Source organism: Plectropomus leopardus, chromosome 4, assembly GCF_008729295.1.
Source record: "Plectropomus leopardus isolate mb chromosome 4, YSFRI_Pleo_2.0, whole genome shotgun sequence".
In the NCBI taxonomy this organism is placed as follows: Eukaryota; Metazoa; Chordata; class Actinopteri; order Perciformes; family Serranidae; genus Plectropomus; species Plectropomus leopardus.
Genome location: NC_056466.1, coordinates 22,369,302 through 22,513,480, shown reverse-complemented (window position 1 = coordinate 22,513,480; position 144,179 = coordinate 22,369,302). Strand labels below are relative to the sequence as shown.

General features: G+C 40.5%; 2 protein-coding genes across 2 annotated transcripts; one reads left to right on the top strand and one right to left on the bottom strand.

Annotated features, from left to right (window-relative positions):
* Positions 1–8,350: 8,350 nt before the first annotated feature.
* LOC121941662 (somatostatin-like receptor F_48D10.1) lies at positions 8,351–15,191 on the bottom strand. Its single transcript, XM_042484489.1, has 5 exons — positions 14,377–15,191; positions 12,019–12,159; positions 11,564–11,836; positions 9,896–10,042; positions 8,351–8,590 (listed from the first exon to the last, which is right to left on the bottom strand). The coding sequence occupies exons 1-5, from the start codon at positions 14,953–14,955 to the stop codon at positions 8,351–8,353; spliced, it is 1,380 nt and encodes a 459-aa protein (XP_042340423.1). The 5' UTR covers positions 14,956–15,191.
* Positions 15,192–36,071: 20,880 nt separating this feature from the next.
* pkd1a (polycystic kidney disease 1a) lies at positions 36,072–130,934 on the top strand. The gene is made up of 56 exons (XM_042484667.1): positions 36,072–36,561; positions 56,055–56,126; positions 56,230–56,298; positions 58,219–58,290; positions 60,555–60,718; positions 61,183–61,433; positions 62,853–63,113; positions 63,210–63,378; positions 66,746–66,923; positions 70,328–70,542; positions 74,696–74,817; positions 74,925–75,075; positions 76,762–77,024; positions 77,487–77,867; positions 78,920–79,402; positions 79,536–79,667; positions 80,975–81,150; positions 81,865–81,995; positions 82,709–85,332; positions 87,157–87,354; positions 87,451–87,750; positions 87,877–88,313; positions 89,488–89,638; positions 92,905–93,057; positions 95,438–95,578; positions 96,495–96,816; positions 97,215–97,431; positions 98,949–99,108; positions 99,203–99,355; positions 99,482–99,626; positions 100,740–101,075; positions 101,212–101,300; positions 101,471–101,786; positions 102,338–102,512; positions 102,651–102,915; positions 102,993–103,188; positions 103,824–103,994; positions 104,081–104,224; positions 104,813–105,023; positions 105,108–105,234; positions 105,332–105,442; positions 105,743–105,792; positions 106,746–106,960; positions 107,105–107,183; positions 107,321–107,436; positions 109,279–109,481; positions 115,541–115,735; positions 115,865–116,004; positions 117,660–117,790; positions 118,112–118,220; positions 118,350–118,475; positions 119,848–120,019; positions 120,140–120,430; positions 122,200–122,334; positions 124,470–124,796; positions 126,601–130,934. The coding sequence occupies exons 1-56, from the start codon at positions 36,284–36,286 to the stop codon at positions 127,654–127,656; spliced, it is 14,055 nt and encodes a 4,684-aa protein (XP_042340601.1). The 5' UTR covers positions 36,072–36,283; the 3' UTR covers positions 127,657–130,934.
* The last annotated feature ends 13,245 nt before the right edge of the window (positions 130,935–144,179 follow it).

Below are 144,179 nucleotides of genomic sequence, written 5' to 3'. Positions count from 1 at the left end.
AACAGCTCATTCTGAGGTAACGAAATCAGGATTCTTATTGTCAGGTGATTATAAACTAAAGAAAACATACTAATTATATTTTGTTCCATTTCTGCCAATATATACCCTTATATCTTCCACACCAGACCTTTAATGTTTATCAGTGGCAGTGGTTAGTGGTACGTCATTATGGGAATACATTTCTTACATCTTTTCTTGCTGAGTTATTATGAGACATTGGCAACCACATTACAGAGAGGACTAGGTGGATCCTCTGTTACATAAATATTGTTCTTTGTCTAATGCCATGTGCTCACACTGTGTGTTGAAATAGTCTCTGTGGGCTTCATTGTTATTGCTCTTTTCTCTGATTAAATACTGCAAAGCACTTGGTTTTGCAGTAACTACATATTCAATATATCAATAATTGTTGCATTTTGAAAGATAATTTAGCTATTCATGTGGAATTGGCAACATAATCCCACCAGGAGGTCCAATTTCTAGCTGTTCTGGGGTTTTTATACTATCACATAATGCTCATGAGCAGATGGAGTTCACTTAGAATTGTAGATGTCCAAATTTCCATTTTTCCTAGAGTTTAAGGACTTAAGTCCACATTGACTTCAGATTTAAGATTGAAGTCTTAACCTTGAAAACAACAACAAACAGACTCAGCATAATGTCCATTTAGTAGGCATTCTTGAGTTTTTTTCCCTTGACCACTTTGTAGACTTTTTTAGCAATTTACTTGTTAGTTCTTGAGGGCAACTCCATCTCCTGACAGAGCTCATGTTATATGGCCGAAAGCTCTGGATTAGCTACAAATTGAACATTGTAGTCAGTGGCACCCCCTGAACCTTTTAAGGGGATGTTCAGATTGGGCCACTGAAAATCATGGGGTGGCACACCAAAACCAAAAACCATGAATGAGCTTCAAGAATTCTGTTGTGCTGTTGAAGTATAAAGGCTGGTTGTCAATGTGCGAGTTAAGAAATCACATACTGATATAATTTGGTTTAACCCTCTAACCCTATTCTAATTTGTTATATATCTATACATATGCAGATGATTTCTTGTTCTTCAAACTGGCATATTTTGATTGTAGGGATCGAACCATTTATTGGGAACAAGGCTTCTTAAGTTTTAAAAAAACGTCACACAAAGATACCAGCAGTTTTAACAGCGTGGCAATAGCCCCCTCTGATCACCTTAATGGGGTGCCACTGATAGTAGTGACATTATTCTTTGTTTACAACGTTTTCCGGTAGGCCAACCTGGAAGTTGACCCTGGTTCCTTCGTTAAAAAGTCTATGGTATTTTTTTCATTGGAATCTGGATTATTGCATAAAATAAACTCCTCTCTCAAGCATTTATGATAATTACATGTTCTGTTCAGCAAGATAATCTTCACAAAATATTTTCAGGATTTTTTAAGCCTAAATGTAATTGCCAGAAGTAAAAGGTATTGCTAGACTAAATCGAACTACACTGCAGTCGCTTCAAAACCGCTATGAAACTGTAAAGGTGTGTTCGGCGCGGCGTGATAATGCTCTGTAGTCTCATTTAGCCACGTGTTAGAAACCATCTTTTTTAGGAAACATAAAAGCTTCAAAATTCACATTGGGTTATTTACTGACATATTTTATGTCGTAGCACAAAACGTGAAAGTCTGTTATGCTTGTGTTAACCACAGACCTTATTTAAGGCTTCTAACATTGTGCTCAAGGTTGCACGATGTACTGTATAAAGTTCAAAAACCCGATGACTTTGAGACGAGGAAACCAGAAGTACTGAAATATTATCGAATGATGTTAATTATTAATGATATTAAATATTATCAAATAAAGTATTGTATATCACCTATATAACTGATATAACTCTTACTTACTTTGCAGAGTGTGTAAAATGATATTATCACTCAAAGTGCTTTTAGTATGAAATGTTGATTGTAGCCTTTGAAGCCCCACAGAAGCTGTCTATCCATCAATTTTCACTAACCACTTATGCTATGGTTGCATCGGGGGCTGGAGTCAATCCCTAGCTAGCATTGGGCAAGAGAGGGCTCCAAGTGCTAGTGTCAGACACTAATGCTATCCCGATCCTATGCACAGGGGCTTTAGGCTTAAAAGTAAAGTATGTAGTGCATATACACATGTCCTGCTTTCTACATATTCTTATTCTTCCTGTCAGTGAAGGGGACAACCAGTCAGCCTCTGAGTCTGTATAGACAGTGACAGTAAAAACCCTGGTGAATTATTTCAAGAAAGCATTCTGCGGGGAAACATTTAACTAGCTTTAATGGCCACTTGACTGGCAGGTCTTTTATGTTTATCATAATCTTTGGAAAAATCCAAAGCATTGAACTTAAAGCCATGTGCCAAAATTGGAATAGTACGTTAGATTGACTTTCAGTAATTAACCCATAATTTATTTTATGCAGAAAATAAAAAAACGGTTTATGTCACTAGTAGGATTCATTAGTCAGTTCTTGAGTGATTTAGATGTCAATGTATGAAAATGCAATTAAAATTGATTTTCTCTGGGGTTGTGTAAGTGGGGATTTAGCATCTAATTGATGTGGGTAACACGATAGCCTGAAATAATAACAACAATAGCTTTGACCCAGGAGTACTCTTCTCAAGTGTTAATTGTGTTCACAATTAATTGCTGGGGGTTATAATTAGATATGTTTTTCATTGTATTTCAGCTGGGAATGAACACGAAAGCTCCACCTCCAGCATGGATCAATGTTTAAACTTGCTTTTGCTCCCAAAGACATAATTTCTTTATTTTCTTTTGTTTGACTGAAAGATTTTGTTTATACCACAAATCACTTGACAATTTAGAAGCCTGTTTGACATTATATTTCCTTAAATATTTTAATTTTACGAGCCAATGCATAGAATTTTACAGTGAGCCAGGGTCACACATCCAAAACTTGATGACTTAAGATTACTTAACAAAAGAAAAGAAGGCTTGCAACTCGATTTGGAGCAATGATCCTAGACTTCGCAAGATTTAAGACTTTTGACGTGAAAATATTTGACAAATGGGCTTCATTTATATAACTCTCTTCTTATCATTGCAACTGTGCAAAACACCTTACAACAGAAGCAACAATTACCCATTCACACACACATTTTTACACTTCTGGATGAGGCTAACATTACAAAGTGCCATCATTAATTTCACTCCACAACATTAATGCTGTTCTGTTCCAGCAATTCCTCAGATGATCCACTTTGTTCGAACCAAACCCACAACATCCAGTGAAGCTGCAGGAGAAACCATAAAGAGCTAACATTACGCTTAGACTAAAATAATGGCCATAGTTGCCATTACATCACCCACTGGTTTGCGGACTCCCATTTTAAGGTCTCGACATAGGCATATCGGATTTAGACATCTCTGTTTTTTGAGCCAAAAAATGACCATATGTGGACGAGAGGGTGGATCTGTGGAGTAGTGAGGGGTGGATCTGACGAACAGACTGTAGGGACACTTTGAAAACAGCCTGTCAGTGAAAGTGGCCCTCCCCTTACATATTCAGAACTTTGAGTCTTAATAAAAATTAAATGGCTGAGTTATATAAAAAATGAACCAGCTGCAGTGTCATGATTGTTGAAGATAGCTGTAATAGCTGTATTTTGCTGTAAATTTGGGCATTTTAACATGGGGGTATAGGGATTGACTTACTCTTTGAGCCAAACCTCAAGTGGCCATTCAAGTAACACCCCAGAGAGAATCAATTTTAATTACATTTTCATACTTTTACAAATAAGACTAAAGTTATTTTTTTCCAAGTCCAAAAACTATGTGGTGGTCAACAAAAACAAATTGCAGTATGCAAATTTGTGGGACGAAAATTAAAGGCAGAGATGCAGCAACGTCCAGCACACTTATTTTAACAAATAACTACAAATTTGTAACGAATTTGTGATTTTTAAAAATGTAATATGTTATTACTTTGTTGTTAAATGATATTATATTTGATAAAGAGGGCTTTTTGACTTGTTTAGCACTCAAAACTCAAAGTTTAGGACCTGGATTTTGACTGACTTTGGGCATGAGTGCAAAGATTTGAGACTTTCTTGTGAACTGCAAAACAATTAATTGGTCCCACCTCTGCAGTAATGATTACTTGTATCTCTTACTACATGTCCTCTTCCACCTGTCCCAGCTCCACCACCAAAACCTGATCTAATTATTCCTTGACCTGAGGCAAATCTATCCATCAAATTCCCTGTTAAATTATTGCTATATTAAGTTAGAAATCCTGTTGGCAAACTGTTAAACCAAGACGGAAACAATCCTCTTAGCAGTACTTATTATGCTGAATGACACACGTCCCATGTCTGCTCAAGGTTGCACGATGCACTGTATATGTCTATGAATAAAGAATGTTGCCTGCTGCTTGCCTTCCCTTGATCTCTTTCATCTTAAAGTTCATAAAAGCTGTGTATTATAGATAGCTAAAAGAAATAGATGTTCTGCTCTGATAATGCACACGCACGCACACGCACACACACGCACGCACGCACACACACACACACACACACACAAATGTCTGTGATGCCAGCGGACTGAGTCATATGATTCATTTCATGCAATAATGCATCATTTATTTCATAATGTTTTTAAGAGTGTGTGCATTTGCCTGTGTTTCTGTGTGCAGAGAATGCATAAGTAGTCAAGGAGAATCAACCTGACATCCATTCTGTGGCATTAACAAGGATGGACTGTCTCCAAAGACCTTTGTAGGAAAGAAAAAAAACACATGCACACTCACAGTATAGGGATATCATTTCTGCCATTTCCCTGCTTCTCTAAGGTAAATTATTAATTCATAAAGTCAAGATGATGATGCCACAAGAACCAATCAACACAGCACTTCAACTTGAGCATGGAGATTCTCTCTTTAACGTGGGAATAGAGAAATGTGATCAAATATTCTGCACTCGTAGTTCATTTACTGTCCTGGAGCTTTTGCATTAAATATAAATGATCTCCTCGATTTTGTCTTTGTCCACAGACTGCTGGTCGATGACCAATTAGTTCCTTACCAGTCAAAGTTGTGACTGACTAAGTTCTTTCAAATGATGACACCTAAACCCGAAAGCTACGTAAAAACAAACTGAAGCTTGACTTTATAACTTAATATTTTATCATAGGGCTGATACTGTTTGGTCATGGAAGGAATAACCCAAGAAAATGTTCTAATATTTTGAAATCCTTTAACGCCCTTAAAGACTTGGTTTCAAATCTTATAACCTTGAATGTTCATACGCAACAATCAATTTAAAAGTTAAGAAGAAAATATCCATAGCTTTTATTAATGTTAACAAAAATTCTGTGAATCAGCTTCATCGGGACACCCTAAATGGATGGGTCTCAAAAATCCAGACTTTTCCCTTGGAGATGCGTATACAGAATTGTGTTAAATTTGAGTAATTTTAAGGTACGTCCTCACCATGTTTCTTTTCCTAAACCTAACCACAGTGACTTTACTTGACTTAACCTCAAGACACCCAACTGTGTTTCTTGTCCTTAACCCAACCAGAATATTTTAACACCTGTAACTGTACGTTAATTACATAACTGCACATGGACATAACTTCAATTGTGGGGCGTTAATTTGTTTAACTGTTGTGCATGCAGTTTTGTAGGATATACAGCCTTCTATGAGATTACATTGTGTGGTTATATGTTCTGCAGTTGTGAGGGTGAGTGGATGTACGGGCAGATTAATGTAAACATCATTGGAGACGGCCTAAGGTAGTAAATATTCAGTTCACGGGCACCAACTCATACATGATAATAATTTGCCTTGTAACACCTGTGCGAAGGTACAGGCATACCAGATACAGAAGTTTTTTAATGTCTTGTTTAGTTTCACACAATTTTATTCCAAAGAAAGACAACAAACACATACAGCACTGAAGAATCTGAACATTAGCTATATATAATCTGGTCAAATGTACAATATATTCTCTGTGTTTACATGTGAAAACTTTCATTATGAGCAGCCTTGATTGCTTTCTTCTTCCAGGGACAGCTTCAATTAGTTTCTCTGTCATCGCCTCTTGTCATTATATTGACCTATTCAGCTTCTTTTCAGTGTGTGCCATAAACTCATTTTTTTCTCTCTACATGGAGGGAATGTGGCTGAAAAAGCATGAACATCATGAACATCCATTACTTAAACCGTCGAAACTCATTCTCACTTCTGTATGTCCTAGAACAATTAACTCATTTCATATATATGTTATTAATTATCTTTCATCAAATAACACAAAGGCTTCTTTTATCAAGGGATAAAATGTGTGGTAAAAGGATACAAAGACCAGAAAATCGAACCAGTTTACATAAGCGCCGATAAATCAATACATTAGGTGTCCTAAAATACAATAATGATAGCTGACATTGTTTTTGTGCTCGTACAATGGCCACTTGACAACTGGCAACAGAGAAGCTGTGTTTAGATTGTAAGCTTTTTGTTAAAGTTTTAGTATGGTCTGATATTTTGCTCTATATCATCAGTCAGCGCTGAACAGGGGCGTGACACAAAGCAGAAATATTGTTGCTATAGTTACTGCAATGTCCTTTTGTATGATTTTAAAGAACTCCTACCAGCCACCAGAAACTAGTAATTTCTGTGGTAATAGTATATAATCCTCTCTCATCTGTCCCAAAGACAAAACAGGACCTTTCATAATAAAAGCTTAGGGGTGGACACGTTTGCAATATAAGTATCTCAATGGCAAATGGAAGCTGTGCCAGCTGAGTCACTGTGCTTCTGGTCTGATCTGAAAAAGACAGTGTGTGTGTGTGTGTGTGTGTGTGTGTGTGTGTGTGTATGAATATATATTGTATTGTCCATTAAACAATGTGCTGAACAAAGCATTAGCACACAGTAACACTTGCAATATATGCTGCCATAAACCCTGGATTTATCAACACCACATTTTTCATAAAGAAAACATGACTACACATGCAAAGCAGTCAAAAATTCTAATACACATACATGACACGCAAATGCACAGAGACACAAATGAAAGGAGAAGAGTGTGAGATTTAGGGGGATTTAGTGGCATCTAGCAGTGAGAGTTGCAGATTGCAGCCAGATGAAATTTCTCCCTGTTAGAATTACTTAAGTGTTCATTGTTGAGGAGACTTTTAGCTGCATTCTCCAAAACAAATGGTCCAGGTGATTTTTTTTTTTTATGAGAAAAAAATGAATAAAAAAGTGCCTATGTGTGCCTTAATTAGCTGCTATCTAGAGCTGAAGTTTGTTTTTTTCCATTCTGGACTACTATAGAAACATGACAGTGCAATGAGGCTCATTCTAAGATAAAGAAAACACAATGGTTTTTATTTTCTAGTGATTCTACACTAAAGAAAACATAGTTATCATATAATACTGCAAGCCTATATATAGGCCTTAGGCCAATATATCCCCCTAAATCCTGCACACTGGACCTTTAAGAGGCATATTATGTACAAAGAGGTCAGAGGTTTTGTGGTCAATGCTGGCTACGTGTTTGCAGAAAAAACACTGTGCAGGGAAAGATTCACATTTTCTGTGACTGAGAAGCTGATGAAAAGCAAGCCTTTTTTCTGAAAATACAAACAGCATACAAAAAGGTTCTCAGCAGAGTTTTTTCCACAAAGCTGCTCATTCATCATAATAATCTATTTAAAGTATGTGAAGAGAACAGAAGTGAGCGGGAGCTTTCTTTCCCATACAGAAAAGAAAGTTGACATTGAAATAGTGCATTGTGCTGTTTGGTGGTTTAATTAAAGCTGTGGTAGCCAAGATTTTTTTCATCAGAAAATAACTAATCTTTTCACACTTAATCACAACATGTGTTTGCAAAAGAAAGAGAACTCTGTAATGCCCAGTTTACCCAAAGAAACTTATGACATACCTGCAGGAAATCTCTCCACTGGCTTTAAATATGCCCTTAAAGGCATTTTTGGTTCTGAAATGTAAATACAGTCTTACATTACATCTTGTGTAACAGATGAACAGAAAGTGAAAAAAGGAAGGTGTGAGTGTTCCTGTTTCTTTTAAGGAGTTGGGATGATTGCTGAGTGGCTGAAAGGCACTTATGTCTGGTGGCTGCATGGAAAGAAAAATGGGCTTTTTGAACAGCTGAAGGATTCACAGAGGTACAGGTACACAATGAGATACAAAAAATATTCATGACGTTGTTTTACCAGAACTGATCATATTTGGCAATGTATTTAGAATGAGTATGTGTCAGAAAATTGTTCCTGAAATGGATTTATACATTACAACTTTGAAAAAGCATCAGCCAATGCAAACAATGTGCCACTTTTGTAGGCTCATTCCATGTTTTTCATGGCTTTATGGTGCTTGTTCCTGCGGTACTATAGATGCAGGGGAGGAGGGCGTAGTCAGGGCAGTGACGGTTGAAAGTTCAGCTGGGGTTATTGCGGAGGTAACCATGGAGGCTGCTGTGGCAGTTACCGCGGTAGTGGTGAGTTTGATTCCTGGACAAGTGGAGGGAAGTTGACATTTAGGGGTGGAGCGGTGGAGGTCTGCTGCTGTGTGGGAGGTGGGTGAGCCTGAAACATTAGGAGAGATCTTCAGAGAGAGGAAGAGGGGGGCCAGAGTCATGGAAGAAGAAGGCAGTAAAGAGGATAGAACAAATGATGGGTGGCATGAGAGAGGGGAAGGTGGAAAGAGAAAGAGACATTACAAAATGCCCTTGTGTATTTAAAACCCAGTGTTTCTTACATTCAGATTGTCTTTGTCGCTTGACTGTGTTCATGCGCTAAGCCTTTTCCTAATGTTTGCTTACCTGTTTAAATGACTCTGCTTGAAGATTTGGATTTGATAAACTGTTCTTGGTGTTTGGTGCTTTTCTCTGCATCTGAATCTTAGTTTTGTACTAATCGTTACTATCGTTAAATATTGTAATGTAACATATGAGACTAAAAGTCCACAGAGAAAAGCAGTCAGGCGAGAACGGAAACAAGTGAGCATCACAAATGTCTCATAGTGCCCCTTGGATACATAGTACCCCCCAGTGCCCTCTGGGTGATGCAGTCTATTTAGGCTTATACAGTACATTGCCCAAAGAAGTTGACATGAAGAGGGCAGAAAAGAGAACTGGCAGCTTTGAGAAGTGCTAGTGCATTTATTAAAGTCATGTTAAACATAGAGAAGCAGGTAGAATTGTTGACTGGATACCATTAAGTTGCAACCCACTTTAGCACTCAAATAAATTAGATGAAGGAGCTTTGAGACAGTCTCATCAGAGCTACACTGTTAGCCAAATGCACCTCATTGCTCTTGTTCAAGCCAGTTAATTGGGTACGATGAAGCCCCACACTCCAGAGACTGAGTCAGAGCTTTTTGGACTCTTCATGAGTACAGCTGCCAAATCTGATGCGTCAGACTAATTGGTGATGCAGAGCTGTAATGTGTGGTGTGGTGTGTTTGTTGTGTGTTATTGAAGGATGTGGTCTTAGCCAAGCGTCTATACTGTCCTGAAAAAGGTCAGAATAGAGTCAATGTTGCACTGTCCTTGGGGTCATTCTTACCCCAAATGAAATCTTTTGCCATCAAAAGATGTTTTTTATGCTTATGTAAACAAGGTCTATGGGCCGGAAGGAAGGGAAAAACCTGTGGTAATGGGTTGGACTGAAGTAAAAGTGTAACACAGAATTGATGGAAAATGTATACAATATGCTTTAAATAACAGTCAAACCAGGCGGGGTCAGAATGTCCCCAGAGGACCAAAGGTGAATGGCAATCAGGAGGACATTACAAGTTAATCACTACATCTCTATGTCAATTTTTTCCTTGTCAATTTAATTTCCTTTTTTTTTGGCCCCGGAACCTAGTGCCTACACACACAGAAACACACACAGACATAGACAGTACCTGGCTGCTCTGGGGATCATGGTAGACCTGGTTACGAGGGGAGAGAAGGATGCAGTCTTGTGCTGTGGTTTTCTCAGTGCGTGGAGCACTGGGGTCGCCATCATCCACACCATTGGCCTTGCACCTCACACTGGTCACACACAGAACCTGCAGGGCCACAACAATTATCTGTGAAAACTGCGTCAGAGATCTCTAGAAACAACAGCAATCATGTTGAAGCTCCATTGACAGTTCGCACATTATCAAATAAGGCAACAGGGCAAGAAAGTAGATCAGGTCAGAACTGATATGCAGGCATTTTGGACACCCTGTTACACTGTGAAGTGTTCTGACTTTACTTGTAGTCCTTAGTCTAAGCCACTTATTGCATCTTTCATATTGTTGCAGTGAAATAAGTTTTGTTTTTGTAGAAAATTAGTTAATTCTGGTAAAAACTGTAGCAGTGTTTGTTTTACTTTTGGCCCACTCATTGCATTGTCCCTGGGTCAGATCTGTGGGGGTAAATCCCTGTGCATTGCTGTCATGCTTTGTACTACCACTGGAGAGCACCAAAGTGAAGATTTCATAAAATTCTTCAGATATGTGTGATACTGTGAGGTAACGTAAAATAACACATAATACACAAAGAACTTGTCACCTATTTCATCTGTTTAACTTGGTCATTACCCTATGAAATTGCTGCTCACTGGGTAAAAACTGTAAGAATTAAAAGTTCATGGCTGTCCACACCAAAAAAACCTATGATAGTATCTATAAATATACTGTTTCAAAAGTCATTTTAACTGAACAGATGGCAGAGTCTACACTGCAGTTTTACCGACAATGACAGTAGCAAACATCAATCATCGGTATAACTTGCAGAGCAATTCAATGAACAATAAAAAACTGACAGTAAAATTAACTTTATCTGAATTTACAGAGCATCACCGCTTGATTGCACAGGGTGTGCTTGGTGGATTGTCTTGACGTTTACATTATATCATCACTCAGTTGTGTGGATGCTCACATCGTCATTGTCATAGTTATCATTCCTGGCTTGAACAGCCCTTAAAGGTCCAGTGTGTTCAAATAACTATAAGAATGTTTTCATTACATGGTAATTCCATGAAACTAAGAATCATGTTTTCTTTTCCTTTGGATGAGCCATTTATATCTAAATACGTAGCGGCTCCTCTTCTACAGAGTCTTCCATGTTGTGTCTACAGTAGCCCAGAACAGACAAATCTTACACTGACTCTAGATTTGGCCATTTTGCATTGGCCACTGTAGTTCTTGTACACGCTTGGCACATGGGAGAAGTTTCATTTGGTTGCAATGATGCAATCTCACCACTAGATGCCACTGTATCCCACACAATAGCCCTTTAAAATGAGTAAAGTACCCCACTTCCGAACCTCCTTTTAACTTTAATATGTTTAGTATGTGTTTTTGGACTGAACTAGGCTAGTAGTTTCCCCGTACCTCCAGTCTTTATGCTAAGCTACCCAAAATGGCTGCTGGCTGTCGCTTCATATTAAACAGAGACATAAAAGTGGTACTGATCTGTTTATCTTACTCAGCAAGAAAGCAAAGAAGCTTATAACCCAAGAAGCTGAAGAACTTCTCTAATACAGCTGAATGTTCTCTAACATGTTCACAGTTTTTATACCCAGACAATATCCAACCTACTTTTCTGAAGCTCTGTCTGAAGTTGTCCGACAAAAAGCCGTAGAGCACCGGGTTAGCGCAGGAGTTGGCGTAGGACAAGATGACAGCAAAGAAGTAAATGCCAGCAGTGACGCTGGACTCTGGGATGATGACAACCAGATTGACCATGTTGATGATGAAGAACGGCAACCAGCAGAGCACAAACACCACCACGATCACCACCACCATACGCGTCACCTTGCGCTCCGAACGCCGTCGCTTGGTGAAGCCTGCCCGCGCCCCTGATGACTTCATCTGCATCATTATGATAATGGTGAAGAGGATGAATGTAAGAGTGACAATGATGAAAATGAGGGGGGAGGATGTAGAGGATGACAGAAATTATTATTAGGTTAATGCAGATTACAGTATGAATTTATACATGAGCTTTTCCAATCAGCCTTATACACAAAATATACATATATATACATACACACCTTGACAACGATAAGAAGGTAGCAGAGGCAAATGATGAGCAGCGGTCCAAAGAAGCCGACTGTGGCAGTATAGAGAATGAAGGCTGTTGACCACACGTTCTTTGGCTCAGGCCAGTTCATGTTGCAGGAATTAAATGTGTCCTAAGGAGGAATTAAGTCACCTCAGTAAAAAAGAATATTCAAGAAATAAACCACAGCAAATTAAAAAATCAGTCATAATTGGCTCAGTCAGACAGTGAATAAAGATAAAGAGGCAAACATTAGAGATAGGCGCACAGGATAAGTGTTAAACTACAAAGCTCCTAAAATATGCAGGAAGGGATGTTCGGAGGAATGCAAATTACATTTTCTGCTTCTGCGGGGCTTAAAGACTCTGATTCTGCATTGTGGAATACATTTCTAGACATTAAGCCATTGAGTACAACACTTGTCCTTGTTGAATCAGACCAATGGCCTTCAGCAGGGCAGCACAACATGTATCATAATCCTTTTGTAAGAAGTAGCATTCTTTGCCTACCTTTCTTCTAAAAGCTTTTGTGTTGCAGAACTTGCTGCAACGCTTTTCTTTCTTTGCACATACACATAAAAGTTTCTGCTCAAATTCTCCACAAAAGACATGTGAGTTTTAGTTCAGTGTGCATGTTCAGCAATTCAATAACTTGCATAATCTCTTCATCACAGCCCTACATGTCCAGCTATGAATACCAATAGGTACAAGATGACAAAGGCATTTTTGTCCTGGAGTTGAATACATCTGGAGTTTTGTTTGCAAATTCACACATCCAGTAGTTAGAGAATTACATTTATTTAGAGTCATGTTTTTGGCCACATGCTGGCAAATAAAAGCTTAATACACACTCTCCTTTTAGCTCAGTTTTTGGTCTCCACTAACTCCTGAGGGAAATATGTACCTCTTTCACGGGTAAATGCTCCACAGGACACAAAACTGGCACCGAAGGTTACTGTTAGCTGCTAACTGTCGTTTGGTGCTGGACAAGTGCGTACAGTGGGTTTTTAGTGCCAAGTCAACAATGGCATTTGGGGCACATGCGTGTAGTAAATGGGCTTAAAAATGGGCCCTATATATGATTGTTCACTGGTTTCATAAAAGCCTCATGCCAATTGCCCACATGGGTAAGTTTACTCAAGTGGCCCCAGACTGGTTCTGCTAGGGTTAACAGGGTAACAAGTGGGTATTGGCTTATGTGGGCCCACACGGGTAAACCCACCCATGTGGGCAATTGACATGGGACCATTATGGAACTCTTGGACATTCCCATAGAGGGCCCATTCAGCCCATTTACAACACACATGGGCCCCACAAATGTTGTCCGTGTGCTTTTTCACTTTCAACAGGTTTGAGAGAGCAGCAAAAGTAAACCATAAACATTGAAATACTGAGCCGTAAAACCACAACAGTGAGCTGAAAGACACTGATATGCTGTACTATATGACTGAGGAGAACTACAGAGATGGGTGATTATCACCGTCAATATTGTTTAAAGCAGCTTAAAATTGGTGTTAAAATCTGTTCTACCTTTATTATTGGTTTGTTGTTTTTTTGCAGGTTACTCTATTAAATCTATTCAAGTTATTATAACAAATGTCAGTTTCTCTGAATGCACTTACTTTTTATCTTGCAAATGTCTCAGTCAGCCTCAGTTGATTTATTTACCACATTAAGGAAACCATTTCTGTTTTGTTTTTTTAAGGAAAACTAAGCTAACTGTCTGCTGGCTCTAGCTTCATTTGTACTGTAAAAATATCTAAGCGATATCCAAGGATGGGTTAGGGGTCCTCCGTCTGTGTTTAACTATCAAACACTTATATTCTGCATTCTGGTGAATTTTTGTGCACCAATTTGTGTGTTTTCTTCAGACATGTATGATTGAAATGTCAATAATTTTGTCATCTGCACCTAGGATTGAGTATTTTGGTGGCATGGCAAACAGGTGAATGACTATTCCTTTAATTCTTATTTTGTGACATAGGCTATATCTGATGTTATCTTTTTTGTTGTTAGTTTTTATCTTTAAAAAAGGACTTTTCAACTTAGTACAGTCTGGCAAAGTAGAAAGAAAGATTAAAAAACAAATCATTTTCTTGGGAAGTGATATATTTGGACTGAAATATTCTATAGAACTACAACGCTATTGTTATTTGCAGTAAAGAATTGCTTTATCAGTCACAATTTAGGAACTACATGAACTCAAGTGTGTTTTGTCCTTTTTGTCCTACATGAGCGTTTGACATGACTAAGAAGAGAGTGACTAAAGTTTTATTGAGAGGGCAGCTTTAATTGAATTTAATTTAAAAAAATAGAGGGGGTTGCGATCAGGTCTGCAGTTTGTAGTTTACCTGAACATCAGAGAAGATGACCACAGGCAGGACCACCACAAAGGACACGGCCCACACGGCTGCGCTCACCACCTTGGCCACGCGGGGGTGTCTCCACTTGGTGCTGCGGATTGGGTGAACCACAGCCAGGAAACGGTCGATGGACATGACTGTGAGGCAGAAAATAGATGTGAACTGGTTCATAGAGTCTGCTGTCATGACCACGCGGCACAGGAAGGAGCCAAACGGCCAATAGGAGAGCACGTTCTGTGTGGTGAGGAAGGGGAGCCCGATGATGTAGAGCTCATCAGCCACAGCCAGGTTCAGGATGTAAATGTTGGTGACTGTCTTCATTTTGGCATATCGAAGCACCACATAGATGGCCAGAGTGTTGCCAGTCAGACCCACCAAGAAAACTGTGAGGGAGATGACTGCTGTCATCAGAGTGCTGCTGCCCTGGAAGGGGACACTTTGAGTAGACAGGTTGGAGGACATGTTGAAGAGGCGGGGGTAGGAAAAGAGGAAGGGTGGGGGGGTGGCTGTTGAGGAGTTGAGGTCTGATGCAAGGGGAGACCAGTAGGTCTGGTCCAGGGGCTCCATTTTGGGTTTCAGAGAGAAAGATTGTGCCAGTTGTAGATTTTTGTCCTGTTTTCACTGAATTAGAAGAAAGCTACTCCTCCCATGTTGGTCTCTTACTTTGGAACAGAAACGGAAAAATAATCAGCAGCCACCATACTTCATGAAAGCAAAGAAATAATGTCTAGTTTGTCAGGTCTGTGTTTGTGCGCCCAGGAGAGAGAGGGGGTGACTCATAGCATGTGTGCGCCCTGACCACAGCTGAGAGCCGGTGCTCTGTTAATGGAAATACCTGTCCTCTTCTTGCGCACGGTGCGCCACGAGCCAACTCCAAAGAGCAAGATTTGTTGCCATATTATGTTACATTCTGACAAGTTTTTAAAAAGAAGACATCGTAACTATTCACCGGAAGCCGCTGCTGTTAATGAACCACCAACTGTGTATAAGTGTAGTCACCTCTCGGGTGGGTTTGCGTTTTTAATGCCACTGCAAACACTAAAGTCAACCGCTTTGTCGCGCGTCAAGCGGGAGTATCGCTTGGAACAGTATCACGGCTTTTACGCACGGCTGATCTGCATGACTACAAGCTCTAAAATAATGCCTCCGTTATTATTATAGGTAATTCTGTTGGTTATGCCTGCACTGATGGTATCTGAACTCTCTCCTCAAGGACCTGTACTCCTAAGACAAAGCTACATTTTCAAAATCACGCATACCATACATTAACGGTTTACATAGAGATCAGTACAAGAACATGCTTACTTTGGCAAGCGGCAATAAAAGTACTTGCGTGTTCAAATTAAAATTAGTAGATCCGGCCAAATCGAGATCCTCGTTTTTAGTTCAGTCTTCCGATTTTCAAATAATTGTCCAATATCGATGGATAGTTTGTGTCCGAGCTCCCAGTCGTTCGCTGTCCGTGGTGCTGAGCAGAATGTGTCGCCAGAAACTCCTGTCTTCTTCTCCCCCCTTCAACTTTCTTCCCACACAGCTCGGCTGTTTCTTCGATGCAATTTGTTAAGAGAGAGAGAGAGAGAGAGAGAGAGAAAGACTTACTGCGCTTCAGAAAACGCAAATGGCGCAAAGAACTGGGGCTCTTCAGTCTAATCATAAGGAAGAAGTGTTACACTCGGAGCTGTCACACGTCATAATGTTATTATGGCACAAAGAGGAGCAGCAGAAGTGCATTTTTGCAGCTACTGTACATACACTTTTATACCATTTTAGATACTTGTACTCAGGGGCGTTTCTAGGATTTGAGGACATTGGGGGCTTAGCCTTAGCCTTCTGTGGGGATCTTCCCCTGGGACATTTTTTAAAGTGAATAATATCTATTTTGATTAAATTGCAATGTTAAAAATATTAGAAGCTGTCGGTACTTTGTATTGAAACAGAATATTTTATATCCGCTGACATGAAAAATTAATTGACTTGTTCAAGTACAAGTATGAACGGACTGACAGATTATTAAATCTTTTTTGTCATAATTAGGCCTATATAAATAGATTTGAGGCTATTTGTGAAATATTTGGGGCTGAAGTCTTGGACACCTAAGCCTAACGCCATCACTGCTTGTACTTAACTCTTGTACTTGTACTTAGCTGAGCCAAAGGTGAGTTTAAGGTGCCCTTTAATTGGGGTTTTCTTGTAAACAAAAAAGCTATGTTCACATCCTGCGGACAGACTGTATATAAAGATGGACAATGTGTCTTCACATCCTTCCCCTGTACCAGAAAGAAGCCAAAATATCCAGTATACTGCTGCTGCCATCTTGCACTGATGACATGATGTAAAGCATATGTAGTGGTCAGAAATGTGATGGCACACATAGCCTTCAGTCGTGATGTCACATCACCTTTTCATAGCATCAAATGTTGAATTACGACCAAACTTATAAGAACAAATTCTTAAACACACGTCAATGTGATAACAACTACCTAAAATGACAGAAACCATCTTGAGGAAGAATGTATTTGACGTTTTTAGTTTGGTCCATGTCCCATCCGCTGATATGGAGGGAGGTTTACGACCTATACTGCAGCCAGCCACCGGGGGGCGATCAAGATGTTTTTGCTTCACTTTTGTGGAGTTGTCATGTTGTCCATCTTTATATGCAACCTATGGATTGCACACACGCAACAACACTATAATCAAAACAGAGACCCCCATTATAAAGACATGCTCCATACTAGTCCTCTCAAACTCCATAATTAATGTGTGGCAGACTTGTGGCCTGTGCATCTTGCTGGAGACACCCCCGCTCACTGGACACTGCCCAGCATGTCTGTGAGTAAAAGGTGAGTGCCCTTCAGACGATACATCATCAGAGTTAAACGAAAACTGATCCAGCACAATCACACACACAGTCAAACTCAATATAACTGGATCTGCCCCTCTGACTGCCCCTTAATCCAGGACAGAAATAGCTGCTTCTGTGCAGCATTGTTCAAGTCAGGCATTTCTGTGATTGTTTAGGGTATTTGCTAAAGCAAGATGTGTGCCTGCAGTCTGTATTTGAGTGAATGCAGTCGTATACGCTACAAACGGAAATCGAATTTAACAACGGATATATCGTAGGGTATAAAGTAGTAATTTCTGAAATTATGTTCAGTTCAAGGATTTTAACTGTTGTTTTACTAAAAGCAGTCATCAGTAGTAAAACTTTGTGTCAGTGTGTTTTTACATTTAAGAAAGTTTTGGCATTTTGCCTTTATGAGACAGCACAATAGAGAGATGCAGGAATTGAAATGCAACAAATGTCGTTGGATGGAGTCAAACTGGTGTCATTTGACTGGTATGTGTTTCATGTGTTAATCATACAGCACCTGTACCTGAGACAGGTTAGGGTGTAGTGTCCTCTGTGTGTTCCTATAGTAACTGTCCAGGCGTCTGGTAATGTGTAAATTATCAGCAGGGCTTGCAAACAAGGCGATGCTGGCACCTCTCAGGGTCGATGTAAATTATAAAATGAAACAAAAATGTCAAGGTTTGGATCTGGATCTATCACTTAGTTGTCCTTTGACATGACATTGTGACGGTTTTCCACTTCATGTGAGAGCAAAAGCCATCTAGTGGTAAATGCATGAAACTTACTGAAAGCATTAGTCTATCTCATCCTTGACAAAGCTAATACGGTGCTTTGAAACCAAGGTCAAGTGGAAATCTGTTCTGCCTGCAACTTCATAACAACGGCAAGGCTCCAAGAAGTCACCTTTGCCCGGCCAAGACATAACCAGCTATGTTACCCAGTAGTGTAGTTTATGTGATGTGCAGTTATACAGTGTATACTAAAAAGGATTTCCAATCAGAGATCTGGGCCCTGATCCAAGTTAATTTGACCACAACGTTAAGTTCATTTTATTAGTATGGGCACAATGTACCATACTTTTGCACAGCTCCTCAATCAGTCCCTCAGTCCAATTGTCAGCCATCAGCATACATCTGCGCCCATGAACAGCCAGTGACCACCTTAAGAGGAGGTGATAATTACTATGGATACGTGCATCCTGTTGACCTGCAAACAGAAAAAGAGGGGTGAAAGAGAAGGAAAGTGACAGAGGCATGTAAAGAACTGGGAGAGAGAGAGCGTATGTAAGAGAGGGACAGAAAAGAGGCGACTTGGTTGGCAGTGTTTGCCTCTGCCTCCTCAGCAATGGGAGAGATGTAGTAGTGTAGTAGACGCAATGAAGAGCGCAGCCCGATCTGCCGAACTTGTCACTATATGCACTATATGACAGACTAACAGAAGGAATAGAAAAACAGGTAGTGCAAGGAAACACGCCAGTCCTTAGCTTATAATAAATGTGTTAATATTAAAAAATATTTATTTAATGATATATAAATGTGATATAATGTGGGCCTATTTTTACTGTATAAGTACCAAAAATGCTGTAGTGGGTTGGGCTCAGGTTGGGCTAGGACAGAAACTGTGCAGGTCCATGTGGGGTTGGGCATGATTTTTTGCGCCCGATCAGAGCTCTACCTCCACTGGAGTAGTCAACCTCAAACTCAGAAACACATGTATTGAGTCAGTTTAAGTGAACTATTCACATTTTAAAGAAATCTAATCTGAAAATTGTCATTTCTAAAAATGACAAGCAATATTTATGTCCACCCTTATTTATACAAGCACTGCAAGCCATCAGAAGCAGGTGTAGATTTTGTTAGCAGGCTACCTACAGAAAGATCAGAGATACTTATATTGATGAATGGCGAAATAGATTTGAATTTTCTTCTGCAAAGAGTTTAAAAACTTTTTTTTTCTGCTCACATTTCGACATTTCGTAAAGGAGACCATTTGGCTCTTAAGTTTCAACAATAGTTGGCAGAATATGAAGATCAGCTCCTTGGGCTTGGAATCTTGCAGCTGTCATTTTTTTCTTCAGTGTAGCAACAACAGATAACAAATGTTGTATATTTTGGTATAGAAAAACATTACTAATGTGAAGCTAAACGGCTGTGGTGTGTGTGGGGTGGGGTATTATGAATGGATGGTAAATGCAGCTGCTTAGTCTTTCAGCCTCTCAAAGCACTTTAACAGTACATGTCACATTCACCCACTAGTGGCCAAGGCTACCATGCAAGGTTTCACCAGCTACTTAGCTTAAAAGCATCAACACACCGATTCACACACCAGTTGAACAGCCATTGAGAGCAACTTGGGGTTCAGTATCTTGCCAAAGAATACTGGTACTGCTGGAGGAGCCAGAGATCTTTCTATTAGTGGTCGACCCTCTCTACCTCTTGAGCCACATCAATCGTATCAAATATGATATGAAAACGTCCTTCAAAAGCTCTAAGGTTACCTTGTACCTGCTTAAAAATGTGCAAGGATACATAACAACATTGTTTTTTTAAACTTTCATTTCAAGCAGTTTCACCTCATAAAACCACAACTGCCTAAAATTACTGCTATTCAGATGAATAGCTCATAAAATTGTTTCAGAGAAGCCACTGTGACACATATTTAAAAATCCTTTCTCTCTCTTTCACTCTTTCATGAAACCCATAACCAAGAAAAAATGGTGATGTAACTGTCCTTTCTCATAACTCACCAAATCCAGCCTTGATCTGTTAAAAATGATTTTCCCATTGTGTATTTAAGTTTAGCCTTGGTCATTTACCAAGCAGCATGGTTGTCCATTACTGTGTCTTGCAGTGAACATTTTTGATCCAGATGCAGATAACATTTCTTAAATTGTTTTCTGTTATCATGTTAACACCAGTTCAGGTGACTGTGCAGTCTTGGCAGAGATATGTGCTCTCTTAGTGCTTTCTGGGTGAGTCTATCTATTTACAGAGATAATAGAAGACCTTTATTGTGGTTGTTTAAAAAAAACAACAAAATTCAGCTTGGTGACTCTTCAGCAGCAGCACAAAATAACAGACAGGACCTTCCACTGCTACCTATGACGTTTAAGGTATCCTTCTGCATCAGCTGTTTATGCTCCGGGCTGGGATACCGAGATGTCAACAAATGCACATGTGGTGGGATGAAGCAGCACGGTGGCTATGTTTACACAATAGCTCGGACGTTCTCGATGGTTGCGATTAGGCACCCTGCATGAAAGTCCATTGTTTGTGGGACACATCCAACTCCCAACTACACTAACGCTCCTTATATTACGTGGTTACTGGCAGCATTATTACCCGACATTGTCTTCAGCGTTTTAGGCGCACAGGACGACTTTCGTCCGGCTGCATTGTCAAGTGGCGCCGCCTGTGTATGTTGCATGTGGACACATGCTTCCATCTGGCCGTCCATCAGTATAAGATTTTGTCGTCACCGTTTCTGTCCGGCTGCCTTCTCAAATGACGCCATCCCTGCATGTTGCATTTGGACGCGCCACTGGTTCTGTCATCTGATGCCGTCATGTGCGTTGCATGTGGACGTGGAAGGTGGCTATTGGCGTCACACTTTTCTACCTCCTCCCCCGGGATGCAGAAGACTGAGTGCTCAAAGCGTTGTTATTTTTTCTTAAGTCCATGACCATCTCCTTTGTTTTTGTGGTTTTGAGGTCCAGGTTGTTATGGAAACACCACTCTGCCAGATGTTGACCTCCTCCCTTTAGGCCGTCTCGTTGTTGTTTTACTCTGGTGGTATCAACGACAAATTTGATGATGATGCTGGAGGGCTGAATGGGGAGCAGTCATGTGTGAAAAGAGAGTAGAGGAGAGGGCTGAGGACATACCCCTGCAGCACCCCCATGTTCAGGACCAAGTTTGAAGACATGTGGCCTCCCATGTGGACACTTTGGGGTCTGTTGCTAAAAAAGCCTAATATCCAAGTGCACAGTGAACTGTCTAGGCTTAAGTTGCTCAACTTTTGGTCCAGTTTCCTGGGAATTATGGTGTTGAATGCAGCACTAAAATCGACAAACAACACATGTTACAGATGTGTTCTGCTGGTCCAGATGTGTAAGGGCTGTGTGCAGGGCTGTCATCGTTTGTTGATCTGTTGATCTGGTATGCAAATTGGTGTTGCTCCAGGTCAGCAAGTATGGCAGCTTTGATGGGTGAGAGAATGAGTCTCTAAAAACAGTTTGTGATGATGGGGGTTAAAGCAACTGGATGATAGTCATTCAGACAGTTCACTGCTGTTATTGCGGTATTGGGATAATTGTGGCTGACTTAAGGCAGTTGGGGGTTACAAGATGGTGGTAAATACCTCTGCTAGTCGGCCTACACAGGTCTTCAGCATACAACTGGCGACTCCATCTGGTCGAGCTGCTTTTCTGAAGTCCGCTCTGGACTCTGGATCTGACCTGATGTTGATGTAGCTGTATGAGATAATCCTATATCAGTCCCACAATGGGGAAATTTTACAGCAGCAAGGTGTGTACAAGAACAGCAAGCAAAAAGAGCAATATAAATAGTATAAAATAAAAAAAAGGTGCCAAACTCAACAGTTAAATAAAAAAAATTTAAAAAATATTTAAACTAACTGCATATGGAAGATAATCGTCTGTTTCCTCCCTGGTAATGTTGGCCTCTCCATTCTGGCAGTCAAAATGAGCGAAGAACTGGTTCAGTGTTTTGTTGCTGGAGCTCATAGCTGTGTGACTGTGCTTGTAGCCACTGATCGACTTTATTCCCGTCCACATATGCCAGGAGCTGTTGTTGTTGAAGTGCTCCTCTATGTGCTGCTTATATTTGCGCATGGCTTCCCTGACGCCCCTCTTCAGTCTCCCTTGTGCCTCCTTGTAAGCCTCTGGGTCACCAGATTTAAAAGCAGAGTCCTGTGCCCTTATCAGAGCTTGTACCTCGTTGTTCAGCCATGGTTTCTGGTTGGGAAACATTGTAACTGTCTTTGATGTTTTCACATTGGCAGTACAAAAAGAGACTATATATTTATCAAGGGTGGACTTAAATGGCTTGTTCTCATTATTTTTTATTGGGTCCAAAGTGGGCTTTTAATCTTAGCTCGAGGTCATGTGTAAGTCTGTATTTTCTTTAACGCCTCCACAACAGCAATAGCCAGTGGCATTAGGATTTCGGGTTGTCCGTCCAAACATCCCATTCTTGTGAATGTGATTGAGGAAGTTTCTTCGAATTTGGCACAAACGTCCACTTGGACTCAATGATGAGGATGAACTTATTCAACTTTGGTTGTCAACTGTGAACTTGTCTGTCTCATTCTTCTGAAACCATATCTCAAGTAAAGTGAGTGAACTCTTGGCAAACATTTTCAACACTAAACTTGATAGAATTTGGTGGTCAAAGGTCAAGGCCAGTGTGACCTTGTAATTCATTCTCATGAACATATTATCTCAAGAACACCTTGAGGGAGTATCCCCATATTTGGCACACACTTTCACTCAGACTTAAAAATGAACTGATAGAATTGAATGATTGAAGGTCAATGGTCAAGGTTACTGTGCCCTCACAAAATATGTTTTTGGCCATAACACAAGAATCCATACTCTAATTATGATAAAATTTCACAAAAAATGTCTAATAGGATAAAATGATGAAGTGGTGACATTTTATATTCAAAAAGGTCAAAGGTCGACTTCATTGTGACATCGTAATGTTCTGCGAAAACACTTTTCTGGCCATTATTTAATGTGATAACTCTGGAACAGACAGGGAAAGATGTTTTGTCGGATACTGAATTGTTGACACTAATCTTGGATATCCACCTTGAAACTGTGCTGATTGTTTAGATCTTCTTTGCTGCCAGGTTGAAGTATCCATGTTTCACAGACATGGATATAAACTATAAATGTGCCTTGAGTGGTTCATGGAGGCATAATATCACAAGGAAGAAATTCTAGTTTCCTGTGCCATGTGGGCATGTGAAGCACTGTAACAGTGCAGTTAAAAACCATGTTATAGTTACTTTGAATGAATGCTCTAAATAAGATCAGCAGTCAATCCATGAAGGACAGAAACTAGGTAAATGTGTTCAATTCCCAACCTATATCGTCTGTACTTTTTGCAAGGTAAAGAACTCAAACTCACAGTTTACAAACAAGTGAAAATAGTACATTATGTTCATTTTGTGAAATTGTCACTAAATTCAATTGCTCACAAAGCTCTTTCCATGACAACACATGGTATAATGCACATCCTTTTCACAAAAGCAGTACAATGTTGCATTCTATGAATGCTTTTAAAAGGTTGTCCTCCTGTCACACTATTCATTTGTCTTAATCCTGTAAGCCACATGTGTCATTACATGCTGTTAGTCCTTTGAAAATGTGTTACTAACACACTATTTCTACCTGTTGCTCTCGCTCTCTGCACACACACGTGCGTGCACGCACACACACACACACACACACACACACACACACAAAGAAACAGCAGACAGAGCAGATCATGATGCATTGTGATGCTTATACGCTTCTATGATCACAACATTTATGGTGGCTGGTTTGTAGCCTTCCATGTTACCTCTTTTTTCCCTTCCTTCACCACAGGGAACATGACTGTAGGACAAGGATCCTACCCCCCACTAACAAACCCCCCACTACCACACACACACACACATACACACACACATACACACATTGACATAAACTACACACCCAGTCCAATCTGAGTGTCAGGTGGGTAAAGAGAGGAAGGTTTATGCCCATCCCTGCAACAATCCCCTGGAGTGAAGCTATCACCCAGCCCTAGGGTTGACCTTACCAGCCTGTCAAAAGACATCATTGTCCTGTGGACAGTGTAAAGGAAAGAAAACAGGAAAATGTGTCTGCCCAGAGAATAGAATGAATGAAAACAATGTCATTCAGATAACAGAAGGAGACCCGCTCTGTACTCACCTACCTGAAATGTAAACATAAATGGGAAATGTTAATTAAATATAGGCAACCACTACTTATATAAATTTAGAGTCCACGGCTTGGCAAAGGCAGGTAAAAAGCAATGATTAAATTAAGCCCAGGCAGAGCTTAAAAAATTCCGAGTGGGGAAATTAATAGTAATCAGGAAAGGAGTTTGCACTTGTGATGTTAAATTTGAGTCAGAGAGCCTGAGTACAAAAGCAAAGTAGATGATGTTAGTTGGAAGGAAAGAAAGACCATATAACCCCTCATTAAACTGCAGCTGTCTAACGGTTAAAAAAAAAACAAACACTGTAAAATCTGACAAGTAGATCTTATTTAAAATAAACTTGAAAACCAATTGCCTTAAAAAAGGAAAGTAAATATAACTATTAATCTTACTTTATGATTACTTTAGCTCTAACTTTGAAGTTTACTCAAAATACTGCATTTACTTAATTTTGTGAAGTTGTTGCAACTTAAACATGGCAAGTGGAATTACGTTGTTCTATCTAAGTGTTAGCATCTTCAGTAAACAAAGTTAGCATGACTTTACTTGATCATGACAAAGAGGATTTTGCAAATGATGAAGTCAGGATATCTGCAAGTTCTTTTTTGTTAACAGGTTTAAGAAAATACAACTATGACCGACTATTTTGCAACAGGCAGATCAGAGATATATGGCACAGTATACTTGGTGTACTGTAGCTTCTAAAACTCAGAAAGATTGATTTATTGACTTATTGAATTTTTGAGTTGCAACAATGTCACAAAATCAAGTAAATATAACTAAACTTTAAGTAAACTTAACAATTAGGTATAAAGTAAACATCAATTGAAATTAATATGTATGGCCTATTTACTTACATTTTCAAGGCAATCATGTCTTAGATCGTTTTTAAAGTAAAATCAACTTGTCAGATTTTACAGTGAAAAATAACAGCAGGCAAGTTGAGAGAACTGTTGATGCAGATTTCTTAACAGAAAAAAAAATTCTTCAGTCTTCATTAAAACGCACCCCAGTGTGAACAGAGGAATGGAGAGAGGGTGAGGTCTTTGTGCGCCCATGGTGATAATTACTGTGGTAGAGAAGCCACTGTGTCACATTTAAACTAGAATTAACATCTCACAGTTATACCTCTGCCAATCACTCAAGTTGCAGTTAACCTCCAAACCTCAAGACTTCATGATTTATGTTGTAAAGACCTTGAAGGAATTAAATAACAGATATTAATTATATTTTTTGTCAAAATGGTATCACTATATTTATGATTACATTGAATAAACTCTGTAAGAAGCACCGTTTTTACAGAGGAGCACAGAGCACTGAGAGCTTTGTCAGGTGCAGCGCAACCACCTGAAGCTCAGTATCAAAACAAATGAGCTTGTGTTGGACAACCAGATAGGCGTGGCAGATATGTATTTTGCTGCAAAGATATAAAGCTTCATTTCTAAAATGTGGACATTTCACACCATTTTTAAAACAGCTCAGAAGATCTATACATTCAGCACAGTTTTAAGATTAGTGTCACCAATTCAGTATCTGACCAAATGTCTCCCCTTCTGTTCCTGAGTTATGGTGGTGAATAACAGCCAGAAAAGTGTTTTGCAGGACATGAAAATGACACAGCGAAGATGACCTTTTATCTTTTTTATATAAAATTATAAAAAAAACATTAGTGTGACTTTTGATCATTTTTAGTGTATGAGTTGTTGAGTAATGGCCAAAAACATGTTTTGTGAGGTCACAGCTCTGTCCACCAAAATCATCCTTGGTTGCAAATTGGCCAGATTTGAAGATATTTCCTCCAGGATATCCTGTGATACTGCATTCACAGGAATGGGACAGACAATGCCTGCAGCATTTTTATGGCTGTCAGTATAGAGGCATAAAAATGACCCCCCAACCCTCTCTCTCTCACTGTGTGTTTTTTCTCTTGTTACCGTCTTTTTCATAAAATCCAGAGGCAAAAAAAGTACAATGTTCAATACAGTACAGGTAATAAAATACTATACTAATTACAGGACAAGAACTGCAAGTCATGTTTATGCGAGTAGTTACATTCACATAAATTATTAATCATTTATTATTTATTAAATAATTACTTATTATTTATTTATATATTAATTATATACATGTTTTGGAGAATCAAATATTCCAAAACAAATTTCCTGTTTAAAATTATATTTTTATGACTCATATTATTTAATTTGTGGCTGTTTGTGCCTTCAAGGTTTGCAGCACCAGCATCCTCAACAGTTACTACAAGATATAAAGGCTGTGAGCCCATTTCATCAAAGCCATTTGTGAGCACTGCTCACAGCGGTGGCAGAGGCATTACTACTTTTACTTCACAGAAATGACTGTCATTACTACAGAGAAATGACTGGCAGGTTTTACAGGGCACTTGCACACCCACGCAACCCTGGTATTTGTGTTGATTAGTAAAACGTGTCAAAATGAAGCAAGAGAAAATGATCTCTTAATGAAATCAGCTTGCAGGTTGTAAACTTGATGAAACCAACATCAGAACTTGTGTTACTTTTGTAATGAAATGTGGGAGACAAGTATCACATTATTTTTAATAATGAATGCAAGCATAGTCAATAAAAAGATAACTGTTTATCAGAAATATTCTATAGATGAAAGTAAATGCATGCAGGTTATTATTAAAATGTGAATCTGCAATACAGTATATTCAGAGTTTTTCTAGTATTTGAACCACATTTTACTATAATACAGTTGAGCACAAAAACACTACAAAGTGATCAAATGTGCAAATTAAATCAAAACACAAATTACTTAGTAATAATATTAGCTATTGTATTGCACTGTATTACATCACATAGGTTTTTTCTTTGTGTTTGGACTCTCAGTGTCTGATGTGTCTTTAGGATTTACTCGCTCACAGCAGCAGCAGTAAAAGCAGAAAAGGAATAAAACTCTACCAAAACCTGAACACACACAGTAGGCCTACATATAAGGTATAAATAGCATACACTTAGCTTGTCACAGATGGAAACTGGATAATGAAGATCATTGTTCCACCCATGGAGAAACTACAATTAGATCCTCTTACAGGTGTAGGTGGAGTTTATTAAAGATTTTTTACATATCCTTCGGCGAAATTCACAACCTACCCAGCAGCATATAATTAAGCCCCAAGGTTGCCAGCTGCAAACTGTGTACATTAATGCATCAATTCCTCTTAATAAATCATTTTATATACATTATTGTGAAATTGCCTTTATGCATGATTTAGCATTTAAAGTATATTTATTTTATTAATACTTATTTACTTTTTTAGACCCAGAACATGATGGAGGAATTATATATCTCATCTTGCCTGATAATGCCTCGGGGTCCCCCAGGAGGAGCTGGAAAGCATTGCGTGGGAGAGGGATGTCTGGAATACTCTACTCAGCCTACTTCCCCCGCAACCCGGCCTTGGATAAGCGGAAGAAAATGGATGGATGGGTGGGTAAAACTTTCTTTGAATTTTAAACAGGTGTAATCACTGGGAGAGAAGAAAAAAGGAGAAAAAGATTATCCACACTGTTGTGCACCTCATCTCTGTTTTCATATATAACACCTCCTTTTAGCTAAAGCCGTCTTCTTCTTGTGACCCTGTCCTGGTTTCTGTTACTTTCATCATCCCATCAAATTCTCTGTCCTTCAGCCTTTGACAACAACTTACCTTCCTCTCTGCGACATGCATCCATCTCTCTCACCCTCTTCAGACCCTCCCCGCATTCTCTACTCATCCAGTCTCTCCTTTCTTTCCCCTCCTCTCCCCCTCTCTTCCTGTAGCCCTATAATAACACAGACAGAGGCCTCAGTAAGTGCTGTTTTCCTGGCCGGGCTGCAGGACCCTCCCCATAACCAAACAGGAGCCAAGCTCATTTTACCTTCACCCAGCCCAGACTGGACCAGACCAGGCCAGGCAAATACAAAATAATACATTTCTTATGTCATGAAGTGGTTCTGCAGGGCAGCTCCACTGGTCTGCAAAGGTCAGCTGAAAAATACAAATCAGTCCAATATCCACTGGATTCACTGTTTTATATAAATGGCCTTAGACCAGAATGAATACATGTAGAGGCTAGATGGCAAAAATCCATACCCTGGTACTACAAAGAATATGTTTCTCAGTATTTATCAAAATGGTGAAAATATACACATTTCAAATTTAAATTTAATATTCAAACATCAATAACGCTGATTTTGGCCATGCTGGCGGTGTGTCTCTAGGGATGGAAATATCAGTCAGTCAGGTGGTCTACCACTTTGGTCCCCACTGAAATATGTCAACAACTATTGGGTGGACTTTTGTGTTATTTTGTCATCCCCAGAGGATGAATCTGGTCTTTTAGAGGGTAGAAGGTAGAGTAATTAGTCATTTTTTAAACTAATTTTAAAAAACAAAATTACATGTGTCCTTGATCCTGCTACATTTTTGGAGTTGAAGGATGAGTTGATTAAAAACAGCAGCTGCTATGAAAATTCCATCCGGTTGCTTGTTGCTGCTGGTGGCATCATTCTGTTCCTGCAGTGCATTTTTTTTCAATTTGCATCTGAGTCTTGTGTCCTGTGGGCTCTGAACAAGGTCCACCCATCGAGTGCAACAGCTTGAGGTATAAGGAGTAAATCATGACTCTGTGAAGATACAGCTTGATCCAGGATGTTAGGGGTTAACCATGTCTCTGTGAAGATGTGCACAGAGCAGTCTCTGAATTCCCGTTGCTGAGTGAGCCTCAATCGCATCTCATCCACTGTGACCGGACATTAGCCAGAAGAAGACTTGGTAGAGGAACAGCTCTCGGTACAAGTCGGGTCAGCCTCACCCTGATGCCGGCTCTCCTTCTTCTCTTTTACTGCACTTTCAGTTTCGTTTCTCCCCTCTGGTCTGATTGGCCACTCAGCTTATGCCGCCAGTGGGGATCCTCTTGTGGTCTGCTATATTCAGTCCAAACCCCCACACAACTTTTCCCGATGTTGATAAATGACCCTCTATTGTAGAAAAGTCGAGCTTCAGCAGAAGGGGCCACGGAGTCGAAAAAATAGAAAAATATAGCAAAAACATAGCAAGGATTTGAGGAGTTACGGACTGCTGCATCTACATGTGCTGCTGTCATCATAGCAACCTCATATCATATGAGTTTCACATCTGTGGTTTTGAGTGAAGTGAACTGACAACATGGGATGGATTACATGATGTGATAAAATTTGGTCCACATATATGTATTCCCCTTTCAGAGTTCAAATAACTTTGGTCCTTTCACTTTTCATGTAGCACCATCATGAAGTCGACATTTCAATTTGTCCCATACTTTGGGGTTTGAGTAAATACTTGCAAAACTACTTTCATTTCAGTTCAACAAGGAGAGATACATTCTGAGTGAAAAGTATAGTTATGTGTGTGAATAAGTATGAGAAATGTGAATAGTCTTTTCGTGATTCCACCCCATCACGATGTCATATATTTACGGGGGGTTGTGAAGCCATGGTAGAATAGGGAACCCCCCCTGGAGTCTATGCACTAGTGATGGTGTTGGTGATGCGATAAAGAGGTTGTTCAGGATCTGGGTATGAAGAGGAGTGGGCTTTTGATGAGCTCGCCCTGGTTTCAATGGGATACAATGACTGGAGTTAAATGGGATAGAGTAGGGCACTGCCATTCTGCCAAAAATGACAGCAGAGAGCAGCAGAGAGGAGAACAGATTTCAATTTTAACAGTAGCAACATGATTAACTCATTGAGATTATGGCAAAGTTTGTTTGGTTAACTGGAAGAGTGAATGCCCATAATGAGCTTACTGGAGAGAATTGTGTATGAATGAAGCTTAGAAAAAGTCTTTCTGATTGAACTAACTCCTAAAACTTAACTCTATGGGTTTCTGTTACAAATCCCCAGAAGTAGGCTATGTGTACCAGATCACTACCACTAGTTCTCTGACAAATTGTCTTTTGCTTGATTTCCTAGACTCTGACTCATCACCTGCTTCTTGCCTGGCTGAGTTTGTCATCTCTGTTTGCCTACACTGCTTTTGACCTCTGCCTTTTTACCAGAATTAACATTTTGAACTCTTAGCTTGCTGTCTTGAATTGTACTTGTAGGTTTCTGTCTGTTCTGTGCCAGCCAGCGACAGAAGTTTTAATATAATTTCCTAGAAAAGAGCTGATATGTATCTGTAAATTCATAAGGATGTTCCTGGAAAGACAACATTATTTGCAGGTAGATATATGGGAAATTGAGACAGTTTTTAATCGCTACACTTTCACTTAATTAGTCTCTTAGTCAGCACACAGCAGGTTAGATGAACATTCAGGAGCATACAGTTCAACATATAGAGAGTTAAGTGTTTAAAAATCACTTAATGATAAATGAATATTTATTTCACCTGTAAATACAGAACTTATTTTAAAAGATCATCTGAAAATTAACTATAGCTTTGATGCATAACATAACTGCTACAGCCACAACTAAATCCCTCTCCTCGCGAAAACCCCTCATTTCTAGCTCTCTTTCCTCAAGTAGGATGTTTCGTCCCCAGCATTTGGTTGACTCCTTCTTAGAAAATGTGAATTTTCTTCTATTCTTCTCTATTATGAATTTTCTTGTAAGTGGAGAGACGTTCTATCTTTCTCCTCCAATCAATGGGTGCAGCACAGACCCCAAGACTATAAATGCCTGGCCAGCTGCAGTGTTTGGGCAGCTGGAAACCTTCTGCCTGGCAGTGTGTCTCTCGTCATTGTCCGTAGTAACATTATTCATAAAGATATTGGTAAGTGGTAACTTGTATTCGGTGGATTTACATTCATTCTGAGGCATTAGAGTAACATTTTGTCGGACTGAGCTAAGGTATTACTTTAAAAAACTGATCACACACACAGGTTTTCTTTTGTTAGATCCACAAGGTACAGGGTTGAGTTGTATTTTGCTGTCAAAAAGCCATTAAGGAAAGACAGGTTTTTTATTTCCACTTTTGATTTCAATAGATAAGTTTAGCTTTTGTTTTAAATTTCTTTTCTTTAATAAATAACTTTACAACCCAATCTCACCATATGGCATTTAAGTAACACGGGTTTACAGTTGTTAATTTACTAAAAACCTCTGGTTTTATGTTGCTTCCCTTTTCCTTCATCAGCTGGGTTGTAACTATAACCAACTTAACTCATGAAATTTTTTCTTCATAACTTTTACCAAATTACCTATTTCCTTCTGAAAAACGTATCATGAAATTACCTGTAAAATTAAGTGTTAGCTTCACAGCCAACCAGTCAGCCCCAGCTGAATTTTGTGTTTATGCATGCACACTAAACTACTGCTAGATGGTGAGTGTGTACCTGGATAGTACATTAATATATGAATTATTAAAAATAGAAGCTACTGTTAAATAGCAGCCTGTTAGCATTGTTACTATTAGCATGTTTGCATGCTAAATGTAGCCTAAATACAGCCCCAGAAAGCAACTAACAAGGCTGCACCTATAGCTGCTTTCACTCGCAGTAAATTGTACAGAATTATATAAATAATATATATTTTTTGTAAAATGATGATATGTTTGCAGAACACCACATTATTTGATTAAACAAAAGTGAATGACCTGAAAATAATAGAAATCTCCGTGGTGGCTCATTGATCTATGATCTAACACCCTCAGATTTCTTCTGTGCTTCCCTGTGATGATAGTCATTTTGTGCGTATGTATAAAGTGGGCGTGTGAACCCTGTGTGACTCCAACTGTAATTATGGGTCATGCAATTCAATTTGACATGGATTGTCTCGACCTTTGTGTAATCCTCCCTTCTTGTCCCGGTTCATTATAAAAGCACAAGAAAGCTCCCTGTATAAACTGGCTTTGTGTATTTGTGGGAGGCACTTCAACTCTGCATAGGGTTCAGGAGCTATGGCTCATGATAAGATGTGCCCTCTAGAGTGTCCTATGAGTGGAAAAAACTGTGCCCTAACGTGTCCTTAAAATTGATATAAAAATGATGCAATGCCTTATAGGCCACCCTACATGCTAGAAAACCTTCTAACCTTTTATTTTTTATGCCTCTGCGTCTCAGACAGCCTGAGTCCGATTTATTTGGCCTAAAACATCAAGTCCATCTGCGTGTCCCTTCAAACATGTCTGGCTTCTCAAGTATGAATTCTGCAATAAACTGCTGCCAATGAGGACAAGAGAGCACAGGAGTTATAGTGATGCTTTTTTTTTTTTGTCTTTGCACGGAGCAGCAGATGCCTGCAGGGATGAAGTATGGGCTCTGGCCAAGTCAAATACCCAGGAAACACCTCCAACGCGTGCCCTGCACTGCTTCAGGAAATACTACAGAGAGAGAAGGGAGGGTGGAAATGTCAAAGTTTTACAACTGTCATTTCACAGTCAACCCACAGGAGAGTGGAGTCATTTCTGTACTTCACATCTCTGTGGTTGAAGGTGGCAATATCAGCAGCAGTCATATCATCGCCTTCAAGTGAAGGAATACAGAGCGGCTGCGTCATATTGACCTCTTACTTCCACCTGAAAAATTCACAGATTTTTTGCTCTTTGAAATCAGCATTTATTTATACTTAGAAGAGGTTGAGGTTAGTGGGTGCAACTTTCATCAGATATGCAGCTCCTCCTCTGCAGAGATAATGATGCACAGACACACCTGCACATACTGATAGCTCATGCCGCTTTTGTAAAATTGAAACTTGGTTGTTGTGCCAGTAATGCATCTGTAGATTTGGTTGAAATTGAATCTCTTTGGTTTGAATTGAATTATGAAAGATTCTGTGCGGGGCGCTCAGTAGCTCACCTGGTTGAGCGGGCACCCATTGTACAAAGACTATGTCCTTGCTGCAGCAGCAGCAGGTTTAATTCTAACACACAGCCCTTTGCTGCATGTCATCACCTCTCCTAAAATAATCTTTAAAAAGAAAGATTTAACTTTGCTTGGCTCAACCTCGTGCTAAGCTTTTTAAATACAGCAACACGCCCAGAGACATACTTTCTAATAAACATCAAGAGAGATATGCCTGAAGTACCTCCATCACCTCTAGAGCACTTCTGAGGACAGTGAAGTGAGAAAAGAAAAAAAAGATACCGTACTGCAGAAAAGAGGACAAATAAAATAAAACTGACAATGTAAAACCTTTAGATACTGTACCATTAGAACCACGGGCAGATTATTTAACAATGACAATTCCAACGTGATCGCACTGTGAATATTTTTTAGAGATATTCACAGTGAGATCATGTTGGAATTTATCACCTTTTTATGGCTTCAAGCGAGCTAACCATAGAAAATGTTGTTTTTGAATTATTGTGTACATGTTATTCCAAATGAGCATAATCAGTCAACCACTGTATTTTTTTGCTAAACAATCATTAAAGTCTCATGAAAGCTATTTTTTGGAAATCCTATATTGTGTATGCGCGTCAGCATGAGCAGGTGATAGGCATGAAACATGCGCGTAGCATGCAAAAAAAATGGAATAAAACACTGCATGTGGAATAAAACTATCCCCAGAGGGATTTTATTATGAAGTTTTTTGCCTATGCAGTGAGTCAATACATTGATGTATAAAATATTTTTGTTCCGCCATTTATTTCACAAAGGGGATATATCAAAATCATGAATAAAACGTAGTTGTGTTTTGTTCAAACTTGAGTAGGGGTACTGATTCTGAAAATCGAAAGCTGTTTGTACACTTGTACCAGTCAAGCTGCTCTAAATACTTCAGAACTGGTTCAAAACGCAACAGCAAGACTACTGACCAGGACGAGCCGTTGGTCCTACATAACACCTGTTCTTGCATCCCTCCACTGTCTTCCTGTAAAATTCAGAATGAACTAAAAGATCCTGTCGATAATATACAAGGCACTGCTCGACCTCGACCCCAGTTATATAGCTGATCTCCTTGTTCCTTATTCTGCCTCTCGACCACACCTATCCTCAAATCTTGTCCTCTTATCCATCCCATGCTCCAACCGCAAAACAAAAAGTGATCGTGCATTTGCTGTTTTAGCCTCAGGAACAGTCCTCCCCAGTCCATCAGATTTGCAGAGTCCTTAAAATGTTTTAAGTCTCTACTTGTCTGTCCCTCATTGTACTGTACTCTAAATTGTAATTTATTGAAACTTGATTCATTCACTCACTTTAAGTGTGTGTATGTGTGTAAAGCGCTTTGTAACTGCATGTTTTTAAAAGTGCTATATAAATAAGGTCTTACTTACTTTTGCTGATGTGTTTCTGTACTAACTGTGTCTCCCTTTCTCCACCTTCTTTATTTCAGGCAGGCGATCTATTAATTGTGGGAACATTACAAGAGGTCCACAGCCAGACAGGGGCCCGGGGTATGTCCCCTTTTCTGGCGCCTGCACTGACCTGAGAAAGACATATGCAGGTTTATAAGGAAACATCACGATTTCCCATTTGAGCCCGCAGCAAAACACTCCGTCTATATTATGTTGCTAGAATTTGTTTTATTTTACAGACAATTATTTCTCATGCTCTGTAATCAGTGTTGGTTGATTTGGATGGGGGCGCTGTAATTTTTTATGAATGAATAAATTGAACTTTGCACCTTGAGCAAGGTTGGATTATTAATTGGGCAAAGCACTAAAACTATACTGAGGCCATATACGCTTTGGGTAATATAAAGGTTAATATTCATTCAATTTAAGTGGGTCCTAAATTGGTTTTTAATTAAATGCTAATTTGGCTGGGGACACGTGGTTACCACAAGCCCTCATGTGAAATGTCAGCTGAAATGTCAAAGGGCCCTTTGCATTATTGTATTTGTCTGAGCAGGTTTGTGACATATTTATATGCCACATATTTCAAAATAAATTTAGGATTAATTAGGAGAGCTCTCCAGTTTTGACCCAAAGTACCCTTATATCTCGACTACAAATAGCAATATTTCCAACTTGACAGTGATGTCAAATGCAAGGAGATCCATTGCTACAACCTAACCCACTACCTGGGTAAGTCATAACAGTAATAGTGAAGTATTAAAAATTACACAATAACAAAAAAATACACATAACACATACACAAAACTAATACACCAATTCCTACCATGGTCTAAACACGCTCACCTTTACCTGTCAGTGGGTCCAAAAAACAAGTCTGCTGTTTCAGAAAGTAACCAGTCAAAAATCCCTCCTGCTGTGCATCGAAGACTTTTTGACTGCTGTGATAGCTCACAGAGGCAGCTGTGTGGATCTCCTTTCTCTGGCATTTTCTATTTATTCATTCAATCATTTTATTTGTTTATTCATTTATTTGACTGTATTGCAGTATCTTCTCAATGTCACATGGCAGATAGAGTATTCTTTGGCGACAGACCTTACTGTTTTTTCCTGCCAACTCCCTTGGCGTGCTGAGAGAAGGATAGGTAGAAACTTGTGTTCACTTGTCATTGGGGTTAGCTGTAACACTTTTAAAAGGTTAGGGTTAGGGGTTAAAGCATTACTGGCATAGTAAACAAGAGAGATGCAAAAAAGATTAGATGTAGAAGACATCTTTTAAAAAAAGGTAGGTATAAATGTCCAGTGAGCTATATTCACATTTATCGTAATTATATGCCCTATTTAAAATAATTCTATTGAATTATTATGGATTTTAAGTTATTTTTCAGGTCTCGCTTTGTATTATTTTGTTTTACTCTCTCTTTGTGTTTCTCTCTGTGTGTGTGTGTGTGTGTGTGTGTGTGTGTTAGGAGGCCTTTCATTAAGCAGGAGGACATAAAGCTTAAGCCAGGTCCTAGCGGCGGCTGAGGGAACTGAATGAAGTGGAAAGAGGAGGAGAGAGGAAGTTCTCCAAAACTTTTTTTTCCCCCTGAAAGGATTGCGGAGAAGCTCCGTTAGATTTTCAGAAGAAGGGGATCCGATCAGAAGAAAAGAGAAAACGCAGGGGAGAGATATCGCTGTCAAAAAGTTCATCCCCTCTTCCCTTTTTGTCTCCTCACATGAAAGCGCTTAAAAAGGGGACGCGTGTGTTTTGTCTTTGTCCTGCGGATTTTGTTCCTTCCCTGCCTGAGAGGACTTACACCATCAGAGGCGATGAGATGTGAGTGAGCTATGCCTTGTGGAAATGGACAGACTTTATCCAAGCGAAAACATGGCGTCTGCGTCCCGAGGTTTAGCTTCTTTTCCACTCTGCTTGTGGCGCTCTGCTGCCTGGAGGCATGGGGCTCCGGGCCGCAGGGGGACGGCGGCGGCAGAAGCTGCAGCCCGTGTCCCGTTAACTGCAGCTGCGTGCTGGCGGGGCCCCCACCGTCCTGTGTCGTCAACTGCTCCAACATCGGGCTGGAGAGGGCCCCAGCTGCGGCAGACATCCCGCAGGCCACCAGCGTGCTGTAAGTACAGTTTCTCAGCAGTCAGAGCAGGACGGAGATGTTGGCTACAGTGGAGCCTACGATGACTTAATTTAACCAGATTTTAATTGTTAGAAAAGTTAAGACCTAATCTTATGAGACGTAAAAAAAAAAAAAAACAGAATGGCTACATTCACTAAACTTTGATAACATGGCAAGCAAGTGGGTTACTTTTTTTGTTTACTATGTGATGACCAATAACGGGGGTCACAAGCTGGTTTACCATGTTTTTATCTTCATCACACCACTTTCCCACTTTCCCCCACTTAAATTAAAAATTAAGAGAATTATAGTTCTGGACATATTGTTTGTGCTTTTGTTTTTGTTGTCATGCGTGACGCCTGGCTCGATTTATCAGTGGACCTTTTTCATAATAGATTGATCGTTTGAGTCACTAGTGAAGCAGAATTGCCAGACATTTTGCAGGTGTCAGTGTGTATTACTGCTTTTTTTGCATTTTGTACAATTGGAAATGGGTCATATTTGTGCTTTGTTTCTCCAAATATCTGATATTTTGGGGAGTTTTTCTTTTTCCACTGGAACAGTGTAAGGACAGAGGGATGTCATCTGTTGTAAAGCCCCGTGAGGCTCATTACAATTTGTAATTTTGGACTTTATAGATGAAACTGAAATTCAAATTGAATTGAAATTGCTATATATACAGCCCTTTGGAGCACGCTTTGTGATTGGCCTACAATGAACTTTGACTTGGGTTGCATTTAGATGTGAAATGTGCTATGGAAATGAATTTTCCTTGCCTTGCCTAATGATTAATCAAGAAAATAATTGTCAGATTAGACGATAATGACAAGAATCATGTGCTGCAGCTGGAGCTGTTCATACACACTCTGACAGATGTGGTGTTTAGACTGATATGAGCTAGAAAAACTTTGCACCAGTGTGCAAACAAAAGACATAAAATTACAAAATTATACTGCAAGAAAATGATGCAACATTTTAATACAGAGAATAATAGTGATATATATAGAATAGGACTTTCTATGCTTAAAGGTCACTATTTTTTGTGTGTTGTCCAGGCTTCTATGAAAGGCCAGACAGCTAGTGACTCTCTGTGTGTGGATGTGTGTGTTATAGTGTGTGTCTCAGTTTTGTAGTTTAAACAGAGTCGGTCACCAGAGAAGTGCGCCTGGTGTTTGTGGTGCAGATCAGTCTTCAGCCTCTGGTGCTGCTGCAGCGAGAACATTCTGTTCTGTGCCGACGGAAGACATATGTTATCAATTATTTATTTCCCACTCACACTACCGTCTTTTATTTAATGTAGAGATTTACTCTATAAACCAGGCGGTTAGTCAGGGTGCATTTTTTGGAACACGCCTTCTTCAAGAGACTAAATAAGCTTATGACATTTAAATGAGTTTTTGGAAGGAAAAAAAAACCCTGGGCTTTTTCAACTGAAATTCATCAAAACTGAAGGCAGCATGCTTATTTGTCATTATTTTTGAATGGATTTAAACCCTTCCCCTTATCTGAACAGGCTTCCTAAATAGCACTTGACTTTAGAGATAGTATTTGCATAAGAGAGGAAGAGCGCTCAAGTTAATTAGAGGCAGACCCTGCTGCAGGATATGCCTCTAATCATGTCAGACTCGGCGATAATTGCATCAGTCTATTTAAACCTTCTTGATCCTACTGTACCAGCAGAAGCCATATGTGGAGGTGACTGACTGGGAACATTGCTGTCTTTACTAATTCGGCCTCATATCTGCTGCTTCCACCATATAGGCAGGAGCACTGAATTAAAATCAGATATTTTAATTAACTCTGATTTCCTGACCGTGAAAGGTAGACATTCAGCCAAGATCCAGTGGAGAACTTAATGATATTCTTTTTATAGCTGTTGCAGGCAGTTCTGCGTTACCTATCCACTCGTTATTTAAATAAAGAAAAAAGGTCATCTATTTTTACGGGGACATGTCTGGGTAATGGCCAGACTGTCAGAGGCAGAGAGAAGAGAGCACAAGACTCAAAGATATATTGTGTTTGATGTGCGGTTCCTAACTAGTCAAAATATCTCTTATGTTATTAGCTCAAGGTCCACACATTATAAATCACCACATATTAAATTTTATTTCACAGAATGTAAACAACACGTGGGCTTAGAACACAAAAAAATAAAACATATTGCAATAATAAGCACAAACAGCACTTCAAAACTGAAGCTTTGTGCCAGAAGTTCACTGTACTTCCAGATTAAGTTTGTCTTTTACAAACTTGACACATTCACGAGTCACTTGTGATCTATTCAGAATGGAGCCGCAACCCACCAGTTGCGTACTATTGTTTAATATAGTAAGTCCTCCTAAAGGGACCTTTAACACTGTCTTATTGTTTAAAACAGTTTTCCTGCTCATCAAGGCTACAGTTCATCTTTACAAGGTGCATTCAGAGCATGTCTTCCAGCAAATACTGTCACAGATGTTTTAAGTATGATATGGCCTATAACTCGAAAAGAAAGGTCTATATAAATCCCTAAATCCCGATATAAAGGTCCTGTTCTTTTGGTTTCATTTCAAAATATATGAACAGTGAGCGATAGATTAGACTGTTTTCTCTCTGTGTGGTCCCTGTGCAGTTTGTTATTGGCAGTGTTGGAGTAAACAACCTGAGGATCTGCAACTGATTCATTGTTAAGTGTCCTTTACAAATCAACTAGGAGGGATGCTGTAAATGAGTAACAAAGCGGTGCTGGTGGTAGTGTGCCTGTGTGTGTGTGTGTGTCTTTATGAAGCGGGGAGATGTAATGCATGAATGTCCATGCACAAGTGTGTATGTGTGCATGCCATGGCCACACAATGACCTTTTGGGTCACTCACTTGTAGACCTTTTTACACAGAGATCGCACTAAGAGCCGCTTCTAAGTCCCTTACAAAATGACGACAGCATTACTCTGCTCCAGTGTATGATTTTGGCATCCGGCATCACAGAACCAACAGATGTGTGACTGGCTTGATATTTAACAGAACATCATCAGCCTTTCATGTAACATATATAATACACATCGGCAACACTTTCTAAACAATAACAATGGAGTAACAATCATTTACCTTCCCTGTTATATTGCTGCTGATCTCGCCCTCTGCTCAAAGAGTAAGGGGCTCCTGATTCTCATTGTTTTCCCAATTTGTGGATATTTACAGCCACTTTAATTGTTTTTTTGAGTTAGCTGCTAACCGCTGTCAGCTGCTTTTCAATTCATCCACATTGGGTTTCACTCGTAACAGGTTATTCTGCGTATGGTGCCGTCCTGCCGGCTGTCCTCTTTAGACAGAAACAGTTTCAGACAACTCTTACCACCCTGTTCTGTGCATTTACCATATATTAAAAAAGGTGAGGTGGTATAACAGCGCAATATTCTCATATACTCACTCAGATGGATGGTATTTTAGACTGCTGAGTGAGCCTGACGTTTTTCTCCTTTGCTCCACATAGACTCATGTGCTCCTGCTTTCACGTACAATGTCACAATCTGCATGATACTGTTGAAGGGGTGAGAGATGAAGCACATGCTGACACTGCACATTATTGATATTTCATCATTAATTAATCTGTTGATTATTCTTGCAATCAGTCATTTATGTACATTTTCAAAAAGCATCCAAAGTGACAGATTTAGATAGCTTGTTTCCAAACCCACAGATATTCTGTTTATTATAATACACCTGGTTATAGGTACTCAATAGATTTAAGGTATCAACCAAAATAACCCAGTACCAAGTACTGTTGAAACTTCTCCAGTCAAACAATATCTGTATTTTATTATTTTTGTACAGAGATCTAGATAAAAATCAGACTTTTTATGTTTTTTCTCGTAGCCAGTCCCTGCAAGTGCAAAACCTGTGCAGTCTGTGATGAAGTTGAGCACAGTGTAGTTGATGGAGTTGGCAGTACAGCATGTCAAGATGCCACCAAAAGTATGGCTGTATTACACGCCTGTGGCATCTGGTGGCAGTTAAAGCAGCTGAATGTTTCCATTCACATGATGGCTATGGAATAAAGAAGAAAAAAGGTATCAACAGAAGTACTATGTTAGTATCAGTATCACTTTAATGGTACTTGTATTGGTACTTGCATCTTCATTTTTTAGATGATACCCAGCTCTACTATCAAATGAGACAAAGATTCGATCATCATCAATTTGTTCATAATCAAAAGTCGCTGATTGATTTTTATGTGACTAGTCGACTAATTATCAGTATTGTCATACAACATAAACCCCCTTACACTCTTTCAACAATTGCTATCGCTTGACCATATTCTTACACATTTAAGCAAGCATTGCAGTTCAGTGTCAGCTTTTCAGCAACCCTTAAAATATTCCACATTATGAGTATCATTCAACATTTCAGTGACATTCACAGTAATTACACCTATTCCCACTTTTCCGGCTATTCCGAACACATCATCGTCTTCTTACTTATTTAGAGTTGCAGTGTAGCATCAGCGTTTTAACAAGCTTCAAAATATTCCACATCATTTATACATTATTGGGTTCTTTCAACATTTAAAGCAAGCCTTGCAGTATAGTGTGAGCTTTTCAACATTGAGCATTGCAGTGAAGCGTCAGCTTTTCAACTCTGAGCATTCACACCTGCAATTTCTTCAGAACTTGCATTCTCTAGTTTGTATTTAAAAACAACACAAAATAAAACAAAAAAAAAAGGTCTAGAGATTGCTTTTCCTGGGCAGGGTGGCGGATAATATCGTGAGGCATTGGTTCAGGGGTTTTATTTCTCTGACAATGCTTTATTCCAATGTGAACAGCCCCCTTTAAGGAAGCGCTTTTTACAGTAAACTAATTGAGTGGCATTTTTTGCTAGCATATGATTTTTTTGTAGTAGAAGTAGTTTGAACTACTTTCTCTAAATAGCTCTCCCTACGGTGGCTTAGCTGTAATTAAACTTCCTTCAGTCTAAAGTAGCTGGCATCTTGAAAAGCAGTTCTTTAAAAGTAGCTGGCAATTGATCCCTGGCAATTTTCCTCTGGACTGGCCTCAGTGCTACCTGCTTGACCTCTGACGTTACATAATGAACCAGTCCGCTGAAAGGTGTGGTGGCAGGTGAGGACGTCTGGTACCAGTACGTAGGCTATTGACAATTTTGGGACTATATAACCCCTAATCAGATGGGCTGCCTGCCACATCAAGTGGACTGCAGCTCGTAGGTTTGTCTTATTTGTTTTTTTTTCTATGCCTATCTAGCATTTTCCACCATTGTATGCAAGTAGGTGTGCACCTCCTTTGAGATGGGTAGTGAAAGAGGGTGTGATGCATGATAAATTTATTGTTTAATTTCCTTTATTTTTCATGCACTTTATTGACAATAACAATGGTAGTTATGTAGCCAGAGTATAATTATTTTGACTTGAAATTTGTGTAAATTTGTGTTTTTGTTCTATATTGAATGTTTCCACTGGTCATTGTAATCTCAAGGCTAGATGAGAGTCTAAATCATTTTTCTATAAGAAAAAACTATTATAAAACTACTAAGACTATTTAATCTAGGGTTATTAACATTTGATTTGACGATACTCAAAATTTTGCCCTGTGGAGTCTGGTAGTAAATATGCACATATTATTTGTGGGGCTGGAAGGCTTTTGTTTGTTTTGTTTCTGTTAAATTCACAAAGCTGTTGGCACCCACAAGCAGTGCCATTGTTTTCCTTTTAGAGAAAAGCAACAGATTTTAATCTGATAAATTGAAACACAGTAATAGAAAACTGAAGTGCATGTCAATGTCAGCCCAATGAGACAAGGCCTAGAGGCAATGCTGGATCGTTTGTCCTCTGTGCCCTTATACCTGGCATCAAATTAAAATGTTTTAGACACACCCACTAGTATTTTAACATGCTGCAGAGTGCAGTTAGAGAAAAGCATTCCCGTTACAAACCAGTCCATCTGTTCCAACCCACACACATAATAAAAATCTCTTAGCACTTCATACAGACAGTTTATGCAACTCTGAAGTCACTTCTGGGAAATGCTTGTGGACTGCTCTCGGGTTTTTTAAGTCTCTGCAGCGTTTGTTTAGTATGGAGATTGCTGTGTCACAATTTATCGTTGTGCTGTTTCTTGTCCCGGGACAGTAGTGTAAGAAAATGAATGAGAATTTGGTAAACATCTGTCTGAAAATAAAAATTTTCAAAGAACTATTAAATTCTCAGTGAAAGCCAAGGGATCAGTCAGGGGGTTTATCCTTCTGTTTATCCTTAATAAACATCCCTAAGGTGTAACAGATCAATATTTTTGGCAACACGTAGTTTATTGTATTGCTTAGTATTTTAAACTTGAATTTAATTGCTTTTACTTTCCTTTTAATGGCTTGGTCACCTTGGTCAATAGTTTAAAAAAATATTCTTTGATAAGTCATGATGTTATTTATAATAATAATAACAACTTTATTTATATAGCACATTTAAAAACAGTTGTTTACAAAGTGCTTTGACGGACAAAGCAAAGGCATGAACTCAGGGAATAATAAAAATAGACATCAACAATCAAACCAAAAAGAAAAAGCTAAAAGGCCAGAAAAAATACATACTCTAAGGTCAACAAGAATAATAATAATAAAAAGCAGATTTTTAGACGTTTTTTTTTTAGAAGGATGGGGTAGAAATAAATAGAGAAAGAGCAGTTAAATGAATAGAAAAAGAGATTTAAAAATAGAATAAAATAAAATAATAAATAAATAAGTAAATAAAGTTGACATTAAATGAAAGAAAGCAACTCTGTAAAAGTGAATTGTAAGAAGTGATTTAAAAGCCTCATCTCCTCAGGTAGGTCGTCCCAAAGTCGGGGGGCCCTAATGACAAAGGCATGGTCGACTTTAGATTTAAGCCGCGACCCTTCATATACAGTACCTTCACTAAAGCCGATAAGTCATTTCTAAGAAAAACCCAAAGCTCATGTCAGAGCTGAAATACATCCAGTACAGTCTATAGGAATTTATTTCATAAATAACATTAGAAGCCCAGAAAACTGTTCACAAAGCCACAGAGACACTCACAGGTGCAGTGTAGGTGCTGATGTAGATGATTTCTATTTCATCTATACTGAAACAATAACAAGAGGTGTGCAGTATCTGTCATCAGTCTTTGCTTTCTGTATAGCCTCAGGTTTTTAGGTTAGCTGTGCTACGTGGTCACCGTTAATGCTAACATGCTTAGAATTTGCATGGACTATACAGCATGTTAATATGCTGGCGTTTCCATTTCAGTGCTAACGTTACTTCTGTAAGGGGCTCTCTGTGTGTTAGGGTTAATTTAAGCCTTTTTTGTAATGGATCCAACAACTGGGTCCATCCAAGATGCAATGGAGCCCAAAGAGACTTTTCCCATAACCTTACACTGGGAAAGACAAATTCAGTGGGTACTTTATTTTTTTCTCATTTCACACTGTCAGGATTTGATGCATTTATGTTAACGCTTTGAAAGTCTAGAAGAGCGGTGTGATTATATCATTTTAATTCCCATTCAAGTTTGTGGAGCGCTAAACCAGAAGATAGCTGCTTGGCTGATGTAAACGTCTTGTCCTCTGGCTCTATAAGATCCGAGTAGTTGCATACCACAGAAAACTTTTTTCGGCTGTATGTGCCACTGAAAAGGAACCTGCTTCCAACGCTTTATCCGGTTCTCTTTATAAAAGTTAGCATGCAGCCTTCAGTTATTGTAATATTTTCATTTGTACTGATATTTTCTATATGAATAGTGAATCGTTTTTTTCCAGTTACATTGATTGATGATGAGAAAAGGACTTAATAAATATAGTAAATGGTAGTAGAAAGCAGGTAAATAAATATGTAGGGCAGGTAACAAAGTGAAGTAGGGCCTAATGAAAAATTTTTTGGAGTCAGTGCATCCTTTACCTAAACTTGAAACACACTCATGGTGCTATCTGCCCTGCTCAGGAGAATTCTGGTTGTTACCATGGCAGAGAGATGCACACACACACATGCCCTGCAGGCGTGGCAATGCTCTTTTACTCTCTTGAGTCTATTTCCAGGGAGCAGTTTTGGGCTTTGTCCTCTGGTTCTGAGGCTTCACAGCTGTCAGAAAGACAAGACTCAATCACAAACTCTTCCCCTTTTTCTGTGCATTATCCATTTCTGCTCCTCTCCTTCTCCAGAGGTCGATATCATCCATACAGCCACCTATATACACACTCACACCCACACTCACTGGCTTTAATGAAGTGGGAAAGGAAAGATTGAATCGAGCAGCCATATGCAAGGAAGAATTTGTTTTGTTGCCATAGCAACAGTAACTAATGACATCACTGTTAGAAGCACAGACATTCCAGAGGGAAGAAACGAAGAAGAAGTCGAGATAGCTCCCATGCTCTCCTCCTGTGTGTGTGTGTGTGTGTGTGTGTGTGTGTGTGTGTGTGTGTGTGTGTGTGTGTGTGTGATTGTACATGCACGCAGTAACTTTTGCCTCTGGTAACAGAAATGATTTGGTTCGTTATTAACCCATGTAGGTGTCGGTTACACGGTAGACTGAGGGAGGAACTCATTTTTGCAAGAAGGCGTATTTGTTAAGGATGGGCATGAATACTCCAGCGCTCATTTAGACATCAGCATTCGCTCAACATAAAGAGTACTCACTGCCACCACTCCCATGACTTTTTCATATATTTGTCTTTTACAAAACATATACATACAAATACACACACACAGACATATATACATATATATATATATATATATATATATATATATATATATATATATATAAATGCAGAGGGTGGCACAGTGGCGTTGTGGTTGGTGCTCACAGCAAGAGGGTCCCTGGTTCGATCCCGGGTTGGAACGGGGTTTGGTCCGGGCGGGGGCCCTTCTGTGTGGAATTTGCATGTTCTCCGCGTGTCTGTGTGGGTTCCTCCCGGGAACAAGCAGGAACATGCAGGTCAGGTTGATAGGTGACTCTAAATTGCCCTTATGTGTGACTGTGAGCGTGCAAGGTTGTCCATCTATATGTTTCCACCCGCCTTCCGCTCGATGACAGCTGGGATTGAATCCAGCTCCCCCACGACCCTTGTGAGGACAAGCTGTTATAGACAATAAATGAATTTCATAAAATGAAGACCCTTGAATTACTGAGTGTATTCAGGCAGTGTAACATGTGCACATGAGTTAATTTAAAAAGCAAGTATGTTGTTGTTGTGAGACAGGAAACAAGAAACTGGTGTGATAAATGCTCTGAAATACCATGAACAGTATAAATAATAATTCCTACTATAATTAAATTAATCGCGGCGGCTTTAAGTGACGTGTGTAGCTGTGCAAAGTACAGCTAATACATGTCTTTGGCGGTTTATGGTAATGAAGTCGTCCAGTGTTTCCTGCATCAGAGATTAATTAAGCATACTGCCAAGCTAGGCTGACTGGCGGTCACTCCTTAAGGAAACCACTTACAAAGATCGTTTTAAGAATTTTTAAAGAAGCTTCCCTTAATGCCCCCTGTGGCATGTTGAATCTCTGCTTTGCATTTTAATGTGAAGAACTTTTTGTGAAGAACAAAAGACAGAGCAGCAGAAGATGTTATCTTGGTTATAAAAACTGAAGCAATACCTGTTACATCTCTCAGTAATTAGCATCCTGTAGGTCATTGTGTTTTGCATGCAGCCATGTTAAAATGTGACCCGTTGGACTGGACTGTGCTCCGCAGTGAGAGTGAAACACAGTGTGGCAGGTGTTCACTGCAGAGAAAACATCTGACTTTTACTCATCAAAACTGCTTAACCTGTTGTCTCCCCGTTGTTACTCTATCTGCAGCAAGAAGTGGAGGGTGATAATTGGATTTTGTTGCACTTGCATTTTGTGTGTGTGTGTGCGTGCGTATGTGCATGGGTGTGTGTGTGTGTGTGTGTGTGTGTGTGTGCATTGCAGAAGCATATCCTGTTTATGTAGTCTGTTCACACTGGGCGCAGAGAGTCACAGACATATAGAAATCTCTCTCTAAATAACAGTCTGCCTGAGCTAAATGCCAACAAGGGGCTAAAAAAAATCTGGATTTTTAGCCTCTGAAGTGTAGAATTACAACCCTGCCAAAGTGAGATGCTAGAAAGGCAGCTTTTTGTTTTTCATTTTCATTCAGTGTCATGACATAGCCTAATTCAAATTCATAATAACAAGCTTGCTTCGCTTTTTTTTATTCTCGAGTGAAGGAATGTTGTCTGCCATTACTCAAGGAGAAATATCACACATGGTTTTCTGATGTAACCTCGTCACAGCCAAAAGAAATATGCAACTAAAAACATGAACATTAGAAGACAATAAATAATCTTTTTATTTGATTTGATTTATATCTGTGGATTTGTGTGAGGGGGAAGTCAGAAATGCTGCATTTGAGTTTCATTTATTTCATATCAGTGAACATGAAAGGCACACATGAAACCGATGAAACTCGCAGAAAGAGCAGAGAGCACAGCGAATAGAGTCAATATAGCGAGCAAACAATGAAGTGGCGTAGACTGTAATCAAACTCAAGGTGTGGAGGGCCGAGCAGAATTAATTTTTGCCGGCAAGCTCTCCTTGTCTCAGTGGTGTTGGATGCTTAACTACTGATTGCCAGGGGCCAAATGCACAACAACCCTGTGTTGGCGTGAAGTATGCATACACACTCTTTATGCAGCTTACACAGCATGAATATGTTTTCTGAATCGGGATCTCTGTTTAGTTTAACTCATGTGCAAAACCCTGATTTCCACACCAGTAGAAGACAAGAAGAGACAAAGACAAGAAACAATGACATCAATGTCTTTGTGGCACTGGCAAGGACATCCATAAGCCAGATTGGCCACCCATACACAAATACAAAAAGAAAAAGGCATTTAGTCATTGATATTGGATACATTTTCGTTTTTTTTAGTTTGTCCATCTGGTCCTACGTCCATCTGTCCTATTCTTGTGAACACGATATCTCAACAAGTCTTTGAGGGAATTTCTTCAAAGTTGGCACAACCGTCCACTTGAACTTAACAATGAGCTTGTTACATTTTGGTTGCCATGGGTCAAAGGTCAAATTCACTGTGATGTTGTCGTTCTTATTCTGTGAACAGTATCTCAAGAGAGCACCATGTTTGAACCTCTGCAACGTGAGAAAATTGATTTCTTTTAAAAACACAGGGAAAGAAAAACATAATAAGCAACTTGGCAAGAAATGTCCAGCAAACTGAAATAAAAACCAAAAAAGGGAAATGGTGACAAGGAAATGAGCTGAATATTAGCTGGGAGGGATTAATAGAAATTTCTTGTTAAGCTGTATGTTTTTGAAAGAAATTATGCCAATTTGTTCAGGTTTCAAAGGGTTTATCCTGCTGATAGGACACACAAACCGAACCAAACCAATAACCTCCGTGGCGGAAGTAATCAGTGTCTTTCTCATGTAATTTTGTTACCTCCTCTTAATAAAAGGAAACACTCAAACACACTGATTCACATTTCAATGAGCTTCCTTTGTGGAAATTTCCTCATAATTTGCACAACATCTGGGTGTAAATATTGTCTGCCAGTACTACAAAGCCAATGCAAAGTGTGTTTAACATTTAATTTTCTTACCTTTGATGACAACGTCTTAAATTAAGGACATAGAAAACTTAATGCAAAACAGCAGTTTATTGGTATAGCCAGGTGTCATAAAAGAGATGTTAATTATGTTCAACCTTTACCATTCAATTTGCCAAAGGTCACACATCTCTCCTGCCAAGGTTCAAATGTAAATTAAAGCCCTTTTTTTACATATTAGTTTTCAGAATTAAATCATGCCAGATGTATAAACAATGCAAAAGCACAAAAACCAAGCATATGCCATCATTGACATTTATAAAAACAGCATGTTGGGTCAGAATCAGTGCAGCTCATACAATACACAGACCAGGTGAACACATGAATATTTAGAGTGGAGGATGACAAAAAGAAGCTGACATTATTCCTTTACGCCTGTTAGCCAGTTTCAGTACATATGTGTGATTTTTAAGTGTACACAGCTTTTTACGAAACACCAATCAAGTGCGCTTTTATAGACATAATTTTAAGCGACTGCTTTTGTGTTTTACCATCCCATTCTTTTAAGAAAGCTTTTGTTTTGCATCTGGCATAATTGCACGAGCGCAATTAGGAGGTTTTGTTTCAATATTGGGGGAGACGCATATGAAACAATGAGTTTCGGGGTCCTCCACCCCCAAACATTTCAAGCATCAAACACTTACTGTGTTCTGGTGGTTTTTTTAAAACACCAATTTGTGCCTTTTCTGCATCAGTGTATGGTGTAATGCACGTGTTTTGTCACACTAAAAGTTCTCTGTACTGTCATGCTTTTATTGTGGGGGTGGGGGCAAATTCACATGTTCTAAACACACACACACACACACACACACACACACACACACACACACACTTCAAATATTCTTCACCTATGGGTGCTTGCATTTATTTGGTAGACACTTTTGGCAGCAATGTGAGGAAGATGTTTCTACACTGTTGGAAATAAAACAAGACAAGTGGAAGCTGTTTTCTTCTTTTTTTTTTTACATTCCAGGCATTGCCAATCAGTTATTTATTCATGTGAAAATTCATAAAAAACAAGTAGCAAGGAAAACTCAAAGCTGGACTTTTGGATTTGATTTTGAGTTAATGGTCAGTAATTTCAATTTTTATTGAAATAATGCTTAATGAAATAATAACTAGTTGTTTTTTTCCTTTTATGAAGTCACACGCTGAAAAACACTGCCGCTGAGAGCCATTTTTGGTTTAAGCCCACAGTTTATGATTTGTATATAGATATGTGAGATTCACACAGTTTCATTTACCAGGAAAAGAGTGAGCAATGAGCAAAGGACGGTATTACGGGATTTTGTTTTTCCTGCGTTCACTGACAACATGGAAGAGCGTGTGTGTGTGTGTGTGTGTGTGTGTGTGTGTGTGTGTGTGTGTGTGTGTGTGTGTGTGTGTGTGTGTGTGTGTGCATCAATGTTTGAGTGAGTGTGTTAAAGAACTGTGCACAGCTGCCCTTCACTTGCCAGCTGGACACCAGACGACCCAGGCAGCAGCAGCTGGAAAAATGGACAGAATGTTCTGGAGAGGAGAGGAGGAGGAGAGAGAGGAGAGGAGAAGAGTGGAGACGAAAGGAGAGGAGAGGAGAGGAAAGGAAAGGAGTGGAGACAAGAGGAGAGGAGATGAGACGAGAGAGGAGAGGAGAGGAGAGGAGTGTGGAGAAGAGTGGAGACGAAAGGAGAGGAGAGGAGAGGAAAGGAAAGGAGTGGAGACAAGAGGAGAGGAGATGAGACGAGAGGAGAGGAGAGGAGAGGTGTAGAGAGGAGAGGAGTGGAGAGGAGAGGAGAGGAGGCGAGACGAGACAAGAGGAGAGGAAAGGAGACACCCCTGCCAACTCCTCACCCCATTCCCCTAATTTCATGCTCCCTCTCTTCCTTCAGTTGGGAAAGTACCCAGCAACTCCTTAGATACACACACACACACACACACACACACACACTCTTGTGGCCCAGGCACGAGGTGCCGGCTGGCAGCTCTCACATGAAGCAGTGGAGGAGACTGGCTGAGCTGGGACAGGCAGCCCACAGTGGGGCGATTGTTCTCCAGACCTGGCCTGTGTCGCTCACTGCTGGTTCCTCCAGTTCATCCTCGGCTCTCCCTTCACACCTGCCTTCTTCGCCTCCTCCTCCTCCTCCTCCTCCTCCTCCTCTCTTTTTATGCCTCTGTGCCAGCGATAGCCGAGGCTGGAGGCGTCATGTTTTGGGGTTGTTCGTATGTACACACGTCACATTCTTGTGAACATGAAATCACAAGAATGCCCTGAGGGTGTTTCACTTGGACTCAGTGATGAGCTAATGAGATTTTGGTGGTCTAAGGTCACAGTGACCTTGCATTAATCTCATTCTTTGTTTGTTTTTTTTTTTTTTTACTTTATTGAACATACATTAAGGTATTACAGGACAAATTACACTAAAAGTCATAGAGAGGAATCACCTCTGAATGAATTGCAGAAAAGCTGAGCAGGTGTCATAGAAAGGGGCCATATTGTCTTCTAGGGTAGATGTGAGCTTTTCTAAGTTGGAGTGCTCTGCTGGGAGATTGTACCAGTGGCTGATTGATAATTTTGTCTCATTCTTGTGAACGTGATAATCTTGAGGGAATTCCTTTAAAACTGGCACAAACGTTTGAGTGGACTCAAGAATGAACTGATTGGTGTTAGAAGATCAAAGGTCAAGGTCTTGGTGATCTCATAAAACATGTTTTTGTCACAACTCAAGAACTGTGTGTGTCCTTTGAAAGTGTGCTGATTGTGAAGGTCGTCTGTGCTGCTGAGGGGAAGATGCGTAAAGCATCCATGTAGGGCTGCAACGACGAATCAATAAAATCGATTATAATCGATTATTAAAGCAACAAACAAAATCCGCAATTATTACGTCAGTCGTTGTGTGGCGGGACCGTTTACATCACATGCAGACGGGAGAAACCGGTGTTTTAGCGCCTGTTTATGCACTGCATTTTTAGCACTGTTGTCAATGATAATATGTTTTTGAACAAAGTGATGGTTATTATTAAGTTAAGATGAAGTTATTTTTTCTATTTTTATTTTTCCTTTCTATTGTTTTTTTTATTCATCGGTTCATCGAAAAAGTAATCGACTGATTAATCGATGAATCAAAATAATCGTTAGCCCTAAATTCGTGCTTTCACAGACATGGATGTAAAGTTTAAATGAAACTTGAGCGGAGCTGGGAGGCATACAAATGTGTGGCGGTATATCCAGTTTGCTTTTTCCCTGTTTCCCCCACCGTCAGACTCCTATTGGTCTGCTCAGCCTTTTCGAACATAAACAAAGCAGCAGAGGAGAGAAAAAAGGGGGAAAGAAATAGGGCGAAGTGACGGGAAGGGAGGGAGCAGCAGAGGAATCAGGCAGGGAGGCTGAGGGGGATGAAAGTGACCACAGAGCAGTCTGTGTTTAGTGGGTTAGTGGAGCGCTGGCCCTCACTAACTGGGACCTGGACCACTGCGCCAGCACGATGCAGCAGATACCAGTCTGTGCCACGATCAGGCATACATCACAGTTTTCATCACCAAACTGAAAACTTTTAATGTGATTTTTTCCTTTTTTTTTTGTTCAGCGGGAGGACGGGTGAAATCAGATATAAATCTGCTTTAGTGTCTTTCTTTGTCTTTTTCATTTCCTCCATCTCACTGTCTCTTCAGATTTATTTTTTCCTCTCCAGAACGCATACCCCCACTCCTCCTCTGTCATTCCCTCTGCCCGAGCACAGAGTAGTCAATGAGTGTGTGAGAGAGTGTGTGTGTGTGTGTGTGTGTGTGTGTTCTCATCCTCCAGCTCAGAATAAGTGGCACCAGACAGGCCTTATAAGGAGTGGTTAGATCATTGGCCACACCGTTAGTAAAACAGAACCATGTGTGTGTGTGTGTGTGGTGTGTGTGTGTGTGTGTGTGTGTGTGTGTGTGTGTGTGTGTGTGTGTGTGTGTGTGTGTGTGTGTGCAGACCTATACCTCAAGTGGGCTTAACTGTGTGTGTGTGTTTGTAAGTAAAACCATGTGTGTCCAAAGGTAGCTTAGAGAACGGGAGCCTGTTGCTAATAGACATGGTGAAGGTCACATTATATGGTCATGTTAAACACACACATACAGACACACACTTTCTCTCTCTTCTTGGTCTCCTCTTGTCTATGCCGTGTCCCCCATAAGGTCAGGAAAAACGTGGTTCACACACACAGATGGCACTGATGTTTGAGAGCGTTACATAAGGCGAGGTGTCAGCCTAATGTGAATGATCAGCTTGTGGGTGGAGCGTCTTGATGTTGTCCTGTTTCATCTGCTGATGGGTTTAGCAGAGGAGATCTCTCTCTCGCGCGCTCTCTCGCTCCGTCTCCATCTTTCTTACACAGCTTGTCTGGAATGTACAGATGTTTCCTTTTGGGAATGGGCGTCCTGCTCTGTTCACACACACACACACACACACAGAAAAAAAAGAAAGAGTAAGGAGAAAGGCGTGTACATTCCCATACACTAAAACACACATTTTCCTGTCTTTGATTTTTTTAAATTGTTGCTGTAACACTCTCAAGGCCAGCAGTATCTTGTTGTCTCTCTCTCTCTCTGTCACACTCACACACTCACATGGTTTTGTCCTCCCACAACCTCTGGCTTCTTGTCTCCTGGCTTCTTGTTTTCTTCTCTCCCTTTTGTCTCGTTCTCACGTGCAGCTGGAGCTTTGTGAGGGCGCACACAGGAGACTGCTGAAGCCACTTAACTTAGCTCTCCTTCTCTGTTCTCCTCATCTCAGCCGCTCGCCTCCCCATCATTTTGTTTTTCTCATCGCCTGACTTATTTATCCACCGGTGTCTCACGGACTTAAGGTGATTGGCATAGTATAGTGTTTAGTTTCTGTGTACTGTGTATGTCGTGAAAGGGTAACTTCAGTTTGTTTGTTTTTTTATCAACCTGGACCCGATTAGTGATTAGTAGGAAAAAATATCATTCACATGCGTCCGGTATTGAGTGAGAAAAACATGTGTCTAGTGTGCTGACTTGGTTTATCGTCACTTGTACTATGTCTTGTTCATCACATTTTTTTGTTGTTGTTTAGTGCTTTTGCAAACTGCAAAGAAAATCCCACCATTATGTAGTTTGTAGAGACTTTGACAGCTTTCATCTGTAACATTTTGTAATTCTTTAATTATCACATTGAAGGGATCCGAATTAAAAATAATTATTTTATGAGTTTATGTAAAAAAAAGACACATATATTAGTATTTTTAAGTCTGATATATGTAGCCCAAAATAATCAGCATTGACCTCACAACGTAGAGTTGCTCATGTTTTTGTCTATGTATTACTAGTAAAATATTTTAAAATAAATCTAAGAACATCAAATGGTCATTAGGGGAGCAAAAGCAAGTGCGTACGCTCACATTTCTGAGAAAGCTGTCTCATCTGCATCTTTATTCCTCAAAATTGGCTTTTTGAAAGTAACTTAAAGTAATAAAGAGCATTTCTGAATCTAACTAATTCCTTAGATCATGTCAAGTATCAAAATGAACCCTGTCTGCTGGTTCTCAGTATTCTGCTCATCTTTCACCTCAGCTCCCCTCTCTTTGTCACTGTGTGTGAGAACAGAAGGAAGCGGATTAATTAAAGTACAAAACCTGCCACCATCTTAACACTGCTGTTGTACGGGAGAACTCATTAAGGATGTCTATGATCGCAGTACTTGAATACATGAATGTTGGCAAGTGACATTTGCAGATGTTTCCTCATTAGCTGTCTTTTTCCACCTTTCATTCACATTTTGACTCACTGGAGTTTATTTTCCTTCGGTTTCATAGAAAGTTATTCAGTAACTCATAAACCAAGTTAGCCAAATTAATCCTCTTATCACTTTATCAGACAACCTGCGTCATCATTCTCACAGGAGGTTTAAGTGTATCATTTCATATGTGGTTTCATAATTTAAGCCTGTCTCAGCTGGAGCTTTGATTTAAGGGTGCAGACGTTAACTTGACTCAGCCCTGTGGCTCACCTGGTAGAGCGGGCGACCCATGTGCAAAGGCTGCGTCCTTGATGCTGCGGCCGCAAGTTTGACTCCAAACGGGCACCAATGTCATCCCCTCTCTCTTCCCCTTTCACGCTTCAGCTATCCTGTCAAAATAAAGGCATAAGTGGGCCTACTACTGTTTTGTGAAAACAGTATTCTATGGTTCTTTCTTTATTTCGTCTTTGTTTCTTTTTTCCTTTCGATTGCACAACTTTATTTAACATAACATGCACAAACACGTACATAACACAATACAGGACAGCTGATAAAAATTGGTAAGTAAAAGTATACAAATATTGAAAACATAATGAAAAAAATAAAACCATGCAATGAGGGATTAGTAAATATTCCAGTAACTTGGAAACTTAATAATATAATTTATTTTAATAATAATAACAATGACAATCATAATAATACTAATATTACAAAAAGGAATGAAAATCTTAAATATATAAGGACAAACTCTAGAAAAAGAAATTAAGTTGATTCAGGGGTTTTCATAAAATATTTTCTTTTATAGTTTTCTAAAAACCAGTTGCTTTTTTAATTGATTGTAAGAGCAAGAAAGCACTGATTTAATTTTTAAACATGTTTTTAAAAAGAATGAATGATGGTTGTGGACCCAAAAACATTGGTTTGTTAATAAAGAATGCCCCCAATAAAATAAAAAAAGTAAAATACATAATTTGTAAATTACTGGAGCCCTGTCGGCAAAGCCTTTTTTTTCTCCTCTATTTTCAAAGAAAAACCTTAGAAAAACAAACCTGAAAAAGTTCTCATTTGCATTTCAGGGCTTCGGTAGTTACTCATATTATCATGGTATCAAATTAAAAATTTTTTAAGGGAAAAAAAGTTTGTGTCGTTACCAACTTTAAAAACATGATGTCATTGTTTTTTCTTTCTTCCTGTCGTTGGGGAACATAACCCTGATGATCTCACAGTTATGTCATCAGCTTTGAGCCTTTTTTTTCATCCAGAAACATATGCGTTGCAAACTGAAGGCATGGGATCTGAAAGAAATTGTTGTCTACCAGGCAGGGACAGCGGTTCAATTTTTTGAAGTTGGTTGCATTAGTAGGATCTTTGAAGCTTGTTAGGGACTAAAAGTGTGGATACCTCAGCCTCTGCGTCTTTAATTTGCCTTTCTTTTTTTAAATCTGTCTCTGTTGAGGCGCCCAACTTTGTGAAAGAGGGCCCCTTCAATTTCAGTAATCATTATTTCATTTTGTCGGGTGTCTTTGTAACTTCAGGGTCCAACTCACAGCATGTAATCATTTTTTTTTTTTTTTTTTAACTATTTTTATGGGCTTTTTTTTTTCCTTTATTGATAGATCAAGCGTGAAATGGGCAGAGAGAGGGCATGACATGCAGCAAAGGGCCAAGCCCAGAATCGAAAATCTGTACGTATGTGGGGCGCCAGCACTACCAACTGAGCTACTGGGTGCCCCACCATGCAATCATTTAGACCCCATTTTGAATTTGTTCAGGAACTATGTTCTGTTGCTCTCTAAACAGAAGGCCAAAAGAAAAAGGATTTAATGTAAATGCTATTTTAAGAGCTATGAGTAAGTAAGAAGTAAATTCACTAACTAGGCTGGTAAAACACTGGCTGAATGAACTGAAAAAATAGTCATGATATGTGACATTTTTATCCAGCGACAGCTGTAATATTGTGTTCTTCGGCGCATCTACGTCATATTTAGTGTTCGGCTCATTATCTCTATTCATAAGAGCTAAATGTTTCACTTTCTTTCTCCTTTTCTATCTTAACATTTCATTTCTCACAACGCGGTAAATTACTTGTGTAACGTCTCATGAGTCTGTGTGAGTGTGTGTGCCTGCAATCATCTTGCCCCGTCATGCATTTTAAATGTGGACATGTTGGTTTGTTCCCGCAGAGATCTTTCCAAGAACCACATCTCCTCCCTTGATACCAGCCTGCTGGATCGTCTCACTGGCCTCCGAGAGCTGTGAGTGTGCACAGCGTTGTGTGTTTGTATGTCCTCGCAGTTCCACCTATACTAAATCGATCCCTGTTACACGTCTAACTTTATATCTATCTATATCTCTAAGGTACCTTCAAGGAAACAGGATTATTGTTCTCCCCAGAGGAGTGTTCTGCTGCGGGCCGCTGTCAATCCTGTGAGTACAAAATCTAGAGAAGACAAGGACCTGGTGATCCCGAGGTAGAGAGCGGAATAAAGAAGATGTAGAGGAAAGCAGTAGAGAGAAAGGCTTGGTTTAGTCTGGATTTAAGTAGGCAGAAATCCCTGGAGTAAGCTTGCTGGACACACACACATACACACACACACACACAAAAAAACAACACACACACTGCACACACACATCCCCACATGTGCACGCACACACCCCAATCACAGCACAATTAAGTTCAATTACAGCTTACTGCTCCAGGCTCCCACTACCTCCCTCCATCCCTCGCTCCATCTCTCCCTTCCTCCATCCATTACCTTATTTCTTCCACCCATTGGATGGGTGTTTAAGCATTTGTGTGTGTGTGCGTGTGTGTGTGTGTGTGTGTGTTGAGAGAGGACTCTGGTGGTTTCCATCAGTTCCTTCCAAAACCACCACACAACGGCCCCATTATGTAGCCTACTGGATGGAGAAGACAGGGAGGGAGAAGGAGATCATGAGCGGAGGAGGAAAAGCAGTGAGGAAAAAGAAGCATGGAAAGAAACATAAAAAGTTTGAATGCAATTGCTTACTCAGCACATAAGTTGTTTGGGCTTTTAGTTTGTTTGTTTTGTGTTACATATCACAGTTATACGAGTCATTTTTTGGTGTACTTGAGAATGTCCTCTTCTTTGCTTAGTATGGCACTAAAAGTCATTTTGCATCAGTTTAAAACTGGATAATCATGCAGATGAAGCACTTTAATGACTCAGTCATTGGCTTCAGTTTGTTTTAGTCAATGACAAACCTACATTACATTCCTTTTGCCAAAATGACACTATCATAGATTGCCCAAGGAATGATGGTTTTCTGTAGGCTGAGGTGGAAGTTAGCGTCACCGTGGTTTCCTCATCAGAAAGCCCATGGGTTTTTTCCATTTGATTTCAGATTATTGCAGAAAATAATTCCTGTGGCAAAGAAATCTTTTATTATTTTTTAAGCCTAACTGCAATTGGCAGTTTTAAAAAGCTTATGTTAGGTTATAAATGAACTACACTAAGGCTGCGTGATTTAATGTCGACACCTCGACAAGACCGTCAAGCCGTGTTTGGCGCAGTTTGGCTTGATGATGTTCTGTAGTTTCATTTTGCCACTTTGTAATAACTGCCTTTTAAAAGACACAAAACCTTCAAAGTTCACAAGTGTGATATTTTCTGACGTATTTTATGTTGCTGAACAAAATGTGAAAGTCTCTACACACAAACCTTATTTAATGCTTTTAACCAAAAACCAACTAGTCAGTTTGAACAGTTTGAAGAATATACTGAATTTTCTTTATAGGTGTAATTCAGTCTTAAACCGTAGAGGCAGTAATGTGCCAGAGTAGTGTAATTTTACATACAAATTAATTGATAGAACTGTTAAAAAGTTTGTCTAAATGCACTTACTCATTTTTATTTTGTTTGCACTTAATGCATGCTATTGTACTGTTTACTTTAGGAGCAACAATTTCTTGAATAAAGTATTGGAAGCTTTATTTTTTATGTATGTGGTGTTACTTTATGTTGTGATTGGTAGGTCTATTTATCTTTCAATCTCGGCTTTAAAGAAGAATTTAAGGCGCTGTATAAACAGGATTGTAAGACACTGCAATGTTATTAATTAAAGTAGGTATCGATAGTGGAGACGAAAAAGGTCAATTAAAGCTACGCCGACACGTGTGCCTGCAGCAGCCCTCATACTTCATGCCACTCCTGCATAAGTCAGCACCCGATGTGGGCTGCCCCAGTGAAAAAAAAAAGTCTAGACACGTCACTGGGTTTAAGAACTCATTCCTTGGACACTGTAGAGTAATTTTCACATCAGTGCAGTCTAAAAAAACCCACAGTTTTAAGGCAAAACATGACTTGTGTTTTTTGTTTCCACTAGTGATCTGAGTAACAACAAAATCACCACCATTGAAGAAAGAATATGCGACAACCTGTGCAATTTAACTCAAATGTAAGTAATTTCTTTCTCTCTTTGTATCTCTTCATCTCTCCAATAAATGTAGAAATATGTAAGGATAAATCAAAAGCTGTTAGACCCTATTTATACACACACACAAACACATGTATAGAAGCATAAGCACAAAAAACCACGTACATCTGATCACACATGCTTGAATAAGCAGCACGCATCCTCGCCTACACTAAAGATGAATGAAGCTGTATAACAGAATGGAGTGGGAGGCAGTGAGTAGTAATTATTTCTCATCAGGTCTTTAGATGAGGCATACGTTTTCTTCTTGTGCAAAGTGGTTTAGCAAGGCTAAATGGACCAGGCGACGTTAGACACATGTCACAAGATCTTATTGTTCTGCTTTCTTTCTTTTCTCCCTCAATCTCTTACTTCAGATATTCACCTTTGTCTGTCTAATATTTTTTTAGTTTTTTCATCTGTCTTTTCCATCATCATTTATTCTTTTTTTCCCCTTAATTTCCGGTCATTCTCTGTCTTTAAACCTCACTGATTTTTTTTTTCCTCACATATCAGAATGTCAGTCATAGGAAAGTTGTGTTCATTTTCAGCCACTGAAAAAGGTGGGTCGTATTCTGTGGCAGATATTATAATATCTCACAACAGGGAAATCACTTTTAGCCATGCCAGCTCAAGGACCCTGGTATTGTGCAACTGAGCTCATTGGTGTGATATTCAGGGATACATGAATAGAGTCCTTATTAGAATTATTAGTTATACCTGCTCTTTCTCTGTAATGAAATGAAATTCGAGAAAGTCTGCCCACGTAAAAAGTCTGATAGAAAGCCAGCGTAGCTTTGCCAAACATTCTACGGTGAATTTGTGGGCTTTTCATACTTTTGTAACACACACAAAAATGTTTTGATGAGTAATGTGCCAGTTAACAAGATACCACAGCTGAAATCTTTTTTTTTTTTTTTTTTTTTTGAATGTGTGTTTTTCAACTCCTGGCATGATGATGTTCTGTGGTTTTATGGTTTTTCTTCAATGTCAATGTATTTATATCTTTATCAAGGCATGACAAGACTTGCAATCTTATCTTATTTTATCTTATCTCATCTTATCTCATCTTTTTTCTTTTCTTTCTTTTCCTTTCTTTCTTTGACGTTGGCATGTCATTTCAATACACATCTTAAATGTATAACTTTTTGTGTGTGTTTTTAAAATGTTGTTATACATATTAATGGGAAGGTACTTTGGTATTTTGATATTGCAGAATATAAATCATCTCATTCTACTTTGTGTAATTTCTGCTCTTTATAGCAGGTTTCCCATGGACCCCTAAAAAGTCTATACAGGCATCGAAATCATGAATCTAAAATTAAGGCCTTAATTGGCATCATAATGTGTTCAATCATTCTTTGAAAATCAGTGCTATTACATGGGAAGCATGGTAAAATCTCAAAATAGTCGGTATTATTCACTTTTTTAAAAAAAAATTCTGAATGCCTCTAATGAATAACGACACACAATTTACGTTAGAATAAACATTTGGGCATTGTACCTAACCCAAAATAATGTCGGTTCATGTTTTTTATCTTCAGTTTTGGTCCTTGTGAAATAAGTCTTAAAGGTCCAATGTGTGGGGTTTCAACTAGTGGTGAAGTTGCAGACCTGAAGCTTCTCCCATGTGCCAAGCCTGTAGGAGAATTATGGAGGCAAAAACACAAACAGCTCAGTCCAGAGCTGGTGTTTGATATCGCTGTTCTGGGCCACTGTAGAAACAACATGGCAGGCTCTGTGGGAGAGGGCCTGCTCCATTTGTGGATATAAGCAGTTCTTTCTAAGATATCAAAAACATTATGATTCTTTTTTTCAGGTGATTATAAAATAAAATGAAAATATAATAATAATGAATATTAAATCAAATTTCTGCCCTTAAATCCTACATACCCGACCTTTAAATGTCATTCAGAGTGGCATTAAAAAGACTTTAATCTAACTCTCCTCAAGCTGTAAGAACACTGTGATAGGAAACCATTGAAAATATGAACTGATGGGTTGATAAGGTAATCACATGAGAAGGCTCAGAGTGGTCTACCATCCCCGCTGCAGTTTGTTCAAACATCTGACGAACAATGAACCAGCTTGATACAGACAGTGATTGATTTCAGCTTTAATGGACTGTGCCATCAGCACACGCTGTACAGATCTATTTACAGTGGCATCAGCGCCCCTCATCTCTGTCAACGTTGTTGTGTTTCACCATGACCGATCCCCTTCTTCCCCGCCATCCTTTTCTCCAGTGATCTGAGTAGTAACCCCTTCGAGTGTGACTGTAAACTGTTCCGGCTGGTTAGCTGGCTCCAGGAGAAAGGGGTGCGAGTACGACGCCCGGACGCCATGCTCTGCAACCACCCACCCGAGCTGCGCCACCAACCCCTGCTCAACGTCAGCCTGCTCACCTGTGGTATGAAACAAACAGATGCTAATGCAGACACGTGCAAATGTTTGAATATTTAAGTGTCACAAAAATCTCTTTTTTCCCTTTCCCTGTTTGGCAACAAATCCATCCTGCCTTTTCAGATTTATGTGCACCATAATGGAGTAGTTATGGGACCTAAAATAAAGTCTCTAGCTGAACTCAGGGAAAGAAAGACATCAATGCATGAAAGAAGAGTAAATTCCTGAAATGACAAATGTGAAGTACTAAATAGTTGCTTCTTTGGATTTTTAAACTCAAATCCAAGATTAACTCGAGGCCAAAATTAATGTTACAATATCATGCAGTCCTTGCAGTGACAAATTGAGACATAGAGGAGTAAACTGCTCATGAGTAAGCCTTTTTTCATCGCTCGTGCTGGTTTTGAAAGAGCAGGTCTGATGCTGATGAAAAGATTTGTATTGAACTGAAAAACTTTCCTTCATCTCCAGGTCTGAACTATGCAGCTTGTCTGGAGGACAGCAGCAGCGGAGGAGGGGGACCGAGCGAGCTTGTTATCTTCTCATCCTCCACACCCGGAAACTTCACACGTGAACAGTGCAACAGTGTGTGCTTTGCTGCTTCACACCGCTACGGGGGCCTGGGGGCAAGGCACGAGTGCCTCTGCAGCACAAACTCAGAGCCGAACTTCATCAGCGAATCTCAGTGTTCTGCCGCCTGTACGAACCCCCATGTTATGAAGGTAAGCCGCACGCAGAGGTCCCGCAGAGTCATTACTGCACTTGAAGATCTTTAAGGCTGGATTGCACCAACAGATTGGACATTTTTAACGCTGATTAAATCATGCTTTAAGTTTAAATTCTGTTGCACCAAACTTTAAAACCATTTTAAGATTAAACTCTGTTTTGTTTTGAATCTAAAACCAAGGTCAGGGTTGGAAATTAGCACCAGCCACCAATCAAATGCTGGTAAAATATGCAAGTGATTCCTAGATGTGCTCTCCTTACCAGCCAAAAAACCAATGGTCTTCCATTGAGTGGCTGGTAGATTTTTGATTCCACAAGCCACAGTGACAGATGGACATAAAAGTTCATTTCCACCCCTGACCGAGATTAAATTTAATTATGTTAAACCACAACATTAAACTCCAATTTAAACTGTGATGTAGGGTTAACTTAAAACCTACAGTTGAAAAGTTCAGCTTTTACAATGGCTGCTTTTTAGAAAAAAGAATCAAGTTCCTCAAAGAAAAGTTGGAGACAGAGTGAACCTGCTTGGCTTTAATGATGGTGATGACTTTATTTTAAGATACCTGATCACTAAGGAAACTGAACAGAAAGATTGGGCCAACTGTCAATATGAAGCTAACAACTTTTTTAGCTAGTTAGCAACAATCTAACATTTATTACAGAAAAGCAGCTGTTTAAACAGTTAGCTCCCACTTTCACCTCTATATTATACTTACCAGCATGCTGATTATGCATGTATTTATTTATTTAGTATTTGTTTATTTATTTATTATTGTCATTTCAATATGCTGCTTGTACCTATTGATTAAACTCAATTTAGATCAAGTTTAAATGAATAAAATTGGCTCTACTAAACCTAGATTATTTTTTGATGTTGCAACAGAGCTCTGCTCAATTTTAAATCTAGATTTATTCATTTTAAACATAGTTTTACTAAAATGTGATTAGAGCTAATCTTAGATGAAATTAATCCCTGTTGGTGTAACCCGGTCTAAATGTCAAAGAGCTCCATTAGTGTAGTTCCCACCGCTCGCTTTGTTTCTTCTTTTGTAAACACAGCATTCAGGATTTCCTGAAAACCTTCCTGTAAGCTACCAACAACTTCCCACTGTGGCTTGAATGACTTCCCCACATCCTCAGATTTCCCACAGGGCTGCTATACAGAGCAGCTCGGGAGAAGTCACCCAAAACTCCAATTGAAAAATCAAGATTTGTTTATTTTAAATCAGAGCAGTTCCGAAGTTTCATTAAAACCAAGTTTTTATTTCAAACTGTAAAAATAATAGTAAAAACCACAAACATCTTAGCAATTAGGTAAGGAAAGCAACAGTAAGGAAAGGTTTGACTTTTAAATATTTGTGCGTCTGAACACAAAAACCTCCTCTTCCTCACACGTTTCCCTGTGTGCACAGGAATGTGGGTGGACTCTGGCTCACGACGTGTTTGCGGTGGACTTCACGGTCTCACTGAAGCCTCTCCCGCTGCAAAGTGTCCACGAGTGCATCAGTTTCTCCGCCCTGTCCTCTGTCACTCCGGTGACGCTGTCCTGGGACTTTGGTGAACTCTCATCTCGGGTCAACACTACAGGAACGGGAGTCACCACAGCAACTCACAAGTACGGAGTGCCGGGACATTACATGGTCAGTTTGATGGCCTGGGCCGGACACAAAGAGGTGAGAAAAAAAATTGAAATCTGTTTTTTTAAAAACACTTTTTCGACATAATATCATGTGGTTTTAATATTTTGTTTACTGTTCACCTGCTTTCAGGTCTCTGCACGTGGAGAAGTGACCGTTACACTTCCTCCCAAGCTGGAGCTGCGCTGTCCAGCTCTTGCCGTAGCCAATAAGAGCCTCGAGTTCACACTCGTCAGCTGGGGGGCCGTTGGTCTGGATGTAGACTGGAAGATTTCTAAGGAGGGCATCCAAGTTGCCAAAGGTAAGATTAACCTACACGAAAGCTGAAAGCGAAAGACACTGAACAACAGTCATTAAAATAACAGTACTGACTCTAAACTCAAATTCAAATTCAAACAACTTTATCAATCCCACTAGGGGTAATTAGTTTAGAGCAGCATGTTAACAAACTACAAAACAAATCCACACAAGAAACACACATAGCAGCTTTCACAATATACAATTAGGCGAGTGTGTATAGCACTCACAGGGAAGTAAGAAGTCTGACTGCCGAAGGGATAAGAGAGAAAATTCACCTGCCAGGACGTGCCCCGGGGAGGACGGGGTACTTTGTGCCTTCCATAAGATTTGTTGATAACTCCTCATTTGTAATCAACAGCTAGTTAGTTTGGGCTCTCTGCTGCTGGTAAGTCTGAACAGCAGCTCTGTGGCGCTCCACAGGTTTTATCTGGAAAATGAACAGCATTCAAATGTCTCATAAACAACACTGAAGAGTAACAGTCCTCATTGGAGCTGGTGGTAAACTGTGAGATGATTGGGGTTTTTTTGTGTGTGTAAATTCTCAAATAATGCGTCCTTATTATCACCTGGCTGCTCTGATGAATAAACAACATGAAATTATAAAAGCATATTCCAAAACAAAGTGAAAAATACAGGATTTGCCTTTTTTAAACCTGAAATATTGTAATTATTTTTGGCCACTAAGGAACAACGTAAAAGATTTGTGAACATAGCAGTGATATTAATATTGATAATATTTACACATACTGAAGTTACTGCGCAAAATAAGTATTCATTTGGATATGTGCTTTTATCCACCTGATTAATGGAAAACTAATATTCCCTCTTTAGCTTTATTTTTGGTCTTTAACGACTCCTGTGGGAAATACCTGTATCTCTAACTGCTAAATGCTCTTCTTTGCTTACAAGCTAGTTGCTAACTTTCTCTGTGTGTTGTTTGTTCCTGGGCAGGTTGGTTACAGTTGGTTTATAGAGGTTTTTTAAAAATTAATACAGCAAACTGTGAGTTGTTGTGAGTTGACCAACAAGCAGGTCAGGCTGGTTTTGCTGAGGTTGTGAAAGCAAATTTCTAGTTTAAAAACATTGAGAAAGAAAACTCAAATAAACCTGTATTATTATTATTATTATTATAAGATTTTTCAAGGTTAAGCTCAAAGTGTTTTCCACATTAAAACATTCACAAACTAAAAAATAAAACGTCAGAAACCCTTCCTTTGAGGAGCTTCTACCATTTGCTTTTAATCAGGAAGCTCCTCGGTTAAGGCAATAAAATAACATTTCCTGTTTAAACAACTAAAAGTTATTGTACAATACTATATTCTATACTACATTTATGATTGTTTAGAGTGCTTAAAAAAGATTTTTCCCTGGAAAAGAGACCCCCCACCCCCCACCCCCCCGTACTCTGCTCAACATGGTACAGTCTGACTTCCCTTTACTATGAAGCCCATTGGAAGCTCCAACTTCCTGTTTGTCAGTTTGAACTGGCTAGCAGGTAATGTGGATCAGAGCTCATGCAACAAACATTTTGTCAATCGAAGTTATACACAAATTTTTAGTTAAAGGTATACTTTGCAGGAATTGTTACATACTGTTTGAAAACAGATTAGCCAGTTAAAGTAAAAGTAAAAAGCCAATTGCAGATTTACTATATTTGTATTCTTTTCAGTGTTGTGTCTGTGTTGTGTAGCTTTGTCTTGGATATGTGCTGCTCACAGTCTTACACATGGTCGCCACCTTTTTAAAATGTCCTAAATCAATCTTTCAAAAGTCTTAAAAATGCTGAGACCTGAAATGGGATTTTATGCATCTGTTTCTGATGTTGCATTGTGAATTCTCAAAATAATTTGTAACATATATTTAACCCTTTGAAACTTGGGCAAACCTGCTGAAATACATGGGAAAAGTGCCATGCACAACTTAAAAAGAAATAACCCAGAAATTAGAAAGAGAATTTTCAGGAAGAACATTACCTGAAAATTAGCACAAAAAAAGACTGAACTGACCTGGAAAACTGCTTAAAAATTATAGTAATTCAGTAAAAAGAATCTACTAATTTCTTGCAAAAAGTTCCTCATTGCCTTTTTTCCATGTTTCTGAAAAAACTGCACCAATTTGCTCAGTGTTCAAAGGTTTAAATGCCTGTAAAAGGTTTCTCAGCACAGCACAGTGATGAAGATTCAGGCCTGAAAGGGTTAAGAAAAAAAAGTGTCTGAATGTCTCTAGCATTAATGTCACCATTTCTTAATAGTGGAACCAACAACTTTAATTATTTTTTTCCATCCAGGATGCTGCAAATTTAACAAAATTGGCATTTTAACCAGGATTTGAAACTGGTACAAGGCAGTTCTTACAAGGCTATTATTCACAAAAAGTTTTTCAAACTCAGGTCGTGACAAAAAAAATCCTATATTATCTTAAAATATACATTTTTTTCCATAACCTTACATTTCTGGAGACAGTTCATCTTTTTTTTACCTTCTTGTTATTGTAAAATTGGTCTTAAATTTAATTCCAACTGGCATTAAAAAAAATAGGAAAAACAAGAAATGTCACTGTCTGGGTGTCTCAAATGCACTTTGCTTGTGTCTGTGTATGTCAGGTATGTGAGTAAGGCCCATCTGTCTTTAATAGTTTTCATTTTTTTATTTTTATCCTCCCTCCATTTATCAACATCTTTTGGGTCTCCTTTTCTTGCCTGTGTTTGTCTCAGCTCTTAGAGGCTCATGACAGAGTGCTGTTCAAGGTTTTACCAAAAACTGAACGCTTTTTGTCGCTGACACTAACAGCCAATGTCGTCTGGGACATATCAATCAACAGTATGCTTTTCAATATCAATAATTTAATACAAATGGAGGTGCAGACACACTGCTGGAGGAACAGATCACATAAATGCCGCAATAAATATATTGTACTCATAAAACTTTAATAACTCAGTGCATCATTAAGGTGGATCAGTATTTTCACACCTCCTTTGTGCCAGATTTTCAGATTTTTCCTATCTTACGTTCAACAGCAGTACTGAAATGTTGCTGACTCTTTTAAAAAGGCAGTCTCTAACTGTATACATGCATATGCTGTCTGAACAGTACTGGCTTTGTGGACACCTTGAACTGTAATGATCTGTGAGTTACTGTCTCAGAAAGCATTGTATAGCGCACATGTATCTAATGTTATGTTAATTCTGTACCCTGAGGCTTTATTACTGTCAGCATGGGAGGCAGGAGTGTTTTCTGACATTTAAAAGCTTCAGAAAATGTTCTTTTTCATCTAGAAATCTTTTCAGCAATTAAATAATGCTTGACTTTTTCCATTATTTTGCATGTGTGATTGTAAATGACCATGTGAATGTTTCTGTCCTCTGCCAGCCTCCCCTCACTGTCCAAAGGACAGCGTGAACCATGCAGAGTCCTCCCGCTGTTTCCAGATCGTTACAGGGGAGATGAGTTGGACAGACGCTCGACAGGAGTGTTTAAATCGCAGCGGGGATCTGGCAATAGTTAGGAGTGACGCGCTGCGTAACCTGCTGGCACCCAAAGTCACACAGTGAGTCTTTCTGTCTGTATGGGGTGCAAGAATGGTTTCTCTCTGTCTCTCTTTTTTTGTTGTATTTTGTGAGCAGCTAAAAGTCTCCAGAGATAACTTTTATGTTTAAGCATTAAATTCTGACTTTAATGTTGATATAATGTTTATAGAACAATGGAAAAAGAGGGTACGATAGGATCTCTCAGGAAAAATAAAGGATTGATTGCGGCCCAACAAAAGCAGGAAGAGAAATGTGCTGTTTGTTTTCCAGGTCCACTAGCTATCCACAGCAAAGGAGTCATTTTGCAGTGAACCAGTGATTTTGCAGTTGTCATTACTGACCACAGTAGTAGTGGACTGTGACGTTACTGTAACAGTTACTTTAGGGAATATGAACTGAACATCACATTATATGAGCAATTACTATAATATATTCTATGAATGTTGGCAAAGTTAGTTGAAAAGCTGCCACATAGCTAAAATCTTGCAGCCATCTTGTGTAAAAAGACCTACTGTGCAATTTAAACCCACGGTTTAGCTCAGTGATTTCTGGTGATCTTAGAAGAACTGAGTCCATAGCAACGGTCTAAATCAAGTAACGCTGCGTTACAGAGGTCATTGGTTTCTTTCATTTTAAAACAAAATTACTTCTTCAGTGAACATGTTTTTTCTTCTCTCTTCAGTGTTGTGTGTGTCGATGATGTTGTTAAGTGTTGATTGCTAGTTGCCGGTATCCAGCTAGTCTTAGCGACAGTGGCGTCAATATATTACCACTTGGAGACACTGGGTAAGGGTTGAATTAAAAAGTTGAAAACTTAACACTTTCGCTTTAACCTGCCGGCTCTGCGACACAATGTTTAATCACTGACCGTCACAAAGTACGTGGTTCAGATTGGGGTATGAAAAGTGTGGTTTTCATGCTTCTCCCCTCCGGTCTGTGTGAAGGCTTTCTTGCTTGAATGTGAATGTTGGTTTTTTTGTGTGTGTGTGTGTGTGTGTGTGTGCGTGCACGCACCTGAGGCTGTTTTCAAGGGCTTCTCATTTTTTTACTGTTTATGCCCAAGACCTTACTCCTCTGATCGATGTCTTTGGTCTGTTTTGGTCTGTTTTTTTTTGTTCTTGTCATCTATTCATTCATTTATACAGCTATGTAATACACGTACATTGCAGTTTTTTTAATCCACGTAATACAGCGTACATGTATATGTGACCTCAGGCTGAGTCATGGCTGAGTCAGTATGTTATACTATGTCAGCTTGTTTCCACAAAGTAATTAATGCTTCTTTACTGTTGACTGTACACAGTCATTTTTTATAACTTTAGAAGCTTCTGTTGAGGTTTTGAATGAAGCTTTGAATGCCTGTTGTATTATTTTATGGTCATCACACTAAAAAAAAAAATGAAATCCTTGAACAAAGGAATTAAGTTGTTCATTAATTAAGTTGCAGTGAAAGTTTTCGTTTTGAAAAGCTAAATGCCAACAAATATGGATTGAAGCAGAATATTTCATTAGATGAACCATGTTGTGAATCTTAACTTCTTTTTCAGTGAATTGTGGCTCAGGAGTTATTGGAAATGTTTGCATCACATGAATTGGAAACAGTCCCACGCAGCCATCACTGGAATCTAATTCTAGAAATTTTATAATACTAATAATGTTAGTGTATCCTAAGGGACGATACTTTACTTATCAGAGTAGGGGAGAGATCTCGGTTTTTAAATATTATGACATGTAGCTACAAATATTTTTTCTGAGCCTCCCTGAGTGACTGGGGGAGAACGCATGACCCTCCCTTCACCATTAATAACCATATTATACAGTTTCTAGCTATGATAAATGGTGTGGTTTGTGAGTTGTTTTTTTTTTTGTTTAAAGAAAACATGACTTTAAAACACACTTGCATGTTTTGGGGTTACAAAAAATACAACCATTTAAAGTTAAATGACTTTCCCCTGAACCAAATCAAAAACCATAACTTCCTTCCCAGTAATTAAAGCGGTATCTTAAAGTGCCTCCCACATTTTGCACCACCGCCTCCACTCTCATAAATAACAAACAGTCCCTAATCTTTGTATGCAACTGTGCAGAAATGTGGGCTTCAAGTAGAAATAATACATATGCAAAAAAAAAAAGTTGTGTGGCATTTGAATGTTAATTTAGAATTGGAGTGTCGGCATAACGAATGAAGCTTTAAACTATTCTGTACAGTCCTAATATGTACCATACTTCCATGTGATCTAAGCTTTGGGTTTCGCTTTGCTTTGTAGAAAAAGTGTCTGGCCTTGAGCTGCTCTGATGGCCCCCAGTTTTGGTGTTTAGGTCAGAGAGGGTTGCAAAAAAACACATCTGTAAAAGCACAGCTGCATTGTAACTTTAACACCCTGGGAGGAGGAGTCCATAGTTCATGGTGTGTGTGTGTGTGTGTGTGTGTGTGTGTGTGTGTGTGTGTGTGTGTTAATGCAAGGGTAGAGGCCCTGCCCTCGTACACCGCAGTGGATGAGAGAAGAAAAAACCTGTTGCAGATGGAGCTGATCCCCTCTCTCCTCCTCTGCTCATGTGTTCCTCCACCCCCTCACTTACATAAGGAGCGCTTTTTTATTTTTAAAATCAGGTCTTGTTTTTTGCCACAAAGATCCTTTTTTCTTGTTCCCTCTCTGCTTGTATTTTTAACCCCTGTCCTCTCCTTCAGATGTCGTTTTCTCAGATGTGAGTTGTCAGTTAGCATAGAAAAGTCTAAACAAAAAAAAGAAAGAAAGATAAACAAATAGGGAAGGAAATTGCTTTTAACTGGGTTAGAAAAATGACCCGCATCAAACAGACTGTCTAAAATGTTTGACACTTGCTTTCATTTTCTTGCATCTGTTTAGTGAGTCACACATTAACTTTTCTCTCGGAAAGAAGACCATTTTGCTTTCCGTTAACAGCATGTGACAGCAGAGGAAAATGTGCAGTCCATTAGGGGACTCATGGAGTGAAGTTATCTGTTGTAATCATGGAGACGTTCTAAATATCTGACATCCCCTCTCCAGCATCCCACAGGGCTTCAATAAAAGCCATTTCAGGCTTTCTTTGCCCTGCAATCATCGATTGTTGGAGGCAAGCTGGTACATAATTCACAGACGTCAATGTCACTTAGAGATCCTCATTGATTGAAGTGTGGATGTTATGTTAGAGGGTTTGTTGTGTGTTGTTCCCTCTTAAGCCCCAAAGTCATTTTCCTGTTTTTCCATTGTTTAGTCTTGACCAGAACCCATGTTTCATTTCATGTTTTTATTTTCTAAGATTTTGGTCATGTTTGTATGTGTGTCTATATGTGTGTGTTTCAAGTGATGGAAACAATTTTCCAGCAGTCAGCAGCCATGCAGCGAGACATCAAGCGGACGCTGTGTTAATCTGCGTGGTACCTGTCTGTTCCTGTTCCCAGGGAGCGAGGCGTGTGGCTGGGCTTGAGCGATGTCGACTCTCCAGGCAAGCTGCGCTGGGTGAACGGCTCAGAGGCACAGGAGGGAGAAGAGGGCCTGCCACCTCGGTCTCCGATCTCCCGCGGAAATGTGTGTGTGTCCCTCGATCAGCGCGCTCAGACCAGTTCACACCCATGCAATGCCATGCGGGCCTTTGTCTGCGAGTACAGCCCCCAAGGTAGGCTCCATACAGACGCACTGAATCACTGACACATGCACTGCGGGACTGAAACATGAAGCCAATGCCCAAGTGCCAACAACTGCAGTTCCTCTAATGGCCACATGAGGCTGTCTCCAGAGGTGAACCAATTCTAATAGACCCACGTTAAAATATCCAGGTGAAATAAACATGTTTACAGCCTGGTACAAAAAACGGCTCTGGTCTCCATAGCTAATTTCAACCTTCATGACAACTGTACTGGGGTAAAATTTAAATAACTCCCTCATTTACATTTTATTAACAGGGTACTATTTTCAACCAACTTTGTTTTCTAACTATGTAGGTAGTATGTGTAAAGGAACCGTGGCAGGCTTCCCGTGCCTAGAAATTCCTGTTGCCCCCCATGAAACTCCTCTGTATGACATGAAACTGGGTCATTTGGTGGACCTTTGTTGTCTCTCAGGCTGTTGCTCAAACTACAGGCTATACGCCACAACCATGAACACAAAGTGTATCGAAGTAGATCAAGAGACACAGCTGCCCATCTCTCTCTTAAACTGAAAACCAAACTGTGATCTAATAGTAAAACTGGGCAGCTCTGATTCAATATAAACCAAGATTCTGTAACTGCATTACCTTTTTTCTTGCCTGAAATGTTTCCGGAAAAATATTTTAGCCCACTGTTTAAATGTTTAATGAGATAGTTTGTTACCAGCTGGCTGCCATTATGTCAGACGGAGGTGTTTGCGTTATGGGAGCCAGCGGGAGCGTTTATTGGTCCAGCGCGGCACGGTGCATTCTTGTAGCCCCTTTTCTCTGCTCATGTAGCACTAATTTCAAAAGTATTTGTCTTTCTACTGCATGGCCGGCCCGGTTTATTAAGGGACCATCTTTCCTGCAGGGAAATACTTCTTTAGGGCTTAAAGTAACACATATTCAAGAGCAGGGCTGCTTGAGTGACAGGCCGTCTTCAAGGCGTCACCACAGTCTATGAGTCAGACCCACCCCTCGCTCTTCCACAGCTCCACCATCGTCCAAACACGGACTCTTCTGGCTCCACATAACCAAGATATCGGAGGCCAATTGCTAAACTCCAGGCCCGAGTACTGGGGGGCCACAAACCAGTGGGTGACGTCACAATATTTCCATTATTTATACAGTTTTTGCTGGAAACCTGTCAAGTTGTGGCGCAAATCGGCATAGAAATCAAAAGCAAACAGCCTCCCTCATTACTAATCACAAGTACAAGACTGATTCCCTGAAGCACCATTTTCAGTTGGACACTTGGCATTGATTCAAATTGCTCCTTGTGAAACAACCATCCAGTGAGCGTTTTCTATCGTTTTCATCATTATGATTACTTCAGAATATTTTGGCACAGCACACTTATACATATTATTGCTGATATGGGGTAGCATATTCAGACAGTTCAACAGGGACTGGAAACAATTCTACATGAAAGTACAGTACAGTAGTTTTTGTAAGTTTTGTTGCCGACATACGTAATTGTTATGTAAGTAATTCCATTTGCCATAATGTCAACCTCTTTCTACAGGATTTTCAAAGGAAAACCATTAGATGGATTAAAATGGCCTTCAAACTGTGAAAGCTGTAGTAAATAGTCTTTGTGATGTTTTTTATATATGGCAGCTGGAGATCTGTCCTTGTCAAGGACTAAAAGCTCATGTAATTACTGAGGCAAGTGTGTACCGCATCTCGATATAAAGTGGCCAACATGATGTGACTGAGGTAAAGTTGCCTTCTAACAAGTGTTGCTACATATAGACAAAATGACCTCACATTTCTTCTAATGTGAACATGAACAACCAGAAAAACAAGTTTTTCAGCTGCAGTGTCATAATAGGCTTGTTCTGGATGAACAACGCTGTAGCGGACAGGATCAACCAGCAGCATGAGGGGGCGGTGATAAAAAGCTCTAGTCAAGCAGACAGTTTCCAGAAGCCTTCAAAAAATGTACAGGAAGTCTTAGAAATATGTGCATTCTGTTAAATCCATCTGTAGACTACCTGTAGTTTGCAGACCATATTTGGATAGCATTTCACAGTGGGTGCGCTCCATTTTAGTGCGTCTAACGGCAAGGGCTGGTTAGATGGAGTGAAATGTGTGAGCCAGCTTGCAGCAACCACCTAGCTGTCAACTGACAAAACAAATGTAAAAACAAATGTCTTTGTCAATGTTAGTCTACAGAACAAAAGCCATAGTGGCTTTCCTAGTTGAAAAATAAGTGCATACATGGACAGTAATGTTCACAAAATGATTTTATTCAAGCATGAACACCATTCAGCAGTTTGCTGTTTTATTAGTGTCTCCTTATTTGCTTGTGTTTGTACTGGACATGTGGTTGTGGTGACATTTATATGGCAGTCTTGCTGCTCAAATTTAGCAGCAGGTCTGATGTACCTACCAGTTATGATAACTGTCAAATGGTATGCAGACTCCGCAGGCGTACGCCAGCGTGCAAATGGTGCGCACCCAGGGTTCTAAATTATAACGTTTGTTTTGTTTTAAAGACGCCACTGCTATAATTGAGCATTGAGAGGACAGATTGGGCATATTTATGTAATTTATGTAAAGGCATTATCATTTAAAAATCATACAACCCTTAATTGAAATTAAACTACTGAATCAACAGTCCAAACATTCTCACACACACACACAGGAGGTTACAGACAGGGAGGAAAAGCAACAGCTATGACAAGTTTCCTTCAGTGGTAGACATAATTAGACTGAGGTCCAATTTTTTTTCTTCTTTTAAAAGTTTTTCTGTCGCCTCACAACAGCTATAATATATAGAACGTTTTGACTAAACATATTGTACTTCTGTGGTTGACAGTCTACATTTATTGATTGATTTATATTTGTTAACAGATTAAACCTTCATTGCACTGCATGAGACTAATAACCTAGCATCAGATATTCACAGAAAATCGGCTTTTTCTATAAAATGTAATGTTTATGGTCTAAACTCAGCCGGTCAGCTTTTTGTTCAGGTGACAGCCAGGTGTTTCCCATTTTGCCTTCGATCATGCAGTCTGTTAAGCGCAGCTGTGGCACAGTTCACTGAAATATTATGGAAATTGCAATATGTCCAAGTGCAGTATCCAAATCGCAGCAGCTGCAATTTTCTGATAAAGGTAAAATGTGTCACAACATGCCACTTTAGATGAAGAATTGTGGTGCTATTGAGATGACTACAAATCGTACATCAGAGGTTGAGAGGCATGCTTGTTTGGTACATCACAACATTATTTTATGTTATTTTATTTTTTGGGGATGCAGAATAATATCAGCACATCATTGGTATTGGCGGTTATTGACAATATTATAATATTACAAACCCCCATCTGCTGGTCAGCCATCACAATAAGAGTAGGCATAACATGATGTTAATTCCACTGCAGGAGAGACTTGATAATCACTAAAATTATGTGGGGGGAAAAGTTGGATATATTGATATCAATATCGGTTATTGACCAAATGAGTTGTTATATATCAGCATATGGGATACTGGTAAAAAAATCCATTATCGTGCATCCCTATTTTTTCAGTTAAAATTAAATGCTAAAATCACCATCCGATTAAAATTGTGACTTATATTATATAAAATCACTATATTATTATATGTATCATCACTATGTATACATTTAAGTTCCCCAAAAAGACTATTTATGAGATGGAAAGCCTTCAAAGAAATATATAGTCAATAGTCTTTAGGGAAACCAGCACAGTCTGCTAAAACAGAGCTGGAGGACCGTGTAACTGTGAAATGAAGTGTAAGTGAGGCGTGTGTGTGTGTGTGTGTGTGTGTGTGTGTGTGCGTGCGTGCGTGCGTGCGTGCGTGCGTGCGTGCGTGTGTGTGAGAGAGAGAGAATCTGACTGTTTAGTTGTGTTTCTTGGGTCCAGTCTGTCTTTGATATTGTGTTGGTATCAGTCTGCACTGAGCTGATGAAGTGTTCTGCCTTTAATATCTTTAACAGTAGTTTTGTTTGCTCTGTGTCTTCAGAGGATTGTTCTCCTTCTCTATTTCTCGCAGAGCAATTTGTTAGAGTGGACTGCAGCTGAGTTCATCATTTTTTATAAATTGCATCCACTATCTCTCTCTTCTGTCTAAATCCCTCAATCCTCCCTCCTCTTTTGTCGACTTCTACAGTGCGTGTTCCAGACGCAGGTATTTACACTGTGGGCATGGCTGTGTTCCCCTCCCATAACCCTTTGCAACGCGCCCCGTCTGCTCGGCTCTCTGCTCCACAACCTTCTCGCGGTGGCATAGAGGTGAGGAGGAATCTCAGCTTGTTTATTTCATCATGGCACTCTTCTCCTCAAACCTTTTTTTTTTTCCATCAACCTTTCTGTCTGTTTTTTCTCATTTCTTCACCCAGGTGTTGTTGTTCCCAGCTATGAGCTTCGTTCAGGCGGGTCGTCTGTCCTCCCTTGAGTTTGTCACTCAGGAACTCAGCTTGCAAATCCACGTCAGATTCCAGACCTACAGACCTCACTGTCATTATCCCGGCCTGCACCTGCTGCTACCGAGTGAGTCAAACATAGAAACCCACACTTGACACGTAAAACCATTCACACATTCCTAGTGAGTATCGTGGTGAAAAACCCATAAGCCACCTGAGCCCACACCTCCAGTTAGACAGCAACATCCACATGCGCACACGCACGCACAAACACACACAAACACACACACACTGACACCGACCAGCCTTGTTTGAAGTTGTTAGGTTGGTGAGCATGAAAGTGAAGTTTGCTTGGAGACAGAAAGTAGGGCAAAACAGGAGTGGAAGAAAACAAGCCCAATCAAGGTCACCTCTCTTCAGAGCGCTTCCTGACACCGTCCAGACACATAACCACAACACCGTGCAGCACAAAAAAATTTAGATACTTTGTGGTTTTTTTTGGTACATCTCCACTGAGACGTGCAATACACAGAGGTGCAGAGAGCGGATGAACATGAAAGATGTGTGAAACGGAAGTCCACACAGAGCAGAGAGCCGCTTGGTAAAGAAGTCAGAGAACATATGAAACTTTGACTTTGATCCTTGAGTGTCGCCGTAGAGAAGGCGACAGCTGAGATAATGAGATAATGCGACTGGATTGTTAATGGCTCGGAAAGCACATTTGCCCCACTCTGCACAGAGATAGATAGCAGACCAGCACACCAGCTCCCACTGTAAGTTCACACACATTAAGATTCCACAAGTGCAGACTTTTTGGCTCATTTTGGAGAAGATACTCACTGGCTGGATTTCTTCTTCATGAAGCAGTAATTCATAGCATTTATCTACGGTTTTGCTTAGACGTGTTTGTTAGATGTAAAGTGTTGAGCAAAATCACATTTACAAACAAGCTTTAGATTCTAATTTTATTTATTTATTTTACCTTTATTGTGAATTCTTCCTACTGAACTTTGCCAGAGTATTTACATTTTCTGCAACTTTAGTGGTGCAATTGGTTAGAGTGACGTCTGGTTGTCGAGATATTTGAGATATTTGAGATATTTGAAATCCAGACTTATGTCTGAATCTTCTTTTATATGTGTATGTGTGTTATGTATGTTTATGTGTGTCTATGTGTGTTGCTACGTGCTACATTGTGGCATTTTCAAGAATTGGTCCATAAAAATTCAATTCTCAGTGAAATTAAGTCAATATCACCCCCATTTCACATATGCCCCCCTCTTCTAGTTCACTTGGACTCCAGAATGAACTGGTAAGAGTTTGGTGGTTGAAGGTCAAAGGTCACTGTGACCTCAGAAAACATGTTTTTGGCCATAACTCAGGAATTCATATGCCAATTACGATAAAAAAATTTTTTAAAAAATCACACAAATGTTTAATAGGATACGGTTATTAAGTGATCATATTTTATATCCAAAAGTTCAAAGGTTAACTTCACTGTGACATCACAATGTTAAGCAAAAACACTTCTGACCAGGAACAGACGGTCAGACATTTGGTCAGATACTGAATTGGTGACACCAATCTTTGGTGTCCATCTTTAGAAACTGTGCCGAATGTAAAGATCTTCTGTGCTGTCGGAGGGAAGATGTTTATAAAGCCTCCATGTTGTCACAGACGTGGATGTAAGCTGAGAGTGCAATGTGATGGTGCACAGAGGCATACAAACACAAAGCAGTAATTCTAGTTTTTAATATGTCTAAACTTTAATTAAAAGTCAATGAATTAAAATAAGGTCCATGTTGTGTCTCAGGCTGTGGGGGTCCAGCTTGTGCCCCGGTGGCTGTGTGTGTCCCCAATGACACCAGGAGCGACGATCCTCCCTCTTGCCCTGGACTGGAGCAGTGGTGTCCCTTCCAGCGCCGCTGCCTGCCCCTCTCCAATCCCTGCCAGCCATCTTCCTGTCCTAACTGCACGCAGGCTCACCGTCTGCCCCCCGGGGCGCTGAGGCCCAGATACACCCTGCAGAATGAGGTGGTCTTCACTCTACCGGCAGGACCAGCTTCACACATACTGGTGAGATGATTCGCTTTTACCTTTTTCTTTAATCCTTTGAAACCTGGAGCGACATCATTTTTCTTGTGCTGCTTTCAGACGCCTTTTGTAAGTATTCAAACATCCGAACCGTGAGTAAATTGTTGCAATTTTCTTTTAAAAAACATGGGTAATAAGGCAATGAGCAACTTGGTAAGATTTGTTTCAAAATTTGCAAGAAATATGTAGATTTAGAAGTTTTTTCTGTGGGGAAAAAAAAAAAAAGCTATGGAAAATCTATATTTATAATGATAATTATAGCACAAGAAAAAAGAAAAAAGAAAAGTGATGTCGCTCCAAGTTTCAAATGGTTAAAAGGGAATGGAGTATTTAATGTTCAATACCAGAATGAACATTTGGTGGCTTCCATCTGTTCAACAGTTCAGGCATTGCAGCAGGTGTTCAAGGTCTAAGTAACACCTTCCTGATCCCTGCTTGTTTCAGGTACAAGAACAACTGGAGGATCTCCTCGTGTCCCGTGGCGATGTCATCGCCCTGCAGCATGATGCTGGCCCCGCCTCCCTTCTCCGTTGCCAGTCGTCCCCACACTCACCATGGCGACAGCCTGTCTTAGCTCTCAACCAATCAGAGTGGTTCTGGATCAACAACACCGGACAGGCAATAGATGCCTCGGCTGACCACGATGCTGACCGCCTGCCTGACCCGGAGCTTGACGTGAAGGCGCTGGTGGAGGATGGTGAAGGAGGGTGGCTGGAGGAAGAAGTTTGCCCCATCAGAGTGCTCTATGTGGGACACAGTGAGACTCAGCTGCAGGGAGCACAGCTGTCTGCTGGTCTGCCCCAGCCCGGACTCTACAGCCTGCTGGTAAGACATCAAAGCTGTGTGTCAAATCCCAGCATGCAGCTATATTTTTACATGTTTTTTTTTCAATGTTAACACAAGTCACAAACACAAGTGTTTGCTGTATAAGTGTGTTTGACTATTTCCTATTTTTGTCGTACACTTAGTTATAATAATAAGAATATTAATAACAATAATAATGATAATAATAATAATAACTCTGTTTTTAAAGAATAATAATAATAATAATAAATAACTCTATTGATAAAGCACCTTTAAAAACAGAGTTTACAAAGTGCTTTGACAAACAAAGCAGAGCACAGGCAAAAATCTGAGGCAATATAATAACAGAAGCCAGACAAGAATTTAGGTAGAATTAAACAAGTAATTAAAGGCAAAACATCTTAGAAAAATACATTAACAAAATAAAGACAATAAACACTGATTACTATTATTATTGTTATTAATAGTTATTATTATTCTAATAGTTAATTAATATAATAATACTTATAATAACAATAATAATAAACAAGATCAAGACAGAACAAAAAAGACAAATTAAAAGGCAACGATAAAAGCAAGTCTATAGAAATGGGCTTTGATAGGTGATTTAAGGATTATTTGAGCCTTTACTCCTCAGGCAGGTCTTTCCAAAGCTGAGGGGCCCTTATGGCGAAAACACGATCACTTTTTGATTTAAGCCTTGGCTTTGAAACAGCTAGAAGGACCCTACCTAAAAATCTAAGGCAGGGAACTGGCTCATAAGGTCTCCTCATTCCTCTTCTGTGGCTTGGAGCCAAACTCAGAAAAGCTTAGTAAAATAGTGCTCAGTAAAATATTAAAATCAATTCTAAAATTAACAGGGAGCCAAAGGAGAAAAGCCAGCATTGAGGTGATGTGATGTCGTCTGTTAAAAACAGCAGGAAGTCGAGCTGCTGCGTTCTGAACTAGTTGGAGGGTGGAGAGGGAATTTTGGTTGATGTCACAGAGAGAAGATGAACGTGTGATTGACTGTTGTCAGGTTCTGACTTTGTTGTATTAACAAAATAATTGAGACAAAATTTGAAAAATTCCAGGTAACTTCAGCCGAGCCATCATACCCAGCCTCAGCTTCGTGCCCGTTGCGGGTGGTGCCTCCTCTGGGCTTGACAATCCTCCACCCACCTCCCCAGAATGGCACCCTCTACCTGCAGCCCAACGACACCCAGCTGCTGCTCCGCGTCCAGTCTCGCTACCTGACAAAGGCATTTCGGCGTGGCAGTAATCGCAGCGTGACCTTCCAGCCTGAATGTCCCAAAGAGTTTTCTTCCAAGGCGGTGCTCTGTCAGCCCGGGCCGAGCTCAGGGGCCGGGGTCGAGGTTTCAGAGCCCAGCCTGTACGCGGTGCTGGATCTGAGCCTGGGGACGGAGGAGCAGGGGAGTCCAATGCAGCTGGAGCTAGAGGCACATAATAACGTGACGGAGGCCAGCCTGTCTGTGGTCGTCCATCTTGAAGAGCCGCTCAGAGGACTGATGGTGAAGCCGCACCCTGCACACCGGGTGCTGATGGAGTCGGTCGTGGTGAGTGTGTGTTTGTGTGTACTTCAGTGATAGTTGTACTAAGAGTTCATATCAGGTGTTGATGCTATACACACTGCACTGTCCTATACTCAACGTGTCTTCATGTGCCTGTGTGTGTTTGTGTGTGTGTTAGAGCTACACAGCGTCAGTGCTCAAAGGCTCCAATCCCACATTTAAATGGACAGTGGATGACAAGCCGTACTTCACCTATTACAACACCGTCCTCAACGTCATCTACCAGCATGCTGCCATCTACAAACTCACTGTGAGTTTCTGTTCACACCTAACGAGTCCAACTGCCAGACTATCGCAGGAATACTAATCGTTTAAATTAAATGAAAACAAACACAAATCCAGTCTTCATCCTTCAGAAAAGAGCCATAAGAGTTGTAAACAAAGCCATTTACAGAGAACCCACAAACCCACTTTTTATCAAATTAAACTCTCATATTAAAAGATCTGGTGAAATGGTTCAAATCATGAACTACTGAGTATACGACTAGATAACTGAGCATTGGATTATAATCCACGAGTTGAGTGAGTGTTTGTAAACTGATTTTTTGCGACACTTTTGCTGTTGTTAAATATGGTCAAAACAAGTTTTATCAGGAATTCAGGGTAACATGACACACTGATATACAAATAGACATTTTTAGTGTGAAGTATTCCTTTAAGATGTGGGCAGTAGGTTTTTCTGAATCTTTTTTTTTTCTCTAAATAATTGATGGGTTCTATTTTTTTTATTTGAATAATTTACCGAATGCTTAAACATGCATAAATGCCATGTAGATCAGGATAGAGATAGCCAAATCAACAACATGCACATATACATATACCAGATCTGATCAAATGACAAAAACAAGTGTTTTTCAAACCAGAGGAATATTTTTACATTTTTTCATGTTTTTCACTGTAGAAAGTGCTAAAAAAAATGACAATTGAAGCAGGTTATATTATGTTTAAACTTGACCAAAAACGTGTTATATGCTTCGATAAACATGTAGAAAAAAATTGTTCCTTATCTTCAGTAATTGATTACACTTCATGTTTGTTTGATTTTTTTATTCTTCAATTTCAGTTAAATTTCATTTTGAGTAGCACTAAATCAAAATACTGTTGAGTATATTTGGTTGGAAGAATACACAGGTCCACTTTAGGGGTCGGCATCTCATCATGCATATTAGTAATGACTGATTTAACCTCATTAGTTATTAAAATAAATGGTGCCATTTTCTCCAGCTGAGAAAACCCATTTATGTTTTTATGTCATGGAATGGCAGTGATGGTGAAATAACAACTTAATGCATCACAATTTTGAGTAAAAGTATCTGAAGAAATACATTAAGAGTATGACCAAAGAAATGTTTTGTTTTCAAAACAAACATGTTGAAGTTTGTATTAAAAAAACTCTTATTCTAAATTAGTTGACCCCTGCACCAGATTGGTCATATCATGAGTTTTCACCTCGTAGTGTTTCTATCACAATTATCGCTAACATACTTTAGATGTAACACAAGACTTTATCTTCTTTCCAGCTGTCTCCAAACATCTAACTGGGTCATTTCCTTTCAGGTGACGGCCATGAACCATGTCAGCACCCTCACAGAGCATTTCAACGTCACTGTAGACCGGCTGCAGCCCATGGCCAACCTCACAGTGAAGGGTGTGCCAGATGTGGTCCCTCAGGGCTCCACGCAGACTCTCACCACCTCTGTGCTCGTCGACATGTCTGTAGCTGCCACCTTCCGGTATGAACAGACGGGGGACAGAGGGACAGAATCATAGATTGATAGACAGATAGAGACAGTGTGGTGTGTTTATTAACTAAAATGCCAAAAAAAGAACGGCCTCTTTTTCTCTCCTCGTCTTTATTTTTAAGGCTCAGTGAAAACACAGTGCATCTGTTTGTGTTTGACTGCTCCTTTCTTCTCCTCTATCTGCCTCTGTCTTTCTCTTTGCTCTTTTCTCTGTTTTTGTCTTCCTGTGCGCCATAATAGCACTGCAGCAGTCATACCATGCAGAGCCTTGGATTTATAACTGTGTGGTTTGAGCAGATTGCTGACAAGAATTTTCCCTTCTGCTCGGCTGTTTCCCCTCCACTTTTTTTCTCTCCCTTTTTCTTCCACTCTTTCTCTTTTACTCCTCTCTCTCCCTCTCTCTTTCACATTCCCACCCTCTCAACTATAGCGCACTCTTTCACTTAGTTTTACCTCCACTCTCACCATTCTCGGTCCGGAGAGGCTTCCTGAGTTTTGAGTTTCCACTTCTCCTCGTCCAAAAATCCTCTACTGCCTCTTCAGAGAAGATTCTCACTTTCCAGCTAGTGACTGTGAGTGTGTGTGTGTGTGTGTGTGTGTGTGTGTGTGGATTTAAATGGTTTGCAGTGCATTTATTCAGCTAAGCTCCATGCATTTCTGCAGGTCCTAAGTCAATGGTTTCACATTGTCTCTGTTATGCTACAGATGGTCTTTCGGTGATGGTGGATATAAGGAATTTGAATACAAGCCCCCCTACGCTCCCTCCCTTCTCTGTCCAGACTCCCCCAATCAAGTCCTTCTAAGCAACAACGTCACATATATTTACTCTCAGCCAGGTAAGCCCTCGCCATCTCCATGTCTGTCTGATGAAAATGTTTAAAAAAAGAGCAGTGTGAAGGATTTAGTGGCCTCTAGCTGTCATGACTGCAGATTGCAACCAGCTGAAACTTCTCCTGGTTAGAATTCCTTTAGTGTTCATTGTTCAGGAGGTTTTAAAAGGGGGGCAAATTATTTACAGAGGTCTCAAAGCAAAAAACGGATCAGGTGATTTTAACAGGTAAAAATACTGAATAAAGGAGTCTCACAATACAAGTCAGGGTGTCTCCAACACTCTTTGGCATGTCGCAGACGCCGATTGGGCTGCACTGATAACTTAAAGGAGGTTTTTAGAGGGAGTTAAATTATCCGCAGAGGTCACTACTGTTCTTTACGGAGAGGCTGCTTACTACAGTGGCTGATGCAAAAATGCAAATGACCCTATCTAGAGTCACTGTTTGATTTGTCCGTTCTGGGCCTCTGTAGAAATATGGCTGATTTCCATAAATGAGGACCCACTCTGTATGTAGATATTAATGGCTCATTGTAAGGTAACACAAACACAATGTTTCTAATTTTCAGGTGATGATGCACTAAAAAAAACATACTTATGTCTTTATATCCATTTGCGTGAATAAATCTTCCTATGTTCTACAAACTGGACCTTTAAGCAGGTAATTAATGGCACTGAGCTAATTTCAGCTCTTTTTTTTTCTTCCCTCTTTCTGTACAGGAATATACAAAGCCGTAGTGTCAGTGTCCAACCGTTATCAGAACATCAGTCAGAGCATCAACATGAGCGTCTACAGCATCCTCACACGTGTCGATATTCAAACAGAACCACGACTCCTCCTCAAGGGAAAATCTGCTGATTTTGAGGCGCACCCTCTGCCCTCACCCTACGGCATTCACTATGACTGGCACTTTGGAGATGGTTCTGCCACGCTGCAAGGTCGCCGCGTGGCTCACACCTACGCACAGAGCGGCCTTTTTAACATCTGTGTGTCTGTAAACAACACCATCAGTTCTATGGAGGCTTGCGCCGAGATGTTTGTGTATGAGGAGATTGAAGATTTAATAGCAGAAAGCTCATCTCCGACAGAGCTTCACAGTCCTACGACAGTGTGGGCACGGCTCGCATCAGGAAACAACATCACATGGACATTCTCCATGGGAGATGGGACCATAAACATAACATCCGAACCGCAAGTTTCACACAGCTACGTCAAAGAGGGGAATTACACCGTGAATGTGACCGCTTCAAACGCAGTGAGCTCTGGCTGGACAATCCTTCCAGTGCACGTGTTTGTCTTCCAAGTTGTGAGGATGGAGCCGTGCGGATGTGTCCAAGAGCGGACCCCTGTCAACTTTCAGGCTTGGGTGTCCGGTAATGCATCAGCTCTTCTTTATGAATGGAGCTTCGGTGATGGAAGCCCAAAAGAGACACACCACGGAAACCCCAAAGTGTCGCACACGTACTGGACAAGCGGGAGCTACCACCTCTCTCTGCTTCTTTTCAGCGGTGTAAACAAAGTGCCCAAAGACAGCTTCCTCAAGCAGGTGTGTGTGCAGCCAGCTTTAACCAACATGAGCCTCACCCTTGAGAAATCACACTATGCTGTTGGGGAGGAGATCCGGTTCAGAGCCAGAGCTGAGCCAGAGTTTAACTACACCTATCAGTGGGACTTTGGCAGAGAGGAAGACCCTGTGCTCATCATGGGTTCTGGGAATATTGTGACAACGTATAAAAATCCTGGTCATTACAATGTGACTGTCACTGTCTTCAATAACATCTCCAGCAGTAACACCAGTGTTGCCATTGAGGTTTTGATGCCCATAGGTCCAATTGTGATTCAACATAACGGCACTAAATATAACAACCTGACTCTCAGAGCACCGTACACTTTCACAACATCTTCCATGGCTTCGGATGTCACTTTCATCTGGAACTTTGGAGATGGAAATATGCTTACAGGCCAAAATGTCCCCCACTCCTACAACGTTTCTGGAAACTACAATATCACACTGACAGCAGTCAACACCGTCAGCAGGAACCACACCTTTTTACCTGTTGCTGTGCTTGCAGCAATAACTGGGTTGACTGTCAACGCTAGCTTGATAAATGTCCCTCTTAATGCCTCAGTCCACTTCGAGGCCCATATGGATGAGGGAGATGGCGTCCGGTACTCTTGGAACTTGTGTGACCGCTGCACCCCAATTCCAAGGACCCACACCATGTTCTACACCTTCCGCTCCGTCGGCACTTTCAACATTATTGTGACAGCGGAGAATGACGTGGGAATGGCACAAGCGAGTATCTTCCTGTACGTCCAACGTGAGCTGGAGGGGTTGCAGATTTTAACAGACGAGGAGTCTGGCGCAGGCGAAGGCACGGGATTGGATGGTTGCTGCTTTGCCACAAACCTTGTTCTCCACCTTCATGCGGGATTAAAGGAAGGAACCAACATGACGTTTACATGGAACCTCATCAAAGAGCCAGACCCCCTTAGCTCAAGCTACAACATAAGTGGGAAGACGGTGGAGGTGAATTATTCCACACCGGGCCCGTGCGACATCTCTCTGCGGGCAGCCAACCTCCTGGGCCACCTGTCCGTCAACAGAACCATCCTCTTCCTAGAACCAGCCGGAGGGGTGTACCTGCAGATCAGCGACAACCCAGTCGCTGTCAATGCATCAACTAACCTGACAGTACTGAGTGGTGAAGGCTCGGACTTAAAATACCGTTGGTCTGTGAATGGCGACGCGATGCCGTGGACAGAGCACTGGAACACTCACACCTTCATCAGTCCTGGCCTAAAGCTGGTGACTGTGGAGGTCTTCAATCAAGTCAGCTCAGTGGTCAGGTCAAAGAATGTCAGTGTCCAGGAAGTCATTTCTGAGCTCAACTTCTCAGCTACCAATGTGACAGAGCAGGGTTACGTAGCGACAGGCGCCAACGTTTCACTGCAGGGGGACGTACTAACAGGAACCAATGTGACATGGACATGGATGTTGGAAGGAAGAATTGAAACGGGAAGGAATACTTCTTTGATTTTCCACGAGCCAAAAACAGCCATCATTACTCTGAATGCGACTAATGATGTCAGCGGGCGAGTGTTTTCCAGAGAGTTCTTTGTTCAGGATAAGATTCAGGGACTGGAGCTGAGGGCAAGTCAGAAGATCGCAGCAGTTGGTGAGAAGGTGGAGTTCACCATATCTATGGCAGCAGGCTCCGACGTTCAACTCATCCTCAGCATCAGCGGAGATGCCACTGTTATTCCTGAAATCAACAAAACCTACGTCCACACATTCAGCAGGGTGGATACGTACATGGTGAATCTCACTGCTCACAACCAGGTAAAGTCAAAGCAGCATGCATAAAGGTCATTTTTAAGAGCTTTTAGAAAACATTTCAACATTAAAAACAGACGTCACACGTAATACTATCACATAAAACTGACTCCTTTGCATCAGTTAGGGCTCCCACGTAATTACATGGACGAATTTCAAATCTTTCCAACAACAATTAATGTTATTACAACAAAATTCCATGACTTTCCCAAAACTTGTAATGATTTTTACAAATGACTTGATTTTTTCAGGCCTGTAAAATGTGGTTGTAAAATTTAATGACTTTTCCAGGCTTTCCATGACCGTGGGAACCTTGATCACTATTTTTTCTCAAAATGCACATATAGTTTTGTCACTGTGCGCATAAGATAACCCATAAGGTGTGTTATCACTGCCTGACATATGGATGTATTTACACATTTGTGCTTGCAATCCAATGATGCTATTATTGGCACAAGCAGTAGCAACCGTATGGCTCTACTGTAAGTGTCTTTAATTCTTTGCATATTGCTCTTTACACAGAAACCCTGACATGTAAACCTACATGTTGCACAAGCATATGATTGAGGATGTTGTTGATATGTTCATTGTCATCTGTTATGTTATCTGTAACATGCTGGCAAAGACATTAGACCTCACATCTTACTTACTAAGCATAATGTCACTTGATGCCATTAAGCAGTCTTTTAGACAGAAAAGTTTTATTTTATTTTATTTATTTATTTTACATTTCTGTTTTGGTTTGGGTAGGCAGTTTTTTTAAAAGGCCAAAACAAAAAAAAAGAATCCCAGAATTTGAAAATACAGCCCGCTGCAGCTCCCTTCTCTCCATCCTGAGCCCTTTCTTCCCAAACAAGTAAAGGCATATGCCTGTGCTTCATACAGTAACCTGTACGAGCAGCTGATTAGTCATTAATTGCAGTCATCTCGATTGTGATTTTGATTTTGAGGCTGTTACATGGCGGCAATTCCATGAGAATTATAGCCCTGTTTTTATGCCATTTTCCGTCCCAGTGATAGCCGTGCCTGGAGGCACTATGTGTTTGGGTTGTCAATACATTTGTACATAACACCCCCATGAATGTGATATCCCCAAAAAAGCCTTGAGGGAATTCCTTCAAATTTTGAACAAACTCAGACTCAGTGACAAACTGATTCGATTTTGTTGGTCAAAGGTTAAGGTCACTGTGACCTCGCAAAACATATTTTTGGCCATGAATTAACAATTCATTCGCTACTTATGACAAAATTTTGTACAAATGTCTAATAGTATTAAATGTTGTGATTAAATTGATTGAATAAATTTTATATCAGAGATTTAAACTTCGCTTGAATCAGCCGCAGCAGTGAGCGTTTAGCTCCATTTAGCATAAGGCTAAACGGTAAAGCAACATTTTCTCTCCATCACTTTAGGCACAATGACATCTGACTTGCTTTTAGACTCTCTTTTTTAAAAGTCTGTCATCCCGTTTTTGGTTGCTTTGCAGCAAGGCAATTGGTGCCAATGCTGCATGTCAATTTCTCAGCCAAATTCTCAACGAGGGAGGTGCACCCTCCTCTGCATTTGTGAAACACACTATCTTTGAGATGATCTTTGAATGGCCAGTCTCCCATCATGGGCTAGATTTTCAAAAGCCTGAAAACAGAGACAAGAAGAAGTGCAGAAGTCTAGTTTTCTCTTAGACCACTTAAATTGTGGTATGCTCAAAGTTTACTATGGAGTTTTTTGCCCAATTATGCCAAAAAACTTCTTACCCCAGCTTTAACTCTGATGTCTAAGCCAGCAAGATGATTTAGTCAAACTAATGCAGTGCATATTTTTTAATGCAGGTTAGTTTCAAGAGGCGAAACCTCCAGGTGGAAGTGATGGAGCCAGTGCGTGGACTCTCCATCCAAGGAAGCTGCGCAGCAATCCCTGTCGGTGTGAAGAGGTCGTTTGTAGCCAACACCATGACGGGCAAACCTGTTCATTTCCTGTGGACTTTTGATCTGCACCACTCCCACAAGGCACCGCTAATGGGCAAAGAGGTCAGCTATATGAACAATTGTAATGAATAAAAAAAATATTACAATATGACAAACAGCTGTTAAATGGTGATGTGTCTCATTGATTCACACAAACAGGTGTTCTACACGCCAGAAGAGCCGGGTTTATTGACCATCTACCTGAAGGCCATCAACGCACTGCACTCTCAAAACATCACCAAGCACATCCGTGTGCAGAACCTGCTGACAGCAGCAGCCCTGCATGCAGCGCCTCGTGACACTTTCATCAATAAGACGGTTACTCTGATGGCCAATGTGACACCCAGATCTAATCCTGTGGAGTGCTTGTGGGACTTTGGTGATGGCTCTTCTCCAGTTCACACAAACACCACCACTGTGGGCTATGAGTACAGTCATCCGGGACACTACCTCGTCCAAGTAGGGTTCTTTAAACTACATGCGCTCTATAGATCCATGATATATGTGTTGAGCTGTCAAATATGATGCCTTGTGTGAAAGCTTCCCAGTTTTGTGATTGCAACTGTCTGTTTTTCTCCCTGTCAGGTGAACTGCAGTAACCTGGTGAGCTGGGTGTTGGCACAGGTGGAGGTAAACATCAGTGTATTGGAGTGTGAGGAGCCCGAGGTGCAGGTGGTTCAAGCCCCCCGTCTGGCCATCTGGCGCTACCAGCCCACTCTGGTGGAGGCCAGTGTGGATCTGAAAGGCTGCCTACGCTATGGAGCTCAGTACCTCTGGCAGATACTCTCAACCCCCTACTGTGATAATGACAAAGACCCCTCGGTTTCCTCTGGGGTGGCGAATCAGCCCTCTCAGTCTGTTCTAGTTCGTCTGCCAGGGGAAGTGGATGTGCGGCGGCTACAGCTGTCATTGCCTAAGATGGCTCTGCAAGCAGGAAACTACACCTTGGTGTTTTCTATGTCCTATGAAGGCGTGCCGCTCAGGAAGGCTGCCTGTCTACAGCTCAGTGTCATGGCTACCAGGTCAGTGAAGAAATAAAATTGTGAATCTCTGTTTGTGGAGTACATCCATTCCCTTCATTTATTGTTTCTCATTTCTTAATTTACTCTGCAAGTGATACAAAGGTGATGCAGTATGAAACACAATTTTTTTCATCAAAGGGAACCTTCCCTGCAAAATGACCATTTGTAACTCAGTTACTCACTGCATGTTACTTTGAATTCTTGAATAATTTTCTTTTTCTTGCATGCCTTCACAGTGAACAAAGAATCTAAAAAGGTGATCATTCTTCATGAATTAACTGTGTCAAAAACAACAAAACATCCTTTTACAACCTCTCACACAACTCATGTCTAATCCAAGTCTCATTTATCCGGTGGTATGCTTAGTACTTCCCAAAAGCATGCACTTGACGAAAACATTATAATTTAAACCACACAGACAGTGCAAACAGTGCCATGCCCAGCCAAGCTCATACGCACGTGCATGCCCTGGCATGCTACTAGTTGGCAGAAGTGTTTTAAATCATAATGTTTTAGCAAAAAAAACAAGTGTTTGGGAAGTACTGAGCATACAACCAAATAAATAAGACTTCACTTAATGTGGTCCCCATTTCTTGAAGAATCTTCACCTTTATTTCTTCTCCTTTTACCGGGCAAGAAACCAAGAAAAAATATATAGTTTTCTTCACAAATTCAACGTAACACACTGTGAATATTGAATATAGAAATGGTCATTTTGCAAGTGAAGTGTTTTAAATTTGGCTTTAACAATGGCCATTAACAATGGATTCTAATGGTTACCTACCTTCATGGTGAAAAAAAAAGTCCTTTTTTAAGAACTTTTTTAAACAGCGGAAACTAAAATCTTTTCACTCCCAATGCAGGAAAACAAATCATTACTGATATAAAAAATAAAAAGATTTATAATTTGTAAAAGGATAGTACAATGACAAGATGGCCAAGAAAAACTAGTGGACATTTTCCAACAGGAAATCAGATCAACCAATCAGGAGATGTTCGCCCTGCTCTGCGTAGGTTTGCAAAAACCTTTTAGTACACAGAAGCATAATTAAATCTTACCTGTGCTGATCTGTAGATCAGTATCTTCATATTAGATTTGCTTATGACGTTGAATTTAAAATTTGCACTTCTTTGTCTTTTTAATGTTTATGTTAACTCTTTTTTTTCTTGTCAGGCTGATGCCCATCATAGAAGGGGGCACCTACAGAGTGTGGTCGAGGACGCAGGACCTTCAGCTCAATGCGGAGCAGTCCTATGACCCCAACATGGACCCAGACAGCCAGTCACTACTCAGCTATTCCTGGGAGTGTGAAAGCACTTCGAAGGTAAGAGCAGGCGTGTAACAAAAGTCACTTTCACACATTTTGACTGAAAGAGTTGAATGAGCTGTTACCTGTCAAACTGGCAGTTTTCTGTTGCTCACACCAGCAAGGACTTTGTAAATGTTTACGTTCATATGACACTACATTAAAATACATTTATGCCCTCACCACATGTTGTTGATATTTGAGCCACACCTATTTCAATGTAACACCATGTAGTATAAAGGAAAGGATCTGTTCAATGCAGAGATGTGGAAAAAAAAGTGGTAAGTTCACTTTATGAATTAAGAGAAAAATAATACGAAAAGGGCTAGCATCTACTCAGGTTGCCTTACACTGCAAGCCAGGAGCAGTTCTTCAGACAGCATCTGTCAAAATGTAGTTGACGTAAGTCACTTAAAAAAACCTAAATCCACTGAAGTAGAACCAGGGCGGTCAAACGATTAATTTTTAAAATCGCAATTAATTGCAGAATTTCAGTAGCTAATCACGATCAGTAGCATTTTCTTACCACATGTTCACAATTTTATTAATGTGCATTTCAAAACAGTTTTGAAGTTAATATTAACAAGGTAAAACCATTATTACAAGATTGTCTTGATTTGAAATCAAATGACAGCATTTTTTGACTGATGTTGGCTGGTCTGCAGATAGTTGCCACAGAGTCAGCAGAGCTGTAGTTAACCTATTTGATTTAATTTTATATGGTATTCTAGTTTCATATGAGTCTACCTTTAAAACTCAGCCTGGTACAGCCTCTTAAAGACAGGAATATTGGCCTGGAATGCCTGCGATTAAAAAAAATTAAACCATTATGTACAAACTTTAATGGCATTGCGATTAACTCAACGCGATTACGCTGACAGCCCCAATTTGAACTGTTTTTTATTAGCATGGATGTGTTACTGAATGGGCCAACCAGGCCAACCTGGGGGCCCAAATCATCAGGATTCCCTCCCGGTCTTCACCTTCAAAATGTCATTCACATTAACTTACCAACCTGGAAGAGACTCAAAATGACCACAAAGAGTTGCAAAGCCACCACAAAGTCTATGTGTCTTGTTCCTGTGCTGGAGAGGTGGTGGGGCCTTTTGCATATCCGTGCCCAGCGGCCCATTGTCTCATGATCTGCCCATCTTTAGTAGTAAATTATTTCCATGTGTATCTGGGAAAAAAAATAAATGAAGAGTGAACTAGTGGTGTTTTTAAACATCTTCAGGTGCAGGAGGACTCAGAAGAGTTCTCTCTCTCGATATATTCTCCATACATTTGGCTTGTTACTCTAATAGAAATAAAATAGCACTGGATTGTTAAACCATACTTTGCTGTCAAGGATTTATTGGCCTATCTTTAATAGCAAATTCATGGAGTTTAGAGGACAGAATCTATTCTGCAAAGGGACTGTGGAATAATTACGTAACGGTCATCTGGTCCTGAATACTGTAGCTGCCTACAGAGAGACTTGGCAGCATTAATGTGAAGACAAGAACTCAGTTCATTGTGTCTCTTGTACGTGTGTGCATGTGTGCACGTGTGATTGTGTGCATGTGCATGCTTGTACTTGCTTTATAATGAGGATCAAAACACAAGTGAGGACATTTTAACTGGTCCTCACTTCAGAGATTTAAGGGATTTAAGGTTCAGGTTAGATTAGGTTTAGGTTTGGGTTAAGGCATTTAATTGTGATGGTTAAATTTAGGGTTGGGGCAAGGAAATGCATTATGTCAATGATGGTCCTCATAAAGATAGAAGTACAAGAATGTGTGTGTGAGAGTGTAAATTCATTTGGTGTTTTTCACACTCACCGCTTCCTTGGCTGAGTGGGAACACATTCTGCCTGTGCAGCAAAAGACCACAATATAAGACCCAATGGACTGGGTGTGTCCGCATACGTGTGTGTGGGCGCGCGTGGATGCGTACATGTGCACGCGCATGTGTGCATGTGAGGGAGTATGTGTACATCGAAGCAGACAGGCATTTAAAGGGTTATGTAATTGTTAAGAGATAAATTCAGCATTCCACAGCTGGTGCTTTGCTCCCCACCCTGACAATTACAATACACACATAAACAACATGCACACATAACACACTCACTCACAGCTGTGTAGCTGCAGCTGATAAAGAAAGAGAAGGACACACATGTGACCACAAAGAGAAAAATAGTTTCGCACTCTGAAGGACTCAGAGCTGAAACGATAGAGAAAAGACGTAGACAGGAACACAATTGATGAAATGTTCTTCACTGTACTGACCTTAAATACAAATATGATTGTAGGAGAAGATACAGTTGGTTTATAATCAGAAGAAAATATAATTAACCTTGAACTGTGTTGACTTTTATGCACCCCCAAAATGACCATTTGTATATCAATTTCTCACCTTATGTCTCCTCAAATTTATGAAGAAAACTTTTTTTCTCACATGCCTTCACAGCGAATGAAGACTCCAGAAACAGACAGTTTTTGGTGAATGGATGTAAATGGTGTCTGCGTTTAACACCGCAAATCTAAATCAAAACATCTGTTTACAAACTCTCAAACAATTCATGCAGTGTAATCCAAGTCTCAGCTGTATCCTCAGCCCTTCCCAAATGCATGCATTTTTGCCAAATTGGTCAATGAATGAGCTGGAAGGTGGGATTTTAATGGGACAGCAGAGTACAAACGCATGCAATTGCTCAGGCACACAACTCGTCCCTGTGAGAGACTGTTGCCGCCATTAAATGCGGCCCAATTTTACTCCAATTCATGAAGAATTTGCTCTATTTTTGGTTGGTTTGTTCCCTGTGGAAGCATGCAAGAAAAAGTGTTTGTAATGAATTCAGCATAACACTGGGTGACTTATTGTTATACAAACGCTCGTGTTGTTTGTGAAGTATTCCCTTAAAATTATTATTATTATGGCTTTATTTTGTTTACTTACTTTACTGAAATAAGTAAACACATCAATATCTTCCATCAAAAAACACAAAGCAGCCTCCCTTAACGTCTTGTAGCGGAGCTGTTCTTGGGGGAACATAACATGAAAATAATCACAAACACATGAAGATGCCAGGTTATGTAAGGCTTTATAAAACAGAGAGTTTAAAACCCAATCCTATGAGTCATTTCTCTAGTAGTTATAGTGGTGTGATTTGATCTCCTCTGTTGTGTTAGATCATGGCTGCAGCCCCCTGAAATAACCGTATTGTTCTTACAGTTTTTTGTGCAGTAAAGAGGGAATTGCAAAACATTGAGGTTCAATTTCTCACTCCCAATTTCTGCTTGCAGGGTGCAGAGCACTGCTCCAGTCTGAACTTTGGCCTGGGAACCAGCGATCCGGTGCTGGGAATCTCCGGCTCGGAGCTGGAGGCGGGCGTTGAATACACTTTCAGACTGACCATCAGCAAAGACGGCATGGCACCAGAGTCCACCACGCAGACTGTAAGTGCACGCATTTAACTGCCCACATAAATATATTTTTATTTTAAGTTAGTGGTTCCCAACCTACCGGTCAGGACCCCGACAACAAGTTACAAGATGATAAATTGAATTGAAAAAGAAGAAGGAAAAAGTTCTGTTAAACAAATGGGATTTTTGTTCTTTTTCTTTTTCTGAATCCTAACTTTTTTAATTTTATATATGTATACAGCATATACAGTACATAAAGTACACACACACACACATATATATTATGTAGTATGTATATATGATAAATGACCTCAAACCTAGTTTGGCATTTCTGACATTTCTTGTGATCTTTAGGCCAAAATAACACTGATACACTACATATAAAGATTATATTGGCCATAAACCTGTCTCATTTATACGTCCAACTCTAACAAAGACAGCTTATTGCAATTGTTATAAACAAGACAGACCTTCGTCAGTTACAGTTGTGTGATATGAAGGTATATGGTGCGACAGATTGGCAATATGTTTCTAGTGCCAGAGCAGTTGGGTGTGCCTTTTTGTTTTTTCCTAGGATGGTGAAGGCATGACCCACCCTGCTCTCCCTCAGAGTAACGGCAGAGTTAGGGTAGGAATGTCAGGGTAAGCCAATGAGAGACAGACTAAGGCAAAGCAGGGTGAATAATTCCTTTGCCAATCAAAAAAAAAACCCCATAAGCAACTTATATTTGAAGCAAGAAATTTAGCAAATCCGAGCTAGATTCTGACCTGATCTCTTGATTCGGAGTTGATCGTGTGATTTCACTGTTTTTGCATACCTAGCTTCTTCGTAAGGTAACCAGAGGAGGTGTGTGAAGTTGTAAATACAGAAACCTATAACACTGGAAATTGTACTCAGAGGAACCCTAGTTTTACAGTTAAGATTCATTTGTTTTTAACAATAACTTTCAAATGTTTTCTCCTGTGAGGGTTGGAAATCAAAGAAGAAAACAATCAAATGTGATGAAGTACTGTATGGTTATTTTAAACCATCTCCTGATAAACTCAAAGAACAGTTACTGCATCCTGATATATACTGTAATTATTACTGTGATATAAAATTATATATACGGCATATATTTCCTCTAAATATATTTCCTCTAAATGACGCTGTTACGGACTGTTAACCAGAGGACAGTGCCATGTTCCTCATATGTCTTTTCTTACACTAGCATTAAACCAGTTAGAACTGATTTGTCATTGGCCTTTTATAAACTCTGACTCTGCCCTTAATTACTCGAAGGAACTCTGGCATCAGAACAGAGGCTCTCTCTGTAATTTGTGACACACAGCAATCACAGAGTGTTTACAGAGACATCTTCCACAGTGGAAGATGTAGTTAAAGTAGTAATTGTGTTTGATTTGGCTGTTTGAGTTTCATTGAAGTGATGATTAGTCACAATGAGGACAGTCAGTGTTTTCAGCTTCTGTTAGACAGATGGATCGATAGATAGAGAACATGTGTGTTACAATATACTGCCTGTTTGTTTTAGATTTAGAGAGATTTTACTTGAACTGTCGTCAGTTCAATATGTTTCAATCATAGACTGTATAATAAAAATGGACGACATGACAGCTCCCCAAAAGTGAAGCCAAAATATCTCGATCGCCCCTTGGTGGCTGGCTGCAGGACAGGTAATAAATGGGACATGGGCCAAACTAAGAACTCAAAGTACATGTCATATACATTTTTCCCAAGGATGGTTTATGTCATTTAAGGGAGTACTTATCACCATGATGTTTGTTCAAGTGTTTCTTTTTGGTTTTAATTCGTTATTTGGTGCTGTGAGAAGGGGGTGCCATGTCACAGTTAATGGCTGTGTGTGTGTGTGTGTGTGTGTGTGTGTGTGTGTGTGTGTGTGTGTGTGTGTGTGTGTGTGTCAGTTGAGGTGCTCGTGGTCTATGGCGCTGCTTGCAGTTGCAGTTGTGCTGTTGAGTGTGTGGGCAGGACCTCCATACCGCCCATACACCACAACCCCCAGCTGCTACTGTGCAGGCTAGATTGCAGCGGCCATATGCAGGAAGTATTGGCTTCATCTTTGTACAGTGGGACGAAGTCTCCATCTTTATATACTGTCGTTGGTTCACACGTTTCACCAGAAGTTTTTGCTTAACTTATATCTCTTTTTATTCATGTCACACTCATCAATCTTAGTATTAACCGTCATTTTAATAGTCAATTGAATGATTACTCAGATTTCTCCCAAATCTAAAGTTGTTGTTCCCTTGCGTAAACTTTTGCAAGTGTGTAAAAGCGTAAAAGCGCGTGTGATGGAAATTTAAACTGAATGAGAAACTACAGCTGAGGTTGGATTGACTGCATCCTACCTGAAGTGTTAACATATGACGGCATTTATGTGTTTGTGTGTGACAGGTGCTCGTCCAGAGCGGCCATATTCCCATGGTGTATCTGGAGTGCGTCTCCTGTAAGGCCCAGTCCATCTACGAGGTCAGCCAGAACTCGTATGTCTACCTCAGAGGGACCTGCACCAACTGCCAGGGCTTTCACCGTGGGGTATACATACACACACACTCTCACACACACACACACACACACACACACACACACACACACACACACACACAAACTTCACATCTATATCTCTCTGCTAAACAGCAAAATGAGGTCACTGCACCACAGAAGCAACAATGAAATCAACTTTTCCAGATCCTTCTTGTCCCCCTGCTCCACCTCTCGTCTTTATTAAGACTTTCCCTGGGATTTGTGATGCAGTAGTGCGTGGGTGTGAGAATGAGGTCATTGTATAACTGGACCCACAGAGAATATGTTTGGTCCTTACTAACACAAGGAAATAATTCGAAAGACAAAACACTTGTTGAGTCATTCCAGCAGGTCTCAAATTGCGCATACCAGCTGACTGCAAAGTCATCGAAGTAACTAAATAAAGACTTATTATATGTTTTATTACTATTCTTTGTGAGGGCAAAAGCTCTGGCCTTTATTTACTTTCTGTCAGCTACTACCTTAACAAACAACAACAACAGGAAACTGGAAAATACGCTTTAAACAATTTAGAATGTTTACCTTGCGACGTTCAAAACAGTCTAAAGCACTTTTTAAAACTGTCGTCCTTTTTCAACATAACTGTTTTTCTGCCCCAAATAGCAGGAAAGAAACATGCTGAAAGCATTAATGTGGGACAGTTATAGCCTTGTCTCTGATGAGTCATTCATCTTTTTTAACTGGAGCACGTTTGTACTGAACCCACAAACACCGGAAAGCACACATCAAAACAAATTTTTAGAAACAAGAAGTTGTCCCTAGCTTTAATGAAAGCTTAGTGCTGCTCATTTAATGTATTTATGCCTCTAATTAATTTCGGTAAGAAATATATTAAAATAAATATATAATATGTGGAGGATATATAATTTTACTTTAAGTAAAACCTTTCTCTTTCTCCGCCTCTCAGCGCTGGAGTGCCAGGACGCTGAAGAACGAAATTCTGGTCCTAGATTCCTCCTCCACCACCACAGGAAGTGACGGCATGAATCTGGTGCTGCGGCAGGGTGTGCTGCATCACGAAGACTCCTACATTTTCACCCTGCACGTGACTGATGGCAGTCTGGATGGCGACGGCGTCGCCTCCATCACTCTGCATCACAATATGCCCCCGGCCGGCGGGGAGTGTCACTTGAGAGGCGGAGGGGAAGCGGGAGTGGAGTACGGAGATGGAGATGGCGAAGGCTGGAGGCTCCGCACACTGCTAGACCGAGTGCACTTCAACTGCTCAGGTAGGAAGAAGAGAGTTTTAGCTTTGCTGTCAGACACACATGAACCACATAATGCTTGCTTCATTCCCCTTATTTTCCTCTGTTTCCAAAGTCTACTTTTGTTTGTTATTATAGAAATGTGTTTTATTTATAGGCACCTTTCAAAGCCCTCAAAGACACCTTACGACACAGTAAAAAAAAAAAGCATCCATACATCATAAAATCAAACAAGCAGTGATGTATAATCATACATTTATAGAACAACTTGGCAACATCATAATTATAAACTAAGTATAAAGTCATCATCAGTGCAAATCTTAAAGTGTATGTAACTATTAGAACTACAGAATGAATATGCTCTAACCCATCGTGTTCAAGCTTGTTTCTTATGTGCGTCTTTCTCACTGTCTTGCCTCCAGGTTACAGTGATCTGGGGGTCTCAGAGACTCCTTTGCTCTACAGTTTACTGGTGACACGTTGCAGAGAAGACTACTGCGAGGACTTCTGTGTATATAAAGGCAGCAGCCCGGAGCACTCGGCCTTCCTGCCTCCAGGCTTCAGCTCAGCCCGCAACCGTGTAGCCGTATCCATCACAGTGGAGGACCACCAGGGAGCTGCCATCACTGCACTCAACAAGTAACTACATTTTACTCAATTGTTTGGTTCGGTTAAGCAGAAGTGAGACCAATTAAAAAAGGTTTAGTACCTCACTGTTTTTCTTTACTTTCCATTACTGAATCTCACTAAGCCTGGGTATTGCAGATGTTTTTCTGAGAGGTACAATTTATCCCCACCATCTCTAAGATTTTGTCCTGTTGTTGACCTCTGATTTTTCTGTGGAAGAAGTTAAGTCAAAGAATTTCATCACAAAACTTAAATGAGGACAAGGGTGTCTGGTGGCTCTGTGGATAAAGCAGGCGACCCATCTATGAAGGCAGTGTCCTTGCCGCAGCAGATTCGATTTCAGCTCGCAGCCCTTTGCTGCGTGTCATCCCCTCTCTCTACCCCTTTCACGCTATCAATCTTCTGTCCTATCTAAAGGCAAAAATGCAAATGCAAAAAAATAATCTTATGTTCATTTTCAAGTTCATACTTGAGATTTCTTCTGCTTTAATGGTCAAAAGCACTCAATTTTGTAGCAGAACTTTCTACCATGAAAATCATCAATAAAAGCTTCTATTCCTAATTCAGCAGGAATAAAACCTAAAATCAGTGAGAAATCAACAACACCGGGAACCAGTATTACATGTTTCTCTGGCGTTATCTGTAGCTACTACATGTGTAAGTGTACCTCCTTTTGGAGAATGGCGCTAAAAAAGAAAAGTGGCACTTTCTACTGTGAAAATTCACCAATAAAAGCTTTTAAACACTGGGGCACTCCATGTACAAAGGCTATGTTCTCACGGTAGTGGCTGTAGGTTCAATTCCAGCCAACGGCCATTTGCTGCATGTTACACTTGTTTCACTGTCCTATAAAATAAATGCAAAAAGCCAAAAGAAAATCTTTTAAAAAGCCTATAAACACAACTGGACGTGTTGCAGCAGAAATATGATTCACAATCAAGGAGAAATCTACAACCTCTGCAACCACGTTTCCCTAAAATTAGCATGTAGCTTTGTTATGCAGTGTAGGCTATGTAATGTAAATACTTAGTAGCATGCCGGGAGCAGATGAGGTTTTGAACTGATGTTTTTTCTCATGGGAGTTACTTTTACACACACTTACCTCATCATTTGAAACTCTGGCCAAATTGAATATGAACACCACACGCTGTAACTCCATATATAAGACAGAAAACACGGAAATGCATAATAGGTCCTTATTAATCAAGTTTAGCTCTTGGTTAGACTTGGTGCCTCACAGTAGGACATTTCAGCACATCGTGTGTAGCCCAGTGAATTTAGCATCTATAGATCACTGAGCACTATTACAAGTTTCAGCAGCAGCTCCTGTAAAGGATCAGAAAATAGGTACAAAGCTATATGTCTCCCAACAGTGAATGTAGACCTTTTGACTGATAGCCGGACTTTAAGTAGCACAATTAATGAAACCATCAGCACCTGGGACATACGTCCAAGTCCACAAAAATATAGCAAAGCTAGAAATATATATATATTCTGTGTAAAAGTGTTTGTTTTGTGTTTGCGTCCAGGTCAGTTGAAGTTGTGCTGCCAGATCCGCCCCCTGAGTACAACAGCCTTCCCCACTGGCTGTCTGAGCTGACTGACAGCAAACTCAAAAAGCTGTTGGAGCAGGGAGACTCTCAGAGGGTCCGAGAGTTGTCGTTGGCTCTGATTACAGTCCTGAATGAGGTAGGAGAGGCCTTGCTTAGGCAATATCTATTGATGCATTTATGTTAATAATACATGAAGCACACTTATACCTGCATTTTCTCTTTTTTTTCAGTATGAGAAGACCAAGGAACCGGAGGGGGTGTCCCAGGAAGAGCGTCGTTTCCGAGTCAGAGTTCGCAGCAACATCACCAGAGCCCTGACCGCTCTAGATCTGACCACTGTTAATGACATCCAGCAGACCTCCGCTGCTTTGGCTCAGTGCACGGTGAGCAGGATGAGAGAGAGGCGAGGTGGGAAGGAAAGAGGGCAAAGAAGAAAAGGACAGGAACTGGCAAAGTATAAGCTACAAAAGATAGTAGTCAAGAAAGTAAACAAAGTGTATGTTTTCCAGGCGGTGAGTCGAGAGTTCATCTGTGAGGAGTGTCAGAACAGCACTCTGAACAAACTGGAGTCCATGCTTGAGATACTGCAAACTGACACCAAGCAGGGCACCGTTACTCCTACTGAGATAGCTGACAACATCCTGAACATCATGGGTAAGAGAGAAAGTTTTCTGCGTGTCTGTGCAAGTGTTGCCATCTTTCCAGAACAGTGTTGTTGTGAATGAAAGTAACATTATTCAGGAGCCAGTAACAAAGCTTTTAATCATGTTTATGTTTATTGCTAAGTGGAGGTTAATGTCTTCTCAGGGCTGTTGCTTATAACCAAATCACGTACTTGGTCTATAAAAGATCAAGAAATATAAGAGACCAAGAAACAATGGCTGCTATAAAATATAGACATAACCCGTTTATTTATGTTGTGTTATAAGGCTGTAAAACTGCTCCTCCTGGTCACAATATAACTGTATTTTTGTTACTTGTTGTATTGGATCCATATCATTTAGTCAACCTTATTACCATGCAGACCTTTGTATTCAGTATTTCAACCATCTGTTGTAAAAGCCCTTAACACCATATACGCACCACTCTTTCTGTCCCTCATTTGGAAGATTTATAGTTGGTTGTTGAGAAAACGAACCACAGTAAAACTGTGCAGCTGTAACTTTATTAACTTTATTTTTATGCCTCAGTGCCAGAGATAGCTCTCCATCTGTTCATCCTATTCTCATGAATGCAATATCTCAAGAACTTCTTTGAACTTCTCAAAATTTCTTTGGCTTTGGCACAAACGTCCACTTGGAATCAAGAATTAATTGGTTAGAATTTGGTGGTCAAGGGTCAGTGTGATCTCACAAAACACGTTTTTGGCTAAAACTCTAATTATTAAAGAATTTCACACAAATATCTAAGAGGAAAAAAACTGTGAAGTTTTAAACTTTAATATCCAAGGGGTCAAAGGTCAGCTATAATGTTCTGTAAAACCATTTTCTGGCCATTACTCAACCCCATAACTCAGAAACAGAGAGGGAAACATTTTTTCGACATTTGCTGAATTGGTGAAACTAATTTTGGGTGTCCACCTTAAGGCTCTGATTGTATAGATCATCTATGCTGGGGGAAAGATGTGCGTGAAGCTTCCATGTTTTCACTGACATGGATGTAAACTTTAACTGCAACTCGATGAGTTTGTGGAGACATACATCCGTGAGGCACTAAGTCTAGGTCTTGGCTGTTGACCTTATCTTGTATTCACTTCCTTCTCTCAAGGTGATCTGATCCATCAGGTCAGCCAGTCAACATCTCAGTCTTACCTCCAGCCTGCCTACTTGGATTCACTCCCACCCCGCTCCACCACCTCTTTTGCCTCCCCCGGTGAGGAGCCAGTAGGAACCCTGTTTGACCCGTCTCCCTCCTCACTGGAGCCGCACCCTCTGCGAGTGGCGGCCAAGGCTTACAGCCTGTCCTCGGTCCTGATGCTGATCCTCATGCATGCTCGCGTGCTCAACGAGGAGCCGCTTGTGCTGAGGGGAGCTGAGATCGCCGCCACAGGAAAACTGGCGGACCCCCAGAGCCTGCTCTGCTACCATGGAAACAACAGTCCAGGTAGGCTTGTGTGCTAAGTGACCTGATGAATGTTACATTATGTTTCTGAACATCATAAACAGTAAAAAGGCATTCATCATAATAGTTCATATGACTGTTTCATCCTCTTTTCTTCTCTCCTCTTTTATTTTCCCAGAGTGCCAGCGATTCTCTATCCCCAGAGCGTTTAACTACAGTCTTGGCAGAGCAGCTGCAGGAAACAGCATCATGCAGCTATTGTTTCAGGTGACAAGGCAGAACTACCCGGACTACAGAACTACTAAGTCTAAGTCTCTCATCAATACAATAAGTTGTCTAAAGTGGTCTTTTTTTGTTTTCCATGTCTTTGTGTTTCACCCTTCACTTCATCAGATCTGACTTCATCCACTGTTACTATGTCTTCCTTTCCTCACCAGGTTGAGTCCAATCCATTCCCCTTTAATTACGTGGCGAACTACACCGTCTCCACTGAGGTGGCATCCATGGAGTTCCGCACTGAAAATGGCACCCAGATTCCCATCTCCGGACTGGATGATAGTCTAGCCATCACTGTGGCTGTTAACAATGGCAGCGTAGCAGAAGCAGGTCCTGAGGGTTCTGGCACCGGAGGGGTCCCTGCAGCCGGAGCTGTTAACATCAGCCACTGCGACTCCGTCATCGTCAGGGTCAGCACGGGAAACACCAACAGACAGGCGGGACTGTTTGTGCAGCTCAACTTTACCTCTCTGGAGGGTTAGTTTATTATATCATTATATGATGTATTCAATACAGTAAACACACGTATTGGTTAAGCTTTCAGTGTTCAGTTTTTGTTGAAACTGTGCAGGGAAAGTTTTTGAAAATGTAACACAGGTAGTGTTGGTTTGGACTGCATCACAAAAGAGACGGACCTGTTGTTGCCCCTAATTTTTATTATTCTCACTTTTGTTTGTACTGTTGGAAGGTGTTGAATCCTGTTTTTTTCTCAGGGATCAATAATGAATAAAGCAGTGTTGTTCTGGTACCCCTTGTAGCATGAGACAGGCTATGAGTATTCTCAAAGAGCTGGCCAGCATATTGCTATGGCCCGAATTATATACTATCTACAGATGCATCAGCATCACTAACAGGTTAAAGAGAACTTTGTGACTCATATAACATCCCGTTCTGTCAGCATGCTTCCTTTGATTGAAAATTGAAAAATGTAATCCTTATTACTTTATAAAATACATTTATATACTTTTATTTGTGATTTTACCAGCCCAGTTTCATTCTTCTCATTATTATTTCTTTTCATTATCCAGATGCCACAAAGACAAATAAAATAGAAGAGGATGTGGAGCCATACATCACAGCCTACCTTCATTCACATGACACACCCAATGAGTTCAACTGCACAGACAAAAAACGTATCGCACTCAGTATGACCAGGGGGCAAGATCTTGACCACAGGAAGTACACCTTCTTCCTGTCACCAGAGTAAGAGCTCATCCACTGTAATCTCATTATTTACTATTGTTTGTGACAACTGTGGGCCCATTAACAGCTCTCAGGTTACCAAGCAATTCATTTACTTTCTGTACAATGTGTAACAACCCTTCATCCTGTGCCGCACAGGTTGTACGACACCACTCTTGACTACTTCATCAACGTGAGCACGCCGTGCAGCCCCAGCTCTCAGCCTGTGGATGTTCGTCTGGAGGTCGGAGTGTTTGCCTCTCTGTGTCAGTACTTCAGTGAGAGTGAGAAGCAGTGGCGAACAGATGGCATGGTGCCACTGGCAGAAACCAACGCTAGCAGAGCTGTTTGTCGCACCAGGCACCTCACAGCCTTCGCTGCAGGCCTGTTTGTACCAGCCAACGCCATCAGCTTTAAAGTGCCAGTCAGTATCACAAAAACAAGCATTTTTTGTGCCCATGCAACATATACACACTTTAAAACATTTTTGTTTTCCTTCAGGAGCGTTCTGGAGTACCGAGCCTGGTCGTGCTATTGGTGTGTGTGTTGGGCTTACTGAGCTATGTTGTGGCAGCAGCCGTCTTGCACAAGTTGGACCAGCTGGATCTACGCCGGGCTGGTGTGGTGCCACTCTGCGGCCGAGATGGACTCTTCAAGTACGAGGTCCAGGTCAAGACTGGCTGGAGCCGTGGGGCAGGTGAGTCAATGAGGACACTTTTACCTTTTACCAGCAGTGGTAGTTCATTTGTAGTTTTGCAGAATACTTTTTACTCTTACACAAGTACATTTGAGATAAAACATATACAGTATACTTCTGCCATTACATTTGGCTACACACTTCTCGCTGCATTTACTAATATGTTAAGCCAGTGGTTACCACCCTGGGGGACCGAACGCCCATTAAGGGGTCATCAAAGCTTCACCTCTTTTCTTTTTTTTCCCTGAGATATTTTTTCGTAGATTTTGAGAAACCATTATCTAAATCAACTAGTGTCTTGCGATTTCTGGAGCATCTTTTGCCAAGTTGCTCATTGCCTTTTTACCTATTTATGTTGAAGAAATCAAACCAAATTCGTTAAGGTTCAAAGGTCTAAAAACTTGTGAAAGATGCCTGAAAGCCGCACAAGAAAAGCGATGTTGCTACTATATTAGATTATTCAAGATTATTCAAGATGTACTTTTTCAGAATCTCACAGGAAGAGTTCATGGTGAATAACTGAGAACGAGCTATAGGCCTGTTCACAGAGCCTTCACTCTGCCAAACAGCATCGTCCTGCAAGCTCAGGATTTGTTGGACCGGTCGATATAGTGCACCTCTCTCTGTCCCTCCAGGCACCACGGCTCATGTGGGAATCAGTTTGCATGGACGTGAGAGCCGCAGTGGACACCGCCATCTCGACAGCAGAGGAGCTTTCACACGCAACGCTCTGGACATCTTTCATATCGCCACGGATACCAGCCTGGGCAGTATCTGGAAAATACGAATTTGGCACGACAACAAAGGTACTGATTCACATGCACACACAAACTTGAACCAGCTGACATTTGGACAAATCTCTTGTAAACATCATTTCTTAAACGTACCTCAGGTCTGTCCCCAGCGTGGATGCTGCAATACGTCTTGGTCAAAGATTTGCAGACAGGAAGCAGCTACTACTTCCTGGTTGAGGAGTGGCTGTCAGTGGACAATGAGAGAACTGACGGACGGGTGGAGATTGAGGTGGAAGCCACAGGTAAGAAACTACGACCGTAATTAGCAAAGGAGGAACCGGGTCATTGTTTTACATGTCACAAATAGGTCGCGAGTCTTAGAGCGAAGTCCCAAGTCAAGTCTGACAAATCCAAAGCCAATGCAGAAGTCCTAAACACTGAATCCTAGTCCTAAACCAATCAAAATGCACTTTTTGCCAAATGTAATGCTATTTGAACAACAAAGTAATAATAAATGAAGTTCTCAAAAAATATTAATACTTTTTAAAAAAGTGTATTTATTTCTTTAAACAAATGCAACCGAACATAATCATAAAAGACTATTGCTAATATTGTACTTTCATAGCTTTTAGCACTATTAACTAAATCGCAACACAATACATTTTGCATGTTTCTGTAAAGTCCTGCTGTATTTAACTAACTCTCATTGACTTGGGGCAAGTTATCAATTATTTCCAAGTAAAAAGGCTCAAGTCCAAGTGAATTCTTTTTTATTTTGTCAAGTCGAGTCTAAAGTCATTAGTCCAAGTCATATGACTCAAGACTATAATAAGATCCACTATCTGCAGTAGCTTTCTTCACTGCATTGTGTTTCTTCCTGGTTCCTTCAGAGGAGGCTGTGCTTCGTCAGCTGCCCCGCCGTCTGCGGTGTGAGCTGCAGCGGGCGCTGAGTGAGAGTCACCTGTGGCTGTCGCTGTGGGAGAGACCGCCCCGCAGCCCGTTCACCCGCCTGCAGAGAGCCACGTGCTGCGCTCTGTTACTGCAGCTCTTTGTGTTGGCCAACAGTCTGTGGTACAGCATTGTGGTGGACAAAAGATATAGGTATACAATGTATTTCCCTTCTTTGTGTCCACATTACAAAGTGCTGATTTGGTGCTATATTTTCAATGCCATCTTGTTTTGCAGCCCGCAGGCAGTGTCAAGGTTTTCTTCATTGAACGGCGAGACAGTGGCAGCAGGTGTGGTGACCTGTCTCGTCGTCTACCCTCTCTACCTGCTCGTCTTCACGCTCTTCAGAATGAGCCGCAGCACGGTAACACAAACCTGCACAAAAAAACAACACAATCTTGTTTTTTAAATGCCTCCCATGGGCCAAACAGCTGATTTTTTTCTGTGTGTATCAACAATAGTGCGTGTCCGTGGAGCAGGTCCCGCCACAAGTGGATCAGGAGTCAGTGGAGATTGACGACTTCCTGGACGACTCCATGGCTGGAAGTTCTTTCCTCTTTTTTAATGGCGAGGTAAAGTCTTATGGGAAAAGACGGGGATATAAAATTGAATCATGCCTGTTACCATTACGTCAGATACCTTAATGTTTTTTTTAAAGTCATTGTAGATTCAATCTAAAATTGATAGAGTTCCCAGTGTTTTTTGGGGTTTTTTCTGCTGATTGTTTAAGAATAAAGGAAACAGTGCCCTTAAGAAAGTAAAAAATGTTATGCTTTCCCCATGTGAGATCATTAGTGTCTTTCTCTTTCTCTCTCTCTGTCTTTTACTCCATCTATCTATCTATCAATCATCTTTTCTTCTCTGTCTCTTAGACTAACTCAGAGGAAACCAATGTGGATTTGCCAACTCCATCAACCAAAAGGTGAGACGCTTCGTTTCCATGACAGTGCATTTAGATAATTCATAGCTTTAGTTATTGGAAGACAAACGTCGAGTGTAATTGCCAGCTGTCAGATGAAGCAGGGGTAAGAGAAAATACAAGACTAATGTGCTTAATAATAAAAAGAAAAGTGGATGGATATGTATATAATATCTCTTTTATTAACAACCTGGCTAACTTGTCTGTAACTTTTGTGCCTCTCTTGAAAAAGAGATTTTTAATCTCAAGAGGTGTTTCCGGTTAAATAAAAGATAAATAAATAACTGTGTTGCATGGTATGCATGTCAGCACATATTAACATATTGTTAACCTTTTACTGCATCTTTTAACATTTTACTAAGATCTAAGTCATGAATTGTATTTTATCTCATCTTACTGTCTATTGTTGTTTCTTGGTGTTATTGCTGTTCTGCATGTCCGCATGTAATGCTCAACTGTGATGTTGCTTCACGCCACGTGCATGTCTATCTGTGCTAAAATGCTGATTGTTGTTGCTTTCTTATTGTTTTGTACTGATGTTCTGCTGTTTCTTGTTGCTTCGCTTGGCTTGTGTTCTGTCTTGGGAGTTGCTGTTTGTCACTGCTTTTGTTGTCTTTTTTTGATGATCTGCTGTCTAGGTTTAAAAACATCTTGCCAGAGAACTACAGCTAACACTGGCACATTTACAGAAATGTTGATCAAATGGATCACAGTGGTTTGTGATTTAAAATGTTGTGCTCTTAAAGACACAAAAAAGATCACAAACATTTTTATATTAGTCTCAAAACAACTAAACATTTAAAGGCCAGTAATTGTCTCTCAGCACTTAGTCTCCTGTTATTTATCATTTTCCTCTGACAAACTTGATTGTTTGGTAGGTTTTAATGGAGACAGAGAAGAATGATTTGCTGATTTTTTTTTTGCCTCTGCTAATTATGTCGCGCTGTGTGTTTCAGTGGGGAGAGTTGGTGCATGGCAGAGGAGGAGCTGGAGGACAGGGACTGGCCGGAGCTGTTGAGTGATGTGTCTGTAGTGGGAGGGGCGGGGCATGGGGCAGGGCTGCCCAGGCTCAAGAGGGGTCAGGGGAGCAGGCACCTGGGTGTAGACATGACCTTTAACCCTGAGGACGAAGAGGGGACGGAACAACGCAACAAATACTTCACCTCCTCAGGTAACCAAAGCAGGAAGGCTTTTAAACGTGTTGAACCTGTTGTTCACGTTTCCACCAACAACTACTCATTTTATTGAGTACATTAAGCATTTGGTTGTATTTTGTACAATATGTGAAGTCCAGGCTGTTGCCTTTCACTCACAGACGAGGACCTGATCAAACACATCCTAGCAGATGGACAAAACTTCTTTCCTCAAGCAGACGAAAGTGAGATGGCTGATCTGTAAGTTTGAATATTTTATAATGTACATTATAAGATAAATTGAAACACTGGCTTTACTTGGAATATTTGTGCATTTGCTTAAGTTTGAATTATCATTATCTGTCTTCTTATTTTCATTGCCTGTTTGTGTATGTCAGGTCAAGCATTTTAGGAGACAAGACTGAAGTGATTCTCCTCCCGAAGCTGAATGAGCCTCTCCCTCTAGAATCTGTGAGAAGAGACCCACCAAAAACTGCTTTCACCTCAAATACAGGTGTGTGTTTGAATGTGTGTGAGGCATTACTTATTTGAATTATAAATCAAATATCATCACAGCACTCAGGGCCTCAATTTGTCAGACCTCAAGACTTATACTAAAAGTACAGTTTGCCAATTTTCAGCCAGCTGTGTATCACAACAGTGTGGGTGGTATGTGTATATGAAATATATTAACCCTCTGAACTCTAATGTTATTTCTTGAAATATCTTAAGTAAGTCAATAAACCATAATAATTGGTAAAAGTATCAAAATAGTGTCAAGTGGGGTAAAATAAAAAAAAAAAAAGAAAAAGAAAAAATACTATTATGGGCCCTTGAAAAGTAATGGAAAAGTTTTGAAATTTTGTCCATAAAAATGTTTGGGAACCCTTTAACTCTCAAGTGATCACCTTATCATTATGTATGGTCAGAACAGCTTATCAGAAGAAAGGACTGCCTTAAATCTGCCATCTAGTTTACACTTTTGAGAAATTATCACCATATACTCATATTTTACAATAATATTTGAATGAAGATTAAATAATAGAATAATGGGAATGGGAAGAAAAATAAAACCAAAGCCAAGGTCAGAAAAAATAATTATTCTGGTAGACGAACTAGCTGAATAAAAACATGACAAGGGTCATTTTGCACCAAATTGTACATAATACATTTTAGTAATGAAAATATGTAAGTGATTGAAGGCAAAATCAATATCAGAATTATTCATAAATGAAAAAAAACATGTTTAAAATATTAATACATGTTGCTTCAGATAACACATTACTCACCATGGCCAATGGTATTTGATATATTTACTGAAAATCAGTTTATCTCTTTAATTAAAAAGAAAAAACACTTTTATTCTTGGTTGTTGCCTTTATCTTTAACTTTAAAAGTCCCCTATGGCTGTTTGATAAATACTGGACCTGGTCTGTATTGTTTCCATCTGAACTGGTTAACAAGTTAGATCTGCAGAAAATGCCATGGTAAGTCTATTTGATCTTTGTGCTAATGGTCCTACATCTTAGGTTCAGGGTTGTTTTATCCAAAAAAATGACAGCAAGGTACTTGTTGTCAATTGTCAAATAAATGCAGCCGCAAAAAATCTTTTTTCTTCCAATTAAATAAGATCTGAAATATCATCACAACAACAAGGTCTTTGTAAAAGATCCTCTAATTAGAGTTTAAATTGCATCCGAAGTTACTCTCCTCGTAGATCAATTATCTGCAGACTGCTCTGCTGTTGCTCTGCGTGCTTTGCTCTTGACACATGAATCACCCCGTTGTTTTAGGATAAGAATTGTAATTCTCGTTAGGTAAAGAGCAAAGTCGAATCATCACTTTGAAAAATAAATGATCCCAGTGCCTGGGCCGTTATGTTTTGACGTGAAACCAATTCTGCTTTGATTTTGCTGTCTGAATGTTTAATAAGCAAAACAAGTTTTTTTGTTGCCAGAGAAAAGAATAAATTGGCACTGAGATGCTGGGTCCAAAGTTCTGACAGCATAATTTATTCTTCTTTGGGGAAGTTGATTCATTTGTTCGTGGTTTGTCAAAAAGACTTTGCAGTCCTTTTGGGTTAAGAACGTTTATAAGAACGGATTTCCTTTTTGTGAAGTGTGAAACAACCTTCAAATATTTATCAGCCAGGATAATTAAAAAATGCAAATTCCGTTCATTTAAACTGTTAGAAAGCAGATAATAGAATCCATATACTCAGCAGTCTCTTTCTTTGTGTCTTTTATCTGCTTTGTTTTAACTCTTAAGACCTTCATATCCTCTCTGGTCTGCTACCTTTGCTTACATTTTGCATTACTTCATTTTATAACGTTTTTTTTTTTTTTTTCCTCTCCAGTTGTGACAGACGTGTGTCGTCCCAGAAGGTTTCCTCCGTGGTGCGGACGTACTGCCCTGTGGGGCAGCTGGGCAGGGATTGCTCTGGCCAATGGTGTGTCGATATGGGCGGGTCATGGGTTTAGTGAACGCGTGGCCATGATGTGGCTCATCTCCTGTTTTGCCAGTTTCCTTTGTTCCTGCCTGCTGTTGGAGCCAATTAAGGTAGACACACAGAAACACACATTTTTTTCTCAGAGATTCTAGTTGAATGCACACATGCATATGTTTTTTCTAGATTTACACCATGTTGCATGTTTTTTTTTTTTTTTTATTTTAAAGTGGATACAGCTTTACGTTTTGTTTTCCTTGGTGCTGACTACCACAGTTTCCAAAGTTACTTTGGTTGTGCCACCTGTGATTGGTCACAACTTCATGTGATGAGATGAGATGCAGCTCCAAAATACTTCTACACACCACAGGCGATCAGGTGGATTATTGGTCTCTATAATGCACAGTACGTTCTGTAAACACAGTATGACAGTGGTATAACAATGAAAATCTTCATTAGTCTCGGGATAACAGTCTGGATAATACATGGAACATATGGATAATTAAGCTAGTTTTACACCAAAAGTGAACGTTTTAGGTGCTAAAGGAATAATTGTAGAACAAAATATATCACAACTTGGCTCAAAACAATTAGGTAAGGTTGTTATGAGTAAAGTACACCGAAAAATATAAAAAAAATTAACAAGGACCAAAAAAAAAGAAAAAATGCCACTTTTCACATTTAAAACGCTACGCACACATTATGGACACCAAAAGTAGTCCTCATCAAAGGTACTGTGTTTTCCACAAATCTCTTACCTGACATCTCGCAAACAAACCTATTTGGAGGCTTAATGCTCCTCCCATACCTTGTGAAACCTGGAGGGGCTTGTGTGCTCTGTGAATGTGTGCAAACTACCTCTTCTTACTCAACCTCAGATGGAGAGAGAGGGCGTCACCAAGGGCAATGGGTGAACTGACAGGTAAGTGTGCTGTGCCCGGTACTGGGGAAGCATCAGTGTATGTAGGCATGCTGTGGTCATGTTCAGAGTCATCGGGAACACGGTCCGGCAGCTCCTCTGACAGGCTTTTCTCCATGGCATCCACTGGCAAGGCATCACTGAGATTATCTCCTCCCGGACCAATCACATCCGCTGCTGCTTGGACTGGCGACTGCATGAGCCAGTCAATGGTGCGTGTTTGAGCATCCCCTCGATTATCCATAATGAAGCTCCGAGAACTGCCACTTGCTGTTTTGGACTGCCACTCTCCAGAGACTACCATGTTTTCATCTTGCCCAGGAAACACCAGGAAAATAACTGGGAGCAGCATGTTTTTGTGCACAACCTTTTCTTTTCCAGTGACACTGTCCCGGATCCTGTACACATTGATTCTGGACCTTACAGACACCCCGTCGAAAGGAGTTGAGTCCCACCAGTCTGCAATCTTTTTCCTGCCTTTCTCACCTCAGCTGGCATACAGCACCCTGTCACCTACAGTTATCATGCCTCCCAACTGTCCTGTTAAACCTTTCTGTGATCCCATTGCCCATTGGATGATATGGTGTTGTACGGGACCTATGTACACCTGCCATCTCCAGTAGATCTTTGATAAGCCCACTCTCAAAGTTAGCTCCCTGATCTGAGTGGATTCTTTAGGAAAACTTGTCCCACAAGCAGCGGGCCAGTTGTTTAGCAGATTAGTTTTGGCAGGTAAAAGCAAGAGCCAGCTTTGAAAAATGGTCTGTCACAACAAGGACATCAGTGCACTTCTTGTCACTGGACCCAGCTGTCCAAAAATCAATGCACACTAGTTCCATGGGAGATGAAGTGCAAATGTTCTCAAGAGAAGCTTGTGCATCTGGTTCAGGAGTCTTCCCTAAAATGCACCTTTGGCAATGCTTTACGTGCTTCACAACATCCTTCTCCATGTCTGTCCAGAAGAATCATTCACTGGCCAGAGGGAGGGTTCTTGAATGCCCCTGGTGACCAGCTGCATCATGAACACCATGAAGGACTTGTTTTTCAAACAGGAAGATCTTCCTGTTCATGAGACAGTCCGCCTTCACTCTGTAGAGAATGCCCCTGTGCACTTTAAATTTCTCCCAGTGCTTCAGCAGCCTGAGTAACCAGCTCGACTCTGCTGCTCTCTCATGTGTGTTCGGCCTCCTGTGTCGTTAAACATAGAAATGGGCTCTGCTCACTCCAGCATCTTGCTGCTGTAGATTGTGCAATTTACTGTGTGGGATAGTGATGTAGGGATCTTCTTCAGGCAGTTGCAGTGACATTGGGCTTGCCCCAGAAAGACATGAGACACCACCTGTGCGATGGGAATCTAAGACTGCTGAAACATCCTCAGCACTAATAGCACCTCCAGGCAACAGAGAGGAGCCTTACTCTGGGCTAAGATCTCCATCAGCCAGGTCCTCAGTGCTCTGAACAGCATGACAGTTGGTGGTTAGTATCCCCCTCTCCTCCCCTCTCTCTTTCTCTTTCCTTTTTGCCATGATTGTATTTCATTTGTTATTTTACGACATCTATTGCATGTCTGTTCGTCCTGGAAGAGGGATCCCTCATCATCCTCTACCGCTCTTCATGAGTTTTCTTCCTTTTTTTCCCCCCATTACAGGGGTTCTTTTTCGGGAGTTTTTCCTTGGGTGAGGTGAGGGTCTAAGGGCAGAGGGATGTCATACACTGTAAAGCCCTCTGAGGCAAACTATGTTTTGTGATAATGGGCTCTATAAATAAAGTTGACTTGACTTGACTTGACTTAGTCGGAAAGCATCTTGCACTCTCCCATCGACTCCTTCCAACAAAGACAGAAAAGGCTCTTTCACCAGGTGATGGCTCACATAAGACTGAACAAAAGTTTTTGTGGCTTGGGGCATTAGCCACAGTGTTCTTGGGTCCAGGGACATACTTCAGGTTAAAGTCATATGCTGCAAGTTTAGCCACCCATCTTTGTTCACATGCATCTAGCCTGGGTTTTGTAAGTACATAAGTCAAGGGGTTGTTGTCAAACCATGCAGTGAAATGTCTCCCTTTTAGTCATTGAGAGAACTTGTCACAAATGGCCCTCTTTAAAAAGCACTGAAAGGTTAGCGGCTGCAACCTTTCCAGGGTCTGTCTGCACTCCTGCCTCAGAGATGACATGGCCAAGAAACTTCACAGACCTTCTTGGAAAGGGGCACTTCTTGGAAGCAAGCCTGAGGTCATGGTTCGTCAAACGAGAGAAGACCTGGTGTTGGAGTGCTATTTGTTCATTTGGGCCAAAAACCATGAGATCGTCCAAATAACACAAGAGGCAAGTGGTGAAATTTTCGTTCCCAAAGATGGAAAGCATCATCCACATGAATGTAGCTGGGCTGTTAAATATACCCTGGGGCATGCGGTTGTACTCATGCAGGCCAAAAGGGGAAGAGAAAGCAATGTACTCCCACAGTGAAAAAGAGGACATTTCCCCTAAGCACAGCAAGAGCATCAGTGTGTGTCTTTCACCGTCCTTTCCTGGAGCCACCTGAAGTTAGTGCAGATGCGCAGATCCCCATTTTTCTTCCAGACAAGGTCTAGGGGAGAGTCATACTCACTGGTGGACTTACGAATGATGCCCCTCTCTTCCATCTCATTGAGAGCTGTTCTTAGCTTCTCATAGTGGCTTGGTGGCACTCTGCAGTCAGGTAGACGGAATGGCCTCTCATCCGCCAGATGTAAATTGTGCACAGTCAGATGCCTCTCCACAATCCATCTTGTGATGCAAGAAGATCGACTCATGACTCTCAATGATCTGACAAAGCCTGTCTTTCCACAGGTCAGGAGCTTGGCACCGTAACATCTGGATGAATCTGGATGTGATCAGGCTGAGACCGATCTTTTGCAGCAGTGCAGGGAAATACATCTGCCAGTTTAGTTTTTCAGCACAATGGGCTCACTGGTGGCGTTGATGACCTTCATGGGCAGCCATCGATCGCCCCATATGGGTGTGTAACAATCCTACCAACCAAGACCTTTCTGGATCTACATCGTGATTGAGTTGGCTCAACACTCACCATGCTGTCGACTGACATCGGTGCTGAGGCAGGAAGCATACCCCACACAAGACACTCACTTTGTGGCTGTAGCGTCACCCTCCTTTGTAACTTAAGCATGCCAGCCTTGTCAGATACAGTTCCACCTCTTCCTCTCTAAGTGTTAGAAAGAAGAAAGAAGGGGTGGCAGTCTTCATCAGCAACACCACTGGGTTCTGACATGAGTCGCCAATAGCTGTCAGTCAATCATTTTGATTGCATTGCTGCCAAGGATCATGTCATTTGTCTGGCTAGGGACCACAAACACAGGGACAACCTTCTTGCAGTCATACACCACTATTTCCACATCAAATGCAGCTGAAGGTATGACTTAATGACCCCACATCCAACAATGACAATGTTATCTACAGAGTATCGTGACTCATGTCCCAGACTCATGTCTGGGTCATGATGAGTGGGAAAGCCGAACAGGGGACAGCAGAAAAATGTTTACGTAGAAGACCATAGATGGCATCCTGGTTCTGAGTTACATCAATGCCACTGTTCCGTGTCTCAAACTTTACATCATCTACTTACAACATCTTTAGCCCTGCCTCTGAGATGTATGAGTATTTCCGCTGCCTGTTGCTCTGTTCTGACATCTGTCCTCTTTATGTAATTCTTCATCAGGTCTTCCCACTCATGCATGTCTACTGTATCTGTGTCATCCCCTCTGAAGTTTGGAGGCTCCCTCACCTTCCTCTGAGGCACTAGCTTGACCTGTGACAGGTCCAGACTCTGTGTGAATGTGTTACTGGGCGTGTCGTGCAGCTGAAGTGTTAGGTGTGGGAACACCACGTGCTGGACTCAGGTGTGCAGCTATACTATCTGCCAGCTGCTGGCCCACATGTCTTATTATGTCACTCATTTGACTGACAACATCAGGTGACTGTGGAAAAGGTATCGATGCAGGTGAAACTGTAACCGTGTGGGGTTTCAATGTGTTGGCTTGGAGGAGAAACCCTGTCCCCACTGACAAAAGGGGCCTCTACTGGTTCCCGCCTGTGTCCCACTACATGAACTACACCTCCCTGATCAGAACTGTTAAACTGCAGCACCATAGCAATCTCCCTTTCTCCATCTGTCAGCCAGTGTGCTGTAGCTTCTGGGTAAAGTCGGGTTCCCAGATGTAGCTACAGACTCAGCGCTCCTCGCTTTCACGTTGCTCTCCAGGGTAAATCACTAATCACTGCACTACTTCAAGTTGTCACATCTACTCGGTGATAACAGGCAGCTGTGGATTCAGACCCAAGCTGAGTCTGAGTAAGAGAGAGGAAGAGGGCTGTGCCACTGAGCCTCTGAGATACTGTTTTTTTGGCTTCTGCTTAGAAGTGGTGAATTTACAGTGCACAGCAGCAACTTATTATGATAAAGCCCCTGGCTTTTGTTTGTTATCTAGTGTCTGCAAGGAGGTTGATGCACTGTTTTCAGACATGCAATTATTACATCTTCTATTTTTAAGGACTTCTTTAGGGTGACTTTAAAGACGTTTTATGTGTTTTAATTGTTCTTATGTTATTCTGTTGATTGTTCTGAGCATGTGGATGCAAAAAGATGATTTTACGGGAATGTACAATAAAGTATTGTCTTTTTTCTGATGCATTAGCTTGGAGGGCTAACTTGTTTACTATTCAACATGAACATTGCTGTCACCCTGAAAATCCTGCTGAACCTCGTTCAAAAATCTAGTAGTTCAAAAAATGCTGCTTGACAATATACATAAAAAAAGAAAGAGTAGGCGGATATTTGTATTAAACAGCTAAATCTGATTTATCTGACAAAATTCTTCGTCTTAACAACTTTATAAGTTAATATGATTAAAATTTATGCCCTGACGTGGCAAATATAAACATAATCCTACCACTTTTATGCCTTGAAAACACTTGCATTGAATTCAAAATGAACTGACTTCAAGGTTAAATACAGGGTGTTTGTCCTTTTCTTGAAAAGCAGGAATTTCATACATACACTGCACACACCCAAAAGTTCTTTTGACCAAAGTCCCATTTGGCTGTGGTTGCTTTGTGTCCCACCTGAGGTTTTCCTAGTTTAACTTTTGGCTCGATTAAATTAAAGTACCTCCTGGCTCGATTAAATTCAATGACCTCCTGACTTTTGAAAGACTTTTCAAACCAAACCAAGCTCCATCACTCCCTGCTCTGTCCCTCAGGTGTTGTGTGAGGCAGTTTACTATGCAGTGTGGGTTCTTCGCCTGCGTCCAGAGGACCAGGATGTGCTGGTGGAGTTCCCCCGAGTGGAGAGAGTGGTCCAGCGGGTCCCCAGGGTGAGACCGCCACAGGGCTTTGCTCTGTCTCAGGCTCGACACCAGGCCCGGAAGGTCCACATGCTGCACACCATGCTGAAGGTCAGTCAGAGAGAGATAGAGAGAGACATGCAAGTTTAGAGAGTGAGTGTCTTTGGATCTTTACTCTGCTGTGGACATTTAGAGCTCTATTTCTTGTTTGTTAACAAATTTTTGGTTCTCATTTTTCAGAATTTTCTGGTTTACATGTTTTTCCTGCTGGTGGTTTTGCTTCTCAACTACTCTGATTCAGCCAAAGACACACACAGCCTGAGACTGCGCACTCAGCTGCAGCGATCACTGCACACCCCTGAGTACCACAACATCAGCAGGTACACACACACACACACACACACACACACACACAAATGTCAAAAATGTTAAGCATCTTTCAAAAATGGTAACCTTTTATTTGTTTATTATGTTGAGAGCTTGACAACTTTGCAACTCATTTTTAAAAGGGTGATCTTTTGCTGGTCTGCCTTGTTAAGTCAGTGTTTCTGGTATGCGGTTGCAACTGGATGTGTTATTGTCTTCAAACCAAAAGAGAACAAAATGGGAAAAATGCTCAGACTGTGTCCATAACTGTTGTTTATTCAACATAAAGCCAGAGGCAAAAACCAGGCAAATGTTTGCCCCCGTCCAAAAAAATTAGCAAAAAGAGGCGCTTGACAGCCACTCATATTGGCACATTTTTAAATGAATATTACCCCCCTTAAAACACCCGTTAAGGCATTACACAGTGCACTACCATTGCTGCTGCCCTGTAAAAACCTTTCAGTTGGGTCCCTAGAGAAGCGAGAAAGGGCTTCTTTGCCAGGCCCCCCCGGAGCAGAGGTGTGGTCAGCAAAATGTAAGGCCATATTCAATTTACAAAAATCATTAATCCCTTTAAGAATTTGCATTTTATTTGTTAAAACAAGTTTGTTAAAAAGTTACTTAACTGTTAAGCTAACCTAAGCTAAGCCCTAGCTTCACTAACCATGTTAGAATGATTCTCCGTGCAACTACAAATGTTGAACAAAGTCTCAAGTTGTTGAGATTTCATCCGTAATTTTCGGACGTTTTGCATACTGAAATTCAGTTTTTCATAGACCAATGTTAAGTTTTTTTTTTAATACAAATGGAAGTATATTTGGTATTATATTTTCAAACTAGACACAGTATTGTAATATTAGTTTCTGTGTTTGTCTCTTTCAACTTGATTGGATGCTGTCAGATTAGTAAGTAAATCTGTGGAAGTAAGTGCTGACTTGCTTGGGATGAATAGTGTTAATTTCTTTTGATTCAGGTAGTAAGTTGGTTTATGGCACACTTTTTAAGGAACATTATTATTATTATTATTATTATTATTATTATTATTATTATTATTGTTATTATTATTGTTGTTGTTTTTCAGATTATTTTTAGGGCTTTTTTGCCTTTAATTGGTAGGATAGCTGAAGAGTAAAAGGGGGAGAGAGAGATTTTGTGACATGCAGCAAAGAGCCGAGGCCAGAATCAAATTTGCAGTCGCTGCAGTGTGGACTCAACCTCTGTGTATGGGGTGCCTGCTTTATCCATTGAGCCATCAGGCCACCCCAACGAATGTATCTTTAATCTTTGGGCTTGGGGGCAAGGTATCAAATATTTCCAAGATAAAAGGCTCAACTCCATGTAAAATCACCCGTCACAGGTGTTGAAGTCCATGTCGAGTTAAAAGTCTTTTTTGATCTTATAAAGTCTAAAGTCATCAAATTTGTGACTCGAGTCTAACTGAAGTCCAAGTCATGTGACTCTTTTCCATGCCTCTGCCCCAGAGTCCAGGATTGCCACTGCATAATGCATATTCATAGTGTCTCTTTACAGTGCACACACACAAACACGCTGTGAGATGTTCTTAAGATGTTTGTAAACAAATGTTGATCAAATGTTGTGACAACTCTGTCATGCAAAACATGACAAACACACAAGGAATATTTTAAAATACTCTCATTTCGTCTTTTAGCCGAGATGATGTCCTGATATGGCTGAATGAGTCGCTGTTGCCACGTTTACTGGATGACTCTGCCCTCCTGAGGGACACAGGAAGTGTGTTGCTCGGCACATTGAGGCTCCGTCAGATCCGTGACGTGCAGGGTGAGATTGAAATGCTGTCTTTACATTTGTTATGAACTTGGTTGGAGTTTAAGATTGACATAAACTGAGGCTCCACTGATCTGGAGAAAGAAGAAAATATCATTCACTTATTGAGTCTGAACACATGAAAGAGAAATGTTTTTGGAGGCACTTGTCTGTCTTTCTTTCTTTCAATAACACTGAGACAACTGCGTAACATTTGTTTTATGATTAGCATCACAGATACTCCATTCTCTTTAATGTTTGAGTGAAGTCTTCTAGGAATTAAATTATTGCACTTTAATGTCTGTTTGATCCTGTTGAAACTACTTTTTCTCTCAGTTGCAGGGGATTTCAGGGCAGACGAAAGAATTTGGGGAGAGAGCACTGTTCCATCTCCGGCCAAAGACACTGAGAATTTCACAGCTTATGGGGCTAATGATACAAACTGGTAAAGAAAGGAAGAAAAAATTTAACAACGCAGGCGACGATGAACTTGTAGATCAGATACAGTATCTATTTAACATCTGGTCTTTATTATTATGTTTTCCTCTCTGTGTCCTTCCACTAATCTCTCCAGGGCATGGCGTTTGGGCAGGATTAGGGTGTACAACAGTGGAGATGTGGTCCACCAGCTGAACAGAAGCCTGGAGGAGGCCTCTTCCTCCATTCAGCAGCTGCAGCAGCTGCAATGGCTCAACCACAGGTAGTGAATGTGGAAAGACAAGACAGCAAATAAAAGAAAAACGCAGATATTTTACGCAGACAACACCAAAAACACTGGGTAAAACTTACATGAAACAGAGAGCAAATGTTTTTTGACATACAGCGTGGGAAGTACAACTATTCAACCTGTTGGTTTTTTTTCATAAAACATATTTACAGTCCAGCTATTCAGATGAAATGTAGACCAGACATTGGTATGAAGTCCGTAGAAATACACTGATAAAGACATTTTTACATATCAGTCCATAAAAATGATATGCAATAAACTGAAATGACAGAAGGAAAATTACTGGAACACACAAACTCAAATTTATTGAATACTTGGAGAGGCCTTTATTTACAATGCCAGCACCTGACACTTCTTGATGAGGAAACAAATTGTGAGTTTGGCCCGTTCTTGAACACAAACAGTTTTCAAATCTTGAAGATTTTGGGGGACCTGCGTGTGAATCTTTTAAAAGAACTATCAAAACATCAACAATTAGTTTTTTCAGGTTCCAAATGCTTCCAAATTTAAAATGAATGTTTATTTACAAAAAACGTTTTTATCCATTTGAACATTAAATATCTTGTTTTGTACTGTATTCAATCGAGAATAGGGTTGAAAGGATTTTCAGATCATTGCATCTAGTTTTTATTTACTTTTACACAGCATCCCAACTTTTTTGGAATTGGGGATGTACATGGCAATCAGATTTTTAAAAAACTGTTTTATTTAAGCTAAGCACTGATCTCACTGGCCACATTGTTCCAAAGTCCAGGGGCCCGACATAAGGGAGTAGAGATCAGGTTCGTGCACACAGTTTTGCAACATTTGGAATAAAACATAATCATGCATCCTTGTGGCTTCATAAATCTCTGAGTTGATTGTCCCTGAAGTGCAATTTGTCTTACAGCCTGTAGTCATTAAAAAATCACACATGAAATATCAACCATTCAAACAAAACGTAGAAAAAATCGCAGTAAAGAATGTGTTGATAATGTGGTCTGGTTTTCAGCAATTGTTCTGAGAATAATAAGTGACGGCATGAACAAAACTAAGTCCATATTTGGCATCAGGTTGCAAATATTCAGAGGAGAACAACTGAAAGTCAATAAAAAGTGGGTGGTTTGGTCTCATACGGCGCACTAAACTGTGTCTTTTGAGCAAAAATGAGTTTTTATCTCCCATATGAAATAAAATATCCAGCGAAACACCCTACTTAAATAACATAATTAAAATTTGGTTCCAAACCCGAGAGGTAACCAAAACAGGAAATGACTCTGTGAACTGTCATGACTCCTGATCGTATCATAGTCCATTAAGTGTGCACTTTGTGTGTGTGTGTGTGTGTGTGTGTGTGTGTGTGTAGGACCCGTGCTGCGTTTGTGGAGTTCTCGCTCTACAACATCAACACAAACCTCCTGGCAGTCTTCTCCTTCCTGTTTGAGTTTCCAGTTTCTGAGCGTGCCCAGTCCAGCCTTGACTTGGTTGTCATTACTCTGTGGCCAATCACAGGCCTCAATCTGCAGCTCCTTCTCATGGTAACCCCTTGAAACCTCCAACCTTTGTCCTGCCACCAAGCTGCATGTGAATCCTTACGTCTGTCCTTGGCTTTGTTACTTAAGCAAGAAGTTTCTAGTTTAATGTTTCCTGTTTTCCAGATCATCCTCCTCGCCCTGGTGTTGTATTTCTTGGTGCGTGGGATTTTGGGCTTCCTCAGAGAGGGCTATGTGTACTTGCTGTCAACCTGGAGACTCCTGGGCATCTGCAAACTGGCTCTGGCAGCAACTGTGTGTGGGCTGCACCTGAGCCGCTGCACCATGGCCACACAGCAGTGGGCATCGTACCTGAAGCACCCACGGGACGCCTTCACAGACTTCTACCCCCTGGCCAGACAGAGTCAAATGTACACGGCCATGTCTGCTTTGCTCTTGTTCATACTGGTGCTCAAGGTAAGCAAGAAAGGCCAATGAAACCAGAGCCAAGCAAACATCTAAACGAATACCCTATCTTTGGTCATATTTTTGTGGTTTTGGCAATCAGGCTTGTCAGTGATAATAACTGTTTACTTAGAAAGTTATAGGTGCCTTGTAGAGTTTCCTTTAAACTAACAAAACTTGTGTTTACAGTCATTGTTGCTCACCAAAAAAACAAAAAACAAAAACACAGTATGTATCCTTGAGGTCTAACAAATTTGATAAATGCATTTACCTCCAAAAAGAAGTGATGGATGAAGTACCTGAAAGCCAAGTCTTTGAGTAAACGTACAGATTTCTTACCAGTAAATGACTTTAGTAGAAGTTAAAGTCACCAATCAGAATATTACTTGAATAAAGTTACTTGAAGTATCTGATATTTACTGTACTTAAGTATCAAAAATAGTTTTGTATTAAAAGTGAAAGTACAAATAAATGCTGTTAAAAGAAATACAAGATTTTTTTGAGAATTATGAAATTAATTAACACACAGCTTTAAAAATGCAGCCTATAATACACTTGAAGAAAAACAAGGTCTTTTTACAACTTAAATGATTTAAAGAACAAAATACAGTTTTATTCATTCTTCCCATTCCTACAATCGTCCTTTCATCACCTCCTCCCTTCCTCGTTTCCTTCCCTATTTCATAGAAGCGACTAAGATGCTTAATACTGCGATTAAAAAATGCGACTATTTGCGATTAACTATTAAAATAAGATGGACAGAAGGTTTGTTGCGGCATCCGCAGCGATGCAGGAGTTGTGTCGGATTGTCGTGGTGAGGAAGGAGCTGAGCCTGAAGGAGAAGCTCTCGATTTACAAGTCCATCTATGCTCCGACCCTCACCTATGGTCATGAGCTTTGTGTAGTGACTGAAGGAATGAGATTGTGGATCCAAGTAGCCGAAATGATTTTCCTCTGGATGGTGGCCGGGCTCAGCCTTAAAGATAGGGTGAAGAGCTTGGACATCTGGGAGGAGCTCGGGGTAGAGCCGCTACTCCTTCGCATTGAAAAGGGCTAGTTGAGGTGGTTCGGGCATCTGATCAGGATGCCTCCTGCGTGCTTCCCGTTTTAGGTATTCAGGGCACATCCAAGTGGTAGGAGGCCCAGGGGCAGACCCAGAACATGCTGGAGGGGTTACATATCTCATCGGGCGTGGGAACACCTCGAAGTCCCTTAGGAAGGGGCTTGAAAGCGTTGCTGGGGAGAGGGACATCTGGAATGCTTTGCTCAACCTTCCCCGCGACCAAGCCTCGGATAAGCGGAGGACAATGGATGGACGGATGGACGGATGGATGGACGGATGGATGGATGGATGGAACTATTGAAATTCTGCGTTCAATCACGCTTTAAAAATGTAGAATTTGACATCCCTATAATTCACACAATAGATATAGAAGATGGATGTGATAATCATAATAACAGATTTTTTTGTGGAGGTAAAGGGTGTAGAGTGTGCCATGTCCAGCATTGTCAGTCATACATAATTTTATTCTACACAATGCAGCATTTGAGGCTGAGACAGATTTTGTTGTGCTTGCATTTTGACAATAAAGCTCTTGAATAAGAGCAGTTAGACGACTTTAGACGACTTTATTGATCCCCGGAGGGAATCAATAAAAGTAATGGTTAAGCTATGAAAATGAAGTTGAAATATATCAGGTTTTTATTTAATACAAAGACAAAATGATTTGTTTTTCATTATATTTCTGACAGACTCCTTCTCTCTCTGTCTGATCATCCAGGCATCCCACCAGTTGCGGTTTCTCCGAGAGTGGGCCGTGTTTGGCAGAGCTCTGCGACGCTCAGTCTGGGAGCTGCTGGGAGTCGCCCTGGCTTTACTGCTGTTGGTGCTGGCTTACTCACACACAGGACACCTGGTCAGATTTTTTCCCTTCCCTCTGTTTCTCTCTCATAGATCCACTCCCACACACAGACAAAACATAACGGAAACCGTACACCATACAAGTACATGACCTTGTCTAAAATCTATCCAGCTCCAACGTGTTTGTTCATCTTTCATGCATGGGGATGTTTTATCTGTTAAGAAAACAGTTGATTGCTGACAGCCTTTACAATGCCAGTAGACAGAATCTCCAATAAACCTTCAGACTGCACAAAACAGCGTCATCTGGTGTGTATTGTTAGAAAAACTATAAAAGTAGCCTTGCTGTCTAGACTGTGCCGCCAAACAGTTTCATTCAGAGACAACAATAGGACATTTATTCAATAGGAAAAGCCTCAGCTGTGTGTATAGTAACAGTGTAAGCAAACAGCTTATTTTCTACTTTTATTTTACCCTTATTAACCAGTGAGGTGTATATTAGAGAGAAAAATGAAAGCGTAATTATCTTACCAATTTTAACTTTCAAAAACTTCAGGTAAAAACTTTAACCCAAAAGAGAACATCAAATACTGTAGCTTTACACCGTAGCAATTTGGGTGCCGTGCCATTGTTCCAACGGCCCAAAATTCAGAAGCCCTGTTAGTCAGTAACATTACATAGCGATTGAGGCTCAGGGTGTTTTTTACTGACCTGTCCCTGCATTTCCAGCGACTTTTCTGCCGCCACAGATGAGTGTTTTAACCACGAGCAGCTGGTTTTTGTGCTTAAATTTAACCACACATCACCACAGTGTTGTTGACACATGTAACGTATCCATGGTTTACAGAAACGTACAATGTGAACCTTTTTTTCTTCTTCTTGTAATCGTCTAACAGAGAGTGCGTATTCTCAGAAAAACAGGCCTCAAAGCAACAGGACATTTTTGGATCAATGAAGCTACGGCATTTTGGGCCATCAGAACAATAGGAAGTCCTTAAAACTTTACTTTGATGTTTTACCGAATTTTAATGACGCTTTGGATGTCTGTGAAATATAATGCTAGCGTGTCTGTTTCATTACTACAGTATATGTAGGGTTTTTGAGGTTAAACTGTATCTGTCTATGTACCATCCTGTAAGCAATTTATATATAGTTATGTAGCCATAACGTATCCATTTAAAGGACCAGTGTGTAGGTTTTTAGTGATATCTATTGGCTGAAATTGTGTATAATATTAATAACTATGTTTCCATAGTTTTTAATAACCCAAAACTTACGATTGCTGTGATTTTGTTTCTTAAGAATGAGTTATTTGTATCTATGTAGGAAGTGGGTCCTCTTTTTATAGAGACTGCAATGCTGTTCTACAGTAGCTCAGAACAGACAAACCAAACACTGACTCTAGCTAGGGCCATTTCCAAATTTGCATTGGTCGCCATCTTGTCCCTACAGGCTTGGCATACAGGACAATTGTCAGTTCTGAAATCTCACCGAAAGATGCCACTAAAACCTTCACACTAGACCTTAAATCTACTTATATTTTTTCAACTTGTCTCTTTTTTTACTTGAGTCTGATGGTCTCATATTAGCTAGTCAACATTTCAATACTAAAAGTCTCTAAATTTCTTCCATTTAAAAACTCTAAAATATTTGACACTGGGGTCATTTTAGTTCATCTATTAAAAAAACAGAATTCAGAAAGTAAGATTGGTGATGAATAAACAAAGTTATATTTGTAATCGGTAAGATATGTAAACTATGCCTGCATTGGACCCGGTCACAGAGTTAAGTGCGTTCATGCATTTGTATCATCTGGCCAGAAATACCACAGTGTTTTGTTTACTTGCTTAAACCAAGTGTCTGTGGCTCAACTCCAGTGGGTCTGGAATTCCTCACATAACTCTGGTGTCTCTCTACTCTCTGCCAGTGAAGTTTTAATATGTTTTAAATGTGATTTTGTAACAGACAGTGAAGCGCACAAGTAAAAGATTTATTTGTGCACTAGCTTAGTTTTTGATCATTGCAGTTCGAAGAACATTTGTTCTGCTGCTTTACCAAATAAAACTGTCCTGTCCAGATTCAGACAGATTTTTATATATTGGCCTTTGTTTCCATTTTTTTGATTCTCTGTGAAGTACTTTGAGTGACTTTTTTATTTTTACTTCTCTCCCTTTTTCTCTTCCACTCTAGCTCTTCCACTCTGTCGTTGACGGATACGGCAGTGTGAGTTCTACCTGTCTGTCTCTGTTAGGAGCTGGTGGACGTGGTCTGCTCTCATGGCGTCCTAGCTGGACAATGACCGGTCCCTCAAGCACCGTCTCCGCGCTGGTGTTCCACGCGAGCTTCGCCATACTTCGGCTGGTGTTGCTGTGGTTGGTCACCTCTGTGTTACTGAGAAACTATCGCCGTGCGCGAGCAGAGCTATACCGTCCAGCTGTGGATCTCCAAGACTACGAAATGGTTGAGCTGTTTCTCAGACGGCTTAAAATGTGGATGGGACTCAGCAGGGCCAAAGAGGTACATTTCCTTTTTTCTATCTGTCAGTTAGTCTGAGATTTTAGAGATATTATTTATTATTGTTATTATTTATTATATTAGATTTATAGGGACAACATGAAAATATTAACGGTAGCAGAAACCTCAATAGTTATTCCTCTAGTGTTATTTAGAAAGATGTACATTAATTCTAGTGTGCATTTACTCAAGCACTTTACTTAATTACAAATTCAAGGTACATATACTCTACGTAAGTATTTCCATTTTATGTTACGCTATACTTCTACTCCACAACAGAGGTAAATATTGTACTTTTTTTTTTTCATCCACTTCCTGTCTAGTTAAAACCATGTATCGTCAGATGTGTATATGTTGATTGTTTGTGATACACTGCTCCCTGGCTTTGGAAGTCCCTCCCCCAACAGATCTGTGACCCGGGTCCCTCGCCGTCTTCCAGTCCCGCCTCAAAACCCATCTCTTCTCCTCTTCCTATTCCTAGCGCCCCCGCCCCCCGTCACACACACACACACACACCCCACCCACCCCTAAATAAACTATTTAGCTTCCTCTTTGGTCAGAAGAAACATGCATTGTCACAAAGCTTAAAGCAGGGCTGTTTTTCTGACACCATGAAAAGTAACTTTTTAGAGATTCATTGTTCTCACAGGACAGAGACACTACCAACATATAATGATCTTATAGGTATGATGATGAATAAACTGTCCAACACTAAAGAGGTAAAATTAGGGAACTTGGCTAACTTAAACATATACAGCAGCAAAATGCACCATACAAATTGATGCATAGGGACTGACAGAATATTTTACTGCACAAAAACATAGCAGCACTGATCAGATGTGAATCATGCTTTAGTGTACTGAACAAAAAGGAGAGTTTGGGATCTGGCCTGTGGGCTGTACTTTGTTTTTGCTTGACTGTTCCCAACATGGTGGCCTGGTACCAAACTTTGAAATTTTACAGCTGAACAGTTCAGCATGTCATAAAAATGCCACAGAAAAAGTCATACTAAGGTATGTTGTTCAAAATAGCATGAAAAAGTAATGGTATAGTATGTCAACCAAAATAGCATAAAGAAGTCAAAGGATAGGATATTGTCTAAACTACCATAAAAAAAGTCATGGTTTAGTATGTCATGCAAAATACTGTGAAACAGTCATACTGTGACAATAAGGCATAATATATTACATTGTTGAAAAATAGCATAAAATAGTCATAGGATGAAAAAGTCATAGTATCATATTTTGTCCCAAATAGCATGAAAGTCAATGAACAGTGTGTTGTCCGAAAACACATATTAAAGGCATAGTACATTATGTAGTAAGTTTTAGCATATAAAAGTCTTAGGAAAGTTTGTCATTGAAAATAGCATAAAGTTGTCCAACATACCATGAAAAAGTTATAGTTCAGTATGTCACTCAAAACAACACAAAAGGTATACTATAGTATGTTGAACAAAATAGCATAAAAAAGTCATAGTATGGTCTTTCATAAAAAGTGCCATGTAAAAGTCATAGTATACACTGCTATATATTAGGCAAGAATTACAGGATCTCAAATTATATTTGTTCTGTGCTCTCTGTTGTGACAATATGACTTCAGGTCATCAGCAGTGATTGACATGATCTGTTTCATGTTCCTGTGTGTGGATTTAGTGACAGATTCTGCGAATATGGCAACTTATTTTAATAGAAGTTACCAACTGTTGTTTTTTAGGAAAGGATCTGAATGCCTTTTCCACCACTGATCAATCCTTACAAGGGTGCCCTGATTGCCCATCACCTCTTTTCCTCAATCTTTTTCTTAGTTTCGTCATAAGGTGCGTTTCGAGGGAATGGAACTGCCACCATCCCGTTCATCTTCCACCAGCGACTGTAAGTCCCTGTGCTTGCCACCGCTGGACAGCCCCGACTCCCCTCCCACCCCGGACAGTGTCGATGCGGGTTCAGAGGCCTCATGGCGCCCAGCCTCCTCCAGCCCCTGCAGCTTGACAGAAGCCCCGGGGATCGGCTTGGGACTTGGCTTGGGCCTTGGTTTGGGGCTAGGTCCAGGAGTGGTGATGGGAAGTACCAGCTGGAGGGAGAGAGCAGAGACTGAAGCCTCTCTGAGGAGGCTCCTCCCCACCCTGGACGCCCTGCTGCAACAGCTTGACCGTGTCACCATGGCAACAGAGGACCTGTACCACATCGAGTGTAGACTGGAACGAACCCAGAGGAAAAGGAGGAGTAGGGGCAGAGAGAGGGGAGGTGGCGGTCAGGGAACGAGGAGCGAGGCAGGACAGAGACGTAAGGGTGAAGACAAGGACTCTGCTGGATGTAGAGATCGAAGGAGTAGCAAAGAAAAACACAAAGCAAGCAAAAAGGGCAGAAAGGCGGATAAAGGTGAACTTCTAAAGGATTGTGGAAACATTGCTGCCAACCCCAAAAAGACTCCAGCAGCCACACCTGTACCTTTTTTAAAGCCCAGACCGACCTCTGCCACAACACACACACCCGCTCCTCAATCATCAGCCAAACCTTTAGTCAGCGCACCTCCACCTACACCTGTCACTGACACCTCCTCTGCCCCTGTCTCATCAGCAAACACTCCCCCTTCTCATCTCCCGCTGCCCAAAACACCCTCTGTACCTCCATGTACCCCTGCACCCACCTCTTCCTTGCCATCTACCCCTGCACCTACGCCCAGTAGCCGGGACCGGGAGCCTCTGACAGAGAGAGACACCCTCCCCTCCTCCAGCCTGTTCAACCATCCAGCTCACACTACCACCATTCCTACACGCAAGCGAAAACGCAAACCCCCACCCCTCAAAAACAAGGTGCACCCAAACCTAGACAGGCATGGCCCTGGACACTCCAAATCCTGAGGACAACCAGAAGTCAAAGGTGGAGCAAAGAGTAAATGTTGGGTTAAGGACGAGAGGAGGACAGGGGCAGCAGGTTTTGTCCCCAGATGTCCCTCTCTAAACCCAGGAAAAAGAGAGCAAATAGTGGATGGGAAAGTAGGACAGGAAGGAAATTAGAAGAATCACACAGACAAGTAGTTTGGGGTGATGAAAGAAAGCAGTAAGACTTTGCAGGTTTGTAAGCAGTGACTGGTCCAAATCCTGGTTCGGTTCAGAAGCAAGGTGCAGGTCGCCACATGCTTGCTGAACTGAACATTGAAACCAAGATACACTCCCATTCCTTTATTCCTCCTGGACTAATACTGACCCCACGTGACCCTGGAGGTCCTGTGGGGTCACTGACAGGAGCACACACACGCGTGCTCACCTGAACCAACTGAAAGCAGACAATGCAATCAGTCCTTTTTTGTATCTCAGAAAACTGTTGATTTCTCAGTTATGTTCTCTGTCTACCTATATTTTTTTTATATTGTATATTTCGGTCACCATGGGTACTTGTGGCCTGGTCTTATGAACCCAAATTTGCATGCAGGCACACAGAGATATACGCACATGCAGGTACACACATGCATAGAAAAAACACTGTAGGCACAAGACGCGTTAATTGTAATGTGCAGTACAATTCAGCCCACCAAGGTACGAGAGGAAACAAACATATACAGGGTTCCCACACATTTTCATGGACAATTTTGAAACTTTTCCATGACCTTTCGAGGATCCATAACAAAAATATCCATTACCATTCAGCATATATAGCACTAGCAGAATTATATAGTACTTTACTCCAAATATTAATGACCTTTTTATAGGCGGTGTACTGATGCAGAGCAGTGGAGCTCCCAGAGTTGAGGAGTAACCGCCAATGTAGCTATGCAGAGCAGAGCTACGTTACTTTAACAGCTTCAAAATAAATAAATTCATTGTTATGCTTTGTTACGTGAAAGATTATCCATAACAAATAAAAATATAACAATGAATTTCATTCAGCAATACTTACAATTTTATTGTGATTTACAATGTCGTCATATGCTAAGTATTGCAATGAAATATATTGCAATGTGTTACTTTTTTTTAACATCTGTTTTATCTGATAATAAGATATGGTTTTCGGTCTGTTGATCTTTTTTCATTTTTATTGCAGCAAAATGTATATAGAGGAATGAAAAGGCAATTGACTTTATTATTCTAGTACGAAATCAAAAGATTAATTTGCTATTTGCAATAGCATTCATTATATAATATAAAAATTAATACTTGGCTCCCAATGTGTTAATGTCAATATATCAATATCACCACGTACAATATTGCTGTACTATGCTGTATTGATTTTTCTCCCACACCTAAACACCACATAATTCCATGAGTTTTCTAAAACATTCAAACATTTTACTACTTAAATGACTTTTCCAGGCATGGAAAGCAAGATTGTGGAATTCCATTACATTTTCATGACCGTGGGAACCCTTCATACACACACACACACACACACACACACACACACACACACACACACGCACACACACGCACACACACACACAAGGTTGTTGGGATCTCAGCAGCCAAAATTGTTCAGGGTGCAGATATAGCCTTCCTCTTTAAATGTACAGAGAAATGGAACAAAACATTCAAAGATAAAAGGTAAGCCACAAGTAGTGAGAAGAAGGAGGTGTAGCAAGTGGTTATATCACAGGACAAAGTAGCGCAGGAGTGTTAGAAGCAGGACAGAAGAAAAGAAGGATATCATGCTCAGTAGGGAAATTTGTAGATAAACATTGAGGAAGCAGGAAAGAGTTGCCCTCACTTATACAGTACTGAACATTTACACAAGTTCATCCATCATAAAGCTATACTGACTCTCAGTCTGATTATCTTTTCAAAATGTGTTCATAATGGTTGTGATTTAAAAGCACTTTTGGTCTGATTGTTTTGTTTTTTTTGATGAGATGTGATGTAAAGAAATAAGCTTGGTGTCTAAACCAATAGAGAAAGCTTCACTCATACTGTATCTTAACTATAAACGTTGCCAAAGCTTATGTATGCATTCTGAGTTTTACCATGCCAAGTAATTAATTCATTCTTTTTGTACTTCGCACTTTATTTCCTAATGGAGCTGATATCCAATGCCATATTTAACTCTTTTGTGTCAAGTTTTCATTTCATATCTTAAAACATTATAAAAAAAAAACCCTATTATTATTGTGGTGTCAAAGCTATAGCTAGCAGTTGTATGTGTACTTTTGTCTGCTCTTGGTAGTTTAATGTTTTGTTTTGTTGTGTTGTCTTATTTTGATAAACATAAGTACTTCCTGTGTCCAGTGGGCAGTTCTCAGGGAACCCACCGTTTTCCCCCCAAACCTGAAGAGAGAGCCAGGAGAACCAAAACTGGAGGTAAAAAAAAAAATCAATGTTTTTTTTTTCTATAATCTAGGGACATTTTATATTTTGTGGTTAAATCATGACGGTCTATTTTTTATATCATTTACCTTATTATTTCAGCCAAAAACTGAGGAGTTGTGTGTCTACACTCTTTTTTCATAGATTTTTTTAAAGGATAATAGAAATTGTATTTACGGGTACACCAGAGTTCCTCCTCCAAACAACCCCAAAGCCTAAAGCTAAACTCTTAAATCCTATTTGATTTTTTAAAAAAACATTATCACCTCTTTTCCTGCCCAGTAAGTTGCAAAAGATCTCACACATTTACAGTTCTAATGAAAAAGGAACAAAAAAGACCCTTCTTCATCTGCATGTGTGTATTTCTGTATATATTGGTGCTTTGTGGTTGTGTATATTTTTGCTTTTCATGATCAGTATTGTTTAATGCACTGCAGTGCCATATGCATTAGGTCAAGCACTGGTGTTGCAAACCCCCAAAGTTTTACATTTCTCAAATCTAACCAGAGCAGCCAAAGCTATCGATGTATTCAATATGAGTTTTTGTTCACAACACGCCAACTACAAATCGCAGTACGCTCAGCAGTTGAGGCCTCCACTGGCCACCTTATTTCTGCTAAGTAGACAGTTTTTAACAAAACAGTGCCAAAGCCCACCTTCTTGTCTTCTGTCTTTTTATGTTGTACGATGCATTTTGTTTTAAAATGGTGTAACACATTTGTCTGTGCTCTTCTTTGTATCTCATATCTGTATTTTTGCAATTGTAGCACTTCTGCTTTTGCACTTGACAAAGTCAAAGAGTTTGACAGCTGAATTGTGCAAAATAAAGTGGTTTTGGTGTCAAATATGTATTATTACTTTTTAAGGTCTTTGCTACAATTGTGGTGGTCTACAATTGTTCAGTCAAATAATAAAAAAAATGTCACATTTTGACGTGTGCTAAAATGACTGAAAACGACATATTGTAGCTCGTAGAGGTAGTCATAGCATACAATGTCGAAAAAAAGGCCATTCATCCATTCATTTTCTTCCATTTATCTGGGGCCGGGTCGCAGTTGAACATTCCAGACGTTCTTCTCCCCAGCAACACTTTCCAGCTCGTCCTGGGGACCCCAAGGCGTCTCCAGGCCAGCATTACTGCAGATGCTGCATCAAACAGCCTGTCCATCTCAACGCTTCCGTCAACCCTCAGTCGTGAATAAGACCCAGAGATACTTGAACTCCTTTGCTTGGTGCAGTATCTCTCCCCCCACCAAGAGGGGACAGTCCACTGATTTCCAACAGAGAACCATGGCCTCAGATTTGGAGATGCTGACTCTCATCCCGACTGCTTCATTCTCAGCTGCAAACCACCCCAGTATATAAGTTACAGTGTGACGAAGCCAACAGAACATCATCATCTGCAAAAAGCAGAGATGTAATTCTGAGGTCCCTAAACCGGACCCAAACCAGACCCCTTCCTCCCACTGGCTGCGCCTTGAGATCCTGTCCATGAAAATCACGAGCAGGAGCAGAGACAAGGGGCAACCCTGGCGGAGACCAACACCCACTGGGACTGCATTGGACTGCATTTGACTTCACACCGAGTATGAAAACACAGCTCTCATTTTGGTTATACAGGGACCGGATGGCACAGCAGTCATCCCGGTACCCTGTACTCCCACAGCAACCCCTACAGGACTCCCCAAGGGACACGGTCATAAGCCTTCTCCAAATCCACAAAACACATGTAGACCGGATAGGCAAACTCCCACACCCCCTCATGTAGCCTCGCAAGGGTAAAGAGCTGCTCCATTTTTCTATGACCAGGACAGAAACCACATTGTTCCTCCTAAATCTGAGGTTTGACGATTGGTCTGAGCCTCCTTTCCAACACCCTGGAGTAAACTTTCCCGGGAAGGCTGAGCAGTGTGGTGAACCAGGGGTTCAGGAGTTCCTCAAAATGTTCCTTCCATCACTCAACAACATCCCTAGTCTGGGTCAGCAGTTCTCCTCCCCTGCAGAGCACAGCCTGATACAAGCTCTGCTTTCTCTTCTGGAGACGTCTGAAAGGCCTTCTTCTTCAGCCTGATGGCATCCTTCACCGCTGGTGTCCACTAGCAGGTCCTTTGGTTGTCGCCATGACAGGCACCAATGACCTTCTGACCACAACTTCTAGCAGCAGCCTCCACAATGGAGGTTTTGAACAAGGACCACTCAGATTCCATGTCCCCAACCTCCCTGGGATGCACAGAAAGTTCTTCTGGAGGTGTGAGTTGAAGACCTGGCAGACAGGGACCTCCGCCAGACATTCCCAGTTCATCCTCACTATACGTTTGGGTTTACCGGGTCTGTCCAGCAGTCTCCCCCGCCACCTGATCCAACTGACTACCAGGTGGTGATCAGTTGACAGCTCTGCTCCTCTCTTGTGAGTATCCCCACACCTGCCCGGTGCCTCTCACCCCGCCCTAATTTCCAGTCCTGCAGGTGGTGGGCCCACAAGATGGTGGCAGCATGTCACTCCTTCGGGCTGACCCCAAAGGCCAAAGGCCTGGTTTCCATACGCTCGCCTTCTATCCCCGGTGTCCTCCTACCAGGCGAGGTCAACTCTGCTCAATTTGGCCATATCATCAGCGTCTTGGTGAATCACTCAGTCTGATCCCTCCACTGGGACCTCTTTGCCTTGGGTGACCCTACCAGGAGCTAGTGCTCCTGACAACACAGCTCCAAGGATCACAGGGAAATGCAACCCCCCCCATCAACCGCGTTAAGGGGCAAAGTGTCATGATTTAGCATGTCCAAAAAATATTAAAAAACCACATAGTATAGTATGTCATAGTATAGTATGTAAAAATGTCAAATTTTGACATGCCCCAAAAATGGCTGAAAACGTGACATGATAGATTGTAGAGTCGTGTCATAGCATATAATGTCAAAAAAACACTATGGTTCAGTATGTTGAAAAAAATGCAATACTGTAGTATGGCAAAAATGTCAAAATATGACATTTCCCAAAAATGGCTAAAAAGAACTCAAAACAGGATAAAATAGCCGGTTGAGACGCAATAGCATAGTATGTTGCAAAATAGCCAAAACCACTATGATATAGCATGTTGAAAAAATGACCAAAGAACCTAGGCTATATTATGCCAAAAAATATCAAAATACGACATGTCTCAAAAACAGCTGGAAAAACCTCAGAACAGCATAAAACAGCATGCCCAGACATGCCATAGCATAAAATGTTGCAAAAAAGGCCCAAAACACCATTATATACTATGTTCAAAAAATGACTTAAAAGACAAGGTAAAAATGTCAAAATTTACGTGTCCCAAAAACAGCTGAAAACACCTCAAAACAGCATAACATGGGGTGCTGCCACACGCCACACCATTAAAATGTGCAAAAACAACCAAAAACACCATAATGTAACATGTCAAAAAATGAAGAAAAGAGCAAGGCAAAAATGAAAATATTTGACATGGCCCAAAAACAGCTGAAAACACCTCAAAACAGCATAAAATACCATGCTGAGAAAGGCCATAGCATTAAAACATGTAAAAACAACCAAAAACACCATAATGTAGCATGTCAAAAAATGAAGAAAAGAGCAAGGCAAAAATGAAAATATTTGACATGGCCCAAAAACAGCTGAAAACACCTCAAAACAGCATAAAATACCGTGCTGAGAAAGGCCATAGCATTAAAACGTGTAAAAATGGCCAAAAACACCATAATTTTGCATGTCAAAAAAATGACCAAAAAAGCAAGACTATAGTATGGCGAAAATGTCAAAATTTGTCCCAAAAACAGCTGAAAACAGCTCAAAATGACATGAAATGGCGTGTTGACACAGGCCACAGCAGTTAAAAGTGCAAATACGGTGAAAAACACCGTAATTTGGGATGTCAAAAAAAATGACCAAAAAAGAAAGGCTATAGTATGGCACCCTTCCCTGAGCTACCACCTTATCATGGTGGAGGGGTTTGCGTGTCCCAGCAGGGGCTTTATGCCCCTGGTAGGGTCACCCATGGCAAACAGGTCCTGGGGGAGGGACCAGACAAAGTGTAGCTCACCAGACCTTTATGAAGACTAAGATGAATGGTCCAGAGTTTCCCTCGCCCTGACGCGGGTCACCAGGCCCCCTCCTGAAACCAGGCCTGGGGGTGGGGCTCGATGGCGAGCGCCTGGTGGCCAGGCCTTTACCCATGGGGCCCGGCCGGGCACAGCCCGAAGAGGTGACATGGGACCTCCTGCCCATGGGGTCACCACCCGTAGGAGGGGCCATAGGGGTCGGGTGCAGTGTGAGTTGGGCAGCAGCCGAAGGCGGGGACCTTGGCGGTCCGATCCTCGGCTGCAGAAGCTAGCTCTGGAGACGTGGAATGTCACCTCTCTGGCGGGGAAGGAGCCTGAGCTGGTGCGCAAGGTTTAGAAGTTCCGACTAGATATAGTCGGCCTCACCTCGACACACAGTGTGGGCTCCGGAACCAGTCTTCTCGAGAGGGGTTGGACTCTCTTCCACTCTGGAGTTGCCACTGGTGAGAGGTGCCGGGCAGGGGTGGCAATACGTATTACCACCCGGCTCGGTGCCTGTATGTTGGGAGTTTACCCCAGTGAATGAGAGGGTAGCCTCCCTGCGCCTTCAGGTTGGGGGACGGATCCTGACTGTTGTTTGTGCCTATGGTCCCAACGGCAGTTCAGAGTATCCACCCTTTTTGGAGTCCTTAGAGGGGGTGCCAGAGAGTGCTCCTTCTGGGGACTCCCTCGTTCTGCTGGGGGACTGCAACGCTCACGTTGGCAACAACAGTGAGACCTGGAGGGGCGTGATTGGGAGGAATCCCCCCCCCCAATCTGAACCCGAGTGGTGTTTTGTTATTGGACCTGTGCTTGCCACAGATTGTCCATAACGAACACCATGTTCAGGCATAAGGGTGTCCATATGCGCACTTGGCATCAGGACACCCTAGGCCACAGTTTGATGATCAACTTTGTAGTCGTATCGTCGGACTTGCAGCCGTATGTCTTGGACACTCGGGTGAAGAGAGGGGCGGAGCTGTCAACCGATGACTACCTGGTGGTGAGCTGGCTTCGATGGTGGGGGAGGACGCCGGTTAGACCTGGCACACCCAAACGCATTGTGAGGGTCTGCTGGGAACGTCTGGCAGAGTCTCCCGTCAGAAGGAGCTTCAACTCCCACCTCCGGGAGAGCTTTGACCATGTCCCGGGGGAGGCAGGGGACATTGAGTCAGAGTGGGCCATGTTCCGTGCCTCCATTGCTGAGGCGGCCGACTGGTGCTGTGGCCGTAAGGTGGTCGGTGCCTGTTGATGCCCTTCTGGACCACCATCCAGCGTCTCAGGAGGGGGAAGCAGTGCTCTGTCAACACTGTGTATGGTGGGGACAGGCGCTGCTGACCTCAACTTGGGACGTTGTGGATCAGTGGAAGGAATACTTCAAAGACCTCCTCAATCCCACCAACATGCCTTCCGGTGAGGAAGCAGGGCCTGGAGACTCGGGGGTGGGCTCCTCTATCTCTGGGGCTGAAGTTGCCGAGGCGGTTAAAAAGCTCCTCGGTGACAGGGCCCCGGGGCTGGACAAGGTCCGCCTGGAGTTCCTCAAGGCCCTGGATGTTGTGGGGCTGTCACGGTTGAAACGACTCTGCAACATTGCGTGGACATTGGGGGCAGTGCCCTTAGACTAGCAGACTGGGGTGGTGGTCCCTCTTTTTAAGAAGAGTGGACCGGAGGGTGTGTTCCAACTACAGGGGGATCACACTCCTCAGCCTCCCTGGTAAGGTCTATTCGAGGGTACTAGAGAGGAGGGTCCGCCAGATAGTCGAACCCCGGATTCAGGAGGAGCAATGCGGTTTTCACCCCGGTTGTGGAACTGTGGACCAGCTCTGGACCCTTGGCAGGGTCCTTGAGGGTGCATGGGAGTTTGCCCAACCAGTCCACACGTGCTTTGTGGACTTGGAGAAGGCATTCAACCGTGTCCCTCAGGGAGTCCTGTGGGGGGTTCTCCAGGAATATGGGGATTCGGACCCCCTGATATGGGCTGTCCGTTCCCTGTATGACCGGTGCCAGAGCTTGGTCCGCATTGCCGGCAGTAAGTCGAACTCATTTCTGGTGAGGTTTGGACTCCAACAGGGCTGCCCTTTGTCACCGATTCTGTTCATAACTTTTACGGACAGAATTTATAGGCGCAGCCAGGGTGTTGAGGGGGTCTGGTTTGGTGACCTCAGGATTGGGTCTCTGCTCTTTTCATGGAGCGAGAGATGGACAGGCTGATCGGTGCAGCATCTGCAGTAATGCGGACTCTGCACAGATCTGTCATGGTGAAGAGGGAGCTGAGCCAAAAGGCAAAGCTCTCTATTTACCGGTCGATCTTCGTTCCTATCCTCACCTATGGTCACGAGCTTTGGGTACAAGCGGCCGAAATGAGCTTCCTCCGTAGGGTGGCTGGGCTCTCCCTTAGAGATAGGGTGAGAAGCTCAGTCATCCGGGAGGAGCTCGGAGTAGGGCCGCTGCTCCTCCGCGTTGAGAAGAGCCAGGTGAGGTGGCTCGGGCATCTAATTAGGATGCCCGAGGATGAGGGTAGGGGAAGACCCAGTACACGCTGGAGAGACTATGTCTCACAGCTGGCCCTGAGAACGCTTCGGGATCACCCGGGAAGAGCTGGACGAAGTGGCTGGGGAGAGGGAAGTCTGGGCTTCCCTGCTTAGGCTGCTGCCCCCACGACCCAACCCTGGATAAGCGGAAGAAAATGGATGGATGGATGGATGGATGGATATAGTATGGCAAAAATCTCAAAATTTGACATTTGACAAAATTTGACAATAGCATGCTGAAAAAATGCTAAAAACCACTCTAAACCACATAAAATAGCACGCGTAAACTGGCCATGGCAAAGAATGAGGCAAAAACAGCCAAAATCCCCAAAATCTAGCATGTTGAAAAAATGACTGAAAAAGCAAGGCTATAGTAAGGCAAAAATGTAAAAATATGTCATTTCCAAAAAAATGCTAAAAACCACTCTAAACCACATAAAATAGCACGCGTAAACTCGCCATGGCAAAGAATGATGCAAAAAGCGGCCCAAAAACCCAAAATATAGCATGTTGAAAAAATGACCGAAAAAGCAAGGCTATAGTAAGGCAAAAATGTCAAAATATGACATTTCCAAAAAAATGCTAAAAACCACTCTAAACACATAAAAAATAGCTTATGGAAACATGCCGTGGTAAAGAATGATGCAAAAATGGCCAAAAAACCCATAATATAGCATGTTGAAAAAATGACCGAAAAAGCAAGGCTATATAGTAAGGCAAAAATGTCGAAATATGTCATTTCCAAAAAAATGCTAAAAACCACTCTAATTCCTCTCCCCCAGTACATATATTCAGCAAAAGTCAAAATGTTTAAAAAAAAAGACAAAAAAATCCTATAGTCAGAAATATGATTACAATTTGGAATCAGGTTAAGAAGTATTTGTTGAATCCTCTTCTCTGTCACGCTTCAGCCTGATATGGGGTAACCATTTTTTCCCTCCAGGCAGAACAGACCCTGGTTTTAAAGAAGTGGGCCGAAAAAGGTTTAAAAGCAATCGGGGATCTCATGGGATCAGAGGGTGGGTTTTTGATGTCATTTGAAGAGCTGATTGCCAGGTACGATATTCCAAAAAAACATCAATTTAAATATCTACAGGTGAAAACTTTATTAGCATCATCTCAAAATCAGTGTGTGTCAATTCCCCCGTTGTCCAAAACGGAAAAAAATGAAAAAATGATTGCTTTGGAAAAATGACTCCAAAAATAAGCTATGTTAGCAAAAGGGTCCTCTGAGTCTTCCTCACGGAAACTTAATGCCTGGAGGGAAGATTTACAGGAGGACTTAAAATCCGAGGACAGGGAAGAAGCGTGTGCTGAAGCAAAAAACAAAAACTACCAATACACGTCTCAAAGTACTGCAATATAAACTGGCTAATGAGGACATATGTGACGCCTGAAAAAAAAGCTTAATAAGTAAAATGGTGCCATCCCTGACTTGTGTATCAGGTGTGTGGAAGGAGAAGGGGACGTTCTTCCATTGTATCTGGAAAAAACGCAATAAAGTTCAACAATTCAAAAAATGATTAAACAAGCTTTAGAGACTATACAAAATAGGTAAAAAAATGCTTTGTTCTTGAAACCCTAAAAAATAGCTGTTTATTCTAAGTTTAATCCTGATAGACATCATATGTCTAAAAAAAAAACTGCCCTGGATTTGTGCACTGCTTGCAAAAAGAGTCATAGCACTCTCATGGAAGAGTACCAGTAAAAATGTCAAAATTCATTAAAAAAATGGATTAAGGAAATGTCCACAACTTTACCTATGGAGAAGATTACTTACATTATAAAGGGGAAACTATCACTATTTCAAAACATTTGGGGTCCTTTTATGGAATATATGGAGAGTGTGGATTTAAGGGGTGTGGGGAGTGGGGCGGATGAGGCGTAGTTATCAGTGATCCTCTGCAGTGTTCTAAAACAATTTCCTTTGTTTTGATATTTGATTTCTTTATTCTGTGTGAATTGTACATTCGAGTTAGTATTTCTGAACCATGCACAATAGTGAAATAATTTGGACTAAACCTTGATAAAATAGAGAAACCTTTGTTGTTTTGATTGTTGTTGCTTTTTTGTTTTGGCTTTAGGTTTTTTTTTTTTTTTTTTTTTCAAAATTTCCTTTTCATATACTTTGTATTCTCAAAAAAGTGTTGCTCTATGTTATCTCGTAAATACCTGACTTGTAAGGAAAGATGATTTGAAAAACTGGATAATAAAAGCTGCCCATGACGTTCCCTTTGATGTGAGAGCACTCTTGCAAGGTATATCATTGGAAGCATTTTGAAAAAATAAGATCATGTTGGAAAAAAAAAGCTAAAAACCACTCTAAACCACATGAAATAGCACGCATAAACTCGCCATGGAAGTATGATGCAAAAACGGCCAAAAAACCCATAATATAGCATGTTGAAAAAATGACCGAAAAAGCAAGGCTATAGTAAGGCAAAAATGTCAAAATATGTCATTTCCAAAAAAATGCTAAAAACCACTCTAAACCACATAAAATAGCACATGCGTAAACTGGCCATGGCAAAGAATGATGCAAAAACGGCCAAAAAAACCCAAAATATAGCATGTTGAAAAAATGACCGAAAAAGCAAGGCTATAGTAAGGCAAAAATGTCAAAATATGTCATTTCCAAAAAAATGCTAAAAACCACTCTAAACCACATAAAATAGCACGCGTAAACACGCCATGGCAAAGAATGATGCAAAAACGGCCAAGAAAACCAAAAATATAGCATGTTGAAAAAATGACCGAAAAAGCAAGGCTATAGTAAGGCAAAAATGTCAAAATATGTCATTTCCAAAAAAATGCTAAAAACCACTCTAAACCACATAAAATAGCACACGTAAAACACGCCATGGCAAAGAATGATGCAAAAACGGCCAAAAAACCCAAAATATAGCATGTTGAAAAAATGACCGAAAAAGCAAGGCTATAGTAAGGCAAAAATGTCAAAATATGTCATTTCCAAAAAAATGCTAAAAACCACTCTAAACCACATAAAATAGCTTATGGAAACATGCCGTGGCAAAGATTGAGGCAAAAACGGCCAAAAAACCAAAATATAGCATGTTGAAAAAATGACCGAAAAAGCAAGGCTATAGTAAGGCAAAAATGTCAAAATATGTCATTTCCAAAAAAATGCTAAAAACCACTCTAAACCACATAAAATAGCACGTAAACACGCCATGGCAAAGAATGATGCAAAAACGGCCAAAAAACCCATAATATAGCATGTTGAAAAAATGACCGAAAAAGCAAGGCTATAGTAAGGCAAAAATGTCAAAATATGTCATTTCCAAAAAAATGCTAAAAACCACTCTAAACCACATAAAATAGCACGCGTAAACACGCCATGGCAAAGAATGATGCAAAAACGGCCAAAAAAAAAAATATAGCATGTTGAAAAAAATGACCAAAAAAGCAAGGCTATAGTAAGGCAAAAATGTCAAAATATGTCATTTCCAAAAAAATGCTAAAAACCACTCTAAACCACATAAAATAGTACACGTAAACACGCCATGGCAAAGAATGATGCAAAAACGGCCAAAAAACCCAAAATATAGCATGTTGAAAAAATGACCGAAAAAGCAAGGCTATAGTAAGGCAAAAATGTCAAAATATGTCATTTCCAAAAAAATGCTAAAAACCACTCTAAACCACATAAAATAGCACACGTAAACACGCCATGGGCAAAGAATGATGCAAAAACGGCCAAAAAAAAACCAAAATATAGCATGTTGAAAAAATGACCGAAAAAAGCAAGGCTATAGTAAGGCAAAAATGTCAAAATATGTCATTTCCAAAAAAATGCTAAAAACCACTCTAAACCACATAAAATAGCACATGTAAACACGCCATGGCAAAGAATGATGCAAAAACGGCCAAAAAACCCATAATATAGCATGTTGAAAAAATGACCGAAAAAGCAAGGCTATAGTAAGGCAAAAATGTCAAAATATGTCATTTCCAAAAAAATGCTAAAAACCACTCTAAACCACATAAAATAGCACACGTAAACACGCCATGGCAAAGATTGAGCAAAAACGGCCAAAAAACCCAAAATATAGCATGTTGAAAAAATGACCGAAAAAGCAAGGCTATAGTAAGGCAAAAATGTCAAAATATGTCATTTCCAAAAAAAATGCTAAAAACCACTCTAAACCACATAAAATAGCACGCGTAAACACGCCATGGCAAAGAATGATGCAAAAACGGCCAAAAAACCCAAAATATAGCATGTTGAAAAAATGACCCAAAAAAAGCAAGGCTATAGTAAGGCAAAAATGTCAAAATATATGTCATTTCCAAAAAAATGCTAAAAAACCACTCTAAACCACATAAAATAGCACATGTAAACACACTGTGGCAAAGAATAATGCAAAAACGGCCAAAAAAACCCAAAAAAATAGCATGTTGAAAAAATGACCAAAAAGCAAGGCTATAGTAAGGCAAAAATGTCAAAATATGTCATTTCCAAAAAAAATGCTAAAAACCACTCTAAACCACATAAAATAGCATGTGTAAACACGCTGTGGCAAAGAATGATGCAAAAATGGCCAAAAAACCCATAATATAGCATGTTGAAAAAATGACCGAAAAAGCAAGGCTATAGTAAGGCAAAAATGTCAAAATATGTCATTTCCAAAAAAATGCTAAAAACCACTCTAAACCACATAAAATAGCATGGAAACACGCCGTGGCAAAGAATGAGGCAAAAACGGCCAAAAAACCCAAAAATAGCATGTTGAAAAAATGACCGAAAAAGCAAGGCTATAGTAAGGCAAAAATGTCAAAATATGTCATTTCCAAAAAAATGCTAAAAACCACTCTAAACCACATAAAATAGCATGTGTAAACACGCTGTGGCAAAGAATGATGCAAAAAAAAACGGCCAAAAAACCCATAATATAGCATGTTGAAAAAATGACCGAAAAAGCAAGGCTATAGTAAGGCAAAAATGTCAAAATATGTCATTTCCAAAAAAATGCTAAAAACCACTCTAAACCACATAAAATAGCACACGTAAACACGCCATGGCAAAGAATGATGCAAAAAACGGCCAAAAAAAAACCCATAATATAGCATGTTGAAAAAATGACCGAAAAAGCAAGGCTATAGTAAGGCAAAAATGTCAAATTATGTCATTTCCAAAAAAATGCTAAAAACCACTCTAAACCACATAAAATAGCATGGTAAACACGCCGTGGCAAAGAATGATGCAAAAACGGCCAAAAAACCAAAAATATAGCATGTTGAAAAAAATGACCGAAAAAAGCAAGGCTATAGTAAGGCAAAAATGTCAAAATATGTCATTTCCAAAAAAATGCTAAAAACCACTCTAAACCACATAAAATAGCACGTGTAAACACACTGTGGCAAAGAATAATGCAAAAACGGCCAAAAAAACCCAAAAAATAGCATGTTGAAAAAATGACCGAAAAAAGCAAGGCTATAGTAAGGCAAAAATGTCAAAATATGTCATTTCCAAAAAAAAATGCTAAAAACCACTCTAAACCACATAAAATAGCATGTGTAAACACGCTGTGGCAAAGAATGATGCAAAAATGGCCAAAAAAACCCATAATATATAGCATGTTGAAAAAATGACCGAAAAAGCAAGGCTATAGTAAGGCAAAAATGTCAAAATATGTCATTTCCAAAAAAATGCTAAAAACCACTCTAAACCACATAAAATAGCACACGTAAACACGCCATGGCAAAGAATGATGCAAAAAAACGGCCAAAAAAACCCAAAATATATAGCAGCATGTTGAAAAAATGACCGAAAAAGCAAGGCTATAGTAAGGCAAAAATGTCAAAATATGTCATTTCCAAAAAAATGCTAAAAACACACTCTAAACACATAAAATAGCTTATAAACACGCCGTGGCAAAGAATGATGCAAAAAACGGCCAAAAAACCAAAATATAGCATGTTGAAAAAATGACCGAAAAAGCAAGGCTATAGTAAGGCAAAAATGTCAAAATATGTCATTTCCAAAAAAATGCTAAAAACCACTCTAAACCACATAAAATAGCACACGTAAACACGCCATGCAAAGAATGATGCAAAAACGGCCAAAAAACCAAAATATAGCATGTTGAAAAAATGACCGAAAAAGCAAGGCTATAGTAAGGCAAAAATGTCAAAATATGTCATTTCCAAAAAAATGCTAAAAACCACTCTAAACCACATAAAAATAGCACGCGTAAACACGCCATGGCAAAGAATGATGCAAAAACGGCCAAAAAAACCAAATATAGCATGTTGAAAAAATGACCGAAAAAGCAAGGCTATAGTAAGGCAAAAATGTCAAAATATGTCATTTCCAAAAAAATGCTAAAAACCACTCTAAACCACATAAAATAGCAGCACAAAACACGCCATGGCAAAGAATGATGCAAAAAACGGCCAAAAAACCAAATATAGCATGTTGAAAAAATGACCGAAAAAGCAAGGCTATAGTAAGGCAAAAATGTCAAAATATGTCATTTCCAAAAAAATGCTAAAAACCACTCTAAACCACATAAAATAGCACACGTAAACACGCCATGGCAAAGAATGATGCAAAAACGGCCAAAAAAAACCCAAATATAGCATGTTGAAAAAATGACCGAAAAAAGCAAGGCTATAGTAAGGCAAAAATGTCAAAATATGTCATTTCCAAAAAAAATGCTAAAAACCACTCTAAACCACATAAAATAGCACATGTAAACACGCCATGTGGCAAAGAATGATGCAAAAACGGCCAAAAAACCCAAAATATAGCATGTTGAAAAAATGACCGAAAAAGCAAGGCTATAGTAAGGCAAAAATGTCAAAATATGTCATTTCCAAAAAAATGCTAAAAACCACTCTAAACCACATAAAATAGCACGCGTAAACACGCCATGGCAAAGAATGATGCAAAAACGGCCAAAAAAAAAACAAAATATAGCATGTTGAAAAAATGACCGAAAAAGCAAGGCTATAGTAAGGCAAAAATGTCAAAATATGTCATTTCCAAAAAAATGCTAAAAACCACTCTAAACCACATAAAATAGCACATGTAAAACACGCCATGCAAAGAATGATGCAAAAACGGCCAAAAAACCCAAAAAATATAGCATGTTGAAAAAATGACCGAAAAAGCAAGGCTATAGTAAGGCAAAAATGTCAAAATATGTCATTTCCAAAAAAATGCTAAAAACCACTCTAAAACCACATAAAATAGCATGCGTAAACACGCTGTGGCAAAGAATGATGCAAAAATGGCCAAAAAAACCCAAAATATAGCATGTTGAAAAAATGACCGAAAAAGCAAGGCTATAGTAAGGCAAAAATGTCAAAATATGTCATTTCCAAAAAAATGCTAAAAACCACTCTAAACCACATAAAATAGCATGCGTAAACACGCCGTGGCAAAGAATGATGATGCAAAAACGGCAAAAAAAACCAAAATATAGCATGTTGAAAAAAATGACCGAAAAAGCAAGGCTATAGTAAGGCAAAAATGTCAAA

Bases quoted from the DNA above. Each gene is read 5' to 3' on its own strand.
- LOC121941662 (XM_042484489.1), bottom strand. From the start codon at position 14,955: ATGGAGCCCCTGGACCAGACCTACTGGTCTCCCCTTGCATCAGACCTC. The intron at 12,160-14,376 runs GTAAACTACAAA...ATTCCTCCTTAG, and splicing joins TCATCTTCTCTGATGTTCAG to GACACATTTAATTCCTGCAA. The intron at 11,837-12,018 runs GTGTGTATGTAT...ATAATGATGCAG, and splicing joins ACCTTCTTATCGTTGTCAAG to ATGAAGTCATCAGGGGCGCG.
- pkd1a (XM_042484667.1), top strand. From the start codon at position 36,284: ATGCCTTGTGGAAATGGACAGACTTTATCCAAGCGAAAACATGGCGTC. The intron at 63,379-66,745 runs GTAAGATTAACC...GTCCTCTGCCAG, and splicing joins GGGCATCCAAGTTGCCAAAG to CCTCCCCTCACTGTCCAAAG. The intron at 99,109-99,202 runs GTAGGAGAGGCC...CTTTTTTTTCAG, and splicing joins TGATTACAGTCCTGAATGAG to TATGAGAAGACCAAGGAACC.